This window comes from Columba livia, chromosome Z (genome assembly GCF_036013475.1).
Source record: "Columba livia isolate bColLiv1 breed racing homer chromosome Z, bColLiv1.pat.W.v2, whole genome shotgun sequence".
Lineage (NCBI taxonomy): Eukaryota > Metazoa > Chordata > Aves > Columbiformes > Columbidae > Columba > Columba livia.
The window spans coordinates 32,249,658-32,388,616 of record NC_088642.1 but is presented as its reverse complement, the minus strand read 5'-3'; the positions used below and the strand labels follow the sequence as shown (position 1 = coordinate 32,388,616).

Here is a 138,959-nt window from a genome sequence, read left to right as displayed (position 1 = left end):
CAGTATCACCACAACACCAGGAAATACTATGTTAGACTACATCAAATCTTAGGTACTTAGAGGCTACACATCACTTGTAGCTCCATCTTATGATCAGTGTGATGAATTCAATGGGGTATGGAGAGCAGAATTTAGTTTATCCCGGAAATAATGGTATCATTATGAAGAGAAGAATCAGTGAAAAAAACAAGGAGTTCATGTTTATTTTGTATGCCTTCCCCTGCCACCCCCCCAAGAAATCCCAAGAGCAGAAAAAGAAAAAGGTAGACTGAAGAAAGTAATGAGAACAAGGCCAATTTACACTCAGACATACATATTTTTAGTCCTGCCCTCTGCTTCCTTTTTTCACTCAAAGGCAAAAGGAAAGTGTTATTAAAGTTTCCCAGTAACAACACATAGCCCTACTGGCTGCTACCATTGACTCTGAAAGGAGTAAGGAGTAGAGGTGATGTCATAAAATGCAGCCTTTACTCAAATTCTACTTGGCAGGATATAGCTGAGGTATTTTGTTTTAGGAAGAAACAGGTTGAAAAAGTTTTGAGGATGAATATGCTTTTTATTTTCAAGAATTATTGGTAAGAATCTTTTAGGTATAACATTTTTGTGAATATAAGTATAGATTGCATATTTCCATTATTTCATTTTCTGTTTCATTCAGTTTTCCTGCCTTGGTTCAACCACAAAGGAAATAGCAGCAGCAATTTTGGACTTTGAGAAAAAATGTAAAGAAATGTGGAGAAATCACTTTGATTAGACTGGAATCCTCTTTGGAAACCAAAGGATTTTTTTCTCCAGAAGTACTGAACTAGGTGTTTCAGAAGGTGCTGGTCAAGAGACACCTGAAAACTAGTAGCAGAGCTATCTTGCTTTTCTTTCAGCATGGCAGAACAGTCACCTGAGACATGAGTACTGTAGATAGGAAGCTGATTTTCGAGTTCAGCTGCTTTCACTGACCCTTTTATCCCTTTCTGAGTGTAATGTCTACAGGCCAAGAACCGTGATTATTTGGTGAGAGGTAGTTCCCAAAAGTTTTCATGGTATCATCAGCTGAACATGTAACTTCAGCGTATTTGCAGTTGTGGTGCTGTCACTATAGCAACACATCCAAAGGTTGTCAAAACAGCATTTCCTATCGAATGGCAGGGAAAGAAGTGTTGAATCAAGACCTTTTGTGTTTACTCATAATTACTGAGAAAACTTTGCAAAATAAAATCTCTGCAGCAGATAGAATTGGAGAGAAAAAAGTAACAAGTCTGAGTGCTCACTCACTAATTACAATATTAGCCTCCCATTTTACATTAGGCTCCTGCATGTTACTCTATGTTATTGAGGATTAGGCGATTAATAGTATTGATGAGAAGATTAGCCTCTTTCTCCGTAACTGGTGCTACTTGTTATTTTTTGTTGTTTCATAATCTACACTCCTTGATCTGCTTTTTTCAAGGCCTTTTCCCCGGTTATTGACAAGGTAACCTGATACATATATGAGAACCAGAGATAGCAGAGGGCCTGGCACATATTCCATGAGATGCTACTGTCCATGAGCAGTCTGACTGTGGGGAGGCAGGGTCTGTAAAGTGGTTTAAAAAAACCCAAGCTGATGGGAATCCTTATGGGTGCAACAGGACGAGCCAGATTCAGAAACTTTATTTGTTGCACTGTGAGGATGCCCTTTTGTGTTGCACCTAATCTGACTTAATTGTGGGCTGTTGCCAAAAAGAGGTGATCCCGTTCTTTCTTCTCTCTTCCTGTGCATCGCAAGTAACAAGCTCTGTCTGGTTCTTTATGCCATACAAAATAATCATACAGCTGTGCAGCGAGTCAAATGAACATGCTGATCTGACAAAGAATGTAACCTTCTTTTTTGTAGATTAGTTATGTGGTGGATCAGTGAACCAAAACATCTCACTCTCAAGCCTCATAACTGAAAGAGACACAGTTTTAGATTGTTGAAGAAATGACAAAGAGTAGAAAAGTGGGATACTGAGAGATGCCTGCTGTTATGTAAGATTAAACAGAACATGTAGATGCACCCCAAAAAATAGCAGGTAGCTATCTAGGAAAGTTTCGATTCTAGGATCTTATAGTCTATTGGACCTTTCTGTATCTGTTTGCTTTCCACTTAACAGATATGTAAATGCTTTTGTATTTTTCTTCCAAAAGCATTGCAAAGACACTTGACTAATTCAAAAACACAGTTCCTCTCAGGATTTCTTCTAGATTCTGCTGGTGACTTGCCCATGTTGTTCTCCCATGCTGGTGCCAGCTTCCTTTTGCCTGCTTTGATACCACTTTTGGTGTCTTGTTAGGCCTACGGAACAGGGCTGACTGCCTTGGGCTTTTTGAGTGGAAAAAGCGTGAATTCCTCTTCCTCACATAACTGAGGACTGAGACAAAAAGGTTAAGAATTTTCTAGGTGGTGAATGATGCTGTTCGTTTTGTTCTGGTCGAAACATTCACGTAATTGAGCTAAAACATGGAGCTGTGCTCACACATGCACAATTCTTGCTAACAGCTTTCTTGCTGCTCCTCTTTTTTCCTCAGGAATCTTCTCTGTAGCATCACTGAAAGTTACATAAGTAATCTCAATTATTAATTAATGTGCCAAATCCTGAAAACCAGCTAATATTTGGCATAATGTTAATTTTTAAAGTTTTTATTTAATGCATTTCTAATACTGGAGTGGATTATTGAACCCTATTTTAGGACTCCCCAGTAAAAGAGATATGGACATACTGGAGAGGTCCAGCGAAAAGACACAAAGATGATGAAGGGACTGGAGCATCTCTCCTGTGAAGAAAAGCTGAGAGAGCTGGGACTGCTCAGCCTGGAACAGAGAGGGCTATGGGGGAACTCATCGATGTATATACATACCTGAAGGGATAGTGTGAAGAGGATGGGGCCAAGCTCCTTTCAGTGGTGCCCAGTGACAGGACCAGAGGCAACGGGAACTGACTGAAACACAGGAGGCTTCCTCTGAACATCAGGAAACACTTTCTCACTGTGAAGGTGACCAGGTGCTGGAAAAGGTTGCGCAGAGAGGTGGTGGAGTCCCTCTCCTATGAGTTATTCAAAAGTTATCTGGCCACGGTCCAGAGCAGCTACCTGTAAGTGTCCCTGCTTGAGCAGGGTGTTGGACCAGATGACCTCCAGCTGTGTTTTCCAGTCTCAAGTGATTCATGATTCTATTAATTGTTTTTACTGAGAGTTTGGACTTCTATCACTTACTGCTTATGATCCTTGCTGATTATATTAATAAAAAACACAGTAATATGATTTCCCGAAGTGTCCGACTGTTCTGTATGATTCATCCACAAGAAGAAATACCACAATTGCTGCCATATGCATTCTGTTTTTAATCTTACAAAAATAAACACTGAAGCTATTGAGGGTGAAGCAAATTGCGCAGTTTCTTAAAACAGAACAAACAGCAATATTATCCTCTTCTTCGTCACACAAAAGTAACTGAAGAATTCTCTGCTAGTAACTAATATGGAAAAAAGCATAAGAGAAACAAGGCAAACCCTATATGAATGTGGAGGCAATTTAGGAAAGATTTTGCAATATGTAGTTAAACCCTCAAATCTCAAATGTCCCATTCTCAGAGTTAGCTCCAACAGCAACATTGTACTTCGTGACCTTGCTGCAACGAATAGGACTTTCAGTAGCTTTACCAAAGGCTCTGTTCATCAAATTTAAGGACATAGGCAAAGTAAATTGATCCATTTCAGGACCACCTTGTACTGAATGATTTTCCACAGTGAAATTCATAAAATAAACAGTCTGAATGCTGCAGTACTGTGGCTACTACCAGTTGCTATTGGGTAAGGCCACTGCGCAGTTTTTATCAGGCTTTCAAACAAAGTTGTGGTCTTTGTGCTCCATCCTTTCTAGGTGAATGTCAGTAGTTCATTGTGAATTGTTATTGCATGTACACACCACATACATCAACAAGTAAGGATAGCTGAAGAATATCTAGGACTCTTGGATCTTGTCTCCCAGACTTGTGCCCCTTGTGATAGACAGACACTCTTACTGCATTGGAACAATTTTGGATATGTCTTGTGATGGTGTATTGACTGCTGTCTGAATTTGTTTTCCAGGTTTTCTGACGATTTCATGACCATTTTAGAAACAGGGCTATAGCTGAAGCACAGAATCAAAATCACTGTGAATGTTAAACTTACAGGTTCTACAGTATCTTCTGACAGCACCCAGTTCCCCTGCAGAACATGCCTCCAAGGTTTTCTGTATGCTAGGTCAGATCATCTGTCTTTGTGGGACTTCCTGAAAGATCATGAGCTGTTTGGGACAGACATGTTATAGAAGACGTAGACATGGAATAAAGTAAATCCATTTTCCTGTGTCGTCAGTCTGCCTCAATCCTACACTATCAGCAATTGTGTCATTTTAAGGCATTGCACTAACTTCTTTCCTGCTCATGTTTCTTGTCCAGGCAGTACCCTACTTCTCACATGGTGCAGGAACCTTGTCTCCATGTCTTCTGTAGGGCAGGTTAACTTTCTTGTTATTCCTCACTCACCTTATTATTGAGCTCATTTCAGATGCTCTTACAGCATGCCTGTTGACATCAGTTAGGCAACTTTTGAGACAGACTGCTTGAAGGAAAACAATATAAATAAAGCTGTTATGAAGTAGGTTGTCACCTCAGAAGTGACAGAGGTGTGAACGGTGCTTTATAAAGACATCTGTTTTTCAGCTGCTGGGAATGAAATACGACAGTGCAATCTCTATTTGCGGTTGGCTGTAAAAGGCAGAAGCAGTGGGAATGGGAGATTCCAGTGTCCTAATTCTGTTTCGTAACAATTATGTTTGTGTTGAGTAACAAAAGCCCCTCAAATACTGCACATTTGTTTAACTGTTCACGTGACATTTGTTCCATTGATTTCAAATGCTATATTTTTATGTATGGAGTCTAAGCCCATACTTACTCCAGGTAGGATCAAGAACTATTTTGTTCACTGACTTGGTTTCTTCACATTATTGATATTGATTACAGGCTTTGTAGATAAATATTTTGAAGGATGTAATAGCTACCAGTCTTTCTTCTTAATTGTTCCTACCATTTAATCTTGGCCTAATTGAAAAAAAAAACAAAAAAACAAAAAAACACAAAAACTTAATGGAATAAAGTCTCAGTAAAACTTAAAAAAGGTTTGTGATATCTTACCTTTCTATTAATTTTTAGCTGAACTTCACTGTCTGCCAGACAAAACCAGCTTCCTGTTAGACTGCTGATTGCTTCATTGAGTTCCAGATTTTATCCTAAATAGCTGAACCACCCTTATAATGTCGTAAGGGTATACCGCTTCTGTAGACTTCTTTTTGGCAGGTGTACTCAAAAAATGAATATACTGGGCTGCAAGTTAAATGCTGTTTGAGGACTTCTTGACTGCATGTACACTTACAAGTTTGGACCATATAAATGTGTACAGAGATGTTTTGAAACAAGCCAGATCTGCTTATTATTCCAACTTAATTGCTGAATGGGCAAACTGCCCTACTCTCTTGTAACTTTTTATTGCAGGGAAGCTGTCTAATCTGGCTCTTCCTCCATCGACAGAACTTTGTGAACTGTTCACATCCCGCTTTGAGAACAAAATTAAGATCATTGTGAGTCAGCTGCCTTCTAATGAAGCTGCCAACACTAACAGTTCTGTAATTCCAAATCTTGAGCCTGTCACAATTCTCAAGCTACAAATACTTTTGGCATTTTATGCTCCAACACCTCAGGGCACTGTCATGTTTTGCCAAAACCTTGGTCTAAACAGTTACAGTTTTTCTTGATTCTCTAATCCCTCTGGGTTCTCACATTGTTAATCTTTCTTTGGTGGTGGAGAAATTCTTAATAATGCTGCAAAATAAAACAATTATCAGTCCAGATTTTAAGAAAAAAAATCTGTTACCAATAGAAGGTCCAGTGTGTTGCCATTTAGTATTCAATCATAATTTTTTTTTTTTAGTTTATTTTTATTTTAGTGATTGTAACACGTTGCAAATGGGGCAATGTCTTTCAAAGAAGGTCTCTTGGCTTCCTCTCAGGCTGGACCCTGTCCTCTGCACTGTGAAACAATATTCTTAAGAGTTTATTTTTGATCTTCATACCCTGACTGATGATGAATGTTTTGCTGCTGCTGCTTGACCTCTCTGTTTCCTTTGGCATTATTTTGATCATAATACAATATTAAGTCTCTTGGCAACCCAGATTGATTTAGCTCTTGTTTTCATTGAGATCTATTATGCGCCTAGTCATTCTGCTTTTCCCCTTCTGTCCCTCTCTCATGCATATATTCACAGGCACACACTCTTGAGAGTATCTTTTACATACCAGAGCACAAAGCAGGCAAGCAGAACCAACTTTCTTGGTCAATGTGTGAGTTTATTCACTGTAATTCAACAGATAGATGTAATACCTAGCACATACACCATTTTTCATCAGAATGTATGAAAGCTTTTTACACAGATGCGTAAGAACTAGTATCTCTGTAGAGACACTGTTGGAGTCAGTGAAGTTTGCCTACTGTATTACTGGGGAGAGTAGCCAGTCTGGGAACAGTGTCTATTAGCATGGGTCTTTTGCTCAGCTTTTCTTGGAATGTTAAACTGACATATGAAAAGCTAAATTTCTAGTCATTGGTTCCAGAAAGGAATTGCACCTAGTTTCCTTGTTTGCATTCTTTATCAATGCTCAGGGTATTCCTGCCTCATTAATCAAATGCCCTTTTTTACCAACTCTTATGTTAGAGTCAACTCATAGGTATTATTTTCAGCCTTTTTTGTGTTACATTTGGTATTTGTTGTGTTTCTTGAAAAGACTGCCAAAATACCAGTTCATTACTCTTTGTAGATTTTATTATTTTAAATGTTTTATATAGTCAGGTCCTCTTAATGTCAACATCTATTCTCCAGAATGTTTTGAAATTATCTGGGATATTTCAATAAGTGATCTGACTTTCCTCAAGTAGAAAGTGAAATATTAAAAGGTTAGAAAATTTCAATTCCATTCTTCTTAGGTCATTGTTTCCAAGATTTGTAAGAATATATGAAATATTACTGGTGTGTTTAATGAAAAAAAAAATTTCAAATGAGTCCAATAATCAAGCACTCAAGGTATCAAGCCTTAGTGATTCTATTTGACAGACTTTACATGGCAAAATGCTTAAAATATGCCTTTTAAGTGGCTATAACTATAGTATAATGAAGGTTGTGTTTTTCATTCTCTCTTAGATCTTTTTGATATTGCATTTGTTCTTTCAAGGGGAAAATCTAACCTGTGTTCTAAAAGTAAATCTGCTTTTTTTCTGATCACACCATATTACAGACAATGAAGATTAAAGAAACTGAGGTTAGCTAATAAATCTGCTTATACAAATGGAAAAGTATCTAGCTCATTCTCCCACAGATGTGTTGATTCTGTACAACCAGGAATTAAAAGTGGTAAAAAATATATTTCAGTCACAGAAAAACAGAAGAAGAAAAAGCTGCTATGGCTCAATGGAGGCCAGAAGTAAAGCTGTTGGAAGGTACCATTTTTGTATAGTCATTTCGCTGACCACTGTCACACTTTGATTTTAGACAGATACAATTGAACCAGTCTTGGTGCAAAAGGCTTAGGAACTGTTTTCAATACAGTGTAAGCTTCCCACTGGATAAGCTGAAATTAAGTATGCTTAACAATATTTTTTTCATGGTTTCTTCCATATGCTTATTCAAGCTTATAGGTGACTACATTTAATTAACTAGTTTTTTTCTCAGGTATATACCTTGGTCATTTTTCAAGTGAAAATATGTTCCAAAATTCTAGTGAATAATAAACCAGGTCTAATAAATTCAGTCTCTGTTTTATGCAGAGTCTGGTCCTTTTGACTGAACCCCTATTGCTTTTCAATCTTAATATACAACGGTAACATATTACAAAGCCATCAGATTAATTTCCAGAATTCTGTATCTGTGTATATATGCAGATTTTAGCAGAAATTAATGACATTAAGCTTTCTGTGACTTAAGTTCAAATTGTGTTCTGGGAATGCTATATTGCCTACACACACATCAGCATACCATTTCTCTTTCTGGAAAACTCTCATTAAAAATATTACAGAAAATAACCATTAAGTGTGCACCACGGAAGATACACTGTGAAAATTGTGTCTTGTTCAAAGGTTTTGTAGAAAAACTGAATTCTGCTGAACCTGAAAGTTCTCAAGTTGTTCTGAATTCAGTCTGTGAATGTTATCACCTTTTGTACATGGTTAAGCAAAATTTAAAAGAAGTAATAATGATTCTTTCACTTTTTCAGATCATGTCGTTTTGGCTGAAGAACCATTTTCCATCCAAATCACTATTCAAGAGAATTCTTTAACCATGGCATAAATCAATATAAACATGATTCTTACTGCTTTTGTCTAAAGTATGTGCTCAAAGCATACAAATCTTCAGTATTTTTTTAGCAATGGTAAAGTGGATGATAAGTCATTGATCTAAAAACGGAAGCTTTGTACTCTTGAGTGCCTCATAGTGTCTATTATAGCACTTGTCCTGCTGAAATCAGTGGGGCTTGGGATGTACTGATGGCATCAAAATTTGCCCATTCTTATTGTTCATTACCCTTGATTAACAAAAAACTTAAAAAAAAAATAAGAAATGATATAGTAAGGGAGTTTCTCAAAGTGCTTAACATACTTCCTTCCAGCCCTAGTATTTTTGCTTTGGAACGATTTATATAATCATAAAAGAAATGCTTAAATATAACATTTTTTATGGTCTGTACTACTTACGTTGTTCTGCATGCACTGAAGGGAGTCTAATGTTGCAGTTCAATGTTAAATCTGTAAAGTCTTTGTTTTGAGGCTTTACAGCCTGAAAGAACTAAGAGGGCCTCAGAAAAGCATCACCTGTGGGTTTTTTTTCTGTACATGACTTCTATATCTTTACATTTCCTGGTGCTTATTTCTGAAAGAAGTGTCTCTGGGCTCTCTTGTTATCTACTCAGCTCTTCTACCTTTGCTCTTCTGTGATTTTTTTTTGCAAATCTGAAGAACTCTTAGGAAGTTCCACAAAGAGCGAGACTGCGTGGTGGACAACCCAAATAACACCCTAAATGGCAGGAAGAATACATCTTGAAAGATACATGCCAGGGTTACTCAGGGAGCGGGAAGTTTAAGACAGCAGAAGAATAACATCAGGAGTGTAATGCCTCAACTCCTTGAGATGTAACTAGACGCCGCTCTTCAGGAACAGAAAGGACAGCAAATTGACAAAAGAGAAAGTAAACTTAATTTTTTGCTAGAATCACTCTGAACTTTAAAAATATTGTAGGGTTAATTTAGATGGTTAGGACAGGTTGTTGTTTAGATTAGGTTGGATTTGTATGATGAGTCAGTTTGTTTCATCTCTGTAATGAAGCCCACTTGTACCCTAAGCGATTAAATAGTATAAGCTAAGTCACTGTTAATGTTTTGATGTTATCAGTGGGTTTTAGGGCATTTTATCTTAAGTAGTGCTGCTGTATTGAAGTGTCTGCCTTGTTTTAATAATCCGTGTAGGTGCAGAATAGACAGGAAATTATTCTGAAATGCAGAAGATTTTGAATGTCGGAGGACACTAGGTTAATTGACTGGCCTGACATGCATTAAAAGTCTGTTCTAACAGAGAAATAGGTGGGTTCGTATCAAAAGTAGTGATAACATTCCAGAATGTTATAAATCCATCTCAGATAAATAGCACAGTAATCCATACATATTTAAGAACTGTACATTGGGTTTGTATGTCTGAGAAGAAGCAACACAAGTAATGATTAAGTTAACTTTTGAAAAAACTCTATTGAACCACATATACTGCTTGTCATTTAAGTACCTAATCATCCATTATATTGGCAACATGGCTCTGACTTTTTAAATATTCTCTAGAAATATAAGTATAATAGGTTGAAAATATTAACATTTGGAAAATTTGAAATCCTAAAGGCTCTGGTGGAAACAGTAGTCCTTACCAAAAGCTTTGCAATAAAAGAATAAATCCATATATATGACTAATTAGCCTAAAATAGGGTAGCAATAACAAAATTTTCAAGATTAGCACTATGCACATTCTATTTAAGAGACCTTTGTTAGATAAAGAAATCTTAAAGCTATCCCAAATACCTTTCTTGTAGAGTGGCAGGGCTCATTTTGCGAGTCCCTTCTGGACCCATTTTACCTGACACAAGTTGTGCATGACACAGCCTTGAGTGTCACATAAAGAGCATATACAGGGAATTTCTTCTCAATGTAGCTGCATATGTGAAGAAATTACCAACTGCAGTTTATTTTTATCACCTGACAGCTAAAAATTGCAGCATGTTCAGCCAGCACAACAAATAGTGTGGGAGGTCCCTTAAATTAAACTGCCTCTGAATGTATTTTGCATTAGCCTGGCTGGTAACAGACTGAATAAGGATGTGGTTCCCTTTCCTACTTCTGTCTGAAGATTGCAAGCTTCAGAAAATCTATGATAAGTTATTTTAGGACAATAGCATCTTATGCTGTAAGAACAAATACCAAAGTGAAAGTATAATACTGTGGTTAAGTTACAAAAATATGAAACACCTGTACCTTACTACTTACATGTTATTCTGCAAATGTCCTGTATAAATCACTGAACCTGTTTTAAAGTGCACTTTCTGATACTGTAAATTAAATAACCGACATAAAAGACCATCAGAAAATCAAATTCCATGGTTTTCAGACTCCACGTCTCAGAATCAGTCTATGCTTTGCAAAGTTCTTAACAATGTGTCTTAGATCTTGGTAGTGGGCTTCTCTCAATGGAATAAAAGCAGCAATGGTAATCCTTTGGGGATTAAGTGGAGGAAGATATCCTATAACTGTTGCTAAAGGAACTGTTTGTGCACCAGAAGTAGAATATGGGAGGAACAGCATTCCAAGGTTTGTTCTCAACTTTGGGAAGGAACTTTTGGAAAGTCTTGTGATCACAGCATCCCTGCAAGGGACGAATCATGTCTAGATTTCACACTCCTGCAAGTGAATATGGTTTAACCAGTGGCTCTGATATGTATTAAAGGTGAGAGATTTGTCTACAGTGGTCATCAGGTAGAAATTTGAACTTTTGTTCATGCTGTTTCTCCCACTCACCCACATGGAGAGCAGTGAACGCCATCTGAGTCCTCACGTTCTGGTCAAGTTCCTTCTACCCCTTGTAGCCGCTAGCTGTTCTGCAGGCAGTTTGTGCAGCAGGGATCAGATAGCCAATGCCTCAGTCACTGCTGCTTTCCTGCGTATTTTGTTGTCAAGAAGCTAGATGAAGTTTTGTGGCTTGTCATCTCATTCTTAACCCTTCATTTTCCTCAATGGTTGTTCCAAACTGCCACCCCAGCTGCTATAGACTGGCTCCCACTTCCTTTGTCCTTCCATTGTATCTATATATGCCATAATGCAGTGATTTGCCTTGTTTTTTCTACTATCTCAATGCACAATTGTGTTCTGATAAATTATCTGTGTTTGTCTGTCTTTCAAGCATCAGGAATTGCTATGGGTGCACTAATGTGCTTAATATCTTGGAGGGTTCTCCATTTTATCTGGTCAATATTTTCCTATGTTTATGAGATAAAACTGAATATTACATTTTGGTCTAGTTGAACCTTTCCCTGTGGTTATCAGTGGCTCCTGGAAACATTTTTATTTCCTCTGTTCTGTGTGGGGTATTCTCTTTCTGAGGTCCCCTGGGTACTTTCACTTGACCAATTCCTTTCCCAGTACAGAGGCCCATATCAAGTCTTGTCTTTCTGTTTCTTAACCTATGGTACATTATATTCTGTGTATATATATATGTATGCATATATATATATATATATGTATTTACTTTTCTACTAAAAGTCTCAAGTTTGTTATTGTGTTTTGGGGGAAAGCAGAAGTAGAGCTCTTACAGCATACAATAGAAATAAATGATTTTTTAAAAACTTTTTTGGACTTAACTGCTATTCCATAGTTGCCTGCAATGGCAGTACACTGAACTAAGCGACCAAACTGATGATTTACAGTCTGTGCTTTCTGTATTTTCTTTCTAAACCAAATGAAACCCAAGAATCAGTATTGCATGGCCAGTGTAGCAGAACACCTAACCTGTTCCAGGCAAAATGTGAGATAGCTCACAAAATCATGTATCTCTAAGAGCTCTGGGGCTTAGGGTTGTCTTTTTTTATTGTCTGCTCAGCTGGATGGAGACTAAGTGCCTGTGACGGGATACAGAGGGCCTACTTGTTTTCTCCAAACAAAGGAGTGAGCTCCCAGTGTAGATTTGCACAGATGCACAAGGTGAAATGAGGCCAGTTTGGTTGTCAGAAGACACACAGGAAACTAGAAAAACTGCTCGCTCTTAGAAGAGTGCAGAATTTCACCATGGGATGCTTAGGCAGGTTTCTAGCCTAAGGTGTGCGGTTGTTCCATATATTTCCATACATCAACTGTTTTGGTTTTCACTCCCTTGCTATGAATAATTCACACTGGAGGATGTCAGAAAGTAAGCCATGCTGTAGAAAATTGCTCTCTGTTGAAACGCTAATTGTTTTATCTCTGTCTTTGAGCAGCTGTATTTCTGGATTCAATTCTGGAATTCAGTTGCCATGAATGCGCAGATCTAGATAACATTATGGGAAATACTTAACCATGTAAAGAACTGAAACAAACATTTGCCTGGTAAAGCATCAGAAATTGAACTAAAGCAACTATTGTAGAGTGAGAAGAACTCTACTGCAGTTCCTTAGTTATTTAAACTGTTTATTTAGATATGCCTCCTTAGGAGTTCGTCTTTATATACTGTTCAGTTTACCTAGTAGACTCCATTGGTCACAAGGTACTATTTATTAATACTGCTGTAGCAGCTCAAAGTTTTCTACTTAGTGCTAAAGCTATGACGAGTCATGTTTTACAATATGCACAGTACATGCCACATAACTCTTCCAAGAGAGCTATTACCCTCTCCCCGGGTCCTTTGCTACATATGAAAGTTTACTGAAACAGCTACTCCTGAATAATGATATCAGATTGAACGCTTTTATTCCGAAATTTGGCTTATCGAAGTAAGTTCCACTTATGGGCTTGTTTTAAGCAAAAATATGACCTACCACGTGTAGCCCAGCAAAAAAGAAAGAAGATTAGCAGTGCAGGTATTTCAGACATGTTCTTGCAGCCTTTTACCACATGGTACACAAGGTGAAGGAATACACTGTCCCTGCTGCTAACTGTTGTTCCCTGGGGCTGTCAGTCCTTTCCTTTCCCCATCAATAGATTCACTGGTCATGTATGAAGTAAAAAAAATGTGGGGGAGCAGGAAGGGAGAAGGAAAAACTAGCAGGGTGAAGGCCTAGAAAAATCTGTTATGGAAGTATATGTTGTGACAAAGCAGTTAAGTGGGAAACATAAATTGTGAGGGTTTTCTATTTTTTTTTCTGGTAAAAAATATTGAATCATGATTATGACGCTAAGCCAAAATTGAAAGAGAACCACATAGTCTCCATTTATTTCTGCAAACATTATGGTAAAACTGTGGCATTCCCACGACAATACTAACCATTGAAATGCTACTATTCTTGAGTTTTGTCCAGACCTTATCATTCTCATGTCACACGCAAACAATCATATTTAATAGATTCCGTATTTATGAGAGCTATTTTTAGGTAAAGTACAGGAAAACTCTATGGTTTGCTGTTTGAACTAGCCACCCAGTGATGCCTAAGAATCCAAAATGTTGAGTCACTTGGTTTTTGGAAGACTTGACACCAGGGCTTGTGAAGGAGGTCTACCTTTCATTTCTGAAACTGTGAATGAGATACATGCTAAAAGTGTGCACTCAGCCATGCGGGAATCAGAAAGTCACAAAAAACTGTGCTTACAGATGTAAGATGTGCTTAAAGTATTCTGCCTGTAAACCCAGAGAATGGATTTCAAATTGTATAATCCTACCTGGAAAGCTGTCTTCATGTACTGTATCATAGAGCAAACTGTCTTTGGGTTAACAAAAAACAAACAAACAAACAAACCAAAACCAAAGTAGCCAACTATATTTTAATAGTTAATTTAATTCTCAGATATTGGAGAATACTTTCAGATGGGCTGTCTGTGAAAGTAGGAACGAAATGAACTCAATTTGACATATTTACGTTCAACTTTATTTATACCCTGACTAGATTTATTTTTCCGTGGCCTTTGCAACTGAGTAATTCCTTTTCTCATCCCATCTGCAGTGTGCCTTGCTTGGAGCAGAGTTTGTTTTGTTGATGGACATAAATATTTAAATCTGTCTGTGCAGGGGATTTGGTGGCTTGGGGAATTGGTAAGTCTATAGAGCATTTCACCTCAAAGGTCACTAGTTCACATCCGTATCAGGTCAATAGTGGCAGAAAGTCATTATGCATCTGGCTGGCATCTGCTTGGTGGCCATTGCCAAATCATTTCATAATCTCAGTCCTGTTCCGTGTGGCCAGGTGCTTTCTGTTTTCCCACAAGCAGTGGCCTGCAGCAGACCTCCTCGGCCACTGGCTTGCCGCCTACTCCCAAGGGAGCATCTCAATGCCCTTTTGTGAGGGACCACATCATCCCCCAGACAGGACTCAGCCAGGGACCAGCAGCACTTCCCCGGATCTGCCTCACATCAACCCCCCCACAGAGACGGCAACGGGGGCGCGGCTGCCCCACACCGGGGGCAGCCCGACCTGATCCCCTGAGCCCCTCGGGTTGCCGTCCCGCCGCGGGTGTTCGGCAGCGGCGGCGCCGGGAGCGACCTCCGGCCCCGCGGCTCCTCTCTCCCGGCTTCGCCCCGCCGGCGGGGGTGCGGGCGCCCCCTGGGGCCCCTCCCGGCCGCTGCAGGGCCTGCGGCCCCGGCGGGCGCGAGTGCTCACCCCAGCGCCTCCAGGCCGGTACCGACCCCGCGGCCGCGGCTCCTCCCGGGGGGTCCCACCCTTCTGCCCCCGGGCCTTTCTCGCGGGGGGAGCCAGCCCCAGCGCAGGCCACGCTGCGGGGCGTGCTGCGGCACCTGACAGCGCTGCCGCGGGGCTGAGCCACCTGCGCCGGGGGCGCGACGGACGGCTGGGGTGCGGAGGAAGCTCGGCACACCGCCGTCCGACCTGTGGTCTTTCGAGAGCAGCATCCCCTCCCTCGGCCCTGCCCCGACACACGGTGTCTGTCACTGCTGGCACGACGCAGCCTCTTCTGCTCCACACTCCGTGCCTGACCCTAGGGGCGTGCTGCAAGTGAGAGGCAGGCGTAGAAGAAAGAGGCTTTTTTGGTCAGTTTTACCCTTTCTTGCCATGCGTTGGTTGCTTTCCAATTCCGGTGAAGGAGAAAGGGGAGGGAAGTGCCTGGCTTCAGTTCAGGAAACGCTTAGGAGGTGGCGAGTGCCTCCAGGCAGCCCCTTCGCCCGGCGCTGCCCGGGGAGGCCCGGGGCGCGACCCGGCTCGGTAGTAGCGGCCGCGCAGCGCCGGGGCCGGGAGCACCGCCGGGGCCGACCAGCCGTATGGGGCTCTGGCGGCTGGGCTGACCTGCCCCGGGCGGGTTCTCTCTGAGGTTACCACGCTTTAACCACGTGTGTGGAAATAGGTCCACGCATTGTGTAGAGTCTTCCATCCCTTCTCCTCCCCCTCTTCTTCTCTTCGAGGGAAACTAAATCCAAACGGTGAGATGTAGGAGAGCGCAAATCCCCGTGAATCCCATCTGAATAAATGTCTATATTAATGAATTATTAACTCAGCCGCTCATGACCTTAAAACTGGAATGAGGAGACGCCTAGGGCAAGAAGGAAAGCTGCTGAATCCTTTATCGGACTCCTGTCAGAGGTAACCGACCATTTGTCTTCCCCAGATCAGGAGAATTAATTAATATGAAAGGCAAACTTTTTAATTATGTGTCAAACGAAATCAGATAGGGTGTCCCCGATTCAATCCCTTCCTGAAAGGGGTTTAGCTCCCTTTTCTACCCCCAGCCTAGAATAAAACCTTCCAGTCTAATGAAACCGGTATCCTTCCTAAGGGATATTTACAAAACAAAAGACAAACAAACAAACAAAAATCGCAGGGAAAATGATGAATTTGGGTAGTTAATTTATCGATCTTGGCTCCTCTTCCCGCTTGTTTTATTTTAGAGGTCATTAATCAATGAAGAAAAACACCACCGTGTTCCCCCTTTGCATTTAATACACTTACCCTCCTTATTTGTTTCTTTTGAACAAATTCCTAGCAAATATTTACCAATCGATTCGTAGGCGATGGATTTTTATAAAGGTTTGATCGCTTTCTAAACGGTCAATGTGATTTGTTTCGGTGCTCATCCTCTAAATAATGAAAAAGCCTGATAGAAGGGAAAGAAGCGGGCAGTGGTTAAAAACTAATTTTTTCTGTATCTTTACACACAGAAATCACATTCAGGGGATGAAAAAATAAAATAAATAAATTAAAAAAAACACGCACACACACACACAAAACAAACAAACAAAACAAAAAAACAAACCGCAAACAGTAGTAACCAATAGACCATAGACAAACTGTGGGGAGACAAGAGGGACGCACACAAACCGCTGTGCCTGGGGAAGCGAGACCAGAGGTCAGGGCTAGCTAAAGCCATCCTGGGGAGCGGCAGGTTCGGGATCCGATAGCCCTGGTCGCAGCTCTTCTAGTTGTGCTCTTCCCGAGGGCCTGAAGGGGCCGGCAGCGGTGGTGTTTTGGAGAGGCTGGGACCTGAGCCCTTTTCTGTCCTGTTAAGACACGTTGCTCTCTTCCCCGCCATCCCGCCGGTGCAGAGAGCAGCGCTCTCACCGCTGGGCACCGGCGCTGCCCCGCTGCTCACGGACCTTCCCCGCGGTGGCTCTCCTCCTTCGCCAGCGTGGGTCCAGTGAGGTCGGCGCGGCGGGGATGCTTGTCGTTAAGGAAAAAAAGACAAACGACGAGGTTCATCGTGTCCGCCGGCCCTCGCCACCCCTGCCTGAGTGTCAAGGAGCCCCGGCCGGTGCTGCCCCGCCGCAGCGCCCCGGACCTGCAGGAACCGCCAGCGGCCGCGGGGCCGGGCTGCCCGCGGGGTCCGGCTCCCTCCCGCAGGCTGCCCGCTGCCCGCGCCGCCATCTCCCGCTGCCCGCCAGGCCCTGAGGACGGGAGAAACTGGCGACCCTTGCACTCCTTCCTCTTTCCTGAGGTTAGGCTGTGTCCCAAAGTGTCAGGGGCTCTATAAATTTTATTCTGCCACCCTGGTGGCTCGTAAAGTAACCCCGGTTACTTTTCCAGCTGCAAAACAACCCACAGTAACAGATTAAAGTCCTCCTAATATGAACCCGCATGGAATATTTGTGTTAACAACTCAAGGCAAGTGCAGATATTGACAATGTACTTAAGCCCATTAGCTAGGAGCTTTCCCCCACTTCATCACATTTTTCTAGCGTGAAACGAATTTTTAGACATAGCTGCCACTAAAAGCAATTCAGTATTTTTAAAAGATGTCCAGCGAGGCAAACAACAACAAAGCAGAGGAACACGTTTTTAAAAAAATGACGAGTCGGAAAGGGCGGAATTAAATTGTGACCAGAAAGGAGCTGGCCAAGGAAGAGACACTGTATTAATGTAGTGAAAACAGAGAAACCCAAGCGCGCCCATTCGCAGATGATCGTGCCCAACTAGGCGCTATGCGCACACCAGCCAGCGTGCGAACAGGCTCCCACCGGTACCTCTCTCCCTCAGCTGAACGGCAGTATTTCAGCACTTCAGAAAGTGGATTAATAGAGCGAGAGGGCTGGAAATTCATTATATGTTGCACAATGGAATTGATCTAAGACATAAAGAAGGTTTGTATAGACAACTTTATAACCCATAAAAATCGAGGTTTTTTTCCGACTCGTGTTTGCCTTTAACTTAGGTGTTATCAATCTATACAGCAGATGACGGATGACCTTGTCAAAATGACGCCAGTCAAAACATTTTTTGCCCCAGTCCTGTTCAAATTTGTGTTAAAATGTCCTGCCTTAGACACAGACAAAGTCTAAACAGCAGCAGCTTTCCCAGGCTCTGCGAGAATGAACGGTGGGAAAGAAATAAACTAGGAACAGGGTGGAGGGAATGGCAAAAGCAGTTTACACGCGTGCACATTGTTTGTAAGCAAGCGTGCGCTTAGTGGCAGCGTGACACTTGACAATGAGAGCTTTACTGACATTAGAGAGATGTTCTGATGACATAAACCCTTCGTGTAAGTATTTTGTCTTCAGTGCGTGGGATACAGTGTACATGCTAGGTACGTTAGAGATTATAGTTCTCGTCCAGTTTTTCATATGGTGCAGGAAAGAAGCTCAAAAACCTGTTAAATACTCACTGGTATGTGAGCCCAACAATTGTGAGTAGCAGGGCAGAAAAAGCCAATTTTTTAAGCAGAGTGGAGAGAAAAAGTCGCTAGAGATGAGAAGTTTCTCGCCACAGGTTGCATCTCCATCTGCATACTTGGTGCTCGGTACTGTAACCGAGTACAGAGCACAGGAGAGAGACGTGCTGGTGCTGGAGGGGACAAGGTCTGAAGAGAGAAAACTTCTAGAGTGATGAGTCCCCTTGACTGCGTTGGGACCTCCAGGGGCAGGTCTTAGGTAGCCGAGGGGAACGGGAGGCAGGTCATCCCAGGAGACTTTGTTAAGTAGGTGCGACAGTATCAGGACAGTTTAACGGTTCAGGAAGGCCTTTACAATCCACCTTAGTCCCCGAGGGGCAAAAGGCAAGTGAGTCAAGGCCATGGCTCCCGGCCGCCTGGCATGGTGCGAGGTGCTCGCTGCCTTGGGCCGGCGCTGGAGACGGCGCAGCGGCGCGGATTCTGCTCGGATCTGCGCCGGGCGGTGCTCCCCTTCCTGCAGGGTAACAGCCCAACTCTTCTCGGGGCGCCTTGTTCCTGGAGCTGGGGAGGGAGAGAGAGAGAGAAAGGGAGGGAGAGGGAGGGAAGGAAGGAGGGACGGAGGAGGGAAGGAAAGAAAGGGACACCTTTAAAAGTTGAGCAAGGGACGAAGTGAGGGAAGTTGCCAAAAAAAAAAAAAGGACTCTGCATTCAGGCTCGCTGGTAACTTCCCGCTCCCTCCCCTCCCTCTCGTACACACCACACACACTTGTATTTTGCGCTGTCGTAAAACCCACGTGTTTAGCCCGGAGTCTGCCAGAGCCGAGCGAAGAGCCCAGGCGCGACTGCGATGCGCAGCCGCGGCAGAGGGAGCCCGGCGGCTCGGAGTTAGCCGGCCCGCCGGTCCCCGGCACCTGGAGCAGGATCACCCTGCAGCCCCGTGGACAAAGACCTGAAAAGTCTCTCCTTTCAACCCTCCTCCGTCTCGAAGGCTCCCAGGGCTGCCTACTCCACCGCACGCCGACCACGCAGCAGCCGCTCCGACGCACTCCGCTCAGGTAAGGCAGCTCCGCGCCGGGCAAGCGCGGCCCCGGCCCCTCCGTCGCGCCCGGCACAGTCAACTCAGAAGAGGCCGCTGCGAGGTTTCTTCGCCCGGGGTAGGGTACTGCGGAGTCCTGTCCTCCTATAAACGCCAGCGTGGAAAGCAGGAGCAGCTGGAGAGAAGACAGTCGCGCGTGTGTGCGCGGGACTGAAGTTTCCTCCTCTTCCTCCTCCCCGTTGTCAACTTTGAGAGTCGTTTGCTCCAGCGGAGAGAGGGAAGGGAATGAAAGGGAAAGACACTGAGTGCCGCGGGGACGGGGTGAGCAGCATGCCTTTCGGGGCCGGCGGGCTCTCCGGCCACGGGCGTGAGGAGCATCCCGCCGCCGCCTTCGTCCTGCCCGCGCCCCAGGGGAGGCGGCGGGGATAAGAGGAAAGCCTTGTCGCCCCGACCAGCGCGTTTCTTGCATGTCCGCTCTGGAGACCTTCGGGCCGAGGCTTTCTCCTGCCGAGCCTGGCACGGGCAGGCAAGCGGAACGGGGATGGTCCCTCTGCCGATCCCGGACAGCTGACGCGAGGGGGCCGGCGTGTCCAAGCGTGGAGAACGCCGCGAAGTCGGGGCGGCCCGGCCGGGGCGGGCGTCTCACGTCTGCTCTCCCCTTCCTCTCCGTTCCACAGGCAGCGCAATGTTGAAGCCCGGCGATCCCGGCGGATCCGCGTTCCTGAAGGTGGATCCCGCTTATCTGCAGCACTGGCAGCAGCTTTTCCCGCAGAGCAGCCAGCTCAAGAGCAGTGGGACCCTCGCCCAGCTCCAGCCGTCCGAGAGAGCCGAGCCTCCAGCTGACAGCCTACGCCAGCGCCCGGCCTCACTCTCCTCAGCCTCCTCCTCCTCTTCCTCGTCCACTCCGTCTTCCTCCTCTACCTCCTCCTGCGTCGCTGCGGCGGCCGCTTCCCTGGCCGGCTTGACCTGCTTGCCTGTGTCCCAGCTCCCGGTCTTCGGACCGCTGCAGAGCTCCGAGCCCTCGGCCTCGGGAGCCCCCGCTCCCTTGCAGGGCAAGGACTTGTGCGGGGCCGGCAGCGGCGGCAGCAAATGCGGCGAGCGCGCTGCCGCTCGGTTCCGGTGCACAGCCGAGGAGCTGGACTACTACCTGTACGGGCAGCAGCGCATGGAGATCATCCCCTTGAACCAGCACACCAGTGACCCCAACAACCGTACGTATCGTGCCCCTTCTCGCAGTCCCCGACCACCCATCTTCCGCCTTTCCCCGCACTAGGCCAGACTACGGACGCCCCAAGCTGGGAACGGCAGTCGGTGCCTGCACCTCTCCATGGGGAGCATCCTTCGGCTTGCCCTTCCCTACTTTGAGCTGTTTTTGCGTTGTTCTCAGTGCTTTCGGGAGGCGGGTGGTAGCCTCTCGCTAATGGCTTTTCTTGTCTGAGACCCAGGTCCTTCCCTGGAAGGTACACTTCACCGGGAAGGCTGCTGTGGGGGGTAGATGTGTCTCGGGGGGCTGCTTAGGAAAACAGTTTCAGAAATGCTTCAGATCAGCTTGCTGTAAAGTTGGTCCTTTATCGCCTTGCTTGTCTCGCTCAGTTCCTGCCTGGAAAGCCAGAGCTTCGCTGAATACCCAGAAATCAATTACTCCAAGCTGGGCAGGGAAAAAGTTGCAGGTTTCATCAGGTGGATTAGGGCAAAGTTTTCCTCCCTCTTATCTCGGAGTATGGTTTTCCTTTCAGACCTCCTTAACACACCACTGGGTTTAGTTTTCACCCTCATGGGAAAGTATGACATGGCCATTTAATAAGAAAAGCTGTTTTTCTAAATGAAAAAGGTCGTCTGCCAGAACTGTCAATTCGTTTAGGATTTGGTGGTTAGAAAACGTTTAACACTGCTGTTTCCAATTGCAGATTTTTTTTTTTTTTTGGGGGGGGGGGGCAGGGAGAGGAAGGCGCCCTATTATTAAACATCTGTATCAACTAGAAGTTTGTGATTTAAGAATTTGGTTCTGCCTGTCTTTTGTTCGTGTATCTGTCGATACTACACTGCCGAGAAAATTTAAGGGGGTGAAAATAACTAGATGAAGTATATTAATTAATCAGATTTATTACTAAAATTCAGGGAACACGGATCTGTCCCTGTTAAAACACTGGAACATGGCTTCAGCGTGTGCATTTTTTCCCATTGTTTCAAACATACTCTCTTATCATAAGGTTTCTTATTTTTTTTCATTTTTTCTGTCCTTCTGCCCCCCCTAAATGTCTGTTTGAGGAAAGCTGTTGAACAGACAAACGATATGCCAAACCAGTGATCCAAAAGCACATGCCAGAGCAAAATGAGGATTCGTTTGATTTAATTTAAGATGCAGAGTTTGTTTCTAAAGTTTCCATGAAACTCTGTTGTGTATTAATTAAACTGCGTGGATGCTAGCATAATCTTAATCATCTTCTTAACATTGCAAATCTTTCTATATTGGATACCGACTTTGCTTTGAGTGACTTTATCGTACTCAGTTTTACCCTGTAGTGAAAAGTGTTAGTGTATTTTCTATTGTCGGGTGCAGAAAGCGTGATCTCTTAAGTTACAGGCACGTAATGGAATCTGGAATGCACCTTTAGCCGTCAACCGAACCGTTCAGACAATATATGTTTTACTTCTCGGAGCAGCTCTGTAAATCTGAAAGATAAAGATTTTAAAAAGAGGCAGGAAGATAAAAAAGCGATTTGGAGGGAGAATTTTTAAGGAGTGAGTGGAATAATAGCACGCCACAGAGTCGCAGGCGAAGTCTGCATACTTCTTTCCCACCACGATTATTAAAGGTGGCTTCGAGAGAACAAACGGGTCGATGGCAGAAAAGACGCTCGTGAATCGCGTCCGCCTGGGACCGGGCAGCGCTCGCGGTCTGAAGGACAGGGCAGGCTGCTGCCATTACGGTCTCTTCCTTTTTTTTTTTCCCCAGCGAAATCTAAAAAATCTTACAGTTGAACTTGTTAACAAGGCAACTTTCCCTCCAGCCATTGTCCGTGAGCAAATCTTTTAAACCGAGTTTTCATCCTTCTGGGACCAGATGCCTTTGCTTTGGGCAACTCGTTCTTAAAAATAAAGAAAAAAGCGAACTGTAAGTGCGGAAATAGTACGGGAAGCCCGTGCCGTACCACGCACTCCGCTCCTCGCACAATCAGAGGCGCAGCAGAGCAAGCTGCGGGGCACCGGCCTGGCTTACTCCTGCGCAGCTCCCCGAGTGCCTCGGAGTCACGCAAGGACTCCGTGGGCAGGCGGAATTTTCAGCCACTTTGACTCCATCCCTTTCTCCGCGTTCTGCAGCGGAGGTGCCCCTTTGAGAGAAAGAAGGTAGGGTTGTGGGTGAGGTTGGGGAGTGATCGACTTCAGTTTGAGTTATACTTGCTTGCTGCACTTCCAGCTCCGGACAGCCCCACCGCATCTGTGAGACCGAGAAACCGGCCCCTCCACAGCCTGGCAGAGAGACACCCATCCCCAGGGGCCGATCCGTCCCCGGGGGCTGGGCGCAGGGCTGCCGCCTTGGCCTCCCCCGACCGCAGCCCGCCGGTTCGCCGTTGGCGGCAGGCCCCGGGCTGCTGCCTATTTATCGGGTTTTAATCTTACATAAACCTCCTTCGCGAACTAAGCGAATGCCCGGGTTCCTCTTCTTTCCCAAATGTCCCCTCTTCCCCACGCTCTCCCCCCCGCCTCGCGAGCCGTCTTTTCCTCTGCGGCGCAAACCTCTGGCAGCACCCACCCGCGGGATCACCCGCTCGGCACAGGCGCCTGCGAATTCCGCCGATCTCCGGGACACCGGGGAGGCGAGAGGGCGAGCGGGCTGCTCCCGCGGTGGCGGTGGCGTCGCTGCCTCCGCGACGGGAAAGCCCGAGGGCTGGCGATGGTCCCGGCTGTCCGACACCCCGCCAGGCCCAGCTCCCCAGCGCCCGGCCCGGCGCCGGGCGGCCGCCGAGGGAAGATGGATGGGCGACAGTTTCCACATAGACACAAGCCTTGATCATCAAATATCAATGAATGTGGCATGGTCTTGGGCGAGGGAATGGGGCGAGAGCCACCAAAGAGCCGTGTGTTAAGCGTCTATATGTAATCGTTTTAAATGCAAAGGCGTTTAGTTAGGAAAAAAAAAAGAAAAAAAAATAGACCCCCCCTCCCCTAATTAGGGCCCTGCAATCTTTACTCCCAGGGAAGTAAAAGGGACTATGTTAAAACCCTGATAATGTGGCAGGCGGCTGGGGACGGTTTTCTTCCCTTCTCTGCATCTGGAAGGATGAGGGTATTTCTGGGGGCTGGGGGAGGGGTGCTTACACAGCGAGATCTCCTAGGGTGAGTTTGGGGAGTGCGGGGCCGGCTTGCTGCCCTGTAGGCTTGCCCCTCGCTGCTGGGGAAAGGCTTTCCCAGTGAGAAGTCTACGACTCCTCTACCTTCACCAGGAAGAGCCAACCTGTCACTGTAATAAATATGCTGCGTAAAACTAAAGTGTCACGCAAGCAAGCAGTTTGCACGCATCTTCCCGTTCAATCTACGGGTAGACAGCGTATATATAACATGCTGTGGACTGGATCGGTGTAGAGAGCATTTGGATTTTTTTTTTTCTCTAGACTGCTGGTAACCTGTATGATTTAGCTATTTTACATCATTAGTTACCCAGCACCCTTAAACATAGCAGATAGCCATATATTAGATTGAGGTTAGAGAAGGTGGTGACTGTTTATTTAGGGTGATAAAATGGTCCATCAGCAGTAATCTCCATCGATATGTGCCACCAGGAGATGAAGGATGAGGGGACAAGCCACAATTAATTGCCCTATAGTTTTGTAGGAGAGAGTGGTGCTGGTGCGGACTGAACTTCGATCTCCTCTCCCAGAGCCTATTCATCATCTCTACATTGTATATGGGGATCTCTCAGGGGCACGGGGTGGCAAGGTTTATCTACACACAATATTCTACCCTTCTCATACCTGACACAGAAATTTAATTCATTCATACGTCCAGTCGAAGGCAAGGAAAATCAAACCCTCCTCCCACAACCCGCCCCCACCCACCTCGCAGAAACAACTCGAAAGCCGCTCCGCAAGCAGGACGCTTCCCCGACCCCCTGTCCCACCCGGGGCGCCCTGGCAGGCCCTCGCACACCGCCTTCCCCGGACGGGCCGGGGCGGGGTGTGCCCGACTTCCGGCTGGGGCGCTCGGACCCCGCGGCAGCTCTTGCGCCGGTGCGGGAGCACCGCCCGGACGGCCGGCGGGGCGCGGCGGGCAGAGCGAGAGGGTGAAAGCCCCGGAGGGACGGGTCTGGCAGAAGGGACGGGACCCGGCGCCCTACGTGGCTCTCGCCCTCCGGTGGCCGCTCCGTAGCCCCGCGCCGAGATCCGGCCCTGGGGCAGCCGGCTGGGCTCGGTCCAAATCCCCGCAGCCAATACGCAGAGTAAATAAACAAATAAATAAAAGGAACCCGAGCGCATCTGTGCTTCGTCGCCCCGAAAGCCCGACGCGGGCCAGGCAGTCTGCGGTGAACTGCGGTTAATTTCACAAAAAGAAATTGATATCAACTCGTCGATGAAGAAACTGAGGCACGAGGAGCTCATGATCCTTAGGAAAGCTCCAGCCCGCAGGAAAAGAAAGGGCACTGTTTTTCACACAGCCCAGCTTCCCCCTTAGCTGGGTACCCGGGCCCAGCCAGGGACTCAGGGCCAGCCACAGTGATTTATACTTGGCAAGCGAGTAATACTGTGTGAAATGATGGCCAGTTACACCAGATACCTGCATGCTTGTGGTAAATTATGAAGCAGAGGGTCAGAGGCCACACTTCTTTAATACCAGCAAACTGCAGGTATCCAGTATAACTGCACCTTTGAAGCATGTTATTGCCGAGAAAAAAAATATATATTTCTTTCATTTATTGTTACAGCTGGTTTGCTGGTTAAAGTGCTGTGTTGGACCCTACCTTTCACTGACAAAAGCTTTCTCCTCTCAGATTTCCTTTAAAATATGCAGTAGTAGTGTTATTTAGGTTGGAGAGTGTTTAGAATTATATTTTGGGGGCAATGATGTGTCCTTTCCCTCTTGCTTCAGTTTAGTACTATTGAGTGTACTCACATAGAGTTATAGTGCTGGCATTACACTGTGTTCATTTTTATGGAGGCAAATAAACGATAACATATTGCACTCCTCCCAAAAGAGCCATACCAAACAGCTCCACTAGGATTTTTTTTTTTTCTTGGTTCTTCCTTGCCTTAATCATCCCATCTACAGAGCACAAAGGTATAAAGTGAGAAACTGATCTCCTTCCAAAGCGCCTGGCTGCACCTGGGACTTCGATGGAGCATTCCCACTGACCTTACCTTCTATGTCTCCTGATTTTATCAGAAACACTCTGCTCTGGATACAGTAATTTTTGCTTTTTCCATTTTCAGCAAACCCCTTAATTTTCTCACATTTCTTGCTGTTTCTTGTCTTGATCTGGGGCTTGACCAATGCTACTACAGCCAATGGAAGTATTAATTTCAGCAGTCCTTGGCTGAGGCCTGTACTCACACTGTACTCAGCTGCTGTCTGAGGCCAAAAGAGGAGGAAGGACACAGTATGTGTCTCCTTGTTGTCCTGTGTGGCAGTCCTCTAGAAAGCTCACGTTTGTCCCACCATGTCCTTTTTATGTGAACGTCCCATACCTTTGTGGATCGTAGTGGTTTTGACCCAGTCTGGAAGCTCCAGTGATGCCAGTGAACCACAACATTCTCCCTCTCAAAAAACCCTCTTACTTTCTACGTATTATTAAGCAAGTTGGTGCACAGTATCAAGTCTTACTTTGCAGTATCGAAGAAGATAATGCTGTTGATCCTTTTGGTGAGGCAGGATAGCATGCTAGTCTCAAAATTCTCCCTTTTTTCCACGTCTGATATTAAGGACTTCCTTCCCTTATCCTCTGAGGCAGAAGAATCCACTACTCACAGTGAATCTCTTTAAAAGAGTTCTATAACACTGTCGAAAGTGTGCTTCGGTCAGACTAACCAACTAACAAAAGTTAGTCATGGAAAAGGTGCATGGTAACTTTTTACTCAAGAAAGCGTAAAATAAATCTACTAGAGCTTCCATTCCTTATCACATTTATGAAGATATTTTTTAAATTTTATTCATACAATAGCATAAAAACTAAAGATAGATGTATAAAGCATGCGACTAAGAAGAATTTCAGTACTACTTAGGATTAAAGACAGATTCCTTCCCTCTCTTCAACAAGCCGTAAGCCAAAACAGTTTCAAAAGATGTTTCATTTTCCAGATTTTCAGCTTTGGCAGGACAAAGGGAAAGGAACACAGCAGGAGATCAGATACTGCTGCTGCCAAGCATTAAGACATTACCAGAGTTTTTGGATAGTGGAAAATAAATATAACTATTCGTGACTTTCTGTAAGGGTAAATGACAGTGACACAAGGTTTGTTTATACTTCTCATGAATTTCTTAATTTATTTTTCTTGAAGGGGTAGAAAAAAGATGTTTTATCCATGCTCATGTACATATATTGCCAGGATGAAGAGAAGAAACCCTTGTTTTAGGCAAGTACTAAAGGTTGTGTGCACAAAAATTTATGCATATCTGGTGGCAGGATGCAGGAGATGAACACTGACATTGCCTGAGTGGAGTCATGAAGATGCCTTAGTATGTTTAACGTAAGTTACTACAGAGATAAGGTGTTTTCAAGAAATCTATTAATAATCAGGTAGTTGAGGGAAGAGTTATGCATCTTGAGGATGGTCAAACAGTACCAACAGGTTGGATTCAAGGGCCTGCTCCAGGTGCTAATTGATGTCATGGTTAGATGTCCTCCTCTCTTTAAGCCTTCAGTTTTCCTGTCAGATGTTTTTTTTCTAACTTGCATGGTAAAATGCCAAATTTGTTTAAAGTATACTCACATGCTGACCTGTTTGTTTTTTTTTTTTTTTTCTTTGTCCCTTTGTTGTTGTTGCTTTGGTCGTGTTTTTTTTCATATTTGAGATCCTTTCCTGTATGATGTCCAATGACAGACTCCAATGTAGCCCCTGAGATCCTTGGATATGCCAAAAACACAGTGTTTCTTGATGACTGGTTTTGAAGAGGAAAGAAAAGATGCTGTGGTTATACCTCTCTTTCCAAACTAACTGTGGAAACAACAAAACCATAAAAAAATATCCCAGCATGTACTTGCTGCCTTTTATACATCATGCCTGGGAATGACTGTAGGAATATTTGCTGCATAACATTCTTCTCTCAGGACCAGCCAGAAACCTTTTCCCTGGGGTCCTGCAAATCTCATCCCCCAGCCACCTCTAATTGATGTAGTTGAGTGAACAAAACCCCTCTGCAGTTGCGGCTTAACCCAACCGGAGAGTCGTTTTGCAACAGGGATTATATTATTAAGAAAAGGCTTTAACCCTCCAGCCAAAGGCTTTTATTTATTTATTTATTTTTCCCCAATATAAGCATGGTCCCCACTAGAGGGCTTTGCCCCATGGCTGCTCCGGTGGGCTGCAGTGCGGGCAAGGGCTTTTCTGCCCCCCTGCCCTGATGCTGCACGGTGTGTTAGGGGTGGCATGGGGCGAATTTCATATGCAGGCCTTCTTCTGCAGTGACACCCACCAGAGTGATGTCCAACTCGGGGCTCGCTTGCTTGCTTTCTGCTAAAATCTGCAATTAATATAGAGAACTTGAACAGACAAGCACTGAGTAGCGACCCATGCATTTTCTGCAAGACTCAAAGGAAGTAATAAGAATTTCAAAGGAAATTAGCTTCCACACGTAACTTTAAAATATTTTAATATTTCTGAATGTACCATTTTTGTATTGTACAATTTAAAAGAGGATGACAGCAAATAATGCTTAGAAAGCGTGTCTAAATCTGGAGAATGCAAATAGAGGCCATATTTTGAAAATACAGCTTTTATTATCTTTTAGCAGCTTTTACTGAACAGAGAGGAAGATTCTCCTTTCAGGCTCTGTAGTACAGAAGCCTACATAACACATACTATATATCCACCTTGGAAAGAAGAACAGCTGAGTCAGTCCTCCTGAGAATTGAAACTGTGGTTACAGGCAATCTAGCAAGTCTAAATCTGTGGGTTAGACCAAGAACCTCCAGCTTCTACAGAAAACAATGTGCTTTATTTTTATAAGAATGGGCGTAGATTGTATAAAATTATTAGGGAAAACATCTAGGGCTAACTACATGAGTACTATGGCATAGTTATTGTTTTCCATTTGTATTTCTGGAATAATTTTATATGAAAACCTTTACTGTGGTAAGTGAAACGTGCAGAAGGCAGTAACATATTTCAATAGATTTATTGTTATGTTAACTCAACATAAGTCCAGAGAAATGGATTTCCCGAGCATGAAACATTTTCCTGGAAGTTGTACTTTCATGGCATATGAAATAGTGTGTGATGGAAATATTTAACCTTTTTTTTTTTTTTTTTTTTCCTCAGGAAAGAAAAATCACAGTAGCCTCTTCCCAAAATAGAGAAACAGCATCTGTTATTAAGAACGGTTAGGGAAATCAACATTTTTACGAACTAATCTTTTTCATGGGAGCTGCTCACAAAACCAGACATGCTGTTTTTGTTCTTACCCTCAGCTACACGTAACAGGGAAAGAACATTCATTCCCATTCAATAAAAGTATTCAAGTGTGTGCTAGAAATCAGTAATATTTGCTATATAATTACTGTTTCAACATTAGATTCACCTATAAGAAGGTAAATGTTCATGCATGCTCTGATTTGTCATTAATGAAGTTCTGTTTTGTTTATTTTCTAAACAGAACTGTACATACACAGCTGTCAATGTAAAAAGTAGAGCTAATGTTCATTTAAACTAAGGATGAAATTAAATCCTGCTCCAATTAAGCCCTTTGACTGAGCTGTAGTAAGGCAAATGAGGAGGACTTGTAAGGTGTTACAACCGTGTTTTAAAATGTCTCACCAAAACACACTGGGATGATTTAAATGGGCTTTATATTAGCAAAAAAATGAATCTTAAAAAACTATGTTGAAATAAGTGAGTGTTGGCACGTGTGTGAACACACCAGACTTGCAAAATGTCTGCAGGGTTTCTGCTCAGCCTTCAGGATTTCTTGTTGAGGGCTTTGCTGATAGTAGGAAAACCATCCTGAGTGACATGCAGAAGGGCACAGTGTGTGAGAGCGCTGAGCTGCCACGAAATAATGGGAAAAGTAGAGGGTTCTGCATGATCTTTCAATGATCATGGCGGTGGCCAGTGGCACCATATTGATACTGCGTTTTCCCTCTGTGCTCCACAGGATGTGACATGTGCGCTGACAACCGCAACGGCGAGTGCCCCATGCATGGTCCCCTCCATTCCCTGCGGCGTCTGGTGGGCACCAGCAGTGCTGCTGCAGCGGCACCTCCGCCTGAGATCCCCGAATGGCTCCGGGACCTGCCCCGGGAGGTGTGTCTGTGCACCAGCACAGTGCCTGGCCTGGCCTACGGCATCTGTGCAGCTCAGCGGATCCAGCAGGGAACCTGGATTGGGCCCTTCCAGGGGGTCCTACTCTTGCCAGAGAAGGTTCAAGCAGGAGCCGTCAGGAACACGCAGCATCTCTGGGAAGTAAGTCATCATCTTTCATTCCTTCTCAAGTTTTATCGGTTTGAAGCAGATATTGAGTGTAATTGTATGTACTATCAGCACTGTTTCCTAGAGATGAGAAAAAATCCCACAATTTGAGTAAGCCAACCCAGCAGATTTGAAAATGTAACCAGTGCAAGCAAAAATCTTGCCTCACTAGAAGTATGAAGAAAAACAGTGGACACCTCTGAGCTCCAATTAGTTTGCGCAGGAAGAACAGATTGTTGCATGTGCTCTCATGTGGAATAGAGAGACTTGGGCAGAGAAGGCTGAAGGTTACAATACCCCGTGCTGTTTACACTTTGACCTGAGTAACAAGAGCTCATGTAGCTCTCAGGTCACAGTACCAGATGAATCATCTTAGTTTGAGTAGCACATATGGGCTAAGATGGCACATTGCACCATCGCTGTGGCTTATCAACAGTTCAAGAAAGCTGCTGGAACAAGTGCAGGAGCCTATTTTACAGTCCTGCTGTTTGCACAATGATGGTGTTAGTGCCTGTTCACAATTTAGTTCAACTGGTCCTGCACCGACTGGGCATTCCCCTGATGATGCTTTAGTGCTCTTGTGTGAAAGTCACTTTCAGCTATCTGAAGATCTTTTTTTGGTGTTTGTTCCCATTTAAGAGACAGTAACAATGACAACTGATTTGAAAACATTCAGGCTGTTACAGTTTGGTTTATTTTGCGATGAACACTGACTGTGGTTTGGCAGAACATGTCATAAACCTGCTATCGCATTCCCTTGGCCGTACAGGGACATCCATGACTGTTTGTTACCATGTGTATTCTCTTCAGTGAGGCACTGGAGTTTTGCGTTTAGGTATAGTTTGTATGGAGGTGGTAACAACATTGTGTGGTAAGTTAGTTTAGAAAGAAAAGACAGTATATGCTCATTTTACACACAGATTTAATAATTAATAGGGAACATGTACAATCCCTGTCTGTGCCAGTACTTCCTATTTACAGAAACTGCCTAATGTCTACCTAGTCTTTTGCCATTCATTTCTTCTTTACTTTGTGCGAGGAGGTGTTAGTTCTACTTAGTCCTCTCTAGCTGTGGCTTTTGCTTACCTCAAGACTAACTGCTACAGAGTGTCACTAGAAATAGCCCGTAGATCTGCAGGTGATATTTACTCATCTAGACCAAATCCAAATCTTCAGAATATAAGGGGATGTACTTGCTGGTCCATGAAGCTGCAGATTGTGTTTTTGCTGTCTTCAGTGGGTATGCAGTAAAAGTGAGTGGATTTTAAAAAGACATTTGGTACTCTGGAGCCAGAATATTGTGTATAGCACTTGTTCACAACCTGTGAATATTTAGGTTGTCACTCCTTGGTACAGATGATTATGTCTTTTCATCATTATGTTCTATTTTTGCATATTATCTAATACGTGTGACTTCTTTAAATGAGTAGGAGCTCCTGTGCAATTCTTACACGCAAAAAAAGAGTTGTCTTAAAATGTTTACCCATAAAAGTAATTGTGGCAAGAGATAGATTTTCACATGAAAAAGGTCAGTCTCACAACACACCTACATGCGCTCAGTAAAACTGGGTTACTTGCAGGCTTGGGAGTTTTGTTGCTGCCTTCAGTGGGGATGAAATTTCTCCTGTGCAGCAGATATTAACAAATTGAACTTAAATCTGTTCCTACTGAAGTCCAGTGATTACAATGAAAGCATTCTGTTTTTATTTTTTTTCTTTTAATAGAAAACTCTATAATGATGTTGGAGGCTTTAGGGGTTTTGTGTTTTAAACAATGCTAATTAATATAAAACAATAAAATATCTTTCACAAATCATTAAGTTACACAAAACATTGATATTTACCTGAAATAAATGGAATTAGAGAATTTTACATTGTCCTTAAATATTTACATTGTCAATTCATTTTTTTTAAATTATGAATCTGTTTTACGCAAGTTAAGTTGCAACTATTGATAATTTATTTTTTTTACATAGGGAGAATTTGTAAGTCTAATTTCAGATGAACTTAAAAATCGTTTTAAAGCAATGAAAGGAGGAAGGTTATTGGGGGGGAGCCAAAAGCAAAGAAGAAAAAGATGTTCAGTAAAAATAAGAAATAGTAATGATGTATGTGCCAGATTCAACCATCGATGGGTGTCAGCTGAGTTTTTCTGTGGGTTTGCTCTTCTGTTCTTAACACACAACACAGATTTCCTGTTGGCTAGCAGACTGTGTGTATTTTAAGTGAACTATCTTAAAAATAATAATTAAATTTAGTTTTTCTGGGGGGAGGTATTGTGGGCAGCTCATGGTCTTTGTTTATTTCTGTTAATGGCAAAAATTGTTAGCAACGAATCACATACTCTAAGCTCTAGCTAAAAGTTTTGGCCGTTTCTCATTTGTTTTGACTTTCAATTTGGTATGTTTTATCTATCAGAGAACTAATGTTTAATAAAGAAAAAGTATGGCAAAAGAAAGTAATCAGAAAGTGTGTGTGATTTTACAAAGCTGACCTATGAAAATAAATAAAAGCAATTGAAAGTATGTGTCTGAACAATCTGTATTCTGTTAGCCTATATGGTATAGGAGTGTTGATTAAATCACTGTAAACCTTAAAGGAATGTCTCATCATTGTCCCTTTATAAAGTTGTGGCTCTAGTTGATTGTTTTCCATTGATCTTTTCAAGATAGCTGCAAATACAAGTATGTCCACAGATCAGTTATTTAGCATTAGGTCTTGATGGACCCTATAAAGAGAACTTCTCTTTCTTAGTACTGTAAGTAGCATTCTGTTTTTTTTTTCTTTCAGCGCTGGAAAGTAAAGTTGATAGATATTTATTTTCATTTACAGTTCTTTGTTTTGTGTGTGCATCAGATAAATAGAAGGGCTATAGCAAAGACTTTTAAGAATAGTTCCTGATTTGGTGGCTTTTTTTTGTTCTCTTTGTTGTGGGAAACATCAAAAGCACTGCATTTGATGTATAGTTCAATGCTATGGAAATATGCTTCAGTCTGTCTGCACAAGTGTTCCCACCATGCACTCAGTGTTTGCTTTGTATGTAATCCATACAGCATAATGTACAGTGATTCAGAGTAAATGACATACCACTCCATTACCTCACAACAGGCCTTGGCACCTATGGGTGTTCATGTGAAATTATAGAGTTCTCTTACAATCAGCCAAGATAATTTTTTATAACTAACAGAAAGATCAGTGCTTCAGAAAGCCAAAGATATTAGTCATTTTTAGTTGTAGTTATTTTTTTTCCCCTTTGGCCCGCTTCAATCCAGAGTTTGCTTGTACTTTATAAAAATATAATAAACTCTGATTTGTTTAAAACAAAAACAGGACTGGGTGTATTAAGTAAATACTGTCTTTGGTAATACAGGCATTTATTCCAGCACTGCTTGATAATATTTCTGATATTTTCTTTTTTCTTTCTTTCTTTTTTTTTTTTTCCATTTCAAAGTAATGAGAACAATCCTTTTGTTATTGCAAAGAAAACAGAGACTTTCTCAGCAATTAGGTCTTACTGATGAGGATGAGATAATTTTCCCCTAATGTGTTTTCTAATAAAGAAGTGAAAAGGCACACTTGATTCCAACATATATGAAAACATTATCTCAATTATTAATGTGTCCTTACTCCCTGGAGATAAATTAATCTAGTTGCACATGGTTTCCCCTTTCTGTTTAACATCAACATTTAATAAGAGTAGACTTGAGGAATGTATACGATATACACTTAAATTCTATTAGATTAAAATACAGAAATTTAAAAGACTTATATGTTTTAGTAGTTGAACATTTTCAGGCTCCAAGCTTTAAACTGTGAATTCTAGAAATAGCTAAATCATAGATGGTCTTTTCTCCTGCAAATGCAATTTGGATGAAAAAACTTTTGCTGACAGACATATCAAAAGATAGAATCTTGCACTTTCTTTAGCTTCATTCACCTGATAAAGAATTTGCTGTCTTTCTTGATTTTATTTTGTCAGAGACGAAGTAGGTGTTTTTTGTTGTTGTTTTTATTTTTTTTAAATATCCCAAGAATGTAAAATATATAATTTCACTTTATTTTAACTCGACTTACTTTACATTTTGTTTTTCTGAAAGATATATTTTTTTTCCTTTTCAGGGATGAGCAAAATACACATATAGCAGGGCATTCATTAGTAATTACAAAATACTAAACCTGCATTGATGGTTTTCCCCTTAAATGAATGGGATTAACTGGCAGTACTTGTACTAGCGTGCATGTCATTTTAATAAAGCACCATTTGGGTACTTATTGGCCTTTTTGTGCCTCAAATAGAGTCGAAGAAAACATTGCCTTTTGCTTCATCTGGACCAAGAACAGGCATTTTGCTGGGATGCATGCTTGCCAGGATCCATGCAGTGGTACTGTACATTTCTGTACAAATTAATATGCATAGAGAGTCCTTACTTTTCAAATGAAGCACTTATTCCAGTTATGGTGATAGATTTGTATCCAGATTCTCAAGGCTGTAGTTTTGTACTAAATTCGCTGTTTTAGCAAAGCACTAGGGGATAGAATTATGTGCATGCTGTAATTCTATTAAAGTGAAAATTGTGTTTCTCAGCAATCCATCATCTAGTATTCTAGACTGCTTTTCAGCCCTGTTTCAAATATGTCATGTTCATGAAATTCAAATAATTTTGTCTTGAAAAAAAACCCTTAGTTATATTACTATTATACCTTAAATTATGCAGAATAACAGCTGATGCCATTCTGTTATTTCATTTTTCCTTTTCTGAGGATTTTGTGTGATGTACCACCCTTGCATTTATTTTCTATTTAAAAAGCACAATAATTTTTACTCTTACAGGGGTTTTAAGTTCGCATACTGCCTACTAGAGATACACCTAAAGTGTTTAGTAGCTTGCAAAGCCAAACATTCAGTAAGAGCACACTTAATGTCACAGCTTCTTTAATTTATGTACCTTAGAATATTGCGCTAAGCTGTTATAAAACAGTTTGTTACATCAGTATTTCTAGATCACTTAGTATCACATTTTTCCAGAAAACTTTTGAATGTTATAGATTCCTTACTTAGCATCAATATAAAGTTAGTTTGATCCTAAATATGAAAGTTAGTCCGTGTTTGATAACCCTTATTCTTAGAAAAGCCAAACTAAACCTTGATGTTTCTTTTAGAAACCCCGTGATTTTTATAAGACTTTTTCATGCCTTATCTTCATGTATCTCCCTGTCTTTGGTATATTTGTGCTATGTACACGAGGTATCTATTTTATGCCTGAGCAGATAAATAAGCCTAAGCACTTGTGCAACAAAACAAATGTAATTTGGCATGGGACTAATTCTCTTCCTATTTAATAAAGTGAAGTTTGGAATAAACTTTGTTGTGGAGTTGGATACAGCCTCAGAATCTCAACAGTGTAAACTGCCAAATCATGCAGGGACTGTCTGTTTTTCCATGGCTTATAATCTCACCTTGGACATTCTATTATGTAATACACAAAAATACTGAAATGGAACACAAATAAATACAAAAGCCCGCTTCTGTCCCTATTTGACCACTACCTTTCCATATTGCTCAAAAGTGATCCAGTCACCAATATTATGGAAACATTTGAACTTTTTTTTTTATTAGTTAGTAAAAGCAATTTCCATTGTTGGATGAAATCTAGTTTGTAAGGCCTGAAATTACTCATAATTTATTATACCATTAACAGTGAATTATTTCTATTGACTTTAAATTCAAAGTGGGTGAATAAAGGCAGTATTTTAATGAGATATATGGATATCCAAAATGTGTTGTGTACATGATACCAATAATATATTTATTATAGATTTGATAAGCCAAAACTGCAGCATATGCTTTTCAGGGTGACGGTGATGTTCAATATTTTGCATAACTGTCTCAATCACTGCTTTATGCATTTTGAACCCCTGGGTTCCATGTCAGAAAACATTCATGGACTTCAAAATGCAGACTTTTAAGTAACCACTTAACATACAAGCTGGAAAATCAGCCCGGGATATACTTTCCTTCCACACATTCGGCACCTTTTTCAGATAAGTTACAGAATTCCATTATCCAAATTGTTACACATGTGTGACAGAGGTTGACCTTTAGTCATGTCAATCCTTTTTGTGTAGGCCTCGGGCTCCAGCCTAATGGCTCAAAGCCTGATTTACTCACTGTAATAAGGGCAGGAGGTCGAGCAATTGTCAGCTTGCCTGCTCGTACTCGTCTCAGAGCCTGGTTGAAGGCTGTTAACACAAAGCTTTTCAAAGTGAATTTACAACCACCACCACTGACAGAGGCCAATCAGTACACTATAAATGTCAGGTTAGTGAGATTGAGCAGTAAGCAAAGTACTGGCAGCCCACTATTGGCTGAAATCAATTGCTTAAGATTTAACTGAGAACAGCAATTCATGTATAACTGCATCTGTGGAACTGGCTTAAGTGTGGAGAGCAAGCTGGAGAGTGGATTAGGTAGAAATTACCCACCAGGAACAGTCACGGCAGCAAGCCTTGAATATATTCCCCTTCCATACAAATGGCACCTGCATTGATGTAATTCATGGTCAAAAACTTATTGGAGAGAAAAAGCAAAAACAAAAGAAAAGAAAAGAAAACAAACAAACAAACAAAGTAAAATAGTGTGTGCTGTCTTACCTGGACAAATAAAGGTAGGAAAATTTTGGATGCATTAGTTCAGTAATGCTCAACTGTTTCTAGTCCTCGGTTCCAGAGGAGGCTTTTTCATAAGGAAACTGCAGCTTTTTGTGGTTGGCTTGTAACTGGTAACTATCACAGAATTCACTAATGAGTGATTATGTACTTGATGGTCTGAATATCCATGAGATGTAGTTACCCACAAGACTGAATGTTTTTATCATTTTGTATAGTGACAGCTTGGACAACAATTCATTTGGCTTTGAAAGCATCAGCATTCCAATGTAGGAATCCATTAAAATACTGTATGCCAGGATTTATAAATTAGGCAATTTCCTTGATTATTGCAATCATTTACAAAATTGATTGTCCTAGTGTGGTATAGGCAGGTTTCAGCAATGATCATTGACAACAGGCACATCCCCTAATATCTATACTCATTGTTCCCTAAAAGAAAAGCCGCTCTACTACGAGGTTATTCTACATCTCAAGGTCAATTATGCACTGAAAAAGCTTACTAATGTAGCAGATCACACATCTTTAAAGGAGAACCGCATCAGCTATTTATAGACTGTAATGATAGCCAGAACACTCCTTTTTTCTTCTGTTTGTAATTTGTTTGCTGACAGCCAAGGTATTCACTTGAGTCTATAGTGGATATTCTGTTTGTGATCCGTTATTGAAAGGTAAATAATTTTGGCAAATTGCAGCTGTAAATATTTATTTGATTGAAGATTTAAAAGTCAATAATGTGTTTTATTTGTTGCATCTTAAAGTTCTAACCAACCAATAGATGTAGTGTATAGTAACTTGATTTGGGTCAATTATTTCTGCAAGACATAACAAAGACATTATGTCACAAAGCAAATAAGCTCTAGAAGTTTTCCTGTATTGATACAAATGCAGTGAAGCCACAAAATGCTAGTCACCAACCACAAAAACACAGTGCTTTCTACTTGCATGAAAATAAGCAATATGCATAGTAAAGCCTTATAAATGCTAAACCTTAAAATGCAGGTGACTACCGGAAATTCTTTTTGCAAACTGTAGATGAAATCCAGTCATAGCTGGCAATAAGCTAATTTGTGTCAGGTCTCATGCAGATGATGAGCTTGCAGGACTAATATCCTGCAGTTGTTAATCATCCCTTGCTCAGACAAGATAGCCATTGATGTCACTAGGTACTTTGATTTAATGAGGTCTTCAGGCATGACTGAATAACACAGTATCACTTTAATCACAATTCTTAAATCATTTTTTTCCAAGATAGGCAAACCATTCTTTCAGAACCACAAAACCACCTGCATATTGCCTGCCACTGCCTATACAACAGCAATAACAGACACTTAATATAAAGGTACCCTTGTACAAATGCATTCATTTGACCTAAAGCTAATATCTAGCTGTGAAGAAAGGGAGGACTACATTGCCAGTGACTGTGTAGTTGTGCGTTGTATTTAGTTATATAAATATTAACATTAAAGAAAAGCATTATTTTGTTATTATATGTTGTAAAAAATCTGTGTCTCATAAATTTATTGTTTGTACTATCTTGCATATTTGTTGCATGGATTTAGCAAGATGTATATAAACAATTCCGTATTGTAACAGTAATTCAACCTGGTACTTTATCTATGTAGAGACCTACTGGTGTATAAGCAAGCAAATCTAGTGACTCCAGGGTATTTCTAAAAATGTTTTGATTTCATTTGTGGAACTACAAAGTAAAGTGCTTTTATCATGAGTACAAGAACCTCCTACTGAAATAGAGGCCATATGAAGGCTTTGCTCTTCATGCTGTTCTCTGTTAACAGAGCCCTAAATAGAGTAATGGTCAGTACTTGTTAGAGTCCTAAACTGGAAAAAAAAAATCTTACATTAAATGAGGTGTCATGTGTAAAGCAAATGAAGAAAGCAAATCCAGGGTTCATGAGGTTTTCCTAGGGTAATCTTCCAGTAGTGTAATTATTTTTTTAAAAAATGTTTTATATGTACTTTTTGCCTGGTGCCATGTCAGCATTCACTGTGGAAAGCAGAGTATTAGATTTTATGAATCTGTCAAAAGAACTTTATAGCAGTATGTATAGGTGACTGATACTAATTTTAGATCACCATTTTATAAAAAGAGCTGATCATTGAAGTAAACGTGTTTTTTAAAAAGTGTTCTTTTTTCTATATTTTTTTCTATTTCTGTAAGTTATCTTGAACCCTGTCCCCATCTCCATTGACCCAATAAAAGGAGATGAAAGTGCTGCACAATTGCTTAGAGAAAAATGAGAAAGAACTGGGTATTTATTCATTTATTTATTTATTTGTAAGATCAGTTGCTAATAAAGCACATCTTCATTTCTAATTAGAGATGTGAAATTTTGCTGAGCTACAGATATTCCCCTGGGTTTGTGTTAATTAATTTTATTGTGATCAGCAGGATTTCAGTGACAGCTGCAGTAACGAAGTGTCATTTGTCCACCTCTGAAAAAGTGAGTTGCCTTTCAGAGCAAACATTCTGAGAAGAATTTGACATTGGATGGAAGAAACCCCACCCAGCCAACCAACCAACCATCAACATGACACATGGCCATTCTCGATTTCAGAACAGGAAAGCAAGAGTACAGCAGGTGCCGCTAGGTGGCAAGCATTTTGATAGTTCAGGAAGAAACAGTAACTTTTCATCAAAATGAGAGGTTCTATTTAATTAATGCAAAAATATAATCAGAATAGTTAAGCAAAACTGATAGGTTCCTGAAAAAGTTTTATTTTTAACAAAATGGTTTTGTTTTTTTCATGTGGAAAAACTAAAGTTGCAGATTGGTTTTGACCAGCTGTAACAGAAATACACACAGAAAGTTACACAGGCTTCCAAAGTTGGCAAAGTGTACCAAGCCAAGACCTCAGATGCTTTTTCAGCAGTGTTCTTTTCATGTTCCCAAACCTGCAAATTGCTAGGTACTGAGGTACTGTGCTCTGGCTCTTGCATTTTGCTGGTGAGAGGTGCTTCCTGAAAAATTTGAGGTCTTTTTAATCCATTGGAACCAAAAGTTTTATCCCAACTGAACCTCTTCTGTTGTTCATGGACGACCACAGGAAAGTTTAATTTGCTGCAAATATTTCAGCATGTTTAAAAGTCAGATAAGGAGTCTAGAAAGCTCAGTTGCTGATGCAATTTTACTACAAAGATAACCGAAGTGAAGAACACTGTCATATTATTAGACCACACACTAATCATGAAGATGTTTAGGAAAAAAATGAGTACCATATTTTCATCAGAAATATGATGAATATTTCAAATATTTTCATCAATGTTGTCTCAACTGAATTTCATTCTCTTTTCTTATCAAGCTAATATCACACTCAGTTTACTTGGAATAAGATGTAGTTTTTTAGGAATATTAATTTGCTTGCTTGTTTCTCTAGAATGGTACCTGTTGTGTTCCCAGTCTACTGATTTGGTGAATTTCCAACCGTGAAAGTTCTCCATCAGAAACTGCATGGCATGGGCTCAGGGGTATCTTAGCCCACCATATGGTGCAACATACATTAGAGTAGGCTATACATCTGAGCCTGGGTGGGCTCAGACAGTAACTCTGGCAGAGTAGCTATTTGACCTTGGGGTCTGCCATTCCCAACAAAAGATGGCTGAGGGTCAGGCTGAGGTCTGCAGCCTCCCTTTCCTCCAAAGACTACATTTGTCTGTCTCTTTTCTTAACGTCTGTGGGTTTTTGTTTATTTAATAAAATGTTAATTTTTATGCCCTAATTACCCAAAAGTGACATGTCCAAGAGGCAATAGTGTTGCAGAAGTTTTATTTGGTTGTTTGAAATAGATTTTTCCTTTACTTTTGAAAACCTAATTTGCATGCAATATCATTGTTTGCTGCCAGGCCAAGTCAGATGGCTTATTTTCTAAAGATATAGCCGCTGTCACGTTAGATCATGTTAAGGACTTTGTGGAGTCTTAATCTGCTTAATTCTTCATTCTGAGCTTGTATTTCTTCCACATTATTGCTCATCTTTTTGGAAATCTCACAGGTCCACATCCCATGCTTCATGCTATCCATTCCCACTCTGTGGCCTGCATGTCATAGTAGCTGTATTTATGATCAGAAATAGCTAGCAATGCCACTCAGGATGCTATCAATCACAATTTGAAATAACAACAATGGCCACCGAAGGAGTTTGTGCAAGGCCTTCTCCCCTCTCTGAAGCTGAGTGGCATGCTGCTCCCGAACAGCAGCCAACCTCTGGCTGGTGGGTACTTCAGGAAAAACGTTCCTTTCTCTGTCACATCTGACTTTTGCACCATCTGTTTTAAGGCATGAAAGGTATCAAGGTATCACAAATTTAAACTTGCTGCTACATCCACAGATAAGACAGCTAGCCACAGTGATCGTTAAGCAAAGACAATTCCATATCTTGACAATAATTTACAATTATAGCCAACCTAGTGAAGGGACCGACCACTACCATGTTTAATATTTTTTTACTTTTTCTTGCTTCTGTTTTCTTATTTTTTACATTTTAATTGTCTTCTAATTTTTAAATTAAATTCTTATTTATTTTGTCATTTATTGCTGCAAAAATCTTACATTAAAATGCTTTTTATGATTTCTGAAAAGATGTGCATTTATCTCAGTGCATTCTACAAAGAAGGTAAACATTCTGGCATTACCTTTCTGTGTGGAAGGTGATTAAATTTATTTGAAGAATCAGCAGCAAGTTTGCTGTTGAGAACATCCCTTTATAGTTTTAGCCGTCATCCCACTTCAGCTGTGGAAATACAGTTTTCTTTTTCACAGGCAAAGCTAGACTGGATGTACATTAATATTTTGATAGTTAATTCCATTGCTTTATTTAAATAATGCTACAGTCAGTAATTGCAACTTGATATTAACTTATTTGGTAAATCTCTAAAAGAAGTAATGTTGAGAAATTTCTATGTAAGACTTTGTAGTGCAGACTGACAGTCTGACTGGGTTTGTCCCTCCTTCATACTCTTTGAAGGTCTCACCATAAAAATCAGAGAACTAGGTATCTTCCCCTTTGCCTCAGCAAATTAATGTATCTATGGAGGGTGAAAAAGTAGACCTTCAGATCATAGGGAAAATCGGGGCAACAGACAAATACAGGTTGCTATAATAATGTGTTTGAAGAAGATGGAGAATAGAACAGCAAGGCAACGTAGTGCCAGTGACTTTAGAGAAAGAGCCAGGGCTCTTTCAGACTGAGACTCTAGTAGAAGATTACTGCCATTCTTTTGCTTTGTTCTCTAAGATTACAGGTAATTTTACCACTCTCATAAACCAGGCTAGACTTGATTCATGAGCATTACAGTGCTGAACTATCTATTATTCAGTTTTTTGAGCTGCTGCTGTCTGATGATGAGTTGTGAATATACCACAGAAAGTCACAGGCAAAATCTTAAGAAATGATAACATTCAGAATTAATAATTTTCTCCCTCATATTCTCATGGTTTTCTTCTCTGGATTTTTCCTAATCTCTTGTTAATTAATTTAAATATTTTATGTAGTTTAAATTTCAAAAACTTTCAAGTACTACAAAAAATGTCTTTGTGAATATTCTAGAAAATGCAAAGCTTTTCTTATAGGTCTTTTAGTGTGTCCTTAGCATCACAGTAGGAGATACAATACCGTGTCAAGGGTGTACCATGGGCAGGCATAACTGGGAACAATCTTGCTATGTCCACGGTTGAAGGTGAGCAGACAGAAGCCTGCTGTGGACTGGAAGCCATGCGAAGCATCCTTGCTGGCACAGTGCCATGCCCAAGGGAACAAGTCCTGGCAAGGTTAATTGTCTTATGGGCCAAAACTGGATTGTGCCCAGGAAGTGTTTACTGTGATCAGAGTGAGACGGATCTCTGTGCCTTCTGACATGGCTTTGTCCTGTGTCTGCTGGGGAAAGTTTTTGTGACTATTTGACCAATACCTAACTAGATTATCTGAAAACTTAAGGTAGGCTTCCATTTTATCTGCAGGTGATTTATCCTAGGCCTGTTTAGTGGCTTCATGACAATCGTGAGCAAATAGTGCAATTCCAAATACCAGAGAAGGTCTTATATTCTGTGCTTTATAAAAAGGCAGTTTTGGACATACACAAAAACCGCTCAAAAATCATATGGTTGAAAGATGAATAGTTTCATATTAATGACTTGAAAACTCCTAGTAAACTTCACTATTTAAACAACAAAAAAATCAATTGTTGGGCCTAACTATGATCCATTGGGTAAGAATATTCTTCTTTTGTGTACATGACAGCTAAAAATAGTACAAATGGAGGTCTGGGAGCTGTAAGCTCATACCACATCACTGCATGATTCTGAGCTTCCATTTACTCCCTTCAACTTTGCTGGGAGCTAGTGGTGTTGAGGAACTTACAGAAAGCTTGGAATCCTTCCAAGATCAGGACTTTGAGCTTTATCCCAGTGTCAGATTGCAGGATTTTTTTAGGTCTTTTCATTCTATGTTTCATGGTAATTGTACTTGCTAGCGAACAAAAAGACTCCAGCGTTACTCTCTATTCCAGAAAAACAGAAATTATAGGGGTTTCAAAGAGGGTCAGTATTCTAAATTAATACATCAGTCTCTTACACTTTCCATCCTAGAGGGTTGTGTTGGAAAGGTGCAAGAGAGTGAGGAAAGAGACCTTGGCTTTGTGCATGAGCATAGGAATTTGTGTCTGAGTTGCTCATGAGCATTACGGCTTTTAACTCTCCAGCAGAAGGGTTATGGTAGCTATAGATTGTATAAAATGAATAGCTTAATTAGACTGAAATATCTTTGAAGAGTTACCTTGTGACTAGAGACCACAACAAGAGAACTGTGGAAAAAGATAAGAGAGTAAAAGGTGGCTGTGAAGGTGATCAGCTTCTAGAAAAAAAACCCTTTGAATGGAATTCTTAATGGAGCTCAATATGTTAGAGTTGATTCGACTTCTTCGTATGAACACTTATATATGGAAAAATCCCCAAACAAAACAGGCAGATGGGCTTTTCTATTCAATGGATGAGACAGGATAGACAACATACCATGTCTAGAAGCTGAAGTTAGACAAAGTGCATCTCCAAAGAAGGTGCTGATTATGTTTTTCAGTAGTTAAACATGAGACAAGTCTCTTACTTTGATTCTTGAAAAGGTCATTAGGTGTGTTGAGTTCTGCATTTTCAGATAGGATGATCTAAGTATTTGCCTTCACAGTCTGTGAACCTCCAAACCATTTGCTTTATGTTTTAGGCCATACATGAGGAGGGCAAGACTGCCTGCATCTTCCTTGTAGCACTTTGCATAAGGGTCTCATCTTCAGTGGGGCACTTACTGGGAATTTCTTCCCTCTGCTGTCCTGGTAGATTCCACTTTCTCTTTGCTTTTTTGTGGTACCAGAGAATTGCCACAGGGCTTGGGCCATGGACAGTGGTTTGAGATGTTAATCTTTCATTTCACAACTAGCATATTTGTGCCCTGGGCTGACTGACACCTACCTTGCAGGTTTGTCATCATCTCTGAAGCTTCAGATGTGGCCACCTTGGTTTGCCGGTTCATCTGAGCATTTATCGCCTTAGCAATTCCCTGCCATTATGGGGACATCAGATACTCATGGCATACTGGTCCTCTCTCTTTCTTCTGTGCCTTTTCCTGGATTGAAGCTTATGGCCTATGAGGTATAATCTGGATTAGATGATCAAACAGTCTCTTCCGGCTTTAAAATCCATGAAAGTAAGAAGAGAGCCAAGAAAAGTTACTGTGTCTGTGTAAGCCTTGTCAAAATTGAGCTCTGCTCATTCTCCCAAGTAAGAGTTTCTGTGCTTATAAATTCCTCTCAGCCTCCTTCTCTGACAGAGTGCAGCACATCAGAGGAATTGTCTGATAATGATGGGGAGAGAGGAGAAGGAGTATTATAAAAGCCAGCCATGTGGCTTCTGCCCAGAAATCTGCATATTTCCCTTATATATGAAGCAGCATACACATCCTGCAGTTTAACCCAGAGCTCCAGAGAAATAATAATATGGAAGAAAGAGCAACAGTAGCTCTGAATTTTCCTGCAATGATCCTATTGCAATGACAGGGAATGGACATGCAACCATATACCACAACCCGCCTAGCTGTCACTTCCGCAAACCTTTTGATGAATTGGATCTTGATATTTACATAATCTATTAAAATAGAGCCCATCATGTGTTTGTTTATATGTTGACAAGATGATGTACACCCTGAGGGTCAAGGGTGATGTGAACTGTTTTGGTGTTCTTGTCAAAGCAGCTAAAAAAAGAGCATTTAAATAATTTTTGTGGAATAATTGTCTAAGAATGTAAGAACAACATACAGAATTCTTACTTTGAAAAAAAAAACCTCTACTGATCTGACACAAAAAATCTGAGCTTGTTATCAATCAAAAAGACTTTCCTACTTCTTTTCTAATATGTTAGAAAATTGGCAGCTCAGATAGAAAAACAAATAACAAAATTAAACAGAAAGGAATTGATTTAGCTACTTGGGTGGTTTATCCAGTACCACATAAAATTTTTCACTTGGGCTTGTCACTTATTAAATATATTTTTTTAACAAATGAGGCTATACAGCATTTACAAAATCTTACACTATTTTTCTATAAATATTCTGAGTCAGAATTAGCTTTATGAAGGTATCAGATGTATTTATTTGAACATCATTCATATGTGTTTGATTTTTCTTTACAGTTATGAAGCAAAAATACTATTTGAAATTAAATCATGTCAACCTAGTTGTCCTCACAGATATGCCTTGTAAATCCAAATGTGGCTGTATCAAGGATGTTACCTGTGCAAAACTGGACCCCAAACTCGTATGCTAAAGGATTCCTAAACATTCTCCCAACTTCTTTATATTGATATTAGATTATATTCTCAAGAAGAGGGTTAAGAGCTAAGTTAACTTGTAGAAGAATCTCTTTCCATTTTGCATTTTTATTGCTTGTTTGGTTTTTGTTTGTTTGTTTGTTCTTCAGCACCTTGGAATCATGTTCCTCAGAAATAATAATTCCTGTCACAACATAAAGCTAGCACCTGATCATTTTGATCCCATGAAAGAAATCATGGAAGAGGGAAAACAAAGATGAGTTTCAAGGGAACAATATTAAACAATTTTCTCAGATTTGTTATGTACATGTTGTCAAATTATGGAGGTTTCTGAATGCTACACTGTTTAGAAAGGAAAGGGTACATTTGGAATGCAAAGTGTAGCTGGGATGAAAAGGCTGAGAGGAAATAAGGGTGTGTGAAGCTAAAACAGAAGGAATGGGTGGATAAACTGAGGAAGGGCAGAACTGGATCTAGACAGTGTAAGAAAGGAAGGATGAGGAGCATTGAGAATGAGGAACACATGAGTTGTCCTGATACATTGTGCTGAAGAAGTGGTAGTGTTGGCACTCATGTTTCCCTTGACAAGAGGGACCTGGGAACAGCTCGTATTACCTTCAGATTTCCTCTTCCTTAAGGGAACAGACTATGCTGCTTTGGCTCCATTGAAAGCTTATTCCTGGCTCCTGGGATCCCTCGGAAAGGTGCCCCTTGGATTGGCCTGAGAAAGGAAGCAGAGCAGCCTGTTCTTTCTTTCATATTACAGAAAGGATGTTCAGGGCTTTTCTGAGCTGAAATACTGCTACCTTTTTTTTCTTCTTCATTTGTTATATATTTCTAAGGCCGTTCTGGCAAAGAAAAGTGCTTACTACTTTATTTCAAGGTGAAAGCCAAGATTCTCCTTCACATATCTGGGAATTTCTCTCTTCCTCTTTATTTCTTCAATTTGCCTTAACCTTGCTCCAAAAGCATTGGTTGAAATACTTTATTTTTCTCTTTTACCTTTTTAAAAAAATATTTTCTGTTGAGACTGACAACAATGAACTAGTTAGAACTAATTAGTGAGATTACTGTCTACAAACCCTTGCTCAGATGGAGGTGAGCTGATACCATCAAAAGCAGAGCCAAGGTCATCAGGTGCTGGTGCCCTTTGGTCACAAAGAATATATCTACCCTCTACAATGAGATGTTGGGCTGTGTTATTTCTGAATGAGCTGTTGCACCTGCATGGTACAATATAGCTGAGTTTTCAATATTATGAGCCTGGATGCATCATTGCAGTGTGCCCAGGTGTAACGCATTAAGCTCTATTATGCAGTGTTAACAGCATTTGGATTTTGCTCCTGAAGCCACTCAACTCAGGCTCTGAGCAGAGCTCACTGTTTAGACTGATTAAAAGACGTTAGTGTCCTAGGAAGGAAAACCAAAAGTGGCTGTTGTGCTCAGCTGCTTGTTATGATCGTCTCTAATTAGGTGCCACAGATCTGTCAGGTGCATGGTATGTGCAAACCTCGAATAAGAAAATCTGAAACTGGATGACTTCTTATTTCATATTTTGTTGTTAAACTCAGTGTGGAATCAGAAAAAATCATCAAACCAATGACAAAACTTGTGCTTAATTTTCTGGAAGCTTACAAGTTTTGATGTGTAACATTTAAAGCACTTAAGCAGCATGGTATAAAACAATGGAAGGAGATGAATGTGATTTGAAACTGAAGCTATATACAAAAAAATGCAATTCTCTTAAACTTTATTTTATTTTATTTTATTTTATTTTATTTTATTTTATTTTATTTTATTTTATTTTATTTTATTTTATTCTTTTTTTTTAATTTAGAAACATCTCGTAAAGGTTGCAGTGTGATTTATGCTCCTGTAAATTCATACAAGAATTACAGACAAGTGCCACACTTGCATTACATTTTCCAGATTTTCCAAGTTTGTCAGACTGAATGCTCTTTGGACAGTGTTTCTGACAGTTTAATTAATTGTAATGGAAATGTAACAAAATGCTCATGCCTTTAACTGTATTCTTTGGCAAGTATTACACTTCATGAAGAACTTCATAACTCTAAAAAGGAAAGAATCCAATACATTAGTTAAGCTTTTTCATTTTTTAATGGTCTTTGTTATATGCTTTTTTTATATGGGAAAGAGACTTTCAGGCAAGATGAATGAAACCAAGAAATAACCGAAGAAATGCCTCTTTTAGTGCCATGCTAATGGGCTCTCATGAACCTTATGAACAGATTAGCTTCCTTTCAGTGAGTGTGCTTAGAAATAACTAGATAGATACTGGATTTAGTACTGGCTGTGGATACATAATCGTTGGTGTTAGTGTCAGATTAAAAGAAAAAAAAAGAAAAAAGAAACCAGCCAAGTTGTGTACTGGTAATGGCAGTTGCTTCCACCAGAAGTTGCTAAGCTGTTTGCCATAGCTCCCTGGTGGTCTGAAAGACCTTGCAAAACGTTCTGCAGATTACATGGAGGACGGAGTTCAAAGGAGTCTCACTAGGTGGTATAATCTTGAGCTGTATTTCAGCACCATCCTGACAGATGCTTTCCCTGACACAAGACAGGACCTGCACCATTCCTGACGTTGGCATTCCACTAGGATTTCCACATACACAGCTAAGGATGTATGTGTGCTCATCAGACACTTGTTTGCAAATGTCGTATTTCTGTATGTGTGTACAAAGCTTGCCTGCGAAGTCTTGTCGTAGCAGAACACCAAGTGTCAATACAGAGTATGGGCATAGCTCACTTCAACAGGTTGAGAACTGGCCTTCCTTGTGGTTGGTTGCACTGTCTGGTTAAGAAGATTATGGCAAGAGTCACTAGATGACACTGTTACATAGTTTGACACATCTTTTAGCGCCTGTGTTCCGTCTTTGAAGATGTGCTGTACTGTCTCCTGCATTTCAGTTTGTGTTGGTTTATACTGCTGCCAGCACCAGGACCATTTTCTGTTTAATTAAATACTTCTGCCAAACTTTGTTGAAGGGCAGAGTTGGTCCTTAAGTTGGTCCTTATTTTGAACAAGGCTGAATATAATTTGCATCCCGAAGACTCAATTTTGGCAGCAATGATTTCTCCTCTGTTAAGAAAGAGGACTGCAATGAGTTCTGCCTTTGGATAAATTAGAAGACACTCATGTCCACCGTGAGACCAGACTGCGGTGTCATAGGGACTGCTGGGTGATCTGGTGTGGTGCCTTTGGAGAGAAGAGGTGAGGAAGGGTAGACACAACTGCTTTACTGGAAGCCTACCTGCCCTCAACCTGGTTCTGCCATGGAGTGACAGGCTGTTTGGAGTCACTTTTCGTCTTTCATGTGGAAACTGTGCTTTCCCTTGGGCCTTTTCCCAATGGAGGAGTAAGAGTGTCTGGTCTTAAGTAAAGACTGTTTCTCCTCTGTCTGATAAGGCTGAAATAGGCTTACTAGGCTCTATTATTTTATGCTGTCATTTGCAATGTTAAAATTTTGCTGCAATGAAAGCAGTGGTATGCAATTGTTGTCAGGTTCCAGACATACTCATATTATCTCAAGGCTTCCAGAAAATGACTTGAGTCATCACAGTCAAATAAGTCTTAAAATTAAAATTGAGTGGAAGTGACACACTTTTTTTACTTTGAAAATTTGTTTTTACTTTTAAGCTTGTGTCTGAAAGGCTTTCCCAACACAGTAGTTTTATAAGTAATATGACAAAAAGTGGAAAAAGTGGTGGTGGCTTTTGCTTTTGAGTAGTCCTGATGGAATCATTTACTGGGCAGGAAAGGTCATTTTAAGGAAGCAGCTTTCAGCAGCATTGCAACCACAACTCTCCTAAAAGCTGCTGTTGCTGCTATTCACTGATTCACTGTATCATAAGAAAAAAGGAAAAAAAAAACCCAAACCAAACAAACAAACAAGAACCAACCAACCAACAAACAAAAAAACAAAACAAAACAAACCCTGAAAAATGAGAGAAAAAAAATGAGAGAGAAAAAAAAAGGAAAAAAAAAAAAGAAAAGCAAGAAGTATATTTTGGAAAGAAAGCTGATATTAAAAAAAAAAAAAAAAAAGAAAAACAGACTATTAATATATTCCTTGTATCATTTATCCTGATTGCTTGACAGCACACTTTCATAGTGGAATCATAATGGAGGCTAAGAATTTTTAAGACTGATATGATGCTACACATTTACTTATAAATGTATTTATATAAAGAAGTTATTATTGTTTTTCTAGTTAAAAATGCACTACGGTATTCACACTTGAGTATTAAGATGACAAAAATGTACTTTTATTTTTTTTACAGAGCATGAGAAAGCAATCAATATAAAAGCAATACAAAAATGGCCGACTTCTTTGAACACTAGTCTCAGTGAACTCCATCCAGAGTGTGGCAATTTATAGCAGGTTGTATTTGCACTCTAATTTGCTAACATTCGATACCAGTAAGTCAAGCATCTGGTCTAAGTCAGTTAACCTAGCTTATGATGTATTGCCCTCTGATGGTGTCTGTTTCTCTCCATTGTCTCTAGAAGGACATCAGGTAATAGGGTTAGACTTATATGCTTAACCTTAGTTGGTTGATGCTATGTGGAATGAATCCTACCTTCAAGTCACTAACAAACTTTATTTTACACTGCATGTGAGGGAAGGAAAGAATCAATAGTATCCCAATATTTATTATAATATTTCTCATTGTAAATTCATTAAAGGCATGTTACGTTGCAGGCCAAAGATGTGTCTACACCTCTGGTCAGACACAAACCAACTAGGTTTAATTGAGGTAATTGTTTATACAATTATACGGGGGATGCAAAACTCACAGTAAAGCATAGTAAATAGCCTTAAGCACAACCCATGCTGTTGTGATTACCCTGCTGTCATGACTCAGATAGCTAATTTACACCTGGAGAACAGACTTGTCTGCATCAGTCCCAGTCACTTTGATTGCAGTGCACAAATGCCCTAAAACACTAGGATTTTAATTCTGTGATTATAGTTGATATATATGAAAGCAGAACTGGACTTATATATTTTCCAATGCAATGCATCTGGTAAGTCTACTAAAGTAAAGGCTGCTTAGTTCAAGCACTCTCTGTTTTGCAAATGCAGAGCCACCAATATTTTTCTTGGATAACATTTGTTCCCAGTTGTAGCCCTCAGAAGGTCAGAAGAAGTTCAAAATGACATGATGGAGTTTATCTATTTGTTTGGAAATATGATCTGATTATTGCCATGGCAAGTTATATTAAATTGTTCTGGTTGTATGATATAGGATTTTTATATTAATGCCATATTTTAAATGTATTTATAAGACAGTCCAGCTTCGACTATTATAATTCAGATCTATGCAGTTTCATAATTGAGATATTTGCAAATTTACAGTTAAAACTATTTTGACAGGAACCAAACACAGACGCATTTTAAAAGAAAAACTTGGGATAATTGCATCATGATGGATCTTTTGAGTCCTGTTCATTTCTGCTCTCAAAGATATTAAATCAATACAAATCTCAAGACTGACTGTGTGCAATACATGAATGATGTATGTGATGAGATTTGGATTTTTTTCTCATTTATGTGTGCAATATATGTAGATGTGCCATTGAAGTTGACAGAGTGTTTAAACAGAGTTTCAATGTTAATAGCATGGTTTACCTCAGGTATAAATGGGAATTGCAACACATATCTTTTGTAATATTACAGGTGAGAGTGCTAAATCATTTGTTATAAGTGAGCAAAGGTCTTCCTGCTCTTTCTCTTCCACCATCACAATCGTTTAAAAGTCTGCCAGCTATCTGCTTGCTTCTGCTTATTATTGTACTGTCTTTCAAAGGACTTACACTGTAATTAAGAGATTTAAGCACACACGCTTTGCATTGTGGACCATGATGACACTATTTGTAGTCCTTGCATGGAATTTTGTGTGTTAAGAGTTGCTCATGTCAGTATGATTTGGAGTCTGATTCAAATCCTATTTACAAAGTTAAAACCTTTCTTAGAAGCTGAGGAGTTTTTATTTGTTTGTTTTTTTGTTTGGTTGGTTTTTTGTGTGTTCATTGATTTTGAACATTTTTAGAGAAATCACATTTTAAATTGAGAAAATATGTCACAAAAATGACATTTAAATTTAATGGACATGAAATTTGTCTACAGTTGAACTATGTCACTGCTAATGATTTACCTGTAGTGACTGGAATTGATTTGATTCATAGTCATAAGAATAGTGCTAGGAAAACAGTAATCCCTCCTTCATTTTCACTAAATTCGATGTAATGTGTATAAAAGTTAAGTATCTTGAAATGTGGAAAAAGTAGCAAAAAAGTAAAAGACAACAGGAAATGTAATTTTCTTCTTTCAGGACTGCCAGACATTCTGTACAATACAGGATATCCTGTATATATAGTGAAGTCAAATATGAAAAGCATACAGGGCACACTTTTTTCTGTATTGTCACGGCAACTGTGTTTCCCAATCATGCAGCAGCTTAAACTTCCAGAGATTCTGGAAAACAGCAACTGCATCTGGACTTACTGCCTGTGCAATTGGTCCAGTGTATGAGGTTTGTTGAGCGAGTGCAAACTGTACACTGTGAATTTTCTGTCCAACACTGTTCCAGATTTCACTTTCTTATTATTTCACATTTCATGATGTGACTTCTGAAAGTAGTTATATGCTATTAAGATGCTGTTGAGAAGATTATTGAAGATGCAGATGGGTATTAATGGGGATCATCGAAGGTCAGTGACCAAATCTATACTTCACTGTTGAGCAAGTCACTGTTTTCCTGTGAGCATTTTTTGTCACCACCATGCCTCCTCTCTGCTTACACTTCACAAGGCCTGATATGTCAGAACACAGTTCCTCCTGCACCTGCAGTCCTGCAGTGAGATGCTCCATTGTATATCCTGATCTCCCATGTGGTGAATTCTCAGTGATACCAGCAGCAGCGCTAAGTACATAATAACTGAAAAATATTTAGATATCAACGTTATACACTGCGATCAGTGTAGAAGTGGAGATGATTACAGCAGTGAAAGTTCTGGAGACAAAAAGCATACATCCATACTGAAACCAGGCTTCATTAGGCCTGCTTGCTGAGCAACTAGACTTTAAATTATGGAATGCTCCTCAATGTACCTCACTATTAAGACTCTGGTAAGTGTCTTTTCCCCTCAGTCAGTTTGTTTATTCATCCTTGATTCCAAGGATTTGCTCAATTTTCTAGTAAGTATAATATATTTCCTACCCAGATGCCACATGGGATTACTGGACAGTTTACTTATCTGGACAAAATAAATGTCCTTCCTTTGAAGCCTGGAGTAACTCACATCCTTTTCTGCTCTCTACTGGAGAGTGAAAAGTCTTTGAGAAAAAGAAGCAAAATCTTCCACAGGAACGTACTATCATATTCTGTTGGATGATCCTCAGTACTTTTTGACAGAATGAGTCAACAGAGGCTAGAATCATAGTGCATTAACCTCTCCTGTCTCACTCTTCCCATACTCCCAGTTTCTTGGAGAGTTTTTAGACAAATTTGATCAGGCTAACATGACAGTCCGGGGATTGCAGCAGCTGTTTGGGCTGTCTCAGTACAGTGCCTTATCTAAAGTTGGCCGTGACTCTGTAATAGCAGTTACTCCCTAATGCTAAAGTACTTTTTCATCTTCTCCTCTCACCTTTCACTTTGATTTTTGGCTGAAAACATTGGCCTGTTTAGTTTACTGTTGTTAGGTGGAGTGAGTTCAAGACACTAAGCAACCAAGGGATTTGAGTTTAGGAATGTTTTCAAAATAACTGTAAAATATGAAATTTATGTTATTCACAATATGTTGAAGGTCAGTTCGCCCTCAAAACATAATGTCTGACAATTGTGCTTTCTTAGTGTGGGTTAGAAAAAGAATATAGTAGACTTAGGAAAACATAATAATTTAACAAGTGACACATTTCAGCAGAGACATAAAACTGTAGGCAGTACAGAAAAGAAGCAAAACCTTAGGAAACCATTACTTCATTAGGACAAATATTTTATGTCTTTTAAAAGATTCCTTATTAAAAAGGGTGAGCTCTAGGACATTCATGTTTGCATGAAACCATAAATCTGCCATTTGAGAACAAGAAGTGCTTCTTTCTATGGGTAAATTGATTTTTATTACAGCTTCATCAAATTCTTTGAAAATAGTTAATCTGAGTGTATGGTTGAGAGTCGGCACTCAGTATTTTTAATACTCTCTCCTCTTACAAGGGCAGTGGTCAAGCCAGTTAGGAAAGTCAGCACCATACACTAAGTAAGAAGCTGAACAAGGGCTCATTTGCTTGCTTCTAGTGGGAACATGTTCTCTTCAGGAACCCCTTACATAAAATATGCAAACGTACTCTTTTATTTCCCACATTTCTTAGCTTCTCCCACCCTTTCTTTAATGTGCTTTTCCTTTCCCTTTGCCCTCAAATGTATGGGCTAATATATATGGCTTAAAGTTACCTGTCTTCCAATGGACTGGCATCCAGGGGATAGTAGGAGGCCAAGCAGGAGGCCAAGCAAGAGATTTTAACTTGTTTGTATGTAGATTCAGGGTTTGTTTTCTCCATGAATGGGGAGGAGCTGGTAGAGCTCTGTACGCCACTGGCAAACCCAAGACTTTTCTCTTCTGGCAGATGAGAAGTGCAGCAATTCTTGCTTAGCTTGGGAAAACTATGAAGTCGCACTCCCTATTAATCTCTTTGTATTTAAGCAGATAATTTTTGCAATTATGCATGAGGGAGAAAGAGACAGCAAAGAAGTGGGGAAAGGTTATGCTTTCATCATGTTTTCTGGGTCTCTGAATTCATTTAGCCTTATCTGTGTCTTTCAGATTGCAAGCTCTTAGGTGCCATGGCTGGTTTTATGTATGCCTTTAATAGCCTATCACTGGTGTACAACAAATAACTAGTTACAAATTGTTGGGGTTTTCTAAGGAAACTTTATTTTTTTATTTTTTTTTTTCCCAGAGAATGCTGAGAAACTAAAACTCTTTACATAAAAATGTCAATTTCAGGGAAAATTCCCATGAATAAAACATTCAGCAAAATGGTTCAAAATAATCTAAACATGTTGTTACATTTTCTAAACAGAAAGTTCATTTCTCAGCTGAGAACTTTCAGTTTTAAAGCTTAGTAAGCCTATAATGAAATATTTTTTTTATGGTTTATCAAATCTTGAGATAATCCAAATGATTTTTAAAAGACCAAAATAAAATAAAATAAGTAAAAATACACACAAAAAAACCCTTGCTTAAACCCATTTTGTTATTATTGCTTTACAAATGTTATGAGGTTTTGGCTAGATCTAGTAAAATAATCTTGCATGCAGCACCATGATTTATTTCCCCTTTGTGTTAAACTTTGAGGATGATGAGAAAATAATCAAAATAAGAACTGGTTTACTTTGCCTTGTTTTCAGAATTCAGACTTGGGGAAAAAATAATACTTGTTTTGGATTAATTATGTTACTGTTAGATTTTCGACATGGATTGTAGTCACTGGTTCTATTGATTTCTAATTAATTCATCCACTTTGAGTTCCTTTGTAAAAAAGTCAACATTTAAGGCCAGTAGACTTGCTGCTGAAAGTACTCTCCTGCCTCTGAAATACACCTGCTGCATCTGTGTTAGTCTACATAAGTCATCTAAATATTTAAACTTGAAAGTGTTTGGGACAAAAAAAAACAGCCTTTTACCCAAAATTATTTTGGCACAGACAGTAGAATTGAGAAAGGCTGGAAGGATGCAGGTAAGCTTCATAGTGTTAAAGATGAAACAGAAGAATGCAGAATAGAATAGAGGAAATGATGGACACAAACCTTTGCAGTCAGTCCTTGGTTTTCAATCTAATGAAGCATTCTTCGGTGTTTTCCTGCTGCCTTGATAAAATGAGGGGCAGTAAAAAGGAGCATGATGAGACAGTGGCAGATGGGACAGTAGAAATAAATAAAGAGAATTTTGAATAACATTGATTAGATATAGAAGAGAAAGCTGGAATTAATAGTAAGAAAAATGTTTCTTAATCTATTTAGAAATAAAGACAGAGAAGAACCATAACAGCATAAATTACAATCTTGTAACAAGGTGCTAAACTGTCATGAAACAGCATAAGACTTAGATTGAAAGAGAAAGATTTTTGATTTATATGTGTTAAATGTAATTTTAGGAGTGGCAGTGTTTGATTCATACCAGGAACATGGAAACATGTCTCCTGTTGAATTGCCAAAACGGTTACTGTTAGCATCTCTGTGTTACTTGGACATCTCCAGTCCCACTGTTGTCTCTGTTAGATATCAGATAGTTTCTGAGAACTGACTGAAGCCCTACAGAATGTAGCTTGGCTCCATGCTAGCCTCTTGGAGAGAGTCTAATTTATATTTATTTGTAAATCTGTATCATTTTACAATTTAAAAAACTGAGTTCATGAGTTACACGTAGTGCAGATGGAGAGCAGGCTACAGCTTTACTGCTTTTTTCTACACCAAATCTTCATGGACTATACTTTTTCTTGGCATGAGTTTATTATAGAACGTGTGTATCTAAGGGGGGAATGCTTGATTTTTGTTATTATCGAGTTGATTTTCCAAAATAGGTCCTTCCATTCTCATCCATTGGGGCTTTCAGTCAGGTTTTAGATTTCACAGTGTGAAGTTGTGAGGAGTACACCATCAGTTACTCAGATTTGCTGGTCATAGACTTAGATTAATTAAAAAACATAGGTTTACAAAAAAGTGCTTGCCAAAATCTATCAACTTTGATCCTTTTCCATGTCAGCAAATATGAAAATGTAAAGGACAAAGAAAGCTTGAGCTTAAGAGCAGTTGGAGACGGTTGTGTTTCATCCACCTCAATAGACAGGCAAAACACTGTAATGATGAGTCCACCCTTTATTTACAGTATACATAATTTGTGACAGTGGTTTTTACAACTGTAAAAATTGCACTTAATAAATATGAGAAGATACAGGTTTTCTTGATTACTTAAACCTAAATGTTTATTCAAGCTTTCATGAGAAGTTTGTTTTAATTTAAACAGAGCTAGGGCTGCTGAATGGATGCCATTTTTTTGATGTGGACTCAGTACACATGAAACAAGTTTTAATAACATCCACACTTATTTAACCGGTAAATGTATTCTGCAGAGGCTTTGCTTCAGCATGGTTTGCCTACTGCAATCCGAATGAAACTGAAGTCAACTTTTCATAGGTAGATTGTCTTTAATTTGTATTTAGACTATATTCTTCGTTTCACGTAATAAAATGACTGCTGGCTCTAATTAAAAAAAATTAGAAGAAACGTGTATAAATATTGTAGCTCAGAGCCATGCAGTATTACTTGTATTTTCCCTTTTGGTGTTGATGTTATATAGAAGTTGGAGACACTAACACATTCTGGATATTTCTGCTGAGAAGAAGAAGGGAAAAAGATAGGCTTGAAACAGCCTGCAAGATGGCACAGAGCCAATGCACTGAAAAATGGCAAACGTCACATTTAACAGCTGGACGCAGAAATATTTCTCTTTAATTTGGAAGGAGAAAATTTTTTTCACAGCAGGGCACTCTCAAAAGAGCAGAACATCAAAGAGGGTGGGTCTCCCCAGTCAAACATCATCTGGCTCTAGTGATGGAGCAAAATGAATGAACTGTCAGGACTTTTTTCCAGTGTGTATGTTTTTGCCAAGTGAAAAGTAAAAGGTTCAGTGGCTTGTTCTGATCACAGACCAAATCCTGATAATGGAAATCTGATTCCCTAAAGTCTTCCTCTGATCAGCTGACAGGCAATGTCTGAAGAAGACTCCCGATTGATTGATGGTCTACTTCATATTGATGGCCCCTGCCACCCTTAGAGATAAGTGAGATATGCCAAATGTTTAACAGCTCCAGAGGGCTCCTGTGATTTTGACTCAGGCAATGTTCTAATCTAATGTTATAATCCTCACAGAAACAAACTTTCTTCCAAAGAAACTTAACGTGATACTTACCAACACCAGATCTGAACTCTGGCAAGAAAAAAATGCATTTCACATTCTCCACCATGTGTCCACTAGCAACACTAACACTAGTCCCTAATGCACACTTTTCTTCTGCTTCTTGACTCTGATTTCAGCTCTGAAGCAGCTGCAAACTAGCCATCACCATAGTATAGTGTTTTTCTGACAATCCTATAATCTAGCAAATTTGAAGGAATAATACAGCACAGGCATTTTTTCAATATAAAAACATGGCGACACAGTTTGTACAGCTATTACTCATTTGTTTTATGAGGAATCTTAACCATAGTTTATCATATACTTTATTACTTGACCTTTTAATCATCATCTGGGGAATTTAGCATTCCAGACATTCAAAAATATTCCAAACTAAAAATATCAGTCTGCCTCATTATTTAAAACTCACAAAGGAATTAAGTATATTTTCTAAAATATGTCATTTTTACTGAAATTCTTAATTTATAGTGGGCCTTAATGAGATGTTTAAAAAAGAATTGAAAGAATTATTTGTGGAGTCTGTACTGTAGTAATAAATGGGTGCTCTGCTTAGATAGATGTTCTACACATACACTGTAAATACAGTCCGTACCCTTATTTACTTACAAACTCAGAGTGAACATAAACAAACGGTGCACACACACAGAAATAAATAAATAATAAAAAAATCCTTGAATCCCTGTTTTCTGCAGCCAGGGAATCAAGACACAGAGTTTGAGTACTTGCTGTAAGTCATGTGACAAGCCTCTTTCAGAGCAGGACCTGAGTGGAGCATCTGGAGAGCAATTCCAGTGTCTGAGCAGAAGTGCTTAATGACATTAAAATTCTGGAAAGTATCTAAGACATACAAACAGGGCTTACCAGTAAGGCACAGGACTGAGGGGGGTCTTTCTGCCCTCTTGAGGAGTCACTGGAGGCTCAGTGGGATACTCAGGGCTATCAGAAACACTAGTGGAAACAAGTTCATACACCTGAATATACCACTTTGCTCCCTAGTCCAGTGCCAAACCCTTACAATAGACATCAATGCTTTTGTCAAAACAAAGTAATGTTCTTGACATTGCTTGAAAGTGAGGTTACTTGTGGGCCTGCTTTCATTTCAGAGAGGGTTTTTTTTCACATATAACTAATTTCTGAATTCAGGTGTTATGTGGTGATTTTTTGTTGTTGTTGTTTTTTTGTTGTTGTGTTTGTTTGTTTGTTTTTCTTTTATATAGAATGCCAATGAACTGTGAGTCAGGAAATTCAAAGTGAAGGTGTTGGAGGTCATAACTATTTTGTGAGCTGATGAGATGATCTCCAGAGACCCCTTCCAGGCTCAGTGATTCCATGAGTCCCTGAAGAGCCCCTGACTTCAAATGAGGCTGTAGCCTCTCATGGTATATGCAAAGGAAACAGAAGAATTCCCTGTCCTAAGGCAAAAAGTCTTCCTTAGAAAGTTAGAGCAAATCATGCCTGCTTTTACTTGCCTAAAAAGGCATATGGGGTTCCAAAGTGCCCAAGTAAGTAGGAAACTGAATTGCATTGACTTCAGTGGCAGTTTTAAGTCTAACTTGCTAAAGGATTTTTACCTGATTTGCTACAGAATTGAGAGTGTCTCTAGGAGCACTGTGCTTGAGAAATATGTTTCTAAACTGATTCTTAAAATGCTTAGGGGGATATGGTACTGGATCTTTAAAAAAATCCTGAAGATAAAGAAAGAGAAATCTCAAACACTTCAAAGTGAAAACAAACAAAATGCCTAATCTATCAAGCTTCATTTACAGAATGGTAGTTGTGCCATGTATTCTATGTGCCCTACATTAATATGTCTGAAAGTATCACTAAGTGTTCAGGCTGGGATTTGTAAGTCTAAAATCCGCTACCTTCCTGAAAATGCTAATCCACACATAGACACAGTTTCATGCACAAGGCTCCATAAACACAGTTTGGAACCATACTTCGAAAAGATACTCAACAGAAATCACAGGAGTGAGGGATCAGAGCCACGAAGATGATGAAGGAAGTGGAGCATCTCTCTTATGAGGAAAGGCTGAGGGAGCTGGGTCTCTTTAGCTTGTTTATAAATATGGAAAGGGTGAGTGTCATGGGGCTGGAGCCAGGCTCTTCTTGGTGACAGCCATTTATAAGACAAGAGGCAATGGGTACAAACTGGAACACAAAAGGTTCCACTTAAATATGAGAAGAAATTTTTTTACGGTGAGGGTGACAGAACACTAGAACAGGCTGCCCATGGAGGTTGTAGAGTCTCCTTCTCTGGAGATATTCAAAACCTGCCTGGACACATTCCTGTGTAACCTCATCTAGGTGTTCCTGCTCTGGTGTGGGGATTGGACTGGATGATCTTTTGAGGTCCCTTCCAAACCCTAACATTCCGTGGTTCTGTGATTCTGTGATCAGAACTGTTCTCTCTTTGTACCATCAGCTTCCTCTTGGTCAGTAGCAAGGTATGCCCCAAGTTACATGTGAACAGCAGACATTCTTTGCTCTTCCTGCAATTTCTTTCCTTCTCACATTTTAGAATCATGGCAATTTGGAATTATTTCCATTCATAAGGGCCTTTTGGTCCTGAGCGATTTCTCTAAGGTCACTGACTTATCAGTAAGTCACCTTAGGAGGTATGTGCCCCCACACTTGTTTCAGCTGCATTGCCTAGCTTGATGCTGAGTCATGAAATTTGCCAAAACTTGGTTTTGTACATGCTGCTTTGGAGTGCTGTCCTCTGTCACATTATGTTTGTGGTTAGGTGTTTGCCCTTTTAATTCTTTGTCCAACCAGATGGGTGTATTGACTAAACGGAAACAGGCTGAAAGAACATTTCAGCTGAATGGCAGAGGACTCTTCAGGAATATTTGGTTGCTTGTAGAAGAATGAAAAAATATGAAACAAGCACTTTTAATTTCACTTTGCAAAGTCTAAAGATTCTGAGAAGCTGAAAGAAAACGCCCAAAGCTCTTTCATTTCCTTGCGAAGGAACGAGTCATGTTTACAGATGCACGGAGGGCAACAAAGAACATCATAACTGTCTTGATTCTCAAGCTTGAAATATCGTCTTAGAAGCTTTACTACTGAGTAAGTTCAGCGAGTTATTCTAGATGAGTGAGGGTTTCCAATATCAGGCCCTTCTTGTAGATCCCTGCCCAATATGTGTACTGAGATATGCATCTACCAGCCAGCTGTCGTGAGTCTGCTGTTTGGGTTATTTCAGCTTTGATAATTTGCCTCCCCGTTTCTAAACCGTCTTTTCCGTTTTAATCTGTTTTTTTCATGGTCTCTTTGGATACTGACCCTAGATTGGCAACACTTTTTCTCTTTGTGCTCTATGTCCTGCATAACTGAGACTGCAGAGAACAACTTCAGTCTCTTGCCTCCCCACAGTCTTCTGCTGCCAGCACTGCATGGGAGCACCGTGCAGTGAGCTGGGTAGAAATGTGAATGCCAAGTAAAAATGTCTCCATCACAGAATGACCCGTGGCTGGAGTGCCACTGCTTTTTCTGTCCTGTCATTTGACCTGTCAGGGGAGTGCAAAAGCACACACTGAGGAGGCCATATTATGTCAGTGGATATTGCAAGAGCACCAGACCGTTATGGACCTGTTTGCATCTGTGCAAGTTTCCAACTTCATGTGTGTATTTTTTCTGCTCTGTGTCTTCTCCTCTTTGCCCTGTTGTTGAGTAACACTGGTTTGTGTTACATGTAATTCTTCCCTACTCGCGGACCTCCATGGACTAGTGTTTAAACAAACCATTGAGACTTGACTTAAAAAAATAATGTAATGAAGTCCACATAACCAGCAGGGCACTGCTCTCGTGACACTTTCTGGAATAAGGCCCCAATCCTCCAACTGCTTACACAGATGCTTGATTTCACACACGAGTAGTCCCATTGAGATCAATGGGACTACAACATGTGTGTAAGTGTTTGCTGGACTGGGGTCTAAGTGAGAGATGAAGCCTTTCACCTAGCACAGACAGTTCAAAACAATGTTTATAGTTTTGTCTGCTATAATCCTTTGAGAAACATTAAAACTAAATAGCTTTTAATATTAGTTGGCAAGTAGTCTCTTTTATAAAATTTGCTAGATGATGCCTGCTAGATTAAAGAAAAGAAACATTAAGCAGATATTATAAGATGTATAACCTTTATCAGATATGGATAATTGCAGAAAATTGCTTTGAATAGTGTAAGCAGTTAAAGACCATTGATTGTCAGGATAGATTTCTGCGCATTTTCACAGAGGTGTTGCATCCTAGGGTAACTGTTGCCAACAAACGCTAGAAAATGTTTTAGTCTTATTTTAACAAATGAGGCCTCCTGATGTTTCCTTCTTGTTCATTTATTTCAGATTTCTAATCTTAATAGTTTATAGCAGTTAAGAATGCTTCAGTGAAGTTAAAAACATTTGGAAATCTTATGCTAACCAAAGTATAAAGAAATTTACACCATTTTACATGTAATACAAACAAAGCCAAAGCAAAAATCATTCTCTAAATGAACTGTTGCATTTTCGACATGGCAACAAAATGTCATCCAGTTATTTAAAAAAACAGAAGCACTTTGAAGTAACTAGTTATTGACATAAACTTATTTCACATACCTGTAAAGACTGTAGTTACTAGCTTTCACTATCTACACAATAACAAAAACAAATCAGTCTTATCAAGCAAAAGTGGAATATATGAGAAGCATTTATAACTAGTGTATTTCTAAAATAGTGTCCATACAGAAAATAGAGAACATATTGAAATATTTCTTCTTATGAGATTGCTGACATGTATACTACTATTTTTTCATATCAGTTTTATGTGTGTAATTGATTATTACAGATACAATAACATTTATTCAGCATCAAAGTTAGAGTTATCACAATGTGATGAATATACATTTATACTGGCTAAGCATAATTTGCCTGTCTACTGTATAGGTAATCTAAAAGATAGTAAGTCATTTACAAAGTATTTCAGTGTTTGAGATATGGTCTTCGTAAAGGATGTGAATATAAAATGTTATTAATATCTATCAACATCAGTGTTCCTTTTTAGTTCAGCTCTATTTGGAGACTTTTCCATGCATTGCAGTTTGCTTCTGAGTTTTGTTATATTTCATACTCTCTTTCCTATTGAGAAACTAAGAGTTGTTCTTAAAATGCACACTGAATGGCCTGACTTGGTCACCAGGCTAGTGAATGAAGGACAAAGCTGTGATGACTAAGAACATGATTGTTTCTGCACAGCTTTCATATTCAGTGCGTAAAAGGGAGAAGATGCATTTTCAGAAGGGCCGTGTTCCTCAAATCAGATGCTCAACTGCTAATATTAAAGATGTTTAAAGTCTAAAAGCATTAATTCTATAAACAGTTGTTATGATCAAATATGAACCAGCTGTAGTTTGATTTTCAGCCTAAACTATGATCCTTAAATGTAATATATTCAGGGAATTTTGTAAGTTTTCTCCTCTCCTTCAGTTCCTGCAGCATCTTCTGAACATTTTAGACTTTCTAGATAATGAGGTCCTTTGGCAGTGTGTTGATTTCAAAGGAAGCTAGACACCAATGTACAACACAGAATGCAATCTAAATGAGTAAGTTATCAAGTAATGTATACAATCCAGTTTGCTTTCAGTTTAACATGATTAGAAAAGCTAACAAATAAATAATGTATACATGCCATAATAAACACTAGAGCCCATTGGCATTTTGCTTAACAGTCACTGCCTTAGGCAAGTCAAATCACTGAATTTTACTGTGAACTTACCTGTATGATTCTCAGAGCTTTTCCAAAAAGTGACTGTTCACTATTTCTTCTGCTTTATGGAAAACCTAACCTTCGTCATAATTTGTTAAGATGGCCCGAGAGCTCTATTCTATTAGTAATGCCACTGGACACTCTACTTCAATCCATCAAGGTACACTTGTGTTCAACTTAACTTATGCTACTAGTTCATTCCAGGGGATTAATACAATGCTACAAAACTAATTAGAAAATGAAAGGAATGAGGAAAGAAAATAAAAAACAAGAGGAAAGGGAAGGAAAAGGGAAGGAAAAGGGAAGGAAAAGGGAAGGAAAAGGGAAGGAAAAGGGAAGGAAAAGGGAAGGAAAAGGGAAGGAAAGGGAAGGGAAGGGAAGGGAAGGGAAGGGAAGGGAAGGGAAGGGAAGGGAAGGGAAGGGAAGGGAAGGAAAGGGAAGGAAAGGGAAGGAAAGGGAAGGAAAGGGAAGGAAAGGGAAGGAAAGGGAAGGAAAAGGGAAGGAAAAGGGAAGGAAAAGGGAAGGAAAAGGGAAGGAAAAGGGAAGGGAAAGGGAAGGGAAGGGAAGGGAAGGGAAGGGAAGGGAAGGGAAGGGAAGGGAAGGGAAGGGAAGGGAAGGAAAGGGAAGGAAAGGGAAGGAAAGGAAAGGAAAGGAAAGGAAAGGAAAGGAAAGGAAAGGAAAGGAAAGGAAAGGAAAGGAAAGGAAAGGAAAGGAAAGGAAAGGAAAGGAAAGGAAAGGAAAGGAAAGGAAAGGAAAGGAAAGGAAAGGAAAGGGAAGGAAAGGGAAGGAAAGGGAAGGAAAGGGAAGGAAAGGGAAGGAAAGGGAAGGAAAGGGAAGGAAAGGGAAGGAAAGGGAAGGAAAGGGAAGGAAAAGGGAAGGAAAAGGGAAGGAAAGGGAAGGAAAAGGGAAGGAAAAGGGAAGGAAAGGGAAGGGAAGGGAAGGGAAGGGAAGGGAAGGGAAGGGAAGGGAAGGGAAGGGAAGGGAAGGGAAGGGAAGGGAAGGGAAGGGAAGGGAAGGGAAGGGAAGGGAAGGGAAGGGAAGGGAAGGGAAGGGAAGGGAAGGAAAGGAAAGGAAAGGAAAGGAAAGGAAAGGAAAGGAAAGGAAAGGAAAGGAAAGGAAAGGAAAGGAAAGGAAAGGAAAGGAAAGGAAAGGAAAGGAAAGGAAAGGAAAGGAAAGGAAAAGGAAAAGGAAAAAAGGGAAGGGAAGGGAAGGGAAGGGAAGGGAAGGGAAGGGAAGGGAAGGGAAGGGAAGGGAAGGGAAGGAAAGGAAAGGAAAGGAAAGGAAAGGAAAGGAAAGGAAAGGAAAGGAAAGGAAAGGAAAGGAAAGGAAAGGAAAGGAAAGGAAAGGAAAGGAAAGGAAAGGAAAGGAAAGGAAAGGAAAGGAAAGGAAAGGAAAGGAAAGGAAAGGAAAGGAAAGGAAAGGGAAGGAAAGGAAAGGGAAGGAAAAGGAAAGGGAAGGAAAGGAAAGGGAAGGAAAAGGAAAGGGAAGGAAAAGGAAAGGAAAGGAAAGGAAAGGAAAGGAAAGGAAAGGAAAGGAAAGGAAAGGAAAGGAAAGGAAAGAAAAGAAAGAAAAGAAAAGAAAAGAAAAGAAAAGAAAAGAAAAGAAAAGAAAAGAAAAGAAAAGAAAAGAAAAGAAAAGAAAAGAAAAGAAAAGAAAAGAAAGAAAGAAAAGAAAAGAAAAGAAAAAAAGAAAAGAAAAGAAAAGAAAAGAAAAGAAAAGAAAATAAAAGAAAAGAAAAAGAAAAGAAAAGAAAGAAAAGAGAAAAGTCAATTTCCTTCAAAGGAAATAAATAGCATAATCAACCCAAAGATGACCATAGCAGACACACAAACCCTGGTCCTTTCTGCCTGTAGTTTTCTTCTCCAAACAACCAAATGTGTAGAGAAACATTGCCTGAGTGGTTGAAGAGTTCTGGACCCTGGGGAGGAAACTAGGCTCCAGGATTTAGGATTCATCAAAGATTGTGTATCAGGCAATGGGTTTTGCTGGCTCTGAAAAGAGACACAAGCAGGGAAACAGGGCTGCTCTCTCTAGTGTCGGTTATAGGCTTTATATGTCCAGTCTCAGAATGTAATCTTCCATAATTGCACGCCTTTTACAGCCTGTCAGCTAAGTAACCAGGCTTATAAACATTGCTCTTTTCGGCATTGTTTTCAACTTCTGTTTAGGATACAGCCACCTGTAGAGGATACTGTAGTGTCATTATGTCAAAAGGAAGGTCTTACGGTAGTGAGATTTGCCCAAGGTAGCAAGTGATGTCCAAGCCAGCAAGGGAAGAAATTTTTAGTGTTGCTGTGGCTTGCAGGTTTATCCATTATTATAGAAATAATATAACTTGTATGGATGCTAACATATCTGACATGTCAGTCAGTTTCATCAGACATTTACAACCTTTTTCTCTGTATCTCTAGTAGTTTAGATTACATGCATGGTTTTTAAACGCATGGCTGATGATTTATGAAATATATGTACTCATCAAAAGTACTCCTTGCTATCTTGACTCTTCCCACTGAAGAAGTCCATTTGTGGAAGGAGAAGACTAATGCTGTGTGATTTGAAAACCCTATGACCTTATGCAGGTGAAGTCAGTGAGAATAGCAGTGAACAGCAAAAGGCAAGATTCTCTAGTAATGCTAAGAAATAATTCTTGCGTATTTTGTGCTTTTCTTCACATCTCCTTAGTGTATTGCAACACAAAATAATTTTCTGATTGTTACTTTTTCCATACCTATGTAGATGCAAAGAAAAATCCCACTTTCAGGGCCAGTCACTTAAATTGTATGCTAATACCTTTTTTGATTTAACTAAACTGAAAAACAAAGTGCAGGCAGAATTTCTAAAGACAAAGTCCTTTAGCAGACCATAGAAGGAGAACAAGGGAAAACAGCTAGAAAGGAAAGAACTCCAACAAACTAACCACTTTTTCTCTCCTTGTCTCTTCTGTGAACTTGTTTTTCACTGCTTCACAGCTTGGCTTTCTCTGCAACCGTGCTGTTACATTCAGGCTCCTTTATTCTGAAATTCTCTAGCATCTATACCAGAAACTGGAACAACAGTCTTTAGCTTTGGAATTATATTTGTCCTCATCTATCGAAGTGAGCAATACTGACCATGTCAGTACTGAAGTAACCAGGAGTTGAAAAAGCTCCTTAGTGCTCTGCTTTATCTGTTAATACTACTTAAGTCTTACACACTCCTACCTATACTTGGTATATTGCCAGAGTAACAGATGTTCCAGCAACTGCTGTTTATTTTACTTAGTGATGGTCGTTTGTAGGTTTTAAAGTATCACTTACATGAGATACTGTGTGCTTGAAAGTTGTATTATTATTGCTACTATGTGTTTTTAGTATCATAGTCACTATAAATTTCGGTATCTACAGCCTCCAGATAATTATCAATAACCAATCCAACAAGTCATAAATCCAGTCCTTCATATTTAGTTTATATTTGGATGCCATTACAAGATGAACTTGACCAGTATCAGTACACTGGCATCCTACATGCTTTTTCCCCTGTTTCCCAGTTGGAATGCATGTGTAGGTTATGAGGAATATCAGTGTCACCCTGTAAGAAATTTCGTTATATACCTCATGCCTTTCTGTATTTATGTCTTGATTACTGAGTAAACTGGTGTTTGTAAGGAAAGTAATATAAAAAATGGAAGAGAGAACACTTGAATTTTGCTGGTTACACTTTAGACTTACTTTATTGGAAAATGAAGCTGTTTCTGTGGTATTCTGAAGTCAAAGGACAAAATTCATTGAATAGTAATACGCTCCACATTCTGATTCTCCTAATATGTAACACAGCAGTAAGCTACCCATAAATAGCCAAGCACCTATTAAGAAGTTAATTGATTATATGGGAATTGCTAAGGAGGAACACAAGACATGTCAAATGAGAAGGTAACTGCAGTCCTCTTTTATCAGACTCTGGTGTCTGCCAGTAGTCTGGTGCATTCCTCGAAATTGGAACAGACCATAAAAAAGAAACATTAAAGCTTTGAAACATTTAAAGCAAAAGCATAAATCCCTTAAAACTCAGCAAAAACAACAGTTAACAAGTACTTTGGGTCAGAAGAGGGAAAAGATTCAGCAAACAGTTCAGGTAATTCTTCCAAGTGTAATTGAAGTGGAAAAATGAAATGGTTAATTTTGTTTCCACCACTTAGATCAATGACTGTTGTGAGATACAGAAAAAAATAAAATATATGTATTCTCCTTAGGGAGCTGGAGAAATGGTATTTACTTCTCCATGAGGTTCTTGCAATGCATTACGCCATACCAGTATAGATGGATGTAGTTACCTAGTGAGGTAGTCACAGATTTTCAGTAACATCAGTTTACTACAGGATTCTGCAGTAGTTTTTTAATAGAATTTTAAAATACTTTTGCATGTGTAATACAGATGTAGGTGAATATGTATACCTATACAGTTTGCTGTAATGTCTGGGTTCACAACTTGTGCTACAGGTTTGCTTTTCTTCTGTTATGGCAGGTCATGGTTTGCTCCCTCATTGTGGTGTCTTCAGGTAATTACATAGTGGTTGCCAGATTTAGGTAACTGTAAAATGAATAAGAACTGGTTCACAATGGTAATATGAATATTCACCATATCAGTTATGTTTTTTCAGGTTTCAACCTGTGTTATGCAATTCAACAAATTAAGAGGTACAACACACTGTTGGTATTTCTCTTTTAATATTACAGTTTCTGCTCCTTTACAGTTGGTTTTCATTCCTGTAAGAACAGGGCTAAGGATGCTGTGGGATGGATTCTGACTATGCAGTTTTATTTACAATATCAGTAATATCTCCCTAAGAATGGAGAGCGGAGTGTCACTGGTGCATCAGTACTTGCAAGAATAAAGCATTTGGAAATACTTAGTCTACTTTGTAGAGCAGTTCTTCCTACTCCAGGCCACAGCCTGAGAAAGCCCCAGCCTTGCATTTTTGTGGCAGATTTTAATTTCTCATGTCAACTCATGACTGTCCATATACACAAAGTTCTAAGTAGATCCCTATGTGTCCAGATATGGCTGTCAGTACTGATTATGGCAGTCTGCTTGGTCTTTCATGTCTCATATCATCTGGAGATTAGGAAGCTATCATCTCTTTATTTATAGGAGTTGTTTTGCCTCACGTTAAGCCATATATTGTGATTTGGGTAAGCACCACACAAATGAATAGATAATAAATACTGTGCTGAGACTGTCTGGATAGATATTGCCAAAATGGCCTCAGCCAAGGACTATTAGTCATTAATTTTCCCTTCTCTTCCTTTTTGTAGGTTGATTTCCTGTAAAACTTTTCCATTTCCATTACATATTTTTATTGTTTTTAACATATTTGCTCATATATTCAAGACACATTAGCATGTTTACATGAGAATGGATCCTTGCTAAAAATCAACAAGTTACCAGATAAATGAAATCCTTAGTACTGGAGTATATGTTTGTCTCTGAGGACTCCTTCTGATTTTTCTGCCTTTATTCCACCAATCAGCACTTATTTGGGTAACATCTTGCTTCTCCAACCCATGAGCATTTGGCCATGTCAGATCTGGTCCTTGTCACAGGCACTCAGGAACAAATGATAAGGATCTCTGTAGACATTTGATTTCCCAGTATCTCATGTTCTAGCATTGGATGTATTTCTTCTGATTACTCCTGGTCCCTTCTTGTGAAAAGCAAAAGCAGGGCTGTCTCCTGAATTTGAGACTCTTGGTGGTGGAGTAAAGAACTAGCTTCTGGTGCCTGTGTATGTTTTTGAGTGCATTATCAGAATCACCCTTTTAATAAAACAGAAATATTGAATATAGTTACATAACTTTGGATATTATCTTGGCAAGACTGCTAATATGCTTTCTCTAGAAATGTTAAATTCAACATAATAAATCTACTTCCTTTTTGATTAGCAGAATTAGTACTTTCAAGAAGACGTCAAGTTAGGTTCCTACAATTTCAAAAGAGATAACATTTTTGGGGTGGCATTAAATCAGGTGGCATCTGTGAAGGGACAAAAGATCTGAAGATCGAGTTTGCTTCAGATAAACATAATTCTTCAGATCCATTAACGAAGTAGTTTTGTAACAGGTAAATATCTCGTGAGACCATGTCCTTTTAGTAGGATTGACACTTGCAAGATAACATTTTTTAAGCAGTCCGAAGGACAGGTGTGCATGAAACATGTATATTTTGGTTTCAGAGCCTCCAGAGCAATTTTATTCTCCAACTTCAGAGGGATTGTCCAGTGCTGAAAAGACTGGAGTCTTTTTTTTTTTTAATCATCATAACTAGCTCTCATGTCCTTCGCAGGGATGTCATGTTCAGGAAAACCATGATTCCCTCAGGACTGATTACTTGTTTACTACTTCAAAAAATTGTATGTCTCAAGGGAGATTCTAAAGGCATCTTCAAGTGTCTTTTTCCTTCTAGTCACATTTGTTTTGGTATTATGAATCCTACGAAGCCCTGATGTATTGTGAGGTTGCTGAAGTACATGCTTTTGCTGCAACTAAGATACGAAGTAAGAGATACTTGTTTAGGGACTGCTGCTGCCCCTTGCTCAGATGTTCCCGCCATTTCAATGCAGGCTTTAGATCCAGATTTTCTTGTTTATCTGGCAGTTCATTATTTAAGGCCACCCTGTCAAAATAGGTTAAATATTCTTTGGGAAACATGGTCACAGCTTTGAGACACCACAAATATGTTTAATACAGAAAGATTGGCCTGATAAAAGAAACATGACAAACTTGCATCCCCCAAAATGCTTTCCTGCTGTTTCATGTAGATTGCTAAGAGCATCAGTACATAATGACAAAACTCATGTAAATAAATTCCTGGAAAAGACTTAGAGAGACAACAGCAAAGCAGTGAAAATGATTGCTGATGACTTGTTCTAACTACTTGACCTTGTGACATCTCCCCCAGATATATGATCAAGATGGGACACTGCAGCACTTTATTGATGGTGGAGAACCCAGTAAGTCAAGCTGGATGAGGTATATCCGATGTGCAAGGCACTGCGGGGAACAGAATTTAACGGTGGTTCAGTACAGGTAAAGTATGTTTTGATTTACTCAATGCGACCAATGTAAATATTTTTAGTGAAAAAGTCAGACCAGAACTGTCACGAGTGCTGTTGCCTTACAAAAGCAGTAGCAGGGCTTTCGTGAGTGTGCTCCTTCAGGGATTGCTGCAGAGTGTAGAGGGGATGGGTTTAATTTTGGTGGCCTTGAGCTGGGGCTGTACAAGTGAGTATGCTAGACCTGGAGCTCCTGGGAACAAGCGTAACCTGTGTCACCCGTGTGACCACCACACTGCACAGACCCCCCTGCGTGTTTTCAAATGGCCTGATCAGTAGCAAGCCAACACAAGCAATCCTCCACCCTTAATAAAGATGCATGTGCTAGAGAAAGGGGGAAAAAGGCAGGAGGGGTGTTTTGAACCCCTGGGCTTTCTGAGAGTCAGTCATGAGTCATGTACCCACCTAAAACTGATATGCTGAGTGCACCTGCCAGCCCAGATTGCCAGTGCCTGTGCCTCCTCTGTTGCTGGCTAGAGAAGGTCAAAATGTGAAGAAAAATGTAAAGAGGTTATGGTGCTTTTTACTTTGTACTTGCAAACAGATGCAGAAAACCCAGATAATGCATAACATAAATATATGATCTCAGCTATAAACAAACCTTTTGCCTCAGAATCAGAAGCAACTGTTTGACCTTATTAAACGTGGTAGGAAGCACATCAAAAGATGCCTTGGGCTTGCCGGTCGCAGTGAGCAATCCCAATTTTTGCTGGTTTCTTTAGAGAGTAGAGTTTCCTTTCTTCAGAAAGAATTTTAAACTTATTTAAAATACCTTTAAAATTAAAAGTAAAACATACAAAAGCAAGCTAAAATGAAATATATATAAAGTTTGATTATCCCATAGGGTTCCAATTTAACAATGGTAAAATTGTTCAATTGCATTTTCAGCTTTTTTATTCTCTGGCCAGTTGACTAAATAATGCTGCAGTTAAAAAATAACAATCCTATTTATACATCACAAATCTTTTATTAGACCCTTAAATATCTGATATCTATAGCTACAATCCCATTGCATTTTAAATAAACACACTGGATAATGATTGCTGTGTTGAAAGAGTATTTTTGCATGCATCTAGTGAACTATTCCTTAGTGTGGTGGTGTGTGCGCACACATATATATAAATAAGAAAAAAAAATACATATGCATACATATATATAGATGACAAAACAAAATGAAAAGTGAGCATGAGAAAGTCATTATACATCTGTCAATATTAAGTGGATTTTACAACTCTCCTTTCATGATGGAGTTTTTACTTAGAGTTCCCTCTGTTGATCTGTTTTCGATTACTTCAGATCTTTATAAAATGAACTACAAAAACACAATTTAAAAAACTGGCATCCATCACCAGTGACTGCATCCAAGTGTAAGAAAATAGAAAAGTTGGACACCAAAAAACCGGCCTAATTTTTATTGTACATGGACGTCCTCCTCACAGAAAGTCAGCTGGTTTAAATTCATTCTGTTATGATTTGTAATATCTAAATGGAATTTTCTTCAAAGTGCTCTTGATTGATTGACCCTTAGCTGAACGTTTTGTTTTTATTTTGAGGCTGACAATAATGTTTGTTGGCATGTGTTCTGCTTCAACTGCGTTGGGACGCCATGAAGCTATCTTTATGAGTCATCCAACCACAATACTAAATACATGTCAGCAAAGGAAATATTATCCGAAAAGGGAAAAATCCCTTTGATGTACTTCAGCATGCAGAGATTTCTGCAAGTTTTGGAAGCTCTGCACGCTTGTAAGGGACGGTGTACGCTTACACTTTTTTTTTCCCCTGCCTACTCCAAGCCTCACAGACCACCCATTGCTCAAAAACAGTTCTGCTCTTTCAGCGGCAAAGTGTGTCATTTGGTTTTAGCACATTCATTTGCCGGGCTGCTGTGTTTATGTTAGGGGAAGCCAAACTGAGAGACGAAATGTTACAAGGGTGAATTACAAAGTAGACTCAATTTTTCTCAGGTTAGGAGATGCTGGTAATTTATAGCATGGCTCTGACTTCCATTTTTGCGTAACAGTGGAAAGAATTAAAGAAATAACAAAGAAAGAGAGGGAGAAGAGTAGAGGAAGAGGAGGAGGAAGGAAGAAGGGGAGACACAAAGCGGAGAGTTTTTGTCAGATATTCATAGAAGAGTAGCTTAGAGTTCTGCTTAGCTAGCAGTGCCCTCCTGAGACAGGGTGGCAGTAAGTGAGGAAAATAACAAGATAAATGAAATTTTTGCAGCTGCTAGTAAAATATTGAGAATCTGCACTTTTTTATTGATCTTTATGATCCTGTTGCCAAGAGCCACTTTGCGGTGACAAAATGTGTTGACAAGTGCATATCTCACTGCCATGAAAAATGTGGTAAAAGATTCTCCTTATGTCTGCAGTGTTATACAAGGAACAAATTGCATTGCTACAGCCAATTCTTTATAGAAAGTCTAAATTTAAGGCCTACCAACCCCAAACATTTTTATCTTGAACTTCAGGCTAACGTTTGTAGCAATTCTTCACTCAGAAAACTGGTTGAGGCCTAACATTTTTTTTGGTCTATAGACGTTTTTCTGCCTTACATAAGCTGTTATAAAAAATGGTCATTTCTTGGTACTTTGACTGTATCATTTTGGTATGTAATCCTTCAGCGAGAGTGGAGTGTTCTTCTTGTATATATTGGATTTCTATCCATCTCACTGGAGTGTGTTTAAATGTTCCATGTGAAACCAAAGGGAAAAGCCGCTACAAACTGATAACATTTTTATTTTATCTTGTGCCTGATTTTAATCTTACAGTTTTCCCCCCCTGTAAATCTGCTAACTCTGGAAGTATCACTCTGAAGCTATTCACATCAGTGCAAGATCAGGATAAGGCCCTTGTTTTTATGGTAGGGACTCCAGGACTTTTCCTTTTTTCCCCCCTCAACTTCCAGTTCAGTGTTCTAGGAATACCCACAGTCTTTTACCACAGAACAATGTGAGATTATTTCAAAATTATAGTAACATTAGTGTACATTTACTGAAGGATCATCAACATTAACCTCATGTTCCATATGAGGGAAAATTTTATGGTTGCTCAGATTAACCCATTTTTTTTGTTTCCCCAAGCCAAAGCCTATTTTACACAACAATCCAAGGTCCCTCTTTTTGGTAGTGTAATGCTATAAAGAAAGGTCACGTCATGCTACTTCAAACGTCTTGCTAAAAAAACTTATTAAAATGAAACAACAGTTGCCTATTTAGCCCTGAAATATGTTAACTTTAGCTTAGATGACAAATGCAAAACTGTTTAAATGGCTGAACTTACAGAACTGTGTGCACCGCTCCAATGTTTGTACTGTGTGAGCAAAATGTAGCATTTCTAAAATCACCTTAAAAAGGACATAGCAAGAAAATAACTGTCTTTTCATAAAATCTTGGTGCTTGCAGAATCTTAGTGTTTAAAATATGCTGTGTACAAAGTGCCTGTAAATTGGTTACCCTGCTACAGGAACAAAGTCCTTCCCTAATGATAGATTTTATTTTAAAATAGTAAGTAAGCAGAAATACTTTCAAAACAATAGATTTCTACTGTAATATTGTCTATGATAAGAGGAGAATGCTCTATTTCCAAATTAGGCATTTTTTTTCTCTTCTTCTTTAATAGGTCAAATATTTTCTACCGGGCTTGCATAGATATCCCCAGGGGCACCGAGCTGTTGGTGTGGTACAATGACAGCTACACATCTTTCTTTGGAATCCCTCTCCAGTGCATTGCACAAGATGAAAATTGTAAGTTCTTCCTTGCATTTCTACCTGTGTAATCCAGGATTCCTGTTTCATACCTAATAAGATACATTCCTAGAGTATTTTAAGACATATTAAATGAAAGTGATCATATATTCAAGGCAAGCTTGTTGTGTACAAAATAAACCCCTGAAGCTGATACACCTAAGCCTTGCAAAATCGTGGTATGGTTACCTAAATAAATTGAGGTGTTTGGAAGTGTGCAGGTATGTGCAGTTAAATATCAGATTTCCCAGCATGGCAGCCCCACATAGCTTGGTAGTGTGTAGAATCATTCTTCCTTGTAAGTGTCTATTCTTAACTGTTTTCCTTAGCCCTCTCCATTGTTATCAGACCTGTCACAAGACACTGTCTTGCCAAAACAGTAATTCATTACAAGTCCACGAGGCCTCTGTTAGTGATTCTTCATTCTATTACCACTGACCATGTTGAGAAAAGCTTTGTCTGACTGATTGTAGAGATGAGATTCTTGTGGTTAAAAGGTAAAAGCCAACTTCTCTAGACACAAACAAAATGTAAGTAGCCTGAAATGACAATGAACCTCTGTTCCATCCTGACCATCCCCACTTCCATCCATTCTTCTACCCCTCCTCAATATTTGGGGTATTTTTTGTTTGGTAGGAATCATAATAAAATGAAGCATGTAACTTACAACACAGACCCCATGCAATCTGGATACCTTCGTCTTTAAGGGTGATCCAAGCACACCCTTCAGTTTCACTGTTTGTGTGAGCTGCTGGGTTAGAACTTACATCAAAAACCACTCTTCCATTTTGATGGCTGTGTGTATCTACATCATAGAAGAAACCAAGAATGGATGCCTGATGGACTTTGGTCTAAAGTAACCCTGTGGCTGCCCATGCTTAATCAATTACATATATGATGTATTTTTTTGGTCAAGTACTTGGATACTTAAACAGCAATGCTAGGATGCACTCATGTTTCATAGCAACTTAAATACTGAACCATGCAGCAATAAAACAGCAAGATAGCAGAGATTAAACTGTCAAAAATAAACATCCTCTTTCATCTTGAGTTTTGAAATCTGTTGGGCTTGAGAGAAGTTTAAAAGAAATTTAATTACTGGCAGTAATGTTTGCTGATAAAACTCATGCTCTGCAGTGTACGATATAGAAATATTATTTTTTCTTTCATGAGATGAAGCTTACAAATCCTTCATTTGAAAAGCCAAGCATTATGGCTAAAATCTCTAAATACTGTCACTTGCTATTTTGCTGTGAGAGAAATCAAAGTTTCATCGGAAGAGAGGCTGACATACGTAGATGAAATTCATCTCAGAACATGGAGCCAGCTGCCTGCTGGTATATGATGTGAGTGACACTTAAGCCCTCAGAGTAGACCTTCTGCTTATCTTCTACACAGGGGTATTTTCACCCAATATGAAATCTGCCTATATTCCTTAGGTCTTTCTATCCTGATCTCACTGCTTCTGTGGACCTTTATGAACACAATTAAAAAAAAAAAAAAAAGCGATCTTCTTTTTCTATCACGATTTTGGAAGAAAATGAAAGTATATCAATTGACACTTGTACTGAAGAGACACAGAATACGTATTATATGTCTTGCAACTTGAAAATAGCCTCATGGATGTAACTCAGAAATCAGGTCCTCAGATACTGCAGAAAAGAATGAGCTAGGAAGGACCTCAAATTAAGTATTTTAAATAGCATGTAATATTATAATGTTGGAGTCATTATGATTAAGGGAACATATTAGAACACAAGTCTGTGAATTAACTGACAGTATTTAAGATACTACCAAAACACTAGTTTGCATTACATTTTTATTTTATATTAAAGAACGTTAGATGATTCCAGCTCACAACTGAAAATTAATTCTCATATTTACTCTTAGAAATCGATCACCATGACTTACCTAAACAGAATTGCCATTTCTAATCACCTGTTTAGTAGGTGCTATGTACATACATGTAGATATGTACACACAAACCCTTTGTGATAGTAACCAAATCTGTGAACATATGTAGACATAGGCATACATACAAATTTAATTTAAAAATCTCCATTAAAATATTATGTCATGAGGCTGAGCATGCCAAAATTAGAAAACATGAGAAAGTACTGGACCTAAATAGCCTAAATTATGCTTCTTTTTGCATTACGTTGCAATCTTTCATAAGCTGACCCCATTTTTCCATAGGACTCTTGCTTCCTTCAGTGCATGATCTAGATGGTACTAAGAGTGAAGCAGCTGTTCAACTTTCTTCTATATGTTTGACCTCCTGCCTTTCTTATCATGTAACATCTAAATTCAGCACTGAATTACTTCTTTGTGAGAACAGTGTATTGCATTTGTTGCTGAGATATCTGAGTGCCTCATAAGCCATAGTTAATTGATGACCATAACACCTTAATGGGACTAGAAACAGTTTTTTTCCTATTTTGTAGGTGGGAAATTGATACACAAAATTATCTCTGTCTATACTTTGCATTGTCTTGTGGTGATCTAACTGCTATTAGTCATAATCGTACAAATCATGGTGAAGTCACTGGCTTTGTACCATAGTGGCTTTGTGACTATTTGTGAGATGTAATAGCATAATATTCTTTGTGACTGCCCTTTAAAATGAAAAGGGAACTGTTGCTGCAGCAGATATGTAAGCCTTTTTATATCTGAAGGAGTATCGTAGCAAGGATTTTTTTCCCCCATGCTCTCAAAATCCATGCTTGTCTGTGATATGACAACTGGACATGCTGACTGCAACATACAGAGTCAGGGTATCACAAGTGCAGCAGCATTTTCTTTCAGATGACAATCCCGTTGTGCAATAAATGTGTATGAATCAGGTTTCTCTGAGTCCTTTCAGTCTCAGACACCCTTTTGCATGAGTTTTCATGTCAGTGTCAGAGAATCAGTATCATCCATTCAGACTGCTGTCTCATTCAAACCCTTTTTTTAATGCATTGTTAAAATAAAGTTGTTTAATTCTAGTGTCAAGAAAATGGATGTTGGTTGTAAGTTTCTGTTGCAGGTTTGTTTTTTTTTTTTTTTTTTGTGTGTGTGTGTGTGTGTCTCCCAACACTGTATTAGTTTTTAAAAGACATAAAAAGGATCTTATTTACTTTTCTTGTTTTCTCCCAGTGAATGTCCCTTCGACTGTAATGGAGGCCATGTCCAGACAAGACACCTTACAACCATTTAATAAAAGTAGCAAACTATCCCCTGCCACTCCACAGCGATCCATAGTATTTCCACAGACTCCGTGTAGCAGAAATTTTTCTCTCCTGGATAAGTCTGGGTCCATCGAGTCAGGATTTAACCAGATCAGTGTCAAAAACCAACGAGTTCTTGCAAGCCCAACTTCAACAAGCCAACTAAATTCTGAGTTCAGTGACTGGCATCTTTGGAAATGTGGGCAGTGCTTTAAGACTTTCACCCAGCGGATCCTCTTACAGATGCATGTGTGTACGCAGAACCCTGACAGGTAAAGCCCAGGCTCTCTTTATTTCTGTATCTACTGATAGCCAGATCCACTGCTTTCTTCTTTTATCAAGCTGTTATCATTTCTAAAACCAAACCATTATTAGGATGAGCCTGTACGACATAATTCGTATGCAGCTGTGTGAAGTAAGCTGATAAAAACCATTGCTTGACTTCACTATTTGTAAAAATATTTGGTGCCTAAATGTGGAGATAAAAGAAAATAGCTAAGGATATAATCTTGTTTTCAGAACGGTTTGGTACATCTAACGGAGGCAACAAAATAGAAGGAAAATTTATTAATATCATGGATGGAAAAATGAGGTCAAGATAATTAAAAGTCTCTCGGTCTTCCAAAGATAATCTAACTTGCTGCTCAGTGGCTGTCACAGTCATTTCAGGGTTCACCTATAGTGTGCAATGTGTATGAACTTAATTAAGTACTAAGAGGTAATGAATTGGAATTTTTTGCTTAGTACTATTTTTCTTCAGAGCATGCAAACCCATAAATCGTGCAAAGCTGTCAAAAGGAAATACCTTCTCCACTAGTGATGTGGAGGAAAACAGATGCCACTTATTCAATAAACTAATATCCACACAGAAGAAAAATGTTGACTAGATACCTCAGAGTCAAAGTTGGTTTGAAAGTTTGTCAATACAGAATTTTATGGCTGTGAACTGACGATGAAATTTAGCTGAACAAGTGAATTAAAATTTCAGGTACTTTGACCAGTGGCACAGTAAATATAATGGAACCATTATTTATTAATCAAAGCTGGTTTATTTGACAATTTTGATAGCTGGCAGGACAAAAGACAAAAATCAAATTAATTCAATAAAAAGGGGTGCCCACGTTTTGTCTCTTCTTCAACTGTGAAGAAGGTTTTAGCAGAACAGCTGGAATCCTGGAATGTTGTTCTGAAAGCAGCATGTAATTGTAAATTACATTTAACAAAAAGAGTAGCAAAACCAGTCAACAGTAAGTCTGTGCATGTGTTTGTATGCATATCTATGTCTCTTTGTGTATGTGGTTATCTACTTGTACGCATATGTGTGATTCTGTGGGTGTGGAGACACTGGAGCATAAATCCAGTTTTCCAGCAAGAAATGTCAAGCATGCTAGGGAGAACTAGATTCCATGCAATTCTTCCTAGAATTGAAATAGTTGATAATATTGTGAATACAAACAAACCTTTTCAACAGTTTCTGAATTGTATGCTGGCCTTAGCAGAAACAAACATCATGCTAAGGAAGCTGGAGGACACAACTGACAATTTAATGGCCACAATGTAGAATACAGGTCCCAAAAGGTCCACTCTCCTAAGCCTCATGGACTCTAATGTTTCCAGTATTGAAGCATCGTAAGCATACTATAAGTCATAAAATGCCATGTCAGGGAGTCTAGAAAAGGTATGTTGTATGTATGTTTTAGATGATTTATCCAACCAGGAATGATCCCTAGATTTCATCCTTTCCTTCACTTGAACCCGTCTCTTCCTTTATGAAGAAGCAAGCTTCAGACAATAGTTAATGCAAGAAGTGCCTCCTCTAATGGGGCTGTTTTGCACTCTAAGCTGTAGTTAAGTATACATTTTTTCCAGAGAGACAAAATGAGGATATGTCTGTCCTACAATAGGTCTGTCATCTTGGAGGTGAGAGATTCGATTTTTATTATTTTTTTTTTTAATTTATTTTTTCCTAAGTATCTTGTGTCAAATGTTGACTGAAACATGGGCTGGAATTTAAGTCTTCCCCTCTGGAAGTGAATACACTCTTTAGTAGGTTACTGATTCATGATGTCTTAACTGTTTCATCTCTTCTGTGCTTGCCTTGATTTGTCCATGCAGAACAGCTTCAACAAGAAAGTGTAGAGCAGTTTTAGTTCAGAATACCCTACAACATAGAATGAAAATTATCTAGATCAGAAGAAAAGCTGGATCCCCCCAGGACAAAGAGAGCAAAGGGTGCTGGGGAAAGGACTTAGCAGATTTGAGGAGGGTTAGGGTGAAGAGGAGGTAAGTAAAGAAAGACTGTAAGTGTTGAATTCCAGAAGCTTTAAGGAATGTTTGAAACATAATAGCTAATGCCTTTTACTCGATATTGATAGTGGATAATTTAGCTGATTTCTTCTTTGACTTGTAGGGTTTTGTGAATCTTGTTCTTAAAAAACCTTTTTCTCTTTTGTTATACAGAGAACATAAAACCTAAATGGTGTTGTAACAAACACTTACCATCAACTTGTTGCCTAAATACTAGATATTGTGGTGCTCTGCTCTGTGACACCTGTTGTACATCTGTACTGAAAAATGGCTTACATCTCTATGTTTTCATCAAATAAATTGTGAAGACTTCTATTGGAGACTGGTTTTGTAACGTCCTCTTCATTCCTGTGAGGAGTGCCATCAACATAACTGCTGTAAAAGCATTTCCTGATGTGTATTCTATAGAGGGCTATGAGGGATATCAGTCACATGAATCTGTTTAAGTTCACTGCAATTCATTCAGTGTTCGAAATTACCAGAATAACAGTTACTGCAGATCATAACTGCCCTAGGATCTGGGTTCTCATATCCCTGATTAGAAGTCATTACAAGGTTGAGTTTATATCACAAGCAGCTTTTTGTCTTTTAGCAGGTATGAGTAGATCAGCTGTTTAGTGACACAGTGGCTGGAAAAGAGTGTCTTTGCCTTCTTAAACATATTGCATTTATCCAGATGAAAAATTCCTTAAGTGTTGTACAAAGTTTCCTGGAGACAAGAGAATGGGGTGTGATTTGTGAAAGAGTACCTGCTTGTCAGCCTAAAGTAAGGGGTGCATTTGTATTTTCTCAATGGTATCTGCAGCACCACTCTGACTGATAAACAGCTCCGCATTTATTGCCAGCAATTTGTGAGCACACCAGCTGCTGTATCTTTGACGTGACTGAAGAAGCAGGGCCTGTTTTCTCTAGGAAATGACTTTAGACTATCTCTTCTGGCTTGGTGTTTGTTTTTCAACAATGCTGATTATCAACAGCATGATGTGCAGGGAAAACGTCTTTGAATGTATACAGGAGTCCAATTCATGGACTGAAATATGAGTAAAACAGACTACTGGGGCTGAAGAAATGAAAAAAGAGAAATTACTTTAAAGCCGCTTAGATTCAGAAAACATCTGAATGAGAGCAGACATAAAAAAAGGCAAAATACACTTTAATTCTGTTAAGCAGTAAGAAAGAAATGGTCCTGTTTAACAGGAAGATGATTTAATTAAAAAAAAAAAAAAGGAATTATGAATCCAAAGTGGAGAGAATTATTAAAATTACTGTCTTTGCTATTTTAGATTAAGATTAGGTTTTAAATGTAAATTAAAGTTAACTTTAAATCATTTGTTTGTTTACTTATAATTTATTTCTCCCTTTTCCTCAAGATTTTTTAGCTTGTTATACTTTGCAGGGTTTCTTTTTTGTGTGTGGGAGGTGAAGATGTAAGTCCATCAAGATTTGAATTCTGGGACTTTCTGAGCCTTCGGGATGTTTTTAAGCCTTGCTTGGGCAGAAGTAGTGGGAGCAAGTCTTTCTTAAAGAAAAATTCCACCCCCGCCCCCTTATTTGTGAGGGCTGCAGAAAGGGGAATCAAAGCCTTTGATTACAGTTAATAATTTTTAGAGAAATATTTGTATTTTACTATATTTTTAACAGCAATTGGTTTTCCTGTAATTGCGCAGTTTCTTTTAATTACATCTTTCTTCTTTCTCACTATGATCACCAGATTCAGGATATATTGGTGTTGAGGAAAGGCAGACATCTCCATTTGCCAAGAGCTGTCTGTGGCACATTTTAATATACAATATGTACATCCCTGTGATATATATTCTCATTGATTGCCATGTATTTAAGCTGATAATTTGAGGGAAAACTCACTCTGTGTGTCAGTGGCTGATAGACTGTGGATAATATTTGGGCCTTGCAACTCTTGTTTACTGAAAAAACACTATTGTTCTCATGTTTTGCTGTAGCATCTCAATATTAAATTGATAGTTTTTTGTTTGTTTTTGTTTTGATTTGATTTGATTTGTTTTTTAATAGGATTTTGATGTTTGAAGTTGGCAGGTTAATAGGTTCTTTATGCTAGGACCAGAGCTCAGCCCATTTTGTGTTTATCTTTTTCTTTGTAGGTTCTTGTCTTTAACCTTGATGCTCTCCTCAAATCCATTAATTAACTTAAACATGTCCCAGAACAGGCCTAAAAAAAGTAAATGTTGTGAGCAACAGTTCTTAATTTCTGTTTATAGAGTTATAGAGTGACTATGGAATATTGCTCAATCAAAGTAAACATTATGCTGAATTTGTTGCATGATCTCTCCCCAAAGGTTTGCAAACTCCCAGTAGTCATAGTCAGTAACAACTGAGGGTGCAGAGGGCAACACCTCTTCCCGACAGCTTCAGAAGTTTGAAAACACTTCAAGTGTGCTAATTTTCTGCTAGTTTGCTAGTTCCTCCATGGCCACTTGTAAGAGACTATCTCACAACTCCCATTGAGTTCAGCTCTGCCATACCATGTGGTGCCTGGCATGCCCAGGGCAGGAGCTGTGCTTCCAAGGGAACACCAAGGCAGCAGAAGATTTGGAGTCCAGAGGTGGTGAAGGTGACCCACCCATGGTCACTATGATGCGAGGGACTCTTCTGTGTACAAGCTGACAATAACCTCAGGTGTCACTGACTTCTCCAGCCTCTGAGTTCAACTTGCTAGAAGAAGGCATCCCTCCAAAATACCTTTCCATTAGGACAACTGTGACTTAACTCCTCTGACTGTAGCTGTGCTTTTAATGCTGCATGTTGTACCAAGTACTGGCCATGAAAGTTGATGCTGGCCCCATTTCGGTGTGCCCTGCTTTCATTCTTTTGCAGAGGTTGTGGTGTGACAGCCTTCCCCCTATGGTGCTATGAAACCCTGTGCTGGGTTCAATGGAGCCCTGTGTCTCATGCTTTGAGACTCTGGCATCAAGTTGGGTTTTTACTACTTCTTAATCTTTAGCAAGGAGGAAAACACTTTCAACCACATGTCAATCTCTCCTCTTTCAGCTGGTGCTTTAATATAATTTTCTAAGGGGAAAAAGTCACAGCAATGTGCTATTTGTTATTTTGTCTCCCTGATCCGACAGTGTTTCAATGATAGACTTACAGGTATTCAGGAACTCACCATTACAAACAATCCCTCTTCTAAGGGTTGTGCTGGGATTCCCCTTGAAAACAGTAAAATTGCCTCTGAAGAGGCCTCACTAGAAACCTGTTCATCATAAAGGAGAGAATTTGAAAAATCAGCAGAAAATAAGATTTTTCAGTATTCTAATAATTCAGACTGTGAATCATTTAGTATGTAGGAAAAAGCTGGATATACTTAGGAGTCAGGATTTGGAAAGTATATTATTCTAGCAGAGGAACAATGCAAGATAAATACTTAAAGACTTATGTCACTTTTGCTAAATGAAAATCTAAAAAAAGTTAGTTGAAATCTACAGTTGTATGTCAACAGATTTTCCAGGTGCAAAAATGCAGGTTTTTCTATTGTTATCTGTCAACATGCTTTGTGCATGTGCCCCATGTGCATAAGCTTTGGGGAGGTTAAGCAAGCCTCATAGAGGAACATATGTTTTGTACTGGTCCTATACATGATACAGTTTTACCCAGAAAAAAATCAGCTACAAAATTGAGAAAATTGTAAGATGGGAATAGACACCACCAAACAGCAAAATCATTCAAGAGATTGTCTAAATTAGGGAGCGAAAAGTACTCTTCACTGGTTTCATTTTGAAAATGTAAATCAAAAAGCTTGCAAAAGCTCAAATTCTAAATAAATATAAAACCTGAAAACTGTTATGTTACAGTTACTCCTTTCTGTATTTCACTTGATAGTGGGCCGTCATTTAGTCAGGGACTGTAAGACTGGGTTCTCTAGAAAAATTTGTTGGCATCTACATGTTTCTAAAACCTAGAGAGCTGATTGATGGTCCATGGGGTGAATGACAACAGTATAACTTTTCTAACAGGAGAATTTGCTTCTGTGTAAATAGATTTCCTTTCTTTAAGCTCAGACAGGAAGACAGAGAACTAGAAAAATATGTAGCTAGGTGTTTAATGAAAAACATTAGAGCTGCTTTTGATAGCTGTCAGCACATCATTCACATCTGCAAATTGCTATACGTCAGTTTAACTATTCTTAAATGTAACTTAAAAATACTATATGAGAAGATTTTAATCAGGGTTGATTTAAATCTGGAAGGGTCTACGAGATCTTCTGCAGAAAATGCAATAATGAAGATATTGAAAACTAAGTTGTTTTTGGTACATGGTAGCCGGAGAACAAATTTTTGTAGAAAAAAACTTCCTTCAGAGAGTCAGCATGTACTTCGATGCCCTGACACACCTGTTATATCAAATTGATTGCTTTCATGCTTGCAAATCTGCTTGCATATCTGCAAAAGAATATTTTAATTATGTAAGCTTTCACATACAAAGTGACTGACAAAAATTTTGTTTGAACATTGATTTTTTGCAATATCACCACACATCTGGGCTGTGACACAGCTATGCTCATATTCACATGGATACCCCGAAGCTCAGGAAGGTACAATATGTTCTCAGTTATTCCAGTGGAAATTAGTTTTTCTGGGTTGAGACTGCATTCAGTCTAGCAGCACATCTTTTAAATACAGCCTGTGAAGACCACTGGTTTTACCCTGTTCCTTCTGTTTGCAAACCTCTGCTATAAAGAGGTCACCATTTTAATTCACTGTCCTATTGCAGTCCAAAGTGGTGGCAGAAGACATAACTGTTACATCAAAGACAGGTCTGCTCTGCCCATGTCAATGTGCTCACTGAACCGAGCACTGCTTGTGTTCAGTCCTTCTGCATCGCTTTCATTTTTTTGAAAAACAGCATATTGATTTTATTTTCTGCCAAGAAAATATTCTGACCACAGTAAAATAGTTAACAGAGGACAAAATGATAACTTTTGTATTTGTTGAATGACTTTTTGCTCTTGGAAAAAAATAGTAGTATCCAAAAGTTGTCAAAATTTACTATATTTGAAGCTTCAGTTGTGCGAATCAGATAAAGCATTCTAGAATTGTTATAATATTTCAATGTATTTATAGGTTTTCTTTTTAAAATGAGCTCTGTTTAACGTGTGTGATGTACCTAGTTTGAAAAAAATTACTTGTTCTGCCCATTTTAGTATTAATCAGAATAATCTGTGTATAAACTGGAGAAATATATCCCCTGCAAAGAGGAGGGTAACGACTTAAGTAGTTATCCCAAGATATGGATGAAGAGAAAAAATACAGTCAAAGTGATCTAACAACAGCTGATATTTTACAGGGGTCTTTTTACTGAGCATCTGCCAGTGAAATGTATTCAGAGTATGTATATTAATATGCTTTGTAAACAACAAATTTGTTTTGAGCTAATGTAGGGGGTAAAAACATTTTACTTGGCATAATAATATCCAGTTGTAACTGGTTCGGAATTTTGACTGTTTACAGATAAGCTACAGTGTGACTTTTTGTTATATGAAATGAATCGCGTTGACTGTTAAAAAAATAAAAGATCAATTGGTTTTATGTAGTGTTGTATCATTTACTATGGTAACTGTTAAAAATAGATAACCAGAGGCTAATAGATGCTAATGGTTGCTCTCACTATTAAAAAATCAATGTTTCATGGTTAAAGAATACCTTAATGTATTGTTTTTGCTTAAAAGTGTTTGATTTGAAAATACCCAAACAAATAAGTTTGCACTTAAATTTTCTGTGCAAATTAACCTTGCACTTCAAGAAAGGAAAAGACTGGGCATGTTACTACTTGTATTCCAATGAGAGAAACAGATATTCAGCACTTTTTTTTTTTAATTAAAATGATATTTTACATACATTAATGTGTTTTTTAAGGGCCACATCATCTAATTTAAGTAATCTTTTCCACAGCTTTTATGTATTTCTTTCAAACTTTTTGGAGACCAGTTAGGTTTTCAAATCTAAGTAATTAAAATTGTAAGCTATTGAGTTATTGACCAATGCTGAGCTATTAATCAAGCTAAAAAATTCTACAGTAAGGGTTCAGTGCTCTGAAGCACTGTAAAATAATAGTGTTTGTGTTCAGTGATGCAAGTAGCCACAATTAAGCAGTTCACTTGACAAATGAGATAGTTCACTTTATTTTGCACTTAATTGAATTGTACATGCTTGGTCACCATTGACTCCTTCCCTTTAGTTTTGGTTGCTAGCCATTTAAACACAAACATGTATTAAAGATAGAGCAATTACATTAGTGTTGGCCACTGGTTCTGAAATGCAGACATGAAAATCTGTGTCTTAAAATGTTATACAGGTTAAAAATAATCAATATTCCTCTAGAAAAATTCTTATTTTTCTTAACCAAAAGTCTGATGAGCATGTAGGACTCTGTCACTAACTTATATCAAAAGCAAAAAGGAAAAAAACCCTGTAGGTTGTGATATTAAATCACTTTTACCAAACGGAAATATATAGACATTTTTTCTTCACATTTGATTTTAGTTAGTCATGGTATCTGCATTTCAACTTTCCTGTCTCACCTTGCTCTCTTGTATCCTTTTCCTTCTGTGTTTGCAGTCTATTTGTTGTGATTCTGAATTTGTAACATATCAATCAGTTTTGTTTGTTTGTTATGTTTGTTTTTAACAAACTGTGGTGTTGAAAACCTAAATTCCGCGTTTCATTTCAAGATCACAAAAACGGCTTTTTCAATCTGGATGGGGGAAACATGTTAATTAAATGCAAACATTTTCAATAGCAGTAGGAAAATAAAAAGGTAATTGTAGCATGGTGGTTATTTTTTCCAATGTCTCTCACTGAAAAAGATGATCTCAAAAAACCTAGATTCCTCCAAAGCAATATGAAGAATTTAATGGCAGGGAGTCACGGATATAAGGATCTAGGATATAAGTAAAACCATCAGATGTGCATTTGTAGATAAGACTGTAGCTGGCACCAAGTGACAGAAGATTTCATGAGTCTCTTAGCTCTGATGTGAGAGGAATTTTTTTGTGACTCAGGCGTACTAGGTTGAGTTTGGGAGAAATAAGGCAGGCTTACCATGTGTGGTGCAGGCTAACTAGCTTGCTGAGTCATGTTTTGTGGGACATGATTCCTATAGACTCTCAGGCAGTTTCTGGACAAGCATTTCACATTTACTAAAGAGGTCATGAAGTTTTGGTTATGTTTCTCCCAAAAAAGCCACAGAGAAGTGTACCTGCAGTTCTCTTTGGAAATTGCTGGGAAGAACAGATGTTCCTGCCCATATAGTTTCCTGCTCAGATCAACAGAAAGCACTGACAGCACCATGTTTCTCTTTCCCATTGCAGGCCCTACCAGTGTGGTCACTGCTCCCAGTCCTTCTCCCAACCTTCGGAGCTGAGGAACCATGTAGTTACACACTCCAGTGACAGGCCTTTCAAGTGTGGCTACTGTGGTCGTGCCTTTGCTGGTGCCACAACTCTCAACAATCACATCCGGACACACACTGGGGAGAAGCCCTTCAAGTAAGTACTTGGATCTAGCAGCCCTTGTCAGCTGAGATCAGAGAGGGAAATGCAGCGCCACTGTTCACCAGCATCACTGCTTGATACTAGCACACAGCAGAGGTTCCCTTCGAAGCCAAGGTCGTACTATGAGATAAAACCATTAGTGGCACGGCTAAAATCAGAATTAAACCAGGCTTGGTTTTGGGTGGCTTGCAAGCCCTGAGCAATTTTATATCCTCTAATAAGAACTTCTTTATTTAATTAAATGTCACACTGCTGCCAGAGACCCATAGCTGAGAACAACACTCAAGACTGGGAGAGACTATGCTGTAAGGATGCTAATATGATTCTTTGATGTCTATATACTGAGGTAGATCAAGCTTCACTTAAAAGCTTACTTGGATCTGGTTAAATATGGGGCAGAAATACACATATTTTTTTAGTCTCAGTGTCACTGCATAGAAAAAGCAACCCTAGCTTGTGGCATAAGTTTGGTAAGATCATAACAAGAAACCAATAGTGTTAAGCTGCTTAAGACATAAGAAAAAACAGCCACCCGGTCAAGATTTTTTTAATTAAATAGGCTATGCTTATTCCTGCAGTTTTTGTTGACTGAATTTAAAGCTACATGCACACACGAAGCCTCAGAAATTTTCCCTCTGTGCTCACCTCCAGCCGTAGCATAGGTGATCCAGGTGGATTTTTCTGTTGTGCAACACTCTGCCTACCTGACAGGAGGTGTTCCCTCAAAATACAAATTTTCCATAATTTTGTCCGTATCTTTGCTGAACTGACAGATTCAAATTTTATAGATATTGACTGACAAGCACAAATTTTGTGGATATTATAACTGTAACAATCCCACTTTGGAAGAAAAATAATGTCTTGATATCAATGCATAATGTATTGATACAACTTCTTTTGGAAGCTACCTGATGTTCCTAGGAGGAATGGGAATAAGAGTAGAAGGTGTGCGTTTCTGTCAGTTCTCCAAGGACTATCTGTCCTCCGTCTACTTTTCTCCATTTGTCTTTCTTTTGTACTTTTGCCGTACTGTGCTTTCAGTCTTCTGGTTAATGTAATGGGGCCTGTCAGAACCCCTCATAACAAGCTCGGTAGAGATACCAGTAGAGATGCTTTGCCTCCATATATGGTTGAAAGAGAGCATGGCCTCCATACATGTCTCTGCTGGGGGCAAGGGGACAGAGCCAGGAACCAAATACTGCATGTCTGGTACAGAAGAGCTTGCATACCACAAATCACGGCTAGGATTGTGTTGTAGGTGGCAAAACACAGAAGCTCAGAGCATCTAAACATTGAATCCTCTAGAGCCAGTCTGTTGAATGCTCAGAGCCCACAGAAAGTGAGCCAAAAGTAGTGTAAGCAATCAGATCGATTTTATCTAGTTGCTGTGTAAATAGATTTTAGTAATTAATGGAAGAGGTTTCCAGGTCAAAATGGAAAATAGATTTCTTTTAATGTTAAGGTGTTACTTATGTGTAACCTTGTTGACTCCACTTAATTTTTTTCCTTAGCATCCTGTTTTTGTCGTGTTTCCAATAGATCTGCTATTTTTCCCCATTTAGAGTCATTTTTTTCCCCTTTAGTTTCATAATTTTTTTGCTCTTTTCCAAAATGGTCTAGACTACAGCACAATTTCATTTGTGAAAGCGCTTAACGTACGTGCCAGTGGTCTGGGATTTATTTGCTTGTTTTGCCCTGTTTATGCTGAATTATTTAAGTATTCCGGGATGTATCTGCCTATTCTTAAAGCTGCAGGCCAGAGCAACAAAGAACGTGAATGGTCTGTACTGCTTCTTTATGATGTATGGCATAATTGCATTCTTCTAGGATTTTTATTTAGTTTCCTCAAACTCAAGGAATAGTAGTATCAGTTTCTCTCTGGAAGTCTTGTTGAAGTATTTGCAGTAAGCTGACTGGTAATTTCACATGAAACTAAAACTGAACCTGCAGATCTTCCCATGCCAGCTAGTCAGATAAGGGGACACATCAGCCCTGATCCTACAAGATGTTCAAAAGGGCAGATTTGCCTCCCACACAGGACTGATTGTGTTTGAGAAAGGAGAGGCAGAAAAGTTTTCTAGAAATTGATTCGCTCTCTCTGCTGGAGGAAAAAGAAACAGCTGCAGCTCATCTGATGTCTCATCATCATTTAGATCCTCCTTTGAAAAGGAGGTGTCCAAGACCTGGTGTTAAGTAAGCTTAGGAAAAAAACTCAACAAATTCTGGTAAACAAGAACCATGAATGAGACAAACAAGATTTCTGTCTCTTGATCATGTGATTTAGGTTTTAAATATTTGCTTACAAAGGGATTTTGAGTATATGCTTGCCAAAACAAAATGTGAAAAAATCCATTGAAGAAGGGCTTCTGTAGCTCAAAAAGTTTTATATTTGTGGTAAAGTATTTACTTCTGTTGAATAATATTTTTGCTATTAGCAACAATGACCATGCACGGATAATGTTGAATTACTTAAATGTGAGCTAAGATATTTTTAAAATAACATGCATAAAGGTGTTGCTGGGTTCTACTTCATGGGTGAAAATGGGCAGTCAGCTGGACAGTTAAGGCAGTAAGGCAGTTATGTTTCTAAGAGGGTTTTTGGATTAAGCAGGCAATGGCAAACACTAAGTGTATGTTTGTATACATATTACTTTCAGAAAATGGTGTTTAAAATGGTTAACATAGAGTGGCAGTATTTTAAAATATTTCCATTTAATTTTTATTTAAGAGGTGTGATTGGTTAAAAAGCTTTTTCTGTGAGAAGATGCCTTCTTTGTAGGTCCTAGGTAACTTTGGAAGTATGGTGGAAGACTTTTCTATTTGCTTTTTGTTACAGATAACAATGCTAAGTGAGGTTATCTGTAGTCAAAGCTGTAGCTGTATTGCCTGGACTGCAGGTCCAGTTAGGAGGGATTTCTTTTCATGTCATCACAAGCTATCAAGTCAGCCTCACCACCGTAAAGTTTTTGTGTATTCTTATCTTACTGAAGTCTCCACTATGGCTGCTAGTCTGGGAACAAAGCTCTTAAGTAGGAGAAAAAGGAAGATTATTTGCCATCTCTGTTTTTTTAAATTCTTTCCCTCAGTCTTTTCCATTTCAACAAAAATTATAGGTAGTTAAGGAACTTGCCTGTAGAATCGAGGTTATGCAAACCTCTAATAATCAGTAGTCAACCAAAAAGAATTAGAGGAAAAATTCTTTCAGATTGGGATAAGCCAGGTGTTTTTCATAGTTTCTTACTGAAATGCAAAACTGGGGAAGATCCATTTCAGGTTGAATATAGAATATAGATGTTGTACCAGCAGTGACATCTCAGTTTCTCAGCTTTGTACTGGTGTTTGTTTGTTTGTTTGTTTGTTTGTTCTTGTTGTTTAAGTTCACTTTTTGTGGGTTTTTTTGGTGTTTTGTGTGTATGTGTTTTTTAAACTCTTTCAAATGAGTTTAAAATTTAGTGTTAAATGTCATTCTTGAATGAAATCTTAAAATTTCTATTTTGAAAACAGCAAATGATGATATTTTTTACTAAAATAGATAGCAGCATTTTCTTCACCCAAAGCATTTTACAGAGTTGATATAAAATTGGGAGTTAAACCAATCCTGCCTATAATCCTCAATGTCAATGTTTCGAAAGCACTGTAAAGTAAACAAACAGACCAGTGACAATGAGACCAAACTCGGAAAATCCAGTACCTTAGACATATACCAAAATGACTGATGATCATTTGCAAATTTAAGAAACATTTTGTTTACCGTCCCCAACCAAGCAAGGCACATGGGGAAATCTCATGGTATAATGAAGTCTTCTGTTTCATGAGGTGGAATATTGCAGTACAACAATTCCCCTTACAATTAAAATAAAGGCACACACATTGAAAAAAAAAAACGAAACAAAACCAAAAACGTAATATATATCCAGTTTTCACTGACGGCTTCTAATTGAGGACTATTATGTATCTTCTTTGGATCTATGCTGTGTCAGGGGCTGTTTAAATTACTTCCAAATGCCATCAGATGGTTTAAGTGGAAATTATGTGGTCTTTCAGTTAACAAGTACAATTGTTGTCAATACTTGTAGCTACAGTTCAAGCTTAACCAAAAATTTGGCATATGTCTAATATCCAGGCTTGTGCTCAGCCCCATGGTTACTTTGTGAGCGGTCTCATGAGAGGTGGGCTCTTTTTCCTTCCTGGCTGTTTTGGCTACTATCAACCTTACAACACAACATTGAACATGTGTGGCATTGGACTTGCACACAAAAACATGCACACACATGCTCATCAGCCTCATAGATACAGGTCATTGCAGTAGTTATTCTTCTACAACAGGCTGTGAAAGGATGGTTGACAGACGGAAAGAGTACATCATCATTCAAAAGAAAAAAATATTCTTGATTTTCCTCCAATTCCTACCTACCATGAAACAGTTATGCTCATTGCTGTGACACTGTTATCTTCATCTTTCCTATCAGTTTGTCTTAGGCAACACCTTCTCTGGACTGCATTGGAAAAAGGAGTCAGGGGACTAATAGAGGTCCCTGCCTGTAAGTCAGGTGCTTATATATCCAAAACTGTAGTCCTGAAAACACCATCCACAACCTTTGCAAGTGCCTAGAAAATACTAGGCACCTTGGGTACTATCTGAAGTTTATCTGAGTACATGAGAAAGCCAGGGGAATTAAGTGCCTTGTTGAAAGCTGCATTCTGCCTCTGTAGTGCAGAGAGCACAGCCCAACCAGCAGCAGCCCTAGGCATCCATATCCCTCCTGTCCAAAGGGCAGATACTCGTACCAACATATTTGTTCTTTTCTGGTCTGTCTTCAGCATCCTGCTTTCCTGTGTCTGTATGAAAGTGTTGCAGAACAGTCTGTAGCTGGGGAGTTAGAGCACTCTCACAGCTGAAGAAGCTTGTGAATAAAGGGCAGGACCTTGTATTTTAAACAAATATAATGAGCTTTGCTCTGTTCTTTTAAGAGCAATGCAAGGTGCTGAGTTAATGTGGTGTCCAGCTCTAGCCTCCCAGGCAGGCTCCAGAAAGGGTAAGGAGGTTCACCGCAGCTTCACGGCCAGTGGTTTTAATGAGGAACTCTGTCTTTTGATCACTTTATATTCTTTCTCTGAATCATATATGGCCACTAAGCATCCTGATATAGTACATTTCACTTGTGTGGCACTGCCACACCTGATTTTGTAGGTTATTTTGCAACTATATGCCACATAAGTGGTCAGGCAAGGATCCAACTCTCCTATTACTCAGCAAGCAAAGTGCTTGTGTTTGTAGACATCAAAATAACAAAACTATCAAGTGCAAGTAGATAGCAATATCTCATTCAGACTAAGTTAACCCCCAGACTTAAAATTGATTCTAATGCCTCTGTGACAGATATATATATGTATATAAAAATAATACAATAATTTGCAAGTTTGTCAGGCAATGAAAGGTAGTATATTTTGACACACTAATCCAGTAACTAATCAGTATTCTAATAAACAATCAGCATACACTAATGTGTCATCAGCACTTCAGAAGCTCTGGAGAGTGGATGATGTGCACATAGACGCTAATGAATACCCCAAAAATCATTAAGCAATCGATACTTCTGAGTTATTTTCATTGAGCTGATAGGTCTGATACATTAAAGCTGACATTTTACATTTGTCAAGATCACAGTGCAGTTTTTAACAGTGGAACAGGCTGCTAAAAATATTCCATGAAAGACAATCAAAGAAACACAACTTAAAAGTGTTGATTTTTTAGATTGGTAGAGTAGCTTGGATGAATGACTCTGTAATGTCTATGCTAAATGTTCCTGAAGCAGAACTTTCTTACTAAATATTACTAATGTGAAGAACATTCCACAGTTATGTATATGTGTAAATATATTTATTTTCTTTTGTTTGTTTGTTTGTAAGCAACTAGATCAGTGACAGTTTACTTCCTATCTGTCACATCAGTGAAGAGAAAAAGACGAATATGAATTAGCTGAGCCCTTTATTTTCCTCACTTCTCCTTTGAAGGTGAAGAATTCATTGTAGTGATGCTTTTATGATAATCTTCTTTGAAGATAAAACATCACACAGCACCATTAAATCAAAGATGGCTTTTGGAGTGAGCACCATACAAGAAGAATCTGCTGCATCCATGTTTGTGACTTATTAAACACCTTTACCTAGTGTTCAGAATGCAAATTAAGAGTTGTGTGCTTGGGAGATTAAATGCAATAAATTCTCTTCCAGGGCAGGGATAGGGGATTCATTCCAAGCTAGCAATAAACCTCATCTTATCCCCTCTGAAATTCAATTATTTTGTTCGTTCATTCACATGTTATTTTTGTTGCAGATTATGGTTCTCTAAGAAGAGGACCAGGTAGAAAGACAGATGACATAAAAGACAGTGAAGCAAACACTGCTGACTGTTGTGAGTTCTTGCTCAACCCACAGATTTCTCAAACGTGGATGTTTTCAGATAATTAAGTAACCACCAACTCTATGTGCCTATTTAAAATGAACTCCACTGCATAGTCAGATCAGATAAACAAAGAGTTTTCTCTTGTTCTAGCACTGAGTGATTACTGCTTTGTGATTTCTCTTCCTCCACTAGGCAATTGTGGATTTTAAATTAGCAGAAAGTGAAATTCTATTTGTCATCAATTTCTCCTAGGGGTTACAGAGCAGAAAACTGCAGACAAGCTGCTTCTTTGATGGCTCACTCCTAAAAATCTCTTTTTGTTCTTTATCTATTTGAACTGACAGTGATCAGAGCTTCAGCAGGACAGGCCTCTCTGGAGAAATCACCTTCCCCCTGTCTATTGACAGATTCCTCTGTTCTGAATCAGACAGGCCTTGTCCCATCATAGGCATCAAGGCCTTGGAAGTAGCCACCAATTAAACCTCTTGAGCCAGTAAAATCTGAAGCCACTTTTGAGTGTCTGTTCTGATTAGGCAGGATGAGACAAAGCCCATCACCCCCCTCAGACTAGCTCCCCAGTCTCAATTTTCTCTCTTGCCTTCACCAGGTGCGAGAGGTGTGAGAGGAGCTTCACACAAGCCACCCAGCTGAGTCGACACCAGAGGATGCCCAATGAGTGCAAGCCAATAACAGAGAGCACAGAATCAATTGAAGTGGATTAACTGATTGACTGGTTGGAATTAAACTGCAAGGAAAGTCATGATTAAATGTCACGGACACTTAAGCAAAACCAAAGATTTCCTCTGAGCAACTTTCAATCAGTCCCAGAAAACCAAAAGCAGTAATAAAATAAGTAAGATGTTAAGAGATATTGATCCTGGCGTGGAAGTGAGACCAGGAATGAGATTATTTATTTATGACTAGGGATGAGTCTTATTTCAATTGACAAGTTACTTGGGACTGTTAACATTTCAAGTCCCATCAGGTATTGCTTTAATTCTAAAAGCCTTTATAATTGTTATTTAATGCCAAAGTGAGGAATCTCAAGGGTTCTTCTGCCCATAGTTATGACTGAGAATGCACATGGACTTGTTTATTGTTGCACCTTTTTTTGTAGCATGAGTCAAAGAACCCAGATGTAATCTGTACATTTGACTGGGCTGGGCGAAGTTGACCCTGACATGGCTATAATAGAAATTGCTGTGTGGGATGGGAAGTGATCAAGAGCCATATCGGGGTCAGTGTCAGCCTCCTCAGATCAAAGGGCATTTCATTTCCATAGTCTCATGCCTCACACTCTGTGCACTTCTTCATGCAAGTAGTTTCATTCAACAGCATTGTGTTGGCAAAGATATCTTGGAAAAAAAAAAAAGAAAAAAAAAAGAAAAAAGAGGAATATTGTATATCTGCAAATATACATTATATAAAGAAGCCAGTAGGAAAACAATGTTAAACTAATAGAGGTCTCAAACTCAGTCTAATAGCTATGAAAGACAGAGACAGTAGAAAGTGTTTTAAATATTAAAGATTCCAGTTTACATGTAAATTGCATTATGAGGAGCAAAAAACAAAGATGATGTTTATTCTTTAGGTGATTGATTTAATGGCTTGCTGATTTCTAGGAAAACTGATCAGAAATCCAAGCTGTAATCCATTGATATTTTTTCTTCTGTTGGTTTGGGTCAAACTGAAAGTGCTCCTGTATTAGATAAACATACTTTCAGCATACTCAGACTGAGCTTCAAAAGAAAAGCTAAATCTGAACTCAGACACTTTGAAAATGGCTTGGAGGTTTCATAGTATTCACTTAATGGAAATTTGCCTGGTACAGTCGTTAATGAAAGAAAGCCAAAATATTCTCAACATCAATGTAAAAAGCTCAGATGTCATTACTTTGGTTCAACTTAACAATTTCCACATTGACATTTTCAAGCTTTTATCCTTGACGTATTTCAGATTTCATGATTTTGTCTAATCAAAGAATGGTTTTCACTTCTGGAGACCAGTAGTGTTTGTTTATATATTGAATGTCTCAATGCTAGAGCTGTAGTTTGATAAAAATGTAAAAAAAAAAAAAAAAAAAGGAAAAAAATAAAAGAAAAAATCACAAAACAGAAAAAAAAATCACAAAAAAAAAAGAAAGAAAGAAAAAAAAAACCCACAACCAAAAATAAAGTACCACCATAAAGAAGCAAAACCTAAACAGCTCTGAGGTCTTGCTATCTCATAAGATAAAACTGTAAGATACGTTTGTGGAGACTATGGGGATTAAAACAGATTCATTCAGTTTTGCACCAAAACTGAAGTGCTGGCTGGCTCATAAGGGCTCAGTTGATTATATTAAATATTTAAAAACATTTATGGGGATGATTTTAAATATGTAGAGAATTAAGTATCCAATTCTGTAAAGGGCTAGACAGAATCAGCTACAAATTTAATAATAGGTTCAGACCACTTATGAATTGTACAAAGAGCTCAAGCAGAAAAAGAGCATGAAGTAAACTTCAGATACATTTAAAAGGAATTTAAAAACTAAGACAACCTTACTTCAGGATGTCCATTTATTATATTGCAGAAACTTTACTGCAGAATCTGGAGTTTCCAAAGCTTCGCAGGGCATTACTTCAGGAGATACTGTATTCATGTTTGGCCATTAAAAATGTAAAACATCATGGAAAAAAAAGTATTTTTAATCACTGTTCTAGCAAGCACCAGCTTATCTCATAAAAAGTTTTAAGCCCTGTGAGTTTTTCAGCTCTGTTTCTCAATGCAGAGATATGGGGAGTGAGTAATTCTGTCATCACTTGCCTGATTTTATCCTCCAAACTATGAGAGATTCTTAGCTACTATACAAATGTGTTTATTTGTGTGTTTGTTTTTTAGGTTCACAGAAGCATGGGAAGCTGGGTAGGAAGAATTGCAACTTAAAGGTGACTATTTGAACATTGTTTTGTTCCTAGCAAGGTTAATCAAACAGAAACAAACAAACAAACAAACAAAACATGATCCTAAACCTTTCAGACCCTCATGCCTGGTAGTTAACAGACATAATGTAAAGTAACATCTTGATGGGGCACCAGCTTTTGGTTATCATTTGAACAGCAACTGTAGATGATTTCTGCAAGCAAATAGATATTCCTACCCCCTCCCCCCCCAAAAAAAAAAAAAAAAAAGCAGAAATTTATATATAGAGCAAGTGGGAAAAGCGATATGTTGTGCTCTGAAAAGCAAATAAAAATAAGAGCTATCTGTTAGATCACTGACTTGTGCTGTTGCATTATCTTACAGTGCTCTTCTGTTCAGTGGTAGTCCAGAGCACTCAGCCTCTTGCAGAAAGGGATTTATATTTGAGTCCTATAATGCAAATAGCACCTAAGCATGTGCTTACAGATATTGTGACTTCCCTGCTGAAAACAGATAAGTTTACTCAAATGTTTTTAATGAAACATGTCTAAATACTCTCCTGAATGGGCGTGAAATAAAGATCAATTACTTCAAGATTTTATTGGATTTTTACAAAAATACACCAGAGTCGGATTTCTGCAGAACTTACACTTTTTTTGTTTTTCCAAATAATTATTTCTTGTGTAAATCACTGTGTTGTACCAGATTCCCAAGCACATTTTCAGTTATAGTATTGCTTTTTATCCAGAGCCTTCACAACAGATTTGGCAGCATACAAAAGCAATTCAGTGAAAACCTGTGATTTCACAGTGTTTTTTTCTCGAGTACAACATTTGGGATTCTGTTACAATATAGCACATGTAAAACTAACATGGAGAAGCTAAAATACATCCTTGGGTTGGATTAAAGAGAATCAAGTTCTTGTCTGCACTTCCTGAATGCTCAGTGAGTTTCTGTTCATGTATCAACAGAACAACCGTACATTTGGTTCTATTATGAATACAGGATGTGTTTGCACACAGTAAACTGAAGCAGTAAGTGTAGTATTATCTTTAAATTTAGTGATCATGTGCCTGCCATTTCAGAATTTCTGAAGCACTTGGCATTTCTTTTTTTGTAGTCTGGTAAATAAACACAAGGGTTTTTTGTTGTTTTTGCTTGTTTGTTTGGTTGGTTGATTGTTTTTTTTGTCCAAACCTGAACGTGTTGGAAGATATTTAAAAATTCTGCCTAGTTCTGATTTATTTTCAGTGTGAAATTAAATTTCATATATTCAGAGAATTATTCCTTTCAGAAAGACACTAGCTCCTTTACAAACCTGCAGCTATAGACACCAAATATGATCTTTTTAATACAATTTCATTGTCTTCCCATGAAAGAAAGCTGCATTGGGAATAATGTAATAATTACAGAACATTAGATACTAGAAATTTACAAGCAATTATGTGTGTATTTTTTATTTTGGTATCATCATCTCTCCTTTTAAGTACTATTTATTATTTGTATGGTGCCATTACATTATGTGATGCTGTCTTATAGCTGACAAAATGATGTGATTTCAGATGAATAAGTAGATGGAAGTCCAAAAGTAAGTCCTCGTTGCTTTTGAGAGTCATCAACTGTTTTTTGTTTTTTGTTTTTTTTTTTTTTTTTTAAATACAATACAATTACAGCACTCTCCTGTTCTGTCCAAGTCCTTTCCGTGGATAAGATTCCAGAAAACAAAAGATTCTGGAACTGCATGAAGCCTTTTAAAAATATTTTGGTTTGAAGTTTTGAAGTATATTTAAAGTTTTTATATCATCAAGTCAGTCTGAAAAACTGCATAATCCACCCAATAGATGTACAGTATGTTGAAGGGGTCCTCTGTTGTAATAAAAATAATAATGACATTGTAATTAGAAAGGTAACAGCTTGTCTGCATTTTTTAAACTTCATAAAATTGCATCTTTTTTACTGCAAAGGACCAATTAAGTCATGCATGTAGCTGTATTCTTGTGATATCAACTGTAAAGACTACATGGTGTTTAAATGAAAATAACAGGCACACATTTAAAAAGAAGATGAAGAAATGTAAATATATTTGATTAATAAAACATTTCTATTACCATATCCTAAGCCTTTGTTTTATGTTAAGATTATGTATGGAATTTTGTGCACGCTGTGCAGAAAACCAAATATGCTTAAATGCATGTATGTTGAAGGCAGCCTCAAATAATCACAGTGCCTTGCTGTGGTTTTTCTTATGAGCTTCTAAAATGGATTTGCAGCTTGGATGTTGCAAACTGACTTTCAGTGAGAAGAGACTGAGATCAAGTTCAGTTTTCCTGGTGATGGAGTCCCAATACTCCTATTAATGTAGTGCTGAGGGCATAGCGCAGTCATATGCTCAAGCAACTTGTCAACCATGTTTTGGAATTTGTTTGCATAGGTTTATGATGCAAACTGTGTCATATTGTAACCAAATTTCTCTATTCTGCCTACTATTATACTGTGTGGGTTTTTATGGTTGATGGCCTGAATCTTGTTTAGTTACCTGAATCCTGATTTACAAGGATCACTATCTAGTGGCCTAAGAATTTCAAAACTGCAGTTGATGTGATGTCTGGGCTCATTTTTAAAAAATCATTCCAAAACCAAAGCTAAAAGCATTAACCATGCTCTGCTGCAAGGGTCTTTCAGTGTAAATTGGCCAGCAGACTGCCTGCTGCTTTGCAAGTATTAATAGAGGGATAATCAATCATTCAACGCAAGCTTCTATACATCCCAGGAAAATTCTTTATAAGAAGAAATAGTATTGAGTCATGCTGTAAGAGGTTATATCACCAAACCCATATAACCTTTCATGAGCTAATGTGACACAAATGTTTAAAGGGGGTGGCAGGTGGGGAAGTCCTTTGGCTGACGGCCCAAGCTATGATAGAAAAGAGTACTGGGGTCCACCTTCTTGCAACTCTTTGGGTGCATGATTTAGAAAGGGTGAACTCAGATCTGCTAATATTTTTCTTTTAATGCATTTACTGCACTTTTATAGCTGGCCTGAGGGCTAGGAGTTTGCTGCCTTGTGTTCACTGAGATCCAGAGAAGAATCAATCCAATATTAAAGTACAAGAGACCAGCAGAGCAAGACAACATCGACTTTACTGTTTGGTTGTTGGGTTTTTTTTATTCAATAAAGTGGACATTTGCTCCCAAACAAACATATAGAGATCGGCAGTGACCAAGTCAATACACACACTACTTCGGTAGTTTCCTTGGCACCACTGAGCATCTGCCAGTTAAAACAAGTCCAGTGACTTCTTAACACGACAAACCCAAGCTATACTTGAACTGATGACACACAGATGTTGAAGCTGCATTCTGACTTCCATGTGTTGAACATTGATTCTCCCAACCTCAGACTCACTTCTTTTCCTACTTGCTAAAGGACAGTCAGCAAAACATTTAGACAACAAATGTGGTCAATCTCATCTTCCACAATTGCAGGAGATTTGATAGCCTTCTGGACTAGACTGGCAGGGTGCTTAATGTACCCTGTTGTTTGATGGAAAGGCTATATACACAAGCCAACGTACAACAATGAGTAGGTGCCTAAGATTAAGATCAGTACAAGCCAGTGCATTGGATAGGAGTTTTATCTTTCTCCTTAATACTTCCTGGTAGCCATCCTGAGATAGATCGCTGACCAGGTAGTCAAGAGATAGCCGCAGGTAGCTTCTTTGCTCTAAATCTGGATAATTTTCATAGGCATGAAACCAACCAAGACCACAGACAGCTGGACACAGCCACAAGTTGTTTCCCATCCACGTAAATAAGGCCATCAGTAAACTAATTCTGTAGAAGACCTAGACATCCAAGCATGACTGGAATTAGTCCAAGGACATGAGGAGGAGAAAGGAACTTATAGTCTCTCATTAAAGGAACCAAAATCTTTGCACTCAATTCAGTAGGTCTCACCTTTGAAGGCTACATCAACAGACACTTTTTCTTTTTTTCAATTTTTATTTTTATTACAGATAACATAACTTGAGAGGCACCCACTGTCTTGGAAAGCCATATTATGAATCCTATGCCTTTGTAGCCGTGGCTGGATCACTCTAGCTTTCTTCCAAATGTTTTCTCCTTGACCAATCACAGCAGATGAATCTTAGCAGTAGTTCCACATGGATTTAAACTTTTTCCAGTCTTTATTCTTCTCCCCCTCCCATCTTGGCTCCCTTCATTTCCATCTATTATGCTTCTATTTTTCTCTTCCCCTCTGACATTACTGCATCCATCATTCTCTTCATCTCTAGAGTTTCTACAAATAAGCTTGCAAATGACTAAAGAAAAACTTATATTTGTTTATATTGGCAAAATAAGTCACAGAAATACTTTTCTATAATCTCAGCCTCAATAGAATGAGTCAGAGTATAATAATCATGCAGAGCCTTCAACCTATTTTTTTTTCTTTTTTTTAGGGAGCCAAGAACATTTTAACCTACAGTACACGCACTACTAGTGAACAAATATTCTTCTGGAAGCTATTTAGCATTTTTTTTTCATTAGCCTTTTATCTGGGGAAAAGGCATAAAAGGTAATTAGATAGCCAGTAAATTAAAATTTTTGTATACGCAATACTTTCTATCAAGTAAAAAAAAAAGAGCACAATTAAATGCATGCACTGATCCATAATTGTAATGTCTGCATGCTTGTCTGAGTCTTTCTTCACTTTCTCTTCAAAGCATAGAAAGCCAATTTCTTCTGCTTACACATAGGATCTTCAAGAATGGGGATAACATATTGCTGTGATACTGCACCATAGTTCTACACAATGAAATGCGACAGTAGCGTCTGATCAGTCAGCAATAAGAACACTGTGTAACTCCCATCTCAGTTTTTGAAATTGCTTATGTGATGAAGATATATGTTCCATGAATAGGAAGGCAGATACAACTGAAAACAGCATCTGATTCTTTACCATTGGGTTGTTTAACTTGTTTTGATTTAATTAGCTAGTGACAGAAAGGAGGCTGCACTGCTCTTTAATGGGAGGTAAGCAGATCTGGGAAGTTTAAGCTCTGAGGAAATTCAGAAGCATGTTGTATCTGCCTTCTGTCTTACTAGTTTTTCTTTGCTCTATGCTCATGGTAGAGCTCCTGGAAGAAGATCTTCTTCCAAGTGCATATTTAAAAAAAAAAATTGTTCAGATTATTTTTCATTTTTCCCTCCCAGAATTTACTCTCTAGAAAAGTAGAGGGCTTGCTTCAAAGTGTCTCCATAAAATGGACTGTTTTGTGCATAATTCTTCTTCTTCAAGAGCTCCTTTTAATCCAAAAGTGTTTTGAGAGATGCTTCCTGTCTAAGTCTAATTATTATAGCAAATAATTATTAACATTTATACACTACAAATCATGGTTTTCCATAGTGTCTAACATGTTGGGTTTTTTTTCCTGTTTAATCTTCTTAGTAACACTGTTAATTTTTACATTATAGTTATACATTTTACTGTGGTTGCAAAGATCATCTATCTCTTTTAGGTCTTGCATGCTCGTATGGTCTTAATTCACGCCAAGTCAAGACCTAATGAAGGTAATGCATTGTGCAGTTTATCATGTATTAGCAAGTCATACTGTAGATTGTGGAAGAATGTCAAGCCACGTGTAGCTTTTCTCTTTCCTCGCTTTGGTTTGCCAGTAGCTGTCTGGTTTAGGATTTTCCTGTATTGAATAAGGTAGTGGGCTAACTCCCTTTCTGCTGGCAGCCTAAGTACAAGGGCTCTCTGCCCACAAAATCCCATTGCAGACTCACAGCCGCTTGAATATGCTTCTAGATTGCCTTCAAATGTAAAACTTCCCAGACTGGCTTTCATCCCAGTAAAGGTTTACCATTACTGAATCCACAGATTTCAGAAATTGCAGAAAAGAAAAGAAAAGGGATCTACATCACTATTTACATATGGTTAGTCATCACTTTGTTTGTGCTGTAATTTGATTTGTAGCCTTCTCACCTTTGAATGTGTCATTAGCAGTACAGGTAATACCACAAGAACCAATAAAAATTACCAGGTTGCATTAGGATAAAAGCCGTACTAAAATAGCACACCAAATATACGGTAGTGTAGTAAAGCCATTAAAAATTATCATTTATTTGTGTTAGGGCAAAGCAGAGGTGTCATTATAATTGACATTTTTTTAAATCCCTGCAGCTTTTACATACATAGTAAATTAATTGTCTGTCAACATACCTTGGAGTGATGGCTTCATTTATTTTTTTTTTGGGGGGGGAGGGGATGGGTGGACCAAAATACTCAACCTATTCAGGCTACTTAGAAAGGCTGAGACAATGCAATCTATCCCCAAATCTGTCACAACTGTAGCTGTAGTCATTTAAAATAACCAATCCAATCATCCAGCTCTTGATTGTTTGATGTTTTTTCTGGCTTTACACTTTTGATTAAGAGGCTCAGCAAAGAGGTGAAGTTGCAAAATAGCAAGAGGTTCTTTGACCTAAAGAACCTGAAGTCAGCAGGTCACTTATAGTGACTGTGATTTATTGAACAATAAACATAGCCTCACCAAACCCTTTTCTTTCTTCACTGGCCTATTTTTGCAGGCATCATATTCTTGTTCAGAGGATACATGCAGAGAACTTTTAGAAAAATTATTCAATCTCAATATCAAGTAAAATTTATCTGTGATCCTGCCTAACCATAGTAATGCATTTTAATAAAGTGATTCTCAAAATTGGGATAACTAATAATAACAATGCATGCTACTAATGATTTTTAGCATACTCTACTAAAACAAAGAAAAACACTGAATCTCATTTCACTAAAATGCAAAACTTCAGTGATGAGTCTTTTCTGGAGAGAACCACAAGAAATTTTGATCAGAGAATAAAGAACATTTTCCTTACACAAGATTTTGTTACTGAGGTCTTGTGCACAGTACAAGAACAAGAATTTCTAACGAGGGAAGATAAGCATGCCTCTTCAAGCTAATATATATATATATATTAATGACAGCATAAAAAGGAAAATAAATGAAAGAAAAAACCAATCGGAAAAAAATACTGATTGCATGGAAAAGAATGGTTTTACTACTTTCTGGGAAATGTATATGATTTACTATTATTTTAGGAGATGGCTTTGAAACACAAGTAAATTAATCACACTTCACTGAAGATCTAGGCCAGATTTAAGCAATAAAAACCTATTATGATTTTTATACTATTTTTGTCTAAAACAATTTTCTCAATAAGGGCCTGCTGCAGCATATAGTCTTGCTGATCTATGTAACTCATGGATGACAAGTACGAGCTCTCTTCCCTGTATAGGTACAGGTACACACGGAGGCATTCACTCTCATTCTCTCTCTCCCTAATCTTTATAAATTCTTTCTTTTTAAAAGATCCAAACTTTTTGTAAGTTAAAAGAAAATGGAAAAGCAAGGGAAGAAGGTGATAAAGTTAAGAGTTCTTTAAAACGGGGAGGAAACTTTCCACCAGGAAATCTTACTGTCCAACTTTAATAAGCTTCACCAGAAGAACATGTACATAATTTTTTCATTAAAATTACTTTTCAGATAAGTGCTTCATTTGTCTCTTAGTTCAACATACTGCATTTCGCCTTGCATTAAATCAAGGTAATCTTCCACATGATAGATCACCTGGCTCATGTTCTAACACACAGTAGTACTTGGGACTTTTTGACAGTCTTTACCCTACGTTTAAAATTAAATGCTCCGTAAAGGAATGAAAAAGAGGCTTATTCTAACCAAAACCTTTCTGAGGGAGACGGATGACTGCTATTCTGCTCTGAGAGCTTCCATCCAGCACATGCTGCCTCAGAGAGGGCGATTGCACCCTCGCTGCTCTGCTGCCCTGCTCCAGGTACTCTGCAAGCTCTCAGTAAGCTCTGATTCCTAATGGGGTGCCAAACTGGCTAGATTATTTCCTAAATGTGAAAATAGCTGAGCAATCAAAAGTCAAGGAAGAAAAAGCCCACATATTGCATTCTACCCCAAATTTAGCCATGTTTGAAATTGACTTGTATATATAGATTAACAAAGAATGTCTTTAAATACCAACTATCTAACTAATACAATTACGTTTTCAGCAAGTAACTACAAGGTTTGGAAGCTCAAGCTTTCTGTTTATTTGTTTGCCTGCAACCGTATTTTAAATTAATGCAAGCTGATGCAGAAAACTGGTAAGCCAGGGACTGGCTCAAATATTTGTTCAGAGGCTATTTGTTTTTTGTGCCCACCCATGTCACTACAGATCTGCAGTGTCTGAGGAAACTTACCCACCCCCAGTTCTAAGACTACTTGTGTGACATAATTTATGTTTGTAATACTCTTCCATGGTACCCCTGTGTTTCCAAATGCTTAGTGCTGCTATGAGTAAATGATTTCTTTCCACTGCACCTCAAAATGCCAGAAGGCAGGAGAAATTTAAACACAACTAAGATCAACATTGTGAGTTTACTTGGCCTCCACATCAAGCAACACAGTCATAAATTTCTTAGGGTTCTTATTTGAGAATTTAAAAGGCCCTATAGATTTGGCAAGTTTATATAACAATGCTTCTTCTATATGGCTTATAAATGTTGGAAATCCCAGGAGCTGCACTTTGTATTGTATTTGATCAGAAGGTCACTGTGTGACCAAGCAGTTTCCCATTCATGTGTTGATTCACTGCTGACTGCTGCAATGGTGGCAACAGCAAAATACCAAAAGCAGCAAAGAAGCATTTCAGTTACCAATCTGCTTCTTTCAGATATTATTTCTGCTTAGTAGAAATAGTCTCTCTGCTTAGATGTCAGATCTTTTTGTCCTTGGAGTTACTTTCATTTTTTGCCCCTGCAGGATACACACATGGAGCTTTATGACTGGCCTTGCAATACTTAAAAATCCAGTACCCCATTAGAACACGGACACTGCCATTGGCAGGAGGCAACTGGGCATGATTTCTAGTGGGGTCTCCTGGTGTATTGATGTTTATGAAAGGCTCATGTCACATTCATGTTGACTCCACAGTCAGCCTCTGTCTGTGTCAGTGCAGCTCTCAGTCATCCAAACACTGATAGTTACTTCCTAGTCACCAAACTACAAACCAATGCAATCTGTATGGCTGCATATTGTATAACACAATGTAGTTCCGTGGTGTCTGTGGCAACAGGCAGCCTTCAGATGGCCAAGAAATAACACTGTTTTAATTCTGTCAAAGACACCTTTGTTATAGTAAGTCCATGCAAACTCCTTTACACCGATTGGATTATGTTTTCATCCTTAAAAAACATACTGTGGCTGAAGTTAGTGAAGCGTGTTTCCCAAGTTCTGTATTATGCAATACGGAAAGTATTTCCCAAAGGATCCACTATTGTTTGCTGTGAGTGACTTAGCTCCCTAAGGAAAGATAATGCCAGGCATTAAGACAGTATGAAGAGTTCTTCAGCAGTACCATAAATAAATATAAAGAGAGTAATGATTCTGCCCCCCTCCAGAAGACAAAGAGGAAATGCGTTCTAAATATAGGTTGAACATTTTATTTTTACTATTAGAAGCTCATAACTGCCTTAGATAATGCTATCTCAATTTCTGCTGGCCTACTCCTGTAAGGAGTGGGATTGTGCTGTTATTGGGCCAGGATCAGGTTGTTACCTAGGAAACACAGAAGTTTTAAAAAATAACTGAAATCCCTGGTATCTTTCCTTTCCTTAATCTCCTGCACATTTACTGAGATAAAAGAGAACTCTGAGCCATAGAGATACTTTTTGCAATCACATCCCCAAACTTCCCAAGGTCTATGTGCAATGAAAAGGTTCAAACAACAGATACAGAAAAGAACAAAGAATGTCCAACAGCATCCATTCATTTCTTTCGCCCCAATGGCATTGACCTCACTCTCTGCTTCATGAGTCATCATTTAGGATCTCGATAATTTACTGTAATAAGCATGAGATATACCACAAAATCAATGAAAACAAAAGCAAATTCAGAGCTAAGATCAGGGCCTTTAAGTCACTAATGTTTGAAAATGATGGAGTGAGAATTATTACACAGATTCCTATCAGCCTCAACTGTCCATGGTATAACTTGCCCAAGTGCAGTATGCACAGACTCTTTATTGTACAGGAATAAAGATGCAGCCTCTGCTGAACCACCTGGCCTCCTTAGCGCTTAAAGATAAACTGCAAATCAATTATGAAAATAGAATTTAGTCCATATTTATGGGCTGAATGTCCCTACTAGCCAGGCTCTAGGGGACATTCAGAACAGAAATACATTTCAGCTGCTCCTTTAAATAATTTGTTTTCCTCTGTGAAATCCACTTGACAATTCTTGGTTCCCTGCAGATATTTCTGAATACATCATCCTGTGGTACTGCAAATACAATGAACTGCAGGGTAATGCTGGTGGCACTTACATGTCTCATATTCATGAAAAGTATGTTCAAGAAATGCAGTTTCACTATGGAAAAGAAGGCGTACACCCTCTGTATTGGATGCTCCTACTTGTCATTCTGTGAGGGCAGTCTGGAAAGACATTTGGGCCTTATTGCCTCTTTATATTTGTATTTCAGATAACCTTAACAACATTAAGAAGCTACTTGCCATGAAAATCACACTCAAGAAGTGTTTGCCTTTCTCTCTATTAGAGCAAACTGGTGATCAAAATAGGCAAGTCTTGGATGTGTTATTAGAAATGGAAAATCACCAGCTGTGAGGCCAAGGAATGGTATAACTGTGTTATTTGTCCCAACAGTGTTATTTGTCCTTGCCAGGAAAGCTGTTCTCAAATAACCCCACTCCCTAATAAGGTCATTAAGGCTTATATTCACTAAGAAAGACAGAAGCAAAGGAATTAATTGAGAAGACAGACTCCCTATTTTTGTAGCATTTTACTATTTCTTTTGCTTACTCTCATTTCCTGCCCAAACTGCATAAAGCACATTCAAACACCATCAGCAGTGTGAAGGACTGTCAGTCACTCTCCCCTTCTCCTGTTCCCAGGGTCCAGCTGGTGATCTGCTCAGGGAAAAAAAAACATGGCAGCAAGGAGGGGAAGGAGAGCTGGTAGTGGTGCAAATATGGGTGTTTGTTTCAGAAGTAATAAGAAACAGACATAGAGGTGGAAAAAGTTTGGAGAACACCACTGAAAAGTGTAGGCGATGGGCTGGAATAAAGCTCTTCCGTATGCAGAAAGAGTGAGAAAGGTATACCATTAAGGAAATTATTTTAAAGATAACGCAACAGAAGAAAATAATTTAAAACCCAATTCCAAGCTTCCATTAACTTTCTAGAGTTTAAAATAGTCCTTCAGGCTGTGTAAGGGAGACGTGCCCTGTATGGCACATGCCACAGTTTTAGCCCCTTTCCTCATCCGGACCAGGGATGTGGCTGGAGTGTGCAGAGGTGGAAAACCTAAAGGAAAAGTATGATGAAGGGAAAAAGAGTCTATAAGTGCCTGGATTACATTACACTTCAGGGTTAGGTGAGTTGCCGCTGCAGACACCTGGTGTGGGAGCTGGCTAGTGCTACGGGTCCCTCAGGTTGGGCTGATGCTTATCATTGCAACCATCTTGTTTTTTTTTCCCCTACAATGCCAGAGGACGAAATATATTAAGAACAACTAATTCCAAATGGAAAGTAATATAAAACCAGTACTCCAATAAGCAAACTCCTTTTGCTTTCTTTTTAATCATCTGGATGCCAGCTTTGTTACAGAAGCTAACTGGATCCTTAAAGCTGTGGTTCTTCAAGTAATAAAGGAGAAAACAGGGAAAAACAGAAAAGTAAGCTGAATTGAACAGTTATTGAGGGTCATAGGGCAACAAGAACTTTTGTCACCCATTGTTTTTTCCCTTGCAGGCCCTCTTTTAGGAATAAAGTAATTCCCATTGACTTTATATAGTTTTTATACCTTCTCAGAGTTATACAGCTGTGCTTGTCTGTTGATAACGAAACTACATTTCCTGATTCGGGGCCTTTAGTCTATCTTATTGAAAGCCACGCACAAGCTTCACAAAATTGTCTGATAAGCCCAACAGCAACATTAGGTTGGTTCACAACGCTGCAGGACTCTGGGGTATGCTTGGATTTACATCCTATGCCCTAGCTTTAAGATCTCTATCCAATTTTTTAAGATTATTAGGGGATTTTCATAAGGGAAAACATGCTTTTTGGCAAAACTACAACAAAACTTCTCCTTTTGCCTTCATTCAAAGTTAGTTTTCATATAAACTTGTTTGTTACAGAAACTAAGGAAATAAACTAGAGAAAAATATTTTTTGAATATTTTCTTCCAAGTTTTGAGGAAAAACAAAGAAAAGATAAAAGGGAGTGGAAACAAATTATAATCAATATGTTTCATTTTGTACTGCAGAAAGGAAAAATGACTTAGACTCTGCTAAGAGACTATGCATAACGTTAAGCAATACCAGATGTGGTACAGAGAGAAATATTAACTACTACTCACAGTTTGGAGTTTCTTTCAAGGCAGCTAAGAACAGGTAAATTTGATGGGTGAAAGTGTTATGCCAGAAGAAGCCAGTTAATGAAGCAGAGTCAGACCTGTTGAAAAACAGATATGAAACAGGGCTCACACAATTTGTAAAACATCACATTGTTCTTCAGAATGATGATTCTGAACAAGAGAAATACAGATGCTGTTTTTCACAGTTTTTCTAATTTTTGACCTAGAGAAAGGGAAGTTTAATACAATTTTTCTGAGGACGTGACAGCGGTTGCACAAATCACTCCGAATGAGAGTGAGCTGTTTTGTAACCCACGCATTTGCCAGGCAGTATCCAGAAGGCAGAACCTGCAAACTCCACAAGGGACAGGAAAGCAGGGAGAAACCACCCACCACAACCAGAGTCTCTGAGGGACTGCTATGGCTTACAACCCCTCTTTCTGAGTGGGTACTGTAGGAGTCCACCTGAAATGCTGCTGCATGCCTGTGGTGCCTGAGCGATCTAGAGGCAACCAAGCTAGAAGCATCTGCAAGCTCTTTGAATGTTGTGTTAAGTGTGGGTTAGTTTTTGTTTTGTTTTGTTTTGTTTTGTTTGTTTTTTACATTTTGTTATCTGACTATGTTGCCATACTACTGCTATAGTTTTGTTTTGGAGACTATTCATGTATGCCTACATATTTTGATAAACTGGGAAGTGCTACTGGAGTGCAAATGCCAAATACACCCTCTATGTGTTGCGTTATTCACATGTCATGCAATAGTCTTTAATTCTCACCTCAGGTGAAAATCAGCTGAGATGGTGGTTAGCAGCTGCTTTCGCACCATCACCAGCTCTCCTTCCCCTCCTTGCTGCCATGTTTTTTCTGTCTGAAGCACAGGCTATCGTAAAAATAAATAGCCACAGAAATCTTCTCTTGTGCCTAGTTTGTATAGAGAGGTGCTGGAGAGCTGTCTAAATTCTAGTGAGTTTTATCCAGGCAAAATAAAACATCGACAACAACCAAAAAAACCCCAAATCAACCCCTTACTTAAATGACAGACTTCTCTGGACAAGCTTTCCCATTTTCACTAGTTCTAGATTGTGTTATGAATACTACAAAAAAAAACAGACTCCAGGGAACTATACTTCACAGACAGGCAGACAGGCTAAATGAGGTAAGGTTTTTGCCAGCTGTAATTTTTCTGATCTGTGATCTGTGCAGTATATTCTAAAAAGCCAAAAATATCCACATACTCTCACAGGATAGGTCAGAACTAGATGGAAGGCCAAGAAAACTCCACAAGTTTCAACTTCAGAGCTGATCGTTGAGATAAGGGAGCTCAAGTTTATTAGAGCTCCAGCTTGACATGCGGTTTCTTCGAAGCCCCTGTCTGCAGCTCTCTCATCTTTTCTCCCGTCCCGTCTACCATGAGCCACTAAAGACTACCTCTTTTTTTAACAAATGATGACCAAGCTCAATAAAGACCCTAACAGCTGGTGGGCATGGGAAGCTGTGTGAAACAACATGATAATTCAAAACTAGAGTAACTCAAACATGGCTGGAGAACAGCTTTTAAAATGTGCTGTATGACTTTCGCAGTCATTGAACACAACTGCTCCAGTCCTAGGGCTTGACTCAACCTTAATGGAAGTGTGGATGCAGAGAGTTACACCAAGGATGGACTTGGCTGTACATGCAAAGTCTTTTAAAAGCTCCCTTAATATTTCCTCTGTAATTTAAAATATGCACCCTAGTGCATTTTAATACTGTTGTAGTAGGTCAGCAGCCCAGCAAAACACATGGAATTCCACTAAATGTAATGAATTGGAGTCATCATTCCCTATATATATATTTGTGACAGGCCTGTATTTGTGTGGTCGTGTTCATAGTCGGGGGAAAGTACTAAATAATTCCTGTGTATTCACATAACTTCACTGCCACCAGAATTTGTTTATCTGTTGACCACTCCCAGCCCGCTTAGACTGTATTTCTTTCAAAAGGTTCATTTGCTATCTTCCATCTCAAACATATATTTGAGAAGTGGTTATTTTGAATAATGACGCTAAAACTGTTATCATCCCCCTACTTCTTCATGGTTTTATTTAAAGAAAAATAGGAATCTCTATATGGAAAATCATATCTAAACGGTATTCAAGATATTCAGCCTGAATCCTGTGGTCCTCATTCAATCTTTATCCTGGCACAGCTCTTACTGAGGTCAATGGGCATATAGCCTGAATAAAGACTAAAAGGTGTGAGATGGGGCCCACTGGGAAAAATTAATAGAGATGGACAATTTAGTTTGGATAGACTAGCAATGAAATAAAATCTGTGCTCAGAAAGTAGACCAAGATGAAGCTGGTCCTTCACATTCAGCTGTGGGTGTACCTTTTGTGAATATTCGTATTCACAGCTTGGGACCCTCCTTCCTGGCCTCAAGCATGTGTGAATTCCTATAGCCATCCTTTCTTCCTGCCAAGGTGGCCACATCGCAGGAGAAGGCTTCCTCCCCGCAGTAGCTCAGCTCAGCAGACAGGCAATTCTGACATGAACAAGGCAGCTCTCACTGCAGAACCTGGGGCTGGTCTTCTGCCTGAGAAAATGTTGGGGTTTTTAAAAAAAATTTTGTAAAGACCCCCTAAAAAACCAACCATCTGGACTTCTGGTAAAGAGTTACTGAATGACACATCTCTTCCCACTGCTGCTTCTGCTTTTCTTCCTTCCATCTGCTCACACAGCTCTGCTGTGGCCCAAGAAATGCCACCTCCAAGGCCCTGTCCAGAGGTCTGTCCATGACTCTGAAGTCTGCTACCTAGAGCAGAAAATTAACTTTCTTCTAGGCTGCAGAGAGGGAGAGAGCCCTTCTCTCCACAGCCATGGCAGAGGACAGTTGCAGTGAAGCATCGCCAGCCCATGACAATGTGAGGTTTAAGGAGTTTTTTTCTGGCTAAAGCAGCATATATACGCTGCTTTGTCCTTCATGCTTGGTTTTTGAGTATTCAAGAGGACATGTATCTGCCCACACATGCTTATCTTAGCTTTGAAATGAACGGCTGAACCCTGAAACCTTTGTTCGCATGTGCACTCACCTTTGCACCCAGGAGTGGAGGTGAGACTGCAATGTGCTTCTGCTGACAGCAGGACCGCCCACAACAGCAAGATTTCTTCACAAAAACTAGGAAGTTCAGACGAAATTTTGTTGCTGTGAGAAGTCCACCTGTTTTTTGGGACCAAAAATATATACAGGCCATAGAAAAAGCATCAGACCCACAAGTATTTAGAGAAATGGAATCTACTACGGGCTGACTTTTGCATTTTTGCTAAATGTTAGAGTACTCTTTGTCTGTGTGCTCTGTAGTAACAAAGAGGACTGCCTCTGCTAATTTTCATCTTCTCCCAGAGGAGCAAAGGGACAGCAGATCATTTGTATAATTTCCAGTTGGAAAACTTCATTTAAAAGTCTGGTTTTGTGGTTGAGTGACTGGAAAACATTCATTAATATTTTTGAGGGTATTGGAGACAAGTACCATAAATTTGATTTTCAGATATTATGGATCTTTGGTGATAAAATTTAAAAATAAATAATCAAGCATCTCCTCCAGATTATTTAAACTGTGAAGGCAAATGTACCTGCCATATATTAACACTGTCAGCCACCTAGGCATTACAGTGGATTTTTAATGTGTTTCATCAAAACAGTTAAAGGCACTTTTTAAAATATATGGGCCACTAAATAAAAAAACATAGGACGTAATCTTCAAGGCACACTGATTAATGCAAAATTGACTTGAACAAATGCAGCTTATGGCCATAGTCCAGGAAGCTCTCTTGGTGTTAGAGAGTTTCATATAATAGTTTTCCATTTTCAAAATCACATCAATTTTTACTTACAATGTTTTGAAAACAGGTACCACAACTTTCAATCAACTGCCTAGCAATAATTTTATATCTCTTTCTATTAAATTGTAAAAGTTTGAGTCATGGGAAGAGGACAATGCTGTAGAGAGCTGATTTCCTCACTGTTATCACCCCCAGAGCTATCAGTCACTGTCCAGTATTGCCTATGCAGAGATAGAGATCAAGTGGGCCAAATTATTCATTAAGAACAAGTTATGCAATGAATTTCTCTCTTTTTTTAATTTTTATTTTTATTTTTTTTGTTCATGGACCAATACTGGTGTACCCAGATAACTTCTTGACAGATAGGCCTAAAATATTTACATAAGCAAAACTCAGAGTAGCATTTTTGCAGGAAATACCCATGATGTCAACTGATGTTAACAGTATTTAACAGTAATCAAATCATACGAGATGCTATCTGCCTTACCTATGCAGCATTAGTTTGAAGAAAACATCTTTATTTGTCTTCTGTAATTATTTTCCATATTAATCTTTGAGCATCTGTAATTAGTAGCAGATACCTCACCACCAGGCATAACACAAGCAGACATAAACACTGGTTTTCTACCTACAATAAAGATTTTAATTGCAAAGAGCTTAGCCAGCATACCAATGTAGGGAAAACATAGCGAAGTATTTCCTGGATAATGCTTTTATGTAATAAGACAGTCACAATGTACGCATCCTGTGGTCAGTGCTGGGTGGCAAGCCTGAGCAGTGAAATCACCAGCACTTCTGCAGGCTGCAACGTGAGGCAAGGTGGGCTCAACCAGGAGTGGCAATCAGCTTCTGTTTTCCACCTGGAAACAAAAATTAATTGAAATGGGAAATTATGGCACCTCCTCTGTGTGTTGGCTGGAGCCTGGCAGAAGCACCTTGTGATATCGGCTCACATGCTCCACAGAAAGGATGTTTTTCTTCTTGCAAAGCCAGCAAGAAGATCTTTCACTATATGCATTACTCACGATGCTCTTTCCAGAGGCCTTGAAAATGCCGGAGGAGATTGAAGTGCAATTTTTCTCCCCACCCAATCTCTCATGTTATTCCTCTCCTTTGGAGGAAACAGAGTCCTGATGAAGACATCCCTCTCACAGCTTCTAGGAGGTCACAGCTGCCTGGTGACCTGCTGGTAGAAATTCGAGATAGGCAACATGGAAGTGTTATTTGAGGCACCTCACCCATAAGTGGATCAAAAAGCATTAAAGCTCTCATGAAAGCATTCACCACATACAAAGAAAAGAAAAACAGGAAATGAAAAGAGAAGCAGAGAGAATAAAAGTTCAGACAAAGTTTTCTGAGTTCCAGCATCAATATTCTTTTTATAAGACAAAAAGGTTTGAGTCATTTTTTTATGAAAAGAAAAGCCTGTTTTATTGACTGATGAAAGCTTTATGTTAGCTGTATGATCTGGTCTATAATTTCTAAATTGTTCCTGAACTTCTCCCTCTGAAGAGTCTCTGTTGGTAGCCTGGGGAACTCACAGAGTCTCACAACATCACAGCTGCTGCCACCTCTCTGAAAGAGTGATAAAGGGCACAAGCACGGCTGTGTCTTGCTCATTCAACCTGTCCCAAACACACTGTGTATGAAAAGACATGGACAGCATGATGTCCATCAGGGCCTTTGACAAGCGACAATGATCTTCCATTTGTGGTAAGTTGAATCACTGCAAGGCTGTTGTAGAGTTTGGTCCTCCAGTAGTCTGTTTTCCATGCAAGGAAACAGGCTCCTGTTTTCCTCATGTTTCCCACATGAGAAAGATGGGCATGCTAGAGACAGGGCAGGTGGACTCTTCTAAAATGAGGTTGGCAATGGGGATTAGAATAGGCTAACACTTTCCACGATGAAAGCAACATATATGCAGTTGGGGCTAATCAGAGCCATTCTCTTGTGAAATACAGGCCGTGGATATTTAAGCATTTTCAATAACGAAACTGGCTACTATAAAACTTATGGAAAGTCATCATATGCCAGCAGCATGCATGCTGGGAGCATAGCAGCCTGCAGGGTTCCCATGTCTGAGGGCCAGGAAAGCTTTAAAACCAAAACTTTAAGTCTATCATTAAAGACTTGCCCTCACTGGGTCAGGCCTTTCAAAAAACATTCAGTAAGGAGATTTTCTAGTCACAGTGATTCACAGCTGCCTCTGAAGGCCACTGCAATAAACTGGAAGAACAATCTTGCACATCACAGCCAAAGTAGTGGGTGGGAACTTAGGGTCACCCCATCAAAAGCCACTTCTCAGCTGTGCTGGATCATAAAAGCTGGATGCTGAAGTTGATGCAAAAGCTACAAAGTTCCTCCTTGCACAGAATATGTGTTTTAGATCCTTCCACCATTGTCATGTATGAATGGTTCCAAAGAAATGACACAGAGGCTTCTGCATGGCTTTGTCAAAGTGTGAAGGGGGGAAGAGAAGATAGAGATGATATATTTTCCTACATTGTCCATGAATAAGTCTCCAGTCTGTAGGAAACCATTAGGATGTTTTTGTGCACATGTGGTGTGAGAACGAAGGTGTCTTTCCTCACAATGAAAAGTTATTGCTTTTTAGTGTTGGCACAGTGATAGAAGTGTCTTCCAATTTAAGCTGGTGTTGTAAACTCTTTTTTTCTGTTGATTTCTGAGTTCTTCCAGGCTTGGCACTTGTGAAAAACCAATAATGTTACACATACTCTGTCCATTACTTTATAAGAGGATGTTAATGAGTGAATGCAACGTGATAACTATGACAGAGGACCTCTGTGGGCTGTTGCCAGCTCAAACACCAGTCAGTCCAGATCAAATAAAGTTGTTCTGTAGCATCTTGAACTATATGATGCACTCAGGAAAAAAAAAAAAAAAAAAAAAAAAAAAAAAGAAGAAAAATATACATTTCTTTACAGAAAGGAGTTTACAAAGGGTGTGAGATTTCTGGGAGCCCTCGGGGCCCCTGTGGCAGGGCTGGTGCCAGGCCACTGAAGTGCAATCCAGCACGGATGTGAACAGAAAACTTCAGCGTGATGGTCTGTTTGGCCTCTGAGGCTGTAACACTGAGGGATGCTGCTTGCCTTGTCCATCTCCACCAAGCAGCACAGCAGCTGGCTAATGCTGCAGAAGAAGGTCAGGGCTGCCTTGCTGCCTTGCTGCCTTCCTGCTGTGTATGCACAGCACCAGCCTCTTTTGGCTCCTCCCAGCTCAGTGAAGTTAGCAGTTGTCAACTAGTCGAGAGATTAGTTTTTTCCCAAGGTTTTTATTACCTTTCACCCTATAAACCAGTTTTCATTTCAATGTAAGGCTAGAAGCATGGATTAAAGACTCTTATGGTGCAGCTTGATAAATGCCTGGGATGGTTCTTACATTCAAGACAGCAGCCTTGAAGCTTTCTCCAAACTTGGCTTGGCCTGCCACTGAGACACCCTTATGTTCATTATTTCAATGGGGAAAAATGAGCTGGAAGTAGACGAACTTATATAATGTGTTTTTTTTTCCCCTCCCCTGCCCCCATTCTGCTCAAACGTTGCATTCTTTTGTGTTGTTCAAGTTCCCCAGTGCTTTATATGAGGATTCAGAAGACTGGTTCTCTGGAAACAATTGTTATGTCAGCCGACATTAACACAGCAAGCACTTTAACTATTTTTCCAACATATCCATCAAGTGTAATGGCCAAATCATTAATTCTCATTATGCTTCAACAAAGTTTCTCATTTTCCTCTAATTCTGTCACCAGACTGCCTCCATGCAAGACTGCTTTACAAATATATCAAGTCATTTAACTGAAAGGACTTTAGGAAGCTTTATTTTTGGTGACTTTGTGACTATATGTTTGTGAATTTTCTAGGACATGTATGACACAAATTTGAGCACCTCCTGTCCTAAGTGAATGAAAACCATGTATGCTTTAAATCAGACAAAAAAATGTAAAATTATATACTGCCATTACTATCTTTGAAACCAGGCATAACTGCGTAGGATAATCAGCAAATACACAAAAGAAAATAGAGATGAACTCAGCTGCTGGAATCTGGATCAAGACTTTGTTGCTGCCTATAAGCATAGAGTTGTGTGGGCTATCCCTGAAGATTCATCAGCCAGTTTCAGAAATCTCGGTTCTGAATATTTCCCTTTGAACGAAGGATGACACTGTTCAAGGACACTGAACAAGAACATTGTTCAAGAAAGTGCATAGGAAAAATAGTTGGAGGATTTATATATATATATATGTATATGTATCATTTAATACTCATAATGGGCAAGTCTAATGTTTTAAAGTTCCAATATTCAGAGCACTGACAGTGTTGTAACTGGGCTGGTCTAAGACTATAGTGCATAAGAAAACCTATCCAGTAACAAATAATGATTGTCCGCTATAAGATATCACAGTTTCGGAGTAGTTAGAAGCTAAAAAATACCAATAATATCTCAGATATTATTATAACAATTGATAAATGTCCCCATTTTAGAATTATAACACAGTAAATTTATTAAGTAGAGTCTGTGCTTAGTTTTGAAGTGAAGTATGAAGCCCCATCCAACTCACCAAACTATATTTTAGCCTTCAAATATCACCCCAAAAATGTGTGTAGCTACAGTTGAAGGAAGTAAGATGTTGGTTGTGCCTCTTGAGAGAAGAATCACACCAGATTAACTCCCATGTCTTTTCTGGGTGTGCTGAAGATTTATAAAATAATTTCCCACCAGCATTAATAGAGGTTAGTGTAGGTAATTGACCTTGTAAATCAAGAATAGACCCTATAATGTGTAATATTTTGAGGTATTTGTCACTTTGCTGAGGCAGACAGTGTTTGAGCATGTAAATCGTTATAATGGTAACAGTAATTCTACATCCCTGTGCCTGCACATCAGTGAGAGTCCCCCATGGAGGCAGGGAGGTTTTTGTCCCTGCACCCCCCCACGCGGCCCCAGTACTGTGCAGGTTGAGGGCTGGGAAGCACCTACGTGTGGTCCACAGAGACCAGCACAAATAGGACAAAGCAGTATGCCAAATTGCATCACCTTTTTCGTTACTTCTTCAAGTGCACATATGACTTACTAATGCTTTTTGATCTGCTTGTTATTTTCTCTAGATTTCTTCCCAGCTCCACTGGATTTTCTTCCCTAAAGAGAAGGTATATTTAGGTTATTCTCAGTTCAATCCCATATCATGATAGAAAAACAACATAAGACATGACTGAATATATATTCAGAAAATTTCAAAACATTTGAAGTGGGATAAAGTAAATAATCCTGAGGCAAATGGCATGTTAAAGTCTCCAATGCTGCTAATATATTCCAGAAATGTACAATGACTTAAAGAATACATTGCAGCCTTCAGATAATTGTTAATGCATGTAAGTGTTTTGCAGGAAAAAAGACATTTTGTGTTATCTGCAAAAAGCCCTCTTGAGTATAAGTCCGTATCTCCAGGTATTTCTTTTAAAGGGGAGCAGTTTAATAAAAATAACAAAGCTAGAAATGGAGAACATTAACTTTCACTTTGCCCAGCTACATGCTAGTACTCTTGCTGTAATTATAACACAGAGGTCATTCCAAAGGAATTACCAGCCTTCAAATGATATGAGACAATTTTTCTCCAGGGAGTCAGACAAATTTGTAAGACAAATACAGTTGAAATTTCAGACATCAATCTCTTTTTTACCATAGCATGGGAACAAGGGAGCTGTGAAATGTAATTTTACCCTAAGGCCCAACAAATGATCACATTAAAATGATTAAAAAAAAAAAAAAAGAATTTACATCTATTATATCTTAGAAGCAAATGTAGTGTTAGATTTTTCTAAGGCTTCCTGTGAATAATAGTATTTAACAGAATCTGTAAAAAACACTTTACAGATGCCCATGCTGTTCACGAGCCCACAGGCGTTCCAGCTGGGCAGTCACCAAGGGCAGCCCCAGTGCGATGGCGTGGGCGTCGGGTGCCATGCCGGGAGCAGTGCGGTACTGGGGGGCAGATCGGTGCTGGGTATCAGCTTGGTGCCGGGGATCATATCAGTGCCAGGGATCATATCAGTGTCAGGGATCAGCTGGTGCTGGGGATCAGTTCAGTGCCAGGAACGGGCTCCCACTCCCCCTGCATCCTGCGGAGCTGGAGTCGGACCCTGCTGCACCACCTCCCAGCTGCCCCTCATCTCTTCTTGCAGCAGCTCTGTACCGGAGGCAATTCCCAAAGAGGTTGTGTTTAATGTACCCCAGTAGTCCCCAAATTGGAGGAAGCTGAGCCCGTTTCATGCGTCCCTGTCTCAGGATGCTGTGATGGATGGGAGCCTTGCTTCCTTCCCAGGTCCTGATGGCCGTAAGTGAAAAGTTTAAAGGAAAAATCTTCCACATATCTCAAAAGTACCCTGAAAGGCTTTCAGTGATCACTCCTCGGTTACTGTGAACCACGAGGGCACCTGTTAATAGTATGTGTCATCTGAGGGTGTAGGAGAAATGATAAAACCTGAAAAGGTGGTAGCTGTGAACCCAATGCTTTCTACGCTTCTATTAATCAGCTTTACATCATCTCCCATCGAGTCAGTTTGACCATAAACCTGCACAGCTCAAGGCTATCCAGCAGAGAAACTTGTGATTGGCAGGACCCATCCTCAAAACTGGTTGTCCCCTTACATGGGACTAGTGTGCCCAGTCACAACAGTACAAATATTCATGCGCACAAAGCAGCAAACCCTCCTTCTCCTACACACATGGAGTCAACCTATCTTCCACATTTACACAGCGCCAGGTGTGCTAGCGTTGATTTGAGTGGACTGCTAATGAGACCTGAGCAGGATTTAGCCCAGTGTGTGTGCTGTATTCAAAGTGGTAGAGTGGAAAACGGATATTAAGTAACTGCTCTTTGGCTAGGGCTTGATTTACAGAAACAGTCTCATTCTTCAGATAAGTGCATTTCTCCAACTGCCGTTACTCAAGAAAACAGGCTCCTTAGAAATCTTTATAGCCGACACATTGCAATGTGACCTTGCACAACTTGGCAAGGAGAACCTGCATGTTTTTATTGTATTTAAATAGTAACATTAGTTTTATTCATATGTGGAAGTTATACTTGAGCTTCAGCATCATTCTTGTGTTGCACATGCATTGTATGCCCATACAGGCACAGGGCTTCTGTGGAGCAGAAGAACGAAGGGCTGTGTGAATGTGTGAGGAGAGTACATGCGTTACACCCATTTTTTCCAAGGATGGACCCCTGTCCCTGTGACACCTACTGTCAACAGCTACCTGAATGCTCTCATTAGGTATAGTCTCTCCAAATACTTAGATTTACCTACTGACTTCCACTGATTGTACAAGAATGCTTCCCAAATGGAAGCTGACAAATTAATGAGAAATGCAAACACATCCTAATTTAAATCAGTGTGAAGCAGAACAGTACCTGTCCAATTAATGAGGATGATTGACTGTGGAGAGCTGTGCTGAGCTTCTGTGGTATTTCAGGTGGGGAAAGTAGTCAAAATGTCGTGTTTCTATTTACCAGACCAAATAATCTAATTCTACATTGCAACAGTTTTCTAAGGTAAAGTAGCTTCCCAAAAGATATAATGAATTGTTAGGAAAAAATAGAAAAGTGGCATGATGAGTGATAGGCATCTCAAATTTGCCACGTGATGTCTCAACAACAAACACTTTGTCCACCTTATTGTGGGAACACTTTGAGTGCCCCAGCAAGTTCCCAGAGTATAAAAAGTTATGAGTCCCCTATGCTACATAGTTTCCTAAGTTAGCTTTAAACTAACACACTGTTGTATTATTAGACAGGCAAAAATTGAGTAACACAGGCCAGTAAAAAAAAAAAAAACAGAAATGCATAGACATATTTTGTACATAAAAATGTATATATATCTTTTGTTTTACTTACATTACTCTTACCCCATGTGACACAGGTGGGAAATCTCCCATCATTTGCCTCCTGTCTGCATTTTATTTTAAGGGCACAGGAAGTCCCTTTTGCTGAATTTGGTGCCAGCACACTCAGCAGCCTCAGGACTGAGAGCAAAGTGGTGGCCTCTTGGCTGAAGAAATGACAAAATGAAAATATAATGTTTCTGTATGGCAGGGACAGAACACATGGACACACCTGAGGGAGGTGTCACTTGAGGTCCAGAGATTATAAACCAAAATTGTGTGAAGATTCCTGTGTATTAAAATCAAAACTAAACTAACTAAACCCCCATCTCACCAGGTTTTATTGTCCATGACAAATAAATTGCAGATTTTAAATAAAAAACTGTGTCATGTCTCTCCACTGCCCTGATTGGGAAGGACACCTTCCTACAAATATGGAGGAAGTCTTTTCTGTTTACTTTTTCCACTGCTGTCCAATTTAGGAGAATCTTAAATTATGTATCTATCACTTCAGTTGCATGTAATCATATTTTTTTATTAACATTGCACATTCTCAGTTTTTTCCACCACCTTTTACTCTATTCATATGAAATACTCATTTGCCATGAGACTGACTTGGCAGGGGGTGGAGCGGAATTACCTAAAAGCTCTGGAAATGTCAGTCTTACAATAGTCAGAGCCACGTATGTCCATAAAGACTCCAGGATTCAACAGAAAGAAAAACAGTTTAAAGGAACAGATTTTTTTTTTTTTTTTTTCTGATAGAAAAAGAGGAAAAACTGCAAAGAGCCATTGAAAGGCTGTTTTCACTGTAAATCAGTAAAAACAGATTTAAGAACTGCTGTACTTGGATCAAGAGCATATCTAACCCATAGTCAACCCAACAGTTTAATTTTCAAAACTTGGCTTCCAGTGTTGGAAGCAGGAGGTGAAGCCAAGATACATCACCAGTAAAACGCTGGAGCTTAAACTCAGTGTAGAATTACAGAGCCCAGAAGGTTTACGGAAGTGTTCAGTGAAAATTGTTTGCAAATGACTTTAGAAAATGTTTCTGCCTCTTGCTGGCTGCTTGAGGATCTGGCCCTGTCAGAATAGCTGAAGAACTCTCCTTCTGTCACCCTGAGAGGGAGGATCTGCATGTGGACAGGCAGGATGCTTAGTGCTCAAACTGACATCCTCAAATTAAGTTTGAGAATCTTTCTGGAATAAGTGATTTAGCCAAGGCAAGTGTTCTCCAGCCAAAGAGGCTACTAGGCCCCATTTAGGCATAGCTGGATGAAATGTGAAGCGCTCCAATACGCAAAAATGAGGTTGCATGACCTAATGGTCCCTTCTAGACTCAAATATTCCACCAAACCCGGTGTATTTATTGCTCCTGATTGTTTGTTTGTTTATCAGACCCACCGTTAAGTGGAATGGTTCTGTAAGGAATAGGAGTAAACTATGAACACAAGATTTTTCTCTGAGAAAGCAGATTTACATTTGATTTCTCAGCTTTGTTCTTGTGTCTGTTATCTGTTCAAAAGAATTTCACGGGGCCTGCAGGAACTGTGCTAATCAATGGGCAGTAAATCTATGCTTTAAAACAGCTTTGTTGTCCCTGCACCCAGTGCAGACATTGCTTACATCAGGCCTTGCACAGGGGTGGTTTCGGCACTACCCCTGTTTCAGGAAAGCCCTGGAAGTAGGTTGCTATAGTAAATGTATAGTCCCTGTTTGTTTCAGAGCAGAACAGAAATACGTATACCCAGCAGGATAAGCAGCTCCTGGAGGTCAAAGGGAAACATAAACAGGTAGATAGATGATGGCAAAGCAGTGGATGTGGTCTATCTCGATTTCAGTAAAGCATCTGACACAGTCTCCCACAGCATCCTCGCAGCTAAACTGAGGAAGGGCTGTCTGGATGATCGGGTGGTGAAGTGGACTGTGAACCGGCTGAAGGAAAGAAGCCAGAGAGTTGTGGTCAATGGGGCAGAGTCCAGTTGGAGGCCTGTATCTAGTGGAGTGCCACAAGCACCAGTACTGGGACCAGTACAGTTCAGTATGTTAATCAATGACTTGGATGAGGGAATAGAGTGCACTGTCAGCAAGTTTGCTGATGACACCAATCTGGGAGGAGTGGCTGACACGCCAGAAGGCTGTGCTGCCATCCAGTGAGACCTGGACAGGCTGGAGAGCTGGGTGGGGAAAAACTCAATGAAATGTAACAAGGGCAAGTGTGGAGTCTTGCATCTGGGCAAGAACAACTCCTGGTACCAGTATAAGCTGAGGAACTACCTGTTGGAGAGCAGTGTAGGGGAAAGGGACCTGGGGGTCCTGGTGGACAGCAGGATGACCATGAGCCAGCACTGTGCCCTTGTGGCCAGGAAGGCCAACGGCATCCTGGGTGTATTAGAAGCAGGGTGGTTAGTAGGTCGAGGGAGGTTCTCCTCTCTCTCTACTCTGCCCTGGTGAGGCCGCATCTGGAATATTGTGTCTGGTTCTGGGCCCCTCGGTTCCAGAAGGACAGGAAACTGCTGGAGAGAGTCCAGCGCAGAGACACGAAGGTGATGAAGGGAGTGGAGCATCTCCCTTATGAGGAAAGGCTGAGGGAGCTGGGTCTCTTTAACTTGGAGAAGAGGAGACTGAGGGGTGACCACATTAAAGTTTATAAATATGTAAAGGGTGAATGTCATGAGGATGGAGCCGGGCTCTTCTCAGTGACAGCCAATGATAAGACAAGGGGCAATGGGTACAAACTGGAACACAGGAGGTTCCACCTAAATATGAGAAGAAACTCCTTCATGGTGAGGCTGACAGAACATTGGAACAGGCTGCCCAAGGAGATTGTGGCTCCTCCTTCTCTGGAGACATTCAAAGCCCACCTGGACACATTCCTGTGTAACCTCATCTAGGCATTCCTGCTCTGGCAGTAGGATTGGACTAGATGATCTTTTGAGGTCCCTTCCAATCCCTAACATTTTGTGATTCTGTGATTCTGTGCTTTTGTGCACACCTTACCCCTTCAACGAAATAAACGTAAGCAAATGCTCAATATTTCCATGACCAAGGCCTGTATTTCTTTCAGTGCCGTATGTCTGATGGTTGAATTAAGGCAATCTGTTAACCTCTCTTTCTTGTGTCTCTGTTTCCTTAGCTGTGCTAGCAGCTGAGCAGGTGAGGCAGGCAGGCAGAGGCCTGGCTTGCAGCAGGCAGGGTGGCCGTGCCCAGTGCCCAGCAGATGAGACTGGGCCTGGCCGTGGGGGGCTGCAGGGGCCGGCACGCAGGGCAAGACCCTCTCCCTGCATCCCAACAAACCTGCCCAAGCACATGGAGGTGTAGATCAAAAAGGCTTTATTGGGGGGAGCGGTCAAAAGGGCAGCGGCCCCTCGCTGACCACAGTGAGGATCCTTCCCACTGCATACGCCACGTTGTAGTAGGTCTCCTCACGCAGCATGTGCAACAGGAGGCGGTAGAGGAACTCGGTGTCACAGCAGGAGGCGTAGAGCACTGCAGCCGCCAGAAAGAAGAGGACAACCAGCTCCGGGATGACAAAGAGCACACAGAGCATCCTGTGGGGCAGAAGAGACATGGGAGACCGGGCAGGGTGGACGCCTTGCAAGCCCTTCTAGATATGGGATAGAGGGAGCCCTTCTAGGAGCTCCACAGGCCACCTCACTGGCCATTTCTCCTTGCTCCCTTGGGCAGGCTGGGACATGAGACTCCGCAAGCCTGGGGAAACATTCCGGCTCAGGGAAAAGTGACGCTGAGCACTTCTCAGCTGCAAAGGCAGCAGCCAGCCAGCAGCTCGCCAGCAGCCTGGCTTGTGAGCCCCACCGGTTGGAGCAGGCGCCCAGCCCATCATGCCAGCCTCTGCCCGGGAGCGGGCCCCAGGACACAGGGGACCCAGTGGGGACACTCACTGCAGCCAGTAAAGGAAACCGCGTCTCCTCGCCAGCAAGTCCCTCTCCTGCAGGTCAACACAGAGCAAGGACACTTGTCAAGCACTGCCGCACGGTCGGGACAGACGGAGTTACACGGTGCCCCTGACCTCTTCCTTGAGCAGGAGCGTAGCCCATGGTGGCTGTGACCTCCATGGACCCCTCTCCCCAGGGACACCCACGCTGGCCGGGGGACAGGGACTGCCACACGCTCTCCCGCTTACCATCTGTTCTTCCACCACCTCTGGCAGCGCAGTCTCTGGTGTCTCAGCCTCCTTCAACTTCTGCAGATAGCTGGGGGCAACAGGGCTTGGTTGGACGACTCACAGACCTCCACGGCCACGCAGGGTTCCCCTTCCAAACATACGCCACCCCAGCCAGGGATTGGGCTCCCCTGTCACACCCCCCCACTCCATTGCCTGGCACCAGCATTGGCAGCCCCATCCCTGCGGGTGCTGCAGAGACACCCTGGAGACCTGTATGGGGTGAGGGGCCCAACTCACCAGGCCTCTTCCTCCTCCACCTCCTCTTCAAAATTACGTATTTCCCGACGCAGCACCTGGGAGTCAGAAGAGTTGCGAGTGCCTGAGCCCGCTGTGGCCCCCCGCCAGATCCCCCACCCCAGGGCCTGTGGGCACCCACCCGTTTTCCCCCAGCCCTTTCGGCTTTACCTCGGTCTCCTTAATAGCCTGGTGCAGCAACTCCACAGTCTTTGCATAGCGCCTTTCCTCCTGCTAAACAACGGGCACCTCATGCGAGCGGCTGGGTTGAGACGTGGACACCCCCGGCCCTCTCCTGCCCCACGGCCGTGCCCACTCGGGCCTCCTTCTCCCCTCTACCTGCTGCGTCTCTTCTCCTCTCGCGTCTCCCTCCAGACATGCCTCCTCACACTGCTCCTGCGGGAGAGGAGGGCATGAGGAACAGCCATCAACCGGGGCACGGGGACAGCCCCACCAGTGCACTCCCCTCGCCATTATCCCCTCCCAGCTCCCTTCGGGCACCACCTTTGCCCCCCTCGTGTCCCCTCTCCTTCCCAGCCCTGCAGCCACAGTGGGCAGACAGAGGGACCCCCATGCCCAAGTCGGGACGTTGTCCACGTCTGGACACGGTCCTGAGCAACTGGCTCTAGGGGAGCCCGCTTGAGCAGGGGCACGAGATGAGACACCACCATCTCCAGAGCTCCCTTCCAAGCTCAACCAGGGTGTGATTCTGTGAACTCACCTCACACTGGGCCAGCAGAACCTCCAGATGCTGGAGCACCTGCTGGCAGTTTTCGTAAGATGCCGCCACAGCAGAGTTCTGCAAAGAGGAGCCACATGGAGTCATTGAGCCCCTGACACAGCCTGAGCTGCTGCAGCTGGGGGAACATGGGCAGAGGAGGGGACACTGACCTCCTTGCTCAGCAGCCCTTTGCTTTCTTTCAGCTCCTCCTGCATGGGGAAAGGAGGGGTCAGGGGCTGAAATCTCACAGCCCCAGCCCGCGGTGACAAGAGGACAACTCCACACCTACCAGTGTCCCCCTTTGCCTTTGAGTCATGGGAGAATCCTGAAACAGGCACTCCTCGAACATGCAAAGGTCTTCCTCCACCATGTTCATGTCCACGTCCTCACTTGTGTGTCCTGACACTGCAAGGTCTGAGGGACACGGCTGTGGGCACTGTTGGGCACAGACGCAGTTGGGGACGCTTCCCAAGAGCACCCGCAGCCGCGCTCTCTCGCGCACAGGACACGGCCACACACGTGCACAGTCAGGGAAGCCCAGGGCCTTCCAGTGCACAGCGAACACAGGACAGGTCGTTGGCGACTACTCTCCAATCTCCTGCCCCGCAGCACCGAAGTTCTCCTCCGGATGCTTCCCCACCTCGGGGAGCAGCCCCTTTTATTGCCGCCAGGGTGCCCATGTCACAAACCCACAGTGTCATCGCGGTGACACGGCCAGCGCTGCCCATTGTGACATGGCCCTCCCCTCCGCGGGGCTGGTGCCAGCAGCAGATTTGGGCTCCAGCTGCGGCCGCAGGAGGAGCAGGGCTTCCCTCGCAGCACCCACTCTTAGCACACAGGCGGGAGCGAGTGTGGGCGCCACGTGTCGGCGTCTCCCTGTGGGCTTTGCCTGTTCCTTGACCAGCCGGCCGCCTCAGCTCCCCAGCCCAGGATCAAGCAGGAGCCAGGCTGCGCGTGTGCTCCCAGACGGCACCCGCAGACGCTCACACACACGTGCGTGCACACGTGCATGGACGACCACACCGTGTGGGCTCCAGCGCAGGACTCAAGCATCCAGCCCCAGGAGGGAACTACAGCTCAGGAAGGGGAAAAATCAAGAGTGGGGGCCTCTTCTCCCGCGTGCACAGAGCCCTGTGCTCTGGGGGTTTCTCTCTTGCTCGGAGAGCCGCAGCTGCCTCCCGCGGGGGGACGGCAGGAGGAAGGCGGGGGCACCCGGCAGGCAGGCAGGGAACCCCGTGCTTCAGCTGCGGCCCTGCCGGCGGCTGCGTGCAGCGGCGCTGCATTCAGCAGGTACAGGCCGCGTCGCTCCGGCCTCCAGCCAACAGGGCCTTCCTCCCTGGCAGCCAGTGCGAATGGCTGGAAAAGAGGCACCAAGACCTCAACGCTGCATAAGAACAGAGCAGACTTCATGTTGCTCAGAGAACTACTTAGTAAGATTCCCTGGGAAGAAGCTTTTGAAGGCTTTGGGATGCTTTTTAATTGCCACCTACTGAAAGCACAGGACTGGGCAATTCCAAAATGCTAAAATTCTAGCAGGGGTGGCAAAAAGCCAGCTTGGTCAAGCGGGGATCTCCTTCTTGAAATGTGACAAAAAAAATAAACGGTACGGTGTCGTGGCTGAGACGGACAAACGACATAGACCAAGTTCTTCCAGGATGAAAGTAGTAGGTGCCATTTATTGCCACAAGTGCGTTTTTATACAGTTTGACCAATTCGTGTGTCTCTTCACTATTGGTGACGAGTTACAGCAGTAACATCTCACTGGCTAATTTTGCTATCGTCAATGTTACTCTTCTACTCCCTTCTCTCTCACGGGTACACCTTAATATCTCCGGACTCTCCTTTACTCCCATCTTTCTCACGGGTAGGCCTTAATATCTTCAAGGCTAATTTCTGTTCCCATGCCCTCCGTCAGGGAGTCCACGCACCCACTGTAGTCCGCCACAGTATGGTCCGTGGACGACAGGTCAGGCGTCATGGGAGGAGTACAGAGGTGCTGCTCACCTCTGCGGGGAGGAAATTCGTGCAGCCACAGCTCAATTAGAATTGCAGCTGGCCAGTAGTGTCCGGGACAAGAGCAAAGGCTTTTGAAAATATGTTAACGGCAAAAGGCAAACTGGAAATAACCTTTGCCCATTACTCATTCAGCATGGTCACCTTATTAACAGGGACATAAACCAAGCCAAAATGTTTAATGCTTTCTTTGCCTCGGCCTTCAACACCAAAGATGGATTTGGGGCCCCCATAGCCCTGAGTTGGAGAGCCATGGCTGCCAGAACAATTGACTCGCAATCAATCCGGAACTTGCACAGGATTCGCTACTCCAGCTAGAGATCTACAAGTCGATGGGGCCTGATGGGGTCCGTCCAAGGGTGCACCAACGCACGCAGTGCGGGGAATAAGCAGGAGGAGTTAGAAACCTGTGCTCGGGCAGGAGATTATGATCTGGTGGCATTTACAGATACAGGGTGGGACAACTCACATGACTGCAATGTGGTCATGGGTGGCTATGTCCTTGTCAGGAAAGGCACACCAGCAAAGCAAGGTTGTTCTTTAAGTGAGAGAGCAACTACAATGTACCGAGTAGTGTCCAGGGGCAGACGAGGAGTGAGCTAAGAGTCTGTGGGTGAGAATCAAGGGGCAGGCTGGCAGGGGTGATACTGTTGTGGGTGTGGGTCTACAGGCCACCAGATCAGGATGAGGAAGTTGGCGAGGCATCCTATAGGCAGACGAGAGCGGCCCCTGAATTACAGGCCCTGGTTGTCATGGGGGATTTTAACTACCCTGATGTTTGCTGGAAGCCAGTCAGCCACAGTTCAGGAGTGCCTTGGGAATAACTTTCTGATGCCAATGGTGGAGGAGCCAACTAGGAGAGGAGTGCTGCTGGATCTCATCCTCACTAACAAGGAGGGTCTGGTTGAAGCGGTAAAGGTTGAGGGCTGCCTTGGCTGCAGCAACCATGAGATGGCAGAGTTCTGGATCTCATGTGGCAGGAGCAGAATAGTAAGCAGAATCGCAACCCTGGGCTTCGGTAGGGCCAACTTTGGCCTTTTCAAGCAATTGCTAGGGGAAATCCCATGGGCAAGGGTACTTGAAGGTAAAGGGGCCCAAGATAGTTGGTTAGCATTCAGGGACTGCTTATTCCAAGCTCAAGATCATCATCAAGAGCATCCTGACACGTAGGAAGTCAAGGAAGGGAGCCGGGAGACCGGCTTGGTTAAACTGGGAACTGCTGGGCCAACTCAAGTGGAAGAGGAGAGTTTACAGATCATGGAAGGAGGGGCTGGTCACTTGGGAAAAATAAAAGGCTGTTGTCAGAGGGTGTAGGGAGGCAACTAGGAAAGCTAAGGCGTCCTTAGAATTATAAACCTCGTGAGAGGGATCAAGGACAACAGAAAGAGCTTCTTCAAGCACATGGCAGATAAAACTAACACTAGAGGCAACATAGGCCCACTGATGAATGAGGAGGATGCCCTGGTGACAGAAGATACAGAGAAGTCAGAGCTACTGAATGCCTTCTTTGCCTCTGCTTACACTGCCAGAGGCTGTCGTGAGGAGCCCTGTACCCCTGGGGCCTCAGAGGAAGTCAGGACAACGGAGGAGTTTGCCTCAGTTGATGAGGACCGGGTTAGGGAGCAATTAACCAATCTGGACACCCATAAATCCATAGGTCCTGATGGGATGCACCTGCAGGTGCTGAGGGAGCTGGCTGAAGCCATTAACAGGCCACTCCTCATCATCTTTGCTGCGTCGTGGGAAATGGGAGAGGTGCCTGAGGACTGGAGGAAAGCAAATGTCATTCCAGTCTTCAAAAAGGGCAAGAAGGAGGACCTGGGTAACTATAGACCAGTCAGCCTCACCTCCATCCCTGGAAAGGTGACAGGACAACTTATCCATCTCAAGGAATATCAAGGAGAAAAGGGTCATTGGGGGCAGTCAACATGGCTTCACCAGGCAGAAGTCATGCTTAACTCGCCTCATTGCCTCTTATGAGGGCATAACCAGGTGAATACATGATGGCAAAGCAGTGGATGTGGTCTATCTCGATTTCAGTAAAGCATCTGACACAGTCTCCCACAGCATCCTCGCAGCTAAACTGAGGAAGGGCTGTCTGGATGATCGGGTAGTGAAGTGGACTGTGAACTGGCTGAAGGAAAGAAGCCAGAGAGTTGTGGTCAATGGGGCAGAGTCCAGTTGGAGGCCTGTATCTAGTGGAGTGCCACAAGCACCAGTACTGGGACCAGTACAGTTCAGTATGTTAATCAACGACTTGGGTGAGGGAATAGAGTGCACTGTCAGCAAGTTTGCTGATGACACCAATCTGGGAGGAGTGGCTGACACGCCAGAAGGCTGTGCTGCCATCCAGTGAGACCTGGACAGGCTGGAGAGCTGGGTGGGGAAAAACTCAATGAAATGTAACAAGGGCAAGTGTGGAAATGTAACAAGGGCAAGTGTGGAGTCTTGCATCTGGGCAAGAACAACTCCTGGTACCAGTATAAGCTGAGGAACTACCTGTTGGAGAGCAGTGTAGGGGAAAGGGACCTGGGGGTCCTGGTGGACAGCAGGATGACCATGAGCCAGCACTGTGCCCTTGCGGCCAGGAAGGCCAACGGCATCCTGGGTGTATTAGAAGCGGGGTAGTTAGTAGGTCGAGGGAGGTTCTCCTCTCTCTCTACTCTGCCCTGGTGAGGCCGCATCTGGAATATTGTGTCTGGTTCTGGGCCCCTCGGTTCCAGAAGGACAGGGAACTGCTGGAGAGAGTCCAGCGCAGAGACACGAAGGTGATGAAGGGAGTGGAGCATCTCCCTTATGAGGAAAGGCTGAGGGAGCTGGGTCTCTTTAACTTGGAGAAGAGGAGACTGAGGGGTGACCACATTAAAGTTTATAAATATGTAAAGGGTGAATGTCATGAGGATGGAGCCGGGCTCTTCTCAGTGACAGCCAATGATAAGACAAGGGGCAATGGGTACAAACTGGAACACAGGAGGTTCCACCTAAATATGAGAAGAAACTCCTTCATGGTGAGGCTGACAGAACATTGGAACAGGCTGCCCAAGGAGATTGTGGCTCCTCCTTCTCTGGAGACATTCAAAGCCCACCTGGACACATTCCTGTGTAACCTCATCTAGGCATTCCTGCTCTGGCAGTAGGATTGGACTAGATGATCTTTTGAGGTCCCTTCCAATCCCTAACATTTTGTGATTCTGTGATTCTGTGCTTTTGTGCACAGCATTACCCCTTCAACGAAATAAACGTAAGCAAATGCTCAATATTTCCATGACCAAGGCCTGTATTTCTTTCAGTGCCGTATGTCTGATGGTTGAATTAAGGCAATCTGTTAACCTCTCTTTCTTGTGTCTCTGTTTCCTTAGCTGTGCTAGCAGCTGAGCAGGTGAGGCAGGCAGGCAGAGGCCTGGCTTGCAGCAGGCAGGGTGGCCGTGCCCAGTGCCCAGCAGATGAGACTGGGCCTGGCCGTGGGGGGCTGCAGGGGCCGGCACGCAGGGCAAGACCCTCTCCCTGCATCCCAACAAACCTGCCCAAGCACATGGAGGTGTAGATCAAAAAGGCTTTATTGGGGGGAGCGGTCAAAAGGGCAGCGGCCCCTCGCTGACCACAGTGAGGATCCTTCCCACTGCATACGCCACGTTGTAGTAGGTCTCCTCACGCAGCATGTGCAACAGGAGGCGGTAGAGGAACTCGGTGTCACAGCAGGAGGCGTAGAGCACTGCAGCCGCCAGAAAGAAGAGGACAACCAGCTCCGGGATGACAAAGAGCACACAGAGCATCCTGTGGGGCAGAAGAGACATGGGAGACCGGGCAGGGTGGACGCCTTGCAAGCCCTTCTAGATATGGGATAGAGGGAGCCCTTCTAGGAGCTCCACAGGCCACCTCACTGGCCATTTCTCCTTGCTCCCTTGGGCAGGCTGGGACATGAGACTCCGCAAGCCTGGGAAAACATCCCGGCTCAGGGAAAAGTGACGCTGAGCACTTCTCAGCTGCAAAGGCAGCAGCCAGCCAGCAGCTCGCCAGCAGCCTGGCTTGTGAGCCCCACCGGTTGGAGCAGGCGCCCAGCCCATCATGCCAGCCTCTGCCCAGGAGCGGGCCCCAGGACACAGGGGACCCAGTGGGGACACTCACTGCAGCCAGTAAAGGAAACCGCGTCTCCTCGCCAGCAAGTCCCTCTCCTGCAGGTCAACACAGAGCAAGGACACTTGTCAAGCACTGCCGCACGGTCGGGACAGACGGAGTTACACGGTGCCCCTGACCTCTTCCTTGAGCAGGAGCGTAGCCCATGGTGGCTGTGACCTCCATGGACCCCTCTCCCCAGGGACACCCACGCTGGCCGGGGGACAGGGACTGCCACACGCTCTCCCGCTTACCATCTGTTCTTCCACCACCTCTGGCAGCGCAGTCTCTGGTGTCTCAGCCTCCTTCAACTTCTGCAGATAGCTGGGGGCAACAGGGCTTGGTTGGACGACTCACAGACCTCCACGGCCACGCAGGGTTCCCCTTCCAAACATACGCCACCCCAGCCAGGGATTGGGCTCCCCTGTCACACCCCCCCACTCCATTGCCTGGCACCAGCATTGGCAGCCCCATCCCTGCGGGTGCTGCAGAGACACCCTGGAGACCTGTATGGGGTGAGGGGCCCAACTCACCAGGCCTCTTCCTCCTCCACCTCCTCTTCAAAATTACGTATTTCCCGACGCAGCACCTGGGAGTCAGAAGAGTTGCGAGTGCCTGAGCCCGCTGTGGCCCCCCGCCAGATCCCCCACCCCAGGGCCTGTGGGCACCCACCCGTTTTCCCCCAGCCCTTTCGGCTTTACCTCGGTCTCCTTAATAGCCTGGTGCAGCAACTCCACAGTCTTTGCATAGCGCCTTTCCTCCTGCTAAACAACGGGCACCTCATGCGAGCGGCTGGGTTGAGACGTGGACACCCCCGGCCCTCTCCTGCCCCACGGCCGTGCCCACTCGGGCCTCCTTCTCCCCTCTACCTGCTGCGTCTCTTCTCCTCTCGCGTCTCCCTCCAGACATGCCTCCTCACACTGCTCCTGCGGGAGAGGAGGGCATGAGGAACAGCCATCAACCGGGGCACGGGGACAGCCCCACCAGTGCACTCCCCTCGCCATTATCCCCTCCCAGCTCCCTTCGGGCACCACCTTTGCCCCCCTCGTGTCCCCTCTCCTTCCCAGCCCTGCAGCCACAGTGGGCAGACAGAGGGACCCCCATGCCCAAGTCGGGACGTTGTCCACGTCTGGACACGGTCCTGAGCAACTGGCTCTAGGGGAGCCCGCTTGAGCAGGGGCACGAGATGAGACACCACCATCTCCAGAGCTCCCTTCCAAGCTCAACCAGGGTGTGATTCTGTGAACTCACCTCACACTGGGCCAGCAGAACCTCCAGATGCTGGAGCACCTGCTGGCAGTTTTCGTAAGATGCCGCCACAGCAGAGTTCTGCAAAGAGGAGCCACATGGAGTCATTGAGCCCCTGACACAGCCTGAGCTGCTGCAGCTGGGGGAACATGGGCAGAGGAGGGGACACTGACCTCCTTGCTCAGCAGCCCTTTGCTTTCTTTCAGCTCCTCCTGCATGGGGAAAGGAGGGGTCAGGGGCTGAAATCTCACAGCCCCAGCCCGCGGTGACAAGAGGACAACTCCACACCTACCAGTGTCCCCCTTTGCCTTTGAGTCATGGGAGAATCCTGAAACAGGCACTCCTCGAACATGCAAAGGTCTTCCTCCACCATGTTCATGTCCACGTCCTCACTTGTGTGTCCTGACACTGCAAGGTCTGAGGGACACGGCTGTGGGCACTGTTGGGCACAGACGCAGTTGGGGACGCTTCCCAAGAGCACCCGCAGCCGCGCTCTCTCGCGCACAGGACACGGCCACACACGTGCACAGTCAGGGAAGCCCAGGGCCTTCCAGTGCACAGCGAACACAGGACAGGTCGTTGGCGACTACTCTCCAATCTCCTGCCCCGCAGCACCGAAGTTCTCCTCCGGATGCTTCCCCACCTCGGGGAGCAGCCCCTTTTATTGCCGCCAGGGTGCCCATGTCACAAACCCACAGTGTCATCGCGGTGACACGGCCAGCGCTGCCCATTGTGACATGGCCCTCCCCTCCGCGGGGCTGGTGCCAGCAGCAGATTTGGGCTCCAGCTGCGGCCGCAGGAGGAGCAGGGCTTCCCTCGCAGCACCCACTCTTAGCACACAGGCGGGAGCGAGTGTGGGCGCCACGTGTCGGCGTCTCCCTGTGGGCTTTGCCTGTTCCTTGACCAGCCGGCCGCCTCAGCTCCCCAGCCCAGGATCAAGCAGGAGCCAGGCTGCGCGTGTGCTCCCAGACGGCACCCGCAGACGCTCACACACACGTGCGTGCACACGTGCATGGACGACCACACCGTGTGGGCTCCAGCGCAGGACTCAAGCATCCAGCCCCAGGAGGGAACTACAGCTCAGGAAGGGGAAAAATCAAGAGTGGGGGCCTCTTCTCCCGCGTGCACAGAGCCCTGTGCTCTGGGGGTTTCTCTCTTGCTCGGAGAGCCGCAGCTGCCTCCCGCGGGGGGACGGCAGGAGGAAGGCGGGGGCACCCGGCAGGCAGGCAGGGAACCCCGTGCTTCAGCTGCGGCCCTGCCGGCGGCTGCGTGCAGCGGCGCTGCATTCAGCAGGTACAGGCCGCGTCGCTCCGGCCTCCAGCCAACAGGGCCTTCCTCCCTGGCAGCCAGTGCGAATGGCTGGAAAAGAGGCACCAAGACCTCAACGCTGCATAAGAACAGAGCAGACTTCATGTTGCTCAGAGAACTACTTAGTAAGATTCCCTGGGAAGAAGCTTTTGAAGGCTTTGGGATGCTTTTTAATTGCCACCTACTGAAAGCACAGGACTGGGCAATTCCAAAATGCTAAAATTCTAGCAGGGGTGGCAAAAAGCCAGCTTGGTCAAGCGGGGATCTCCTTCTTGAAATGTGACAAAAAAAATAAACGGTACGGTGTCGTGGCTGAGACGGACAAACGACATAGACCAAGTTCTTCCAGGATGAAAGTAGTAGGTGCCATTTATTGCCACAAGTGCGTTTTTATACAGTTTGACCAATTCGTGTGTCTCTTCACTATTGGTGACGAGTTACAGCAGTAACATCTCACTGGCTAATTTTGCTATCGTCAATGTTACTCTTCTACTCCCTTCTCTCTCACGGGTACACCTTAATATCTCCGGACTCTCCTTTACTCCCATCTTTCTCACGGGTAGGCCTTAATATCTTCAAGGCTAATTTCTGTTCCCATGCCCTCCGTCAGGGAGTCCACGCACCCACTGTAGTCCGCCACAGTATGGCCCGTGGACGACAGGTCAGGCGTCATGGGAGGAGTACAGAGGTGCTGCTCACCTCTGCGGGGAGGAAATTCGTGCAGCCACAGCTCAATTAGAATTGCAGCTGGCCAGTAGTGTCCGGGACAAGAGCAAAGGCTTTTGAAAATATGTTAACGGCAAAAGGCAAACTGGAAATAACCTTTGCCCATTACTCATTCAGCATGGTCACCTTATTAACAGGGACATAAACCAAGCCAAAATGTTTAATGCTTTCTTTGCCTCGGCCTTCAACACCAAAGATGGATTTGGGGCCCCCATAGCCCTGAGTTGGAGAGCCATGGCTGCCAGAACAATTGACTCGCAATCAATCCGGAACTTGCACAGGATTCGCTACTCCAGCTAGAGATCTACAAGTCGATGGGGCCTGATGGGGTCCGTCCAAGGGTGCACCAACGCACGCAGTGCGGGGAATAAGCAGGAGGAGTTAGAAACCTGTGCTCGGGCAGGAGATTATGATCTGGTGGCATTTACAGATACAGGGTGGGACAACTCACATGACTGCAATGTGGTCATGGGTGGCTATGTCCTTGTCAGGAAAGGCACACCAGCAAAGCAAGGTTGTTCTTTAAGTGAGAGAGCAACTACAATGTACCGAGTAGTGTCCAGGGGCAGACGAGGAGTGAGCTAAGAGTCTGTGGGTGAGAATCAAGGGGCAGGCTGGCAGGGGTGATACTGTTGTGGGTGTGGGTCTACAGGCCACCAGATCAGGATGAGGAAGTTGGCGAGGCATCCTATAGGCAGACGAGAGCGGCCCCTGAATTACAGGCCCTGGTTGTCATGGGGGATTTTAACTACCCTGATGTTTGCTGGAAGCCAGTCAGCCACAGTTCAGGAGTGCCTTGGGAATAACTTTCTGATGCCAATGGTGGAGGAGCCAACTAGGAGAGGAGTGCTGCTGGATCTCATCCTCACTAACAAGGAGGGTCTGGTTGAAGCGGTAAAGGTTGAGGGCTGCCTTGGCTGCAGCAACCATGAGATGGCAGAGTTCTGGATCTCATGTGGCAGGAGCAGAATAGTAAGCAGAATCGCAACCCTGGACTTCGGTAGGGCCAACTTTGGCCTTTTCAAGCAATTGCTAGGGGAAATCCCATGGGCAAGGGTACTTGAAGGTAAAGGGGCCCAAGATAGTTGGTTAGCATTCAGGGACTGCTTATTCCAAGCTCAAGATCATCATCAAGAGCATCCTGACACGTAGGAAGTCAAGGAAGGGAGCCGGGAGACCGGCTTGGTTAAACTGGGAACTGCTGGGCCAACTCAAGTGGAAGAGGAGAGTTTACAGATCATGGAAGGAGGGGCTGGTCACTTGGGAAAAATAAAAGGCTGTTGTCAGAGGATGTAGGGAGGCAACTAGGAAAGCTAAGGCGTCCTTAGAATTATAAACCTCGTGAGAGGGATCAAGGACAACAGAAAGAGCTTCTTCAAGCACATGGCAGATAAAACTAACACTAGAGGCAACATAGGCCCACTGATGAATGAGGAGGGTGCCCTGGTGACAGAAGATACAGAGAAGTCAGAGCTACTGAATGCCTTCTTTGCCTCTGCTTACACTGCCAGAGGCTGTCGTGAGGAGCCCCGTACCCCTGGGGCCTCAGAGGAAGTCAGGACAACGGAGGAGTTTGCCTCAGTTGATGAGGCCCGGGTTAGGGAGCAATTAACCAATCTGGACACCCATAAGTCCATAGGTCCTGATGGGATGCACCTGCAGGTGCTGAGGGAGCTGGCTGAAGCCATTAACAGGCCACTCCTCATCATCTTTGCTGCGTCGTGGGAAATGGGAGAGGTGCCTGAGGACTGGAGGAAAGCAAATGTCATTCCAGTCTTCAAAAAGGGCAAGAAGGAGGACCTGGGTAACTATAGACCAGTCAGCCTCACCTCCATCCCTGGAAAGGTGACAGGACAACTTATCCATCTCAAGGAATATCAAGGAGAAAAGGGTCATTGGGGGCAGTCAACATGGCTTCACCAGGCAGAAGTCATGCTTAACTCGCCTCATTGCCTCTTATGAGGGCATAACCAGGTGAATACATGATGGCAAAGCAGTGGATGTGGTCTATCTCGATTTCAGTAAAGCATCTGACACAGTCTCCCACAGCATCCTCGCAGCTAAACTGAGGAAGGGCTGTCTGGATGATCGGGTAGTGAAGTGGACTGTGAACTGGCTGAAGGAAAGAAGCCAGAGAGTTGTGGTCAATGGGGCAGAGTCCAGTTGGAGGCCTGTATCTAGTGGAGTGCCACAAGCACCAGTACTGGGACCAGTACAGTTCAGTATGTTAATCAACGACTTGGGTGAGGGAATAGAGTGCACTGTCAGCAAGTTTGCTGATGACACCAATCTGGGAGGAGTGGCTGACACGCCAGAAGGCTGTGCTGCCATCCAGTGAGACCTGGACAGGCTGGAGAGCTGGGTGGGGAAAAACTCAATGAAATGTAACAAGGGCAAGTGTGGAAATGTAACAAGGGCAAGTGTGGAGTCTTGCATCTGGGCAAGAACAACTCCTGGTACCAGTATAAGCTGAGGAACTACCTGTTGGAGAGCAGTGTAGGGGAAAGGGACCTGGGGGTCCTGGTGGACAGCAGGATGACCATGAGCCAGCACTGTGCCCTTGCGGCCAGGAAGGCCAACGGCATCCTGGGTGTATTAGAAGCGGGGTAGTTAGTAGGTCGAGGGAGGTTCTCCTCTCTCTCTACTCTGCCCTGGTGAGGCCGCATCTGGAATATTGTGTCTGGTTCTGGGCCCCTCGGTTCCAGAAGGACAGGGAACTGCTGGAGAGAGTCCAGCGCAGAGACACGAAGGTGATGAAGGGAGTGGAGCATCTCCCTTATGAGGAAAGGCTGAGGGAGCTGGGTCTCTTTAACTTGGAGAAGAGGAGACTGAGGGGTGACCACATTAAAGTTTATAAATATGTAAAGGGTGAATGTCATGAGGATGGAGCCGGGCTCTTCTCAGTGACAGCCAATGATAAGACAAGGGGCAATGGGTACAAACTGGAACACAGGAGGTTCCACCTAAATATGAGAAGAAACTCCTTCATGGTGAGGCTGACAGAACATTGGAACAGGCTGCCCAAGGAGATTGTGGCTCCTCCTTCTCTGGAGACATTCAAAGCCCACCTGGACACATTCCTGTGTAACCTCATCTAGGCATTCCTGCTCTGGCAGTAGGATTGGACTAGATGATCTTTTGAGGTCCCTTCCAATCCCTAACATTTTGTGATTCTGTGATTCTGTGCTTTTGTGCACAGCATTACCCCTTCAACGAAATAAACGTAAGCAAATGCTCAATATTTCCATGACCAAGGCCTGTATTTCTTTCAGTGCCGTATGTCTGATGGTTGAATTAAGGCAATCTGTTAACCTCTCTTTCTTGTGTCTCTGTTTCCTTAGCTGTGCTAGCAGCTGAGCAGGTGAGGCAGGCAGGCAGAGGCCTGGCTTGCAGCAGGCAGGGTGGCCGTGCCCAGTGCCCAGCAGATGAGACTGGGCCTGGCCGTGGGGGGCTGCAGGGGCCGGCACGCAGGGCAAGACCCTCTCCCTGCATCCCAACAAACCTGCCCAAGCACATGGAGGTGTAGATCAAAAAGGCTTTATTGGGGGGAGCGGTCAAAAGGGCAGCGGCCCCTCGCTGACCACAGTGAGGATCCTTCCCACTGCATACGCCACGTTGTAGTAGGTCTCCTCACGCAGCATGTGCAACAGGAGGCGGTAGAGGAACTCGGTGTCACAGCAGGAGGCGTAGAGCACTGCAGCCGCCAGAAAGAAGAGGACAACCAGCTCCGGGATGACAAAGAGCACACAGAGCATCCTGTGGGGCAGAAGAGACATGGGAGACCGGGC

The 138,959-nt window shown here is 41.2% G+C and overlaps 1 protein-coding gene across 4 annotated transcripts; it reads left to right on the top strand.

Annotated features, from left to right (window-relative positions):
• Positions 1–18,750: 18,750 nt before the first annotated feature.
• On the top strand, positions 18,751–98,575 carry PRDM6 (PR/SET domain 6). 4 transcript variants are annotated; one of them, XM_065045307.1, is made up of 9 exons: positions 18,751–19,417; positions 20,076–20,609; positions 29,701–30,008; positions 70,186–70,313; positions 73,966–74,090; positions 77,229–77,571; positions 86,949–87,125; positions 96,421–96,467; positions 98,115–98,575. In XM_065045307.1, the coding sequence occupies exons 2-8, from the start codon at positions 20,084–20,086 to the stop codon at positions 96,446–96,448; spliced, it is 1,635 nt and encodes a 544-aa protein (XP_064901379.1). In that variant the 5' UTR covers positions 18,751–19,417; positions 20,076–20,083; the 3' UTR covers positions 96,449–96,467; positions 98,115–98,575. The 4 variants fall into 4 exon arrangements, 3 of the variants coding, with proteins under 3 accessions (XP_064901379.1, XP_064901377.1, XP_064901376.1); XR_010468823.1 differs by having other exon boundaries at positions 18,756–19,417; positions 94,145–96,467; positions 98,115–98,574; XM_065045305.1 differs by lacking the exon at positions 98,115–98,575 and having other exon boundaries at positions 96,421–98,084.
• Positions 98,576–138,959: the final 40,384 nt, after the last annotated feature.

Coding starts and splice junctions, on each gene's coding strand:
- PRDM6 (XM_065045304.1), top strand. CDS start 20,084: ATGTTGAAGCCCGGCGATCCCGGCGGATCCGCGTTCCTGAAGGTGGAT. Junction 30,009..70,185: donor ACACGCAGCATCTCTGGGAA/GTAAGTCATCAT, acceptor CATCTCCCCCAG/ATATATGATCAAGATGGGAC. Junction 87,126..94,144: donor ACTGGGGAGAAGCCCTTCAA/GTAAGTACTTGG, acceptor TGCCTTCACCAG/GTGCGAGAGGTGTGAGAGGA.